The sequence below is a fragment of the Papio anubis genome, chromosome 16 (genome assembly GCF_008728515.1).
Source record: "Papio anubis isolate 15944 chromosome 16, Panubis1.0, whole genome shotgun sequence".
NCBI lineage: Eukaryota > Metazoa > Chordata > Mammalia > Primates > Cercopithecidae > Papio > Papio anubis.
In genome coordinates this window covers 83,602,554-83,744,264 of record NC_044991.1, presented here as the reverse complement: position 1 = coordinate 83,744,264, position 141,711 = coordinate 83,602,554, and the positions used below count along the sequence as shown (strand labels likewise).

The 141,711-nt window shown below is 45.6% G+C and overlaps 5 protein-coding genes, 2 long non-coding RNA genes and 1 other non-coding gene across 14 annotated transcripts; 3 read left to right on the top strand and 5 right to left on the bottom strand.

Moving 5' to 3' along the window:
• Window positions 1–4,363: 4,363 nt before the first annotated feature.
• FAM209B (family with sequence similarity 209 member B) lies at window positions 4,364–8,235 on the bottom strand. Its single transcript, XM_003904582.5, has 2 exons — window positions 7,321–8,235; window positions 4,364–4,717 (listed from the first exon to the last, which is right to left on the bottom strand). Exons 1-2 carry the CDS (start codon window positions 7,804–7,806, stop codon window positions 4,451–4,453), a joined length of 753 nt encoding a protein of 250 aa, XP_003904631.1. The 5' UTR covers window positions 7,807–8,235; the 3' UTR covers window positions 4,364–4,450.
• A 14,012-nt stretch (window positions 8,236–22,247) lies between these two features.
• LOC101022350 (protein FAM209A) lies at window positions 22,248–23,956 on the bottom strand. The gene is made up of 2 exons (XM_003904584.5): window positions 23,338–23,956; window positions 22,248–22,595 (listed from the first exon to the last, which is right to left on the bottom strand). The coding sequence occupies exons 1-2, from the start codon at window positions 23,821–23,823 to the stop codon at window positions 22,332–22,334; spliced, it is 750 nt and encodes a 249-aa protein (XP_003904633.3). The 5' UTR covers window positions 23,824–23,956; the 3' UTR covers window positions 22,248–22,331.
• Window positions 23,914–28,701, top strand: LOC110740487. The gene is made up of 2 exons (XR_002515076.1): window positions 23,914–23,983; window positions 28,019–28,701. It is a non-coding gene; the product is annotated as an uncharacterized LOC110740487 (long non-coding RNA).
• Window positions 28,702–29,322: 621 nt separating this feature from the next.
• On the bottom strand, window positions 29,323–82,248 carry RTF2 (replication termination factor 2). Of its 2 annotated transcripts, XM_003904583.3 has the most exons (9): window positions 82,068–82,248; window positions 76,964–77,058; window positions 75,569–75,662; window positions 72,930–73,069; window positions 65,590–65,668; window positions 35,560–35,673; window positions 31,788–31,842; window positions 31,579–31,671; window positions 29,323–30,679 (listed from the first exon to the last, which is right to left on the bottom strand). In XM_003904583.3, the coding sequence occupies exons 1-9, from the start codon at window positions 82,134–82,136 to the stop codon at window positions 30,501–30,503; spliced, it is 918 nt and encodes a 305-aa protein (XP_003904632.1). In that variant the 5' UTR covers window positions 82,137–82,248; the 3' UTR covers window positions 29,323–30,500. The 2 variants fall into 2 exon arrangements, with proteins under 2 accessions (XP_003904632.1, XP_009214163.1); XM_009215899.2 differs by lacking the exon at window positions 35,560–35,673 and having other exon boundaries at window positions 82,068–82,238.
• On the top strand, window positions 43,210–55,678 carry LOC103887933 (beta-1,3-galactosyl-O-glycosyl-glycoprotein beta-1,6-N-acetylglucosaminyltransferase 7). Of its 2 annotated transcripts, XM_021920911.2 has the most exons (4): window positions 43,210–44,457; window positions 48,876–49,841; window positions 51,146–51,241; window positions 54,669–55,678. In XM_021920911.2, the coding sequence occupies exons 2-4, from the start codon at window positions 48,935–48,937 to the stop codon at window positions 54,893–54,895; spliced, it is 1,230 nt and encodes a 409-aa protein (XP_021776603.1). In that variant the 5' UTR covers window positions 43,210–44,457; window positions 48,876–48,934; the 3' UTR covers window positions 54,896–55,678. The 2 variants fall into 2 exon arrangements, with proteins under 2 accessions (XP_021776603.1, XP_017800160.1); XM_017944671.3 differs by lacking the exon at window positions 43,210–44,457 and having other exon boundaries at window positions 48,154–49,841.
• LOC116270910 lies at window positions 74,602–74,702 on the bottom strand. Its single transcript, XR_004179214.1, has one exon. It is a non-coding gene; the product is annotated as a small nucleolar RNA U13 (small nucleolar RNA).
• A 76-nt stretch (window positions 82,249–82,324) lies between the features above and the next one.
• Window positions 82,325–89,754, top strand: LOC108580574. Its single transcript, XR_001891772.3, has 3 exons — window positions 82,325–82,723; window positions 86,459–86,966; window positions 89,666–89,754. It is a non-coding gene; the product is annotated as an uncharacterized LOC108580574 (long non-coding RNA).
• Window positions 89,755–90,584: 830 nt separating this feature from the next.
• Window positions 90,585–139,502, bottom strand: CASS4 (Cas scaffold protein family member 4). 5 transcript variants are annotated; one of them, XM_009215901.4, is made up of 7 exons: window positions 138,564–139,502; window positions 113,108–113,530; window positions 104,607–104,708; window positions 100,605–100,685; window positions 98,157–99,467; window positions 96,242–96,319; window positions 90,585–92,652 (listed from the first exon to the last, which is right to left on the bottom strand). In XM_009215901.4, the coding sequence occupies exons 1-7, from the start codon at window positions 138,597–138,599 to the stop codon at window positions 92,245–92,247; spliced, it is 2,439 nt and encodes an 812-aa protein (XP_009214165.1). In that variant the 5' UTR covers window positions 138,600–139,502; the 3' UTR covers window positions 90,585–92,244. The 5 variants fall into 5 exon arrangements, with proteins under 5 accessions (XP_009214165.1, XP_009214168.1, XP_009214167.1 ...); XM_009215904.4 differs by having other exon boundaries at window positions 113,270–113,530; XM_009215903.4 differs by lacking the exon at window positions 138,564–139,502 and adding an exon at window positions 127,416–129,040.
• Window positions 139,503–141,711: the final 2,209 nt, after the last annotated feature.

Here is a 141,711-nt window from a genome sequence, read left to right as displayed (position 1 = left end):
GCTACTATGGGGTCTTATGTAAGACAATGTCATCATCTTCACAGCTCCCACCACACTCAAGGGAAAGATTACAAAAGGTGAGTGCCAGCGGGGGGCGGTGGCTCATGCCTGTAATCCCAGCACTTTGGGAGGCCGAGGTGGGCGGATCATCTGAGGTCGGGAGTTTGAGACCAGCCTGACCAACATGGAGAAACCCCGTCTCTACTAAAAATACAAAATTAGCCAGGTGTGGTGGCGCATGCCTGTAATCCCAGCTACTCCGAGGCCTGAGGCAGGAGAATCGCTTGAACCTGGGAGGAGGAGGTTGTGGTGAGCCGAGATTGCGCCATTGCACTCCAGCCTGGGCAACAAGAGAGAAACTCCGTCTCAAAAACAAAATCAGCAGGGAATAAGCCTGGTCTTAGCACTTTGGGAGGCCAAGACGGGCGATCACGGCAGTCAGGGGAGAGACCAACCTGGCTAACACAAGTGAAACTGCCTGGCTTCGCTGGGTAACACAGTCCTTAGCCGGGCAGCAGTGGCGGGCCAGTCCCAGCTACCGGGAGGCTGAGGCAGGAGAATGGCGTGAACCGGGAGGTGTGAGCTTGCGGTGAGCGAGATCTGGCCACCGCACTCCAGCCTGGGTGACAGAGCAAGACTGGCTCAAAAACAAAACAAAACAAAACAAACAAACAACAAAAAAATCCCAAAAAACCAAAAGGTGAAAAGGTGAGTGCCTCTTGGGGCCATCTTAGAATTTAGCCCATCACCCGCATCCAGGTTCATGAACAAGGCCCTGTCCAGTGGCCATGTCCCCTGTCTAATGCTCAATGTTTTGTTAGCACCAGCGCGATGCCTCCATCACCTCGTGCTGGAGCAGCCTCTTTGAAGCTGGGTCCCATTCCTGGTATTCACACCCTTGAGTGACTTGTTTCTACCCAGTAGAGCATGGCAGAGCTTATATCCATGGCTCCCACAATGACATCACATTGTGAGGTCCCTGTTGTGTTAGTGACTCGCTCTAGAATCTTACTCTCCTTATTGGTTTTGAAGATGCAACTGCCATGACTCCTACAGCTGCAAGGGAATGATTCTGCAGACAGTCTGAGCTGTCAGCCTGCTCTGATAAACACTTCAGGATTTAGGCAACTGCAGTGATCAGTGGTTATCATTTACATATCAACTTCTCTTTTTATTTTTCATTTCCTTCTCTTTTATTTATTTATTTATTTATTTATTTATTTATTTATTTTCGAGATGGAGTCTCACTCTGTTGCTCAGGTTGGAGGACAGTGACATTATCTCGACTCGCTGCAACCTCCACCTCCCTGGTCAAGTGATTCTCCTGGCTCAGCCTCCTGAGAAGCTGGGACTACAGATGCACACCACCATGCTCAGCTAATTTTTGGATTTTTAGTAGAGACAGGGTTTCATCATGTTGGCCAGGCTGATCTTGAACTCCTGACCTCAGGTGATCCACCCACCTCTGCCTCCCAAAGTGTTGTGATTACAGGCATGAGCCACCGCACCTGGTCTTATTTATTTATTTATTTGAGACAGGGTCTCACTCTGTCACCCAGCCTGGACTGCAGTGGTGATATCACAGCTCACTGCAGCCTCGACTTCCCGGGCTCAAGTGATCCTCCTACCTCAGCCTCCCTAGTAGCTGAGACCACAGTCACGCACCCCCATGCTCAACCACTTTTTTTTTTGTTTGCTTGTTTTTTGTTTTGTTTTTTCTTTTTTTTTTTTTTTCCTAAACTTTTTCTCCCAAGGCTCCATTATCCAGACTATTCTGTATATTTTTTTGTAGAGTTACGGTATCACCATGTTGCCCAGGCGTGTCTTGAACTCCTAGACTCAAGGGATACTCCTGCCTCGGTCTCCCAAAGTGCTGGGATTACAGGCTTGAGATACCGTGCCAGGCCTCAATTTCTCTTTTTAAACCACAGGCTGTGGTAATAGAATTTGAGTTTATGCTGTAACAGCAGAGTTGAGTAACTTTAAGTTAAGGCTCCAAAAATGACATCTAATGCATTTTAACATGAAAATATTGCATGAAATTGACTGGATCGAGAAAACACTATTTTCTAGACAAAACTATGGTCTGCAAAGTGTGTCATAAGCTAGGTCAAAGACATGGGGGATACCATTTTTGAGGAATTGTGAAATCCAAATGTACAACAGATTTTGTTCTAATTTACATCCTTGGTGCACTTGCTCTAAGGAGTTTTGGCAATTTCCCCTTTTGGAGGATCCCCATCTTTAGCTGGTAGTGCCCTGGATGGAGCTATACACAAAAATACAGTTTATAGGCTGGGTGTGGGAGCTCACACCTGTAATCCCAGCACTTTGGGAGACTGAGCAGGAGGATCACTTGAGCTTGGGAGTTCAAGACCAGCCTGGGCAACAGACTCTATAAAAAATATCTTAAAAATATTAGCCTGGTGTGGTGGTGCATGCCTGTGGTCCCAGCAACTAGAAAGGATGAGGTGGGGCCGGGCGCGATGGCTCACCCCTGTAATCCCAGCACTTTAGGAGGCTGAGGCGGGTGGATCACCTGAGGTCAGGAGTTAGAGACCAGGCTGGGCAACATGGCGAAACCCCAACTCTACTGAAAGTACAAAAATTAGCCAGGCGTGGTGGCGGGTGCTTGTAATCCCAGCTACTTAGGAGGCTGAGGCAGGAGAATCGCTTGAACTCAGGAGGCAGAGGTTGCAGTGAGCCGAGATCACACCACTGCACTCCAGCCTGGGCAACAAGAGCGAGACTTTGTCTCAAAAAAAAAAAAAAGGAAAGGCTGAGGTGGGAGGATCGCTTGAGCGATCTGGATTTCTTCAGAGTGGGCTGTGACAATAACTCACATACTCCAGTTTGCTTGAAAACACTCATAAATAATCTGGAAGGCAAAGGAAGTAATCTTGGCTCCTTTTATTTCCGCTATATCGAAAGCCGAGAGTTAAGACTCTCAAGGACCCTTACAAGAGGTCCACCTCCTACACATGGAGAAAATCATCTGTGTAGGGAGGATCCTGAAAGCCTTGTGCAAATAATGGGAGTGGACTTTGTGGTTGGCAAGGAAGGTGGCAGAGATTCAGGACTTCTCTGTCAGGCACCAGAAGTTTGGACTGAAGTGAAACAAAGGAATTTCCATGGTGTCCCACAGCTAACTGTTCTCTCCAGACACGCACAGATGTGTCTACGAAACCATCAGGTTGGCTATTTATTTATTTATTTATTATTTTTTTGAGATGGAGTCTTGCTCTGTTGCCAGGCTGGAGTGCAGTGGTGCTATCTCAGCTTACTGCAACCTCTGCCTCCGGGGTTCAAGCCATTCTCCTGCCTCAGCCTCCCAAGTGGCTGAGACTACAGGCACTCGCCACCATGCCCAACTAATTTTTGTATTTTAAGTAAAGACGGGGTTTCACCACGTTGGCCAGGATGGTCTCGATCTCTTGACCTCGTGATCTGCCCGCCTCAGCCTCCCAAAGTGCTGGGATTACAGGCGTGAGCCACCGTGCCTGGCCATAGGTTGGCCTTTTAAATGAGAGGAAAGGTGGGCTCAGGGGTCAGTAGGGGCCTTACAGCCCTAAGTATGTGCAGAGTCAGCCACACTAACATGCAAAATATCCACATTTTAAATAAGTATGATAAACTACATATCAACTGATTGGGGAGCCCCTGGTTAGCACATCTGTATCCAAAACCCCAATGGTATAGAAAGCATGACTTGTTTTTCCCTTCTTTTTCTAATTTAAAAATAGTAGAGAAGGAATCTCACTATGTTGCCCAGGGTGGTTTCAAACTCCTGGATTCAAGCAATCCTCCCGCCTTGGCTTCCCAAAGTGCTAAGTTTACAGGTGTTAGCCACCGTACCCGGCCTCTCCCTTTTCCTTAATCCAACTATTGACAAATGTAACTGCTAGTTTGGAAGAAGGAAAAGTCAATACATGGAACCTTTGAAATGCAATGAGTGAAAGGACTCTTGTGAGAGAATCAGATGACTCTAGAATACACCCCTCCTAATTGAATCATTTTACCATTTAAAAACTATCATTAAAGCCGTCTTTTGTAATACATCAAAAATAAAAAGCAGTTCTGTATCTTGCACAGATAGATACTATAGAGAATAAGAGTTTGTATGGAAAGGACATCAGCATCTTATCCCAGATTTCCCTAGCTCCGTCATCCACCCGTGGCCATTGCACGGAAGCACGAGCTCATCATATACTATTATGTAGCTTTTGGTGCTCTTCTTACCACCCACAGCTCTAGAGGACGTGAGAGGGGCAAAAACAAAACCATCACTGCTATGGCTGCTGGTCTCACATTCACTTTTTCTTCAAGTGAAAAAAAAAAAGAAGCAAGTTCTCAAACGTGGAAGTTCTTTTCTTCAGAATACTTTTATTGATTTGCATACAGTTTGTCAACACTCAACTTTTTTCTCTCCTACTTTGACACACAAATCCATTCAGCTAGAGCTTTCTTCTCCCCATATGTCATAGATCGTGACATGGTATGGATCTGCAGGCATCTCTGACCTTTGAAGCTTGAGGTTACTGATATTGCCTGTTGCCATGGCACCTTTAAGACTCCGCACTTTGGACACAAATCTCGCAAGCTCCACCTCGAGTTCGTGTAAGGTATTGAATGTGCAGTCTTTGAAAAAAGAAGCATTTTGATTTTTCTTTAGTGGAGTGCGAAATGGGAAGCATCGAAGGCCAGGAGGACTCTGCTCCTGTCGAGAAAGATATTCAAGGTCAATAATATCACGGACTTTGCTGGTTTTGATACAGTTCCAAGACAGTTGGGCTCATTTAAGGAAAGATGGTTCTAGCATTGCTCGAGTGCAGGCATTGGCAGACTATGGCCAAATTTGGCCCTCCGCCTGCTTTTGTAAATAAAGTTTTATTGGCACACGTTCATGCTCACTCATCTGTATATTGTTTAAGGCTGCTTCATGTTACAACAGCAGACTTGAGTAGTTGCAAGGAAGACCATACTGCCCATAAAGCTGTAAATATTCACTCTCTGGCCCTTTACAGAAAAAGTTTGCCAGTCCCTCCTCTAACCAGTTTGGGTGCAGGATCATGAAACGCTGGGTCTTTCTAGGGGAGAACACGCTTTCTTTCCCTTTCTCTTTCTACTTGAAAGAGTTGTTTATGGTCACTTTGAGGCCCAGCTGTTACTACTTTACACCTTTATCTCTTGTTTTTGTTTGTTTTTTTGAGACACAGTTTCACTCTGTCACCCAGGCTGACATGATCTTGGCTCACCGCAACCTCTGCTTCCTGGGTTCAAGTAATTCTTTTTTTTTTTTTTTTTGTGAGACGGAGTCTTCCTCTGTCACCCAGGCTGGAGTGCAGTGGCATGATCTCAGTTCACTGCAACCTCTGCCTCCCAGGTTCCAGTGATTCTCCTGCCTCAGCCTCCCAAGTAGCTGGGATTACAGGCACCTGCCATCATGCCCGGCTAAGTTTTGTATTTTTGTAGAGACAGGGTTTCATCATGTTGGCCAGGCTGGTCTTGAACTCCTGACCTCAGGTGATCCACCTGCCTCGGCCTCCCAAAGTGCTGGGATTACAGGCATGAGCCACCACCCCTGGCCCGGGTTCAAGCAACTCTTATGCCTCATCCTCCCAAATAGCTGGAACTACAGGTGCCCACCATCATACCGGCTAATTTCTTTTCTTTTTTGAGACAGAGTCTCACTTACCCACGCTGGAGTGCAGTGGCACGATCTCAGCTCACTGCAACCTCTGCCTCCCAGGTTCAAGTGATTCTCCTGCCTCAGTCTCCCGAGTAGCTGGGACTACAGGTGTGTGCCACCACACCTGGCTAATTTCTGTATTTTTTTTTTTTGAAGACGGAGTTTTGCTCTTGTTGCCCAGGCTGGAGTGCAATGGCGCGATTTCGGCTCACCACAACCTCTGCCTCCCGGGTTCAGGCGATTCTCCTGCCTCAGCCTCCCGAATAGCTGGGATTACAGGCATGCGCCAACACGCCCGACTAATTTTGTATTTTTAGTAGAGACGGGGTTTCTCCATGTTGGTCAGGCTGGTCTTAAACTCCTGACCTCAGGTGATCCTTCCACCTCGGCCTCCCAAAGTGCTGGGATTACAGGCGTGAGCCACCGTGCCCGGCCTTTTTTTGGTTTTGTTTTGAGACGGAGTCTCACTTTGTCACCTGGGCTGGAGTGCAGTGGCTCCATCTCGGCTCGCTGCCACCTCTGCCTCCAGGGTTCAAGTGATTCTCCTGCCTCAGCCTCCCAAGTAGCTGAGATTACAGGCGCCCGCCACTACACTCAGCTAAGTTTTTGTATTTTTAGTAGAGACAGGGTTTCACCATGTTGCCCAGCTGGTCTTGAACTCCTGACCTCGTGATTCACCCGCCTCAGCCTCCCAAAGTGCTAGGATTACAGGTGTGAGCCACTGCACCTGGACTAATTTCTGTATTTTTAGTAAAGACGAGGTTTCACCATGTTGGCCAGGCTGGTCTCAAACTCCTGACCTCAAGTGATCCACCTGCCTCAGACCTTCCAAAGTTCTGGGATTACAGGCATGAGCCACTGTGCCTGGCCTACACCTTTATCTCCTTACAGAAGTCTCATATTTTGTTGGGATGATACCATTTCCATTTAGCTCAGGAATTTGCAGTAAGTCAAACACTAGGAAAAATGTAAAAAGCAAGGGGAAACAGTGAATCTGGCCCTGTGAATAATTGAATAATTTTGACCTTCTAAAACACACCATAAGTTCTTTTTTTTTTTTTTTTTTTTTTTTTTGAGACAGTGTCTCACTTAGTTGCCCAGGCTGAAGTGCAGTAGTATGATCTCAGCTCACCACAACCTCTGCCTCCAGGGTTCAAGCCATTCTCCTGCCTCAGCCTCCCGAGTAGCAGGGATTACAGGCGCACGCCACCACGTCTGGCTAATTTTTGTACTTTTAGTAGAGACGAGGTTTCACCATGTTGGCCAGGCTGGTCTCAAATTCCCGACCTCAGGCAATCCACCTGCCCTGGCCTCCCGAAGTGATGGGATTACAGGCATGAACCACCACGCCTGGCTGAGTTCTTGAATCTATCCTACATTTGAAAAAATCCATCTAACAAGAGGAACTCTGAGCCAATAAGCTAGAGGTCATCTTCCACTGTTTGTCCCAGTATCTGTGGATCTGGGGACTATTGTCTTCATAAGGATACATCAGGATTGCCAACTTTGCCCAGGACCATGAGGTCGGTTCATTATACCCAACGGTGCCACCTAGACTCACTAGAACATCCGTTTCCCTGAGACTCCTGAGATTGAATCAATATGGTGTAGAAACATGGAACCATCCTTACCTTATTCTTCTCACTGTCTCTTTGATACTTCAGTATCACAAACAGCACAACAACAAACAAAAGCCAGAGCCATTTGCTCCCAAGCCAGCCTTGGGCATACTCTGGTAGATTCTGCCGAATCCGAAAGTGCCCTCCGCACGGCACCTTCCCCTGGGGTTCGCTAGTTTTCTCTCTCAGAGAAGAGAACATAGAGGCATAGCTGCAGGTGAGGCACAGAAGCAGGACCAGGAACCATTTCAGCGTCCACATGGTGAGCAGAGATGGGGAAGGGAGATGCTCATGATGGGTTTGCTTGCCCTCGCAACTGGGAGACTGGGCACCTGGTGCCAGGCCCTTGGTGATGTCACAGAGGCCCTGAGCTGAGGCCACCCTGGCCATTGTGATGATTTCAGAACAGAGGTTAATGGGGCTCACAGGGGTCGCCCAGGAGGAGGACTCAAAGGGAGATGGGGGCATTTCCAGCAGGCAGTAAGAGAGGATGGGCATGACGGGGTGCCAATTCCCTGCCAGGGGGCTCTTTCCAACCCTGGAGCTTTGCTGGGAGAGCCCATCATGTTTTTGTTTTTCATTTGTTTGATGCAGACATTGTGATGAGCAGAGGGAGATGCCATGTGCCCTGTGGAGCTGAATTAAATGGGAGAGAAAGGTATTAAACCACAGGCCACCTACAAACTCAGAGCCACCTATGTGTTTTGTTTGGCCTACATTGTTTCTAAAAATTATTTGTCAGTACTTAAATGTTGCAGTGGGGGGTGCTGCACTTTAAAAGTTCAGGTTTCTGGCTTCCTTTGAAAATATGAGAGTGTGGCCCGGCACGGTGGCTCACGCCTGTAATCCCAGCACTTTGGGAGGCTGAGGCGGGCAGATTACGAGGTCAAGAGATCGAGACTATCCCATCCAACGTGGTGAAACCCCGTCTTTACTAACAATACAAAAATTAGCTGAATGTGGTGGCACACGCCTGTAGTCTCAGCTACTTGGGAGGCTGAAACAGGAGAATTGCTTGAACCCAGGAGGCAGAGGTTGCAATGAGCCGAGATCGCGCCACTGCACTCCAGCCTGGCAATAGAGCAAGACTCAAAAAAATAGAGCAAGTCTCCAAAAAAAAAAAAAAAAAAAAAAAAAAAAAAAGAACGAAAGAAAACAAAAAACAAAAAGAAAAGAAAATATGAGAGTTCTGGAAGCACTGGGCCCACACTGTCATAGAACCAGTCTCCTGCTGGAGCCAAGTGAATCATCCATCCTGTGGCCATATTGCCTCCACGGTCCCCATCACTCCCTATTACCTCACACTATCATTGACAGCAGCAGTATGTGCCTGCCTTGGGTTAAGAGTACACTTTGGAGCCGGGCCTGTTGGCTCACACCTGTAATCCCAGCCTTTTGGGAGGCCAAGGCGGGCAGATCACCCGAGGTCGGAAGTTCAAGACCAGCCTGGCCAACATGGTGAAACCCCATCTCTGCTAAAAATACACAGATTAGCGGGGCATGGTGGCATGTGCCTGTAATCCCAGCTACTTGGGAGGCTGAGGTAGGAGAATCACTTGAACCTGGGAGGCAGAGGTTATAGTGAGCTGAGATCACACCACTGCACTCCAGCCTGGGCAACAGAGTAGGTCTCAGTCTCCAAAAAAAAAAAAAAAAAAGAAAAAAAGACTATACATTGGGCCAGGCGCAGTGGCTCACGCCTGTAATCCCAGCACTTTGGGAGGCCGAGGTGGAAGGATCACCTGAGGTCAGGAGTTTAAGACCAGCCTGACCAACATGGAGAAACCCTGTCTCTACTAAAAATACAAAATTAGTCGGGCGTGTTGGCACATGCCTGTAATCCCAGCTACTCGGGAGGCTGAGGCAGGAGAATTGCTTGAACCTGGGAGGCAGAGGCTGCGGTGAGCTGAGATCGCGCCATTGCACTCCAGCCTGTGCAACAAGAGCGAAGCTCCCATCTCAAAAAAAAAAAGAAAAGAAAAAAAATTGTGATAAGAACAGGAAGCTTTAGAGACTAGCACAAGGGGACTGCTCCAAACTAGGTTATGCAGGAAGAGTGTCCAGAAAAAGATGGCTGAGTAGAGGAGGGGAGATGATTAGGAGTTGGTGGGTAAAATGGGAAGGGGCTGAATCCCCCAAGTGAGAAGGAACAGCCGGCTTGACAACTGAGGCCAAGGCTGGGAATAAACCTAGGACTCCACAGTATACCTGAACCCATGAGTTCTTTACAATGACATGAAACAAGAAATCCTGGGTGCTGGAACGCACGGCTTGTACTTGTTCCCCTGGGTCATCTGTAGAGCTGTCTTCCTGAGGAAGGCTCTGATTCGCAGATTTACTCCCGAGGAGCAGAACTTTATGCTACATACGAAATAATCAAGGGTCTGCTGGGCACCCTCGCTGTGGCTTAAATTGTGCTGAGCTCTGTGGAGTGACAAAGAAGTTCTACAAGTTGTAGCCAGAGGCAGTGGCTCATGCCTGTAATCCCAGCACTTTGGGAGGCCAAGGTGGGCAGATCATCTGAGGTCAGGAGTTCAAGACCAGCCTGGCCAACATGGCGAAACACTGTCTCCACTAAAAATACTAAAAAAAAAAAAAAAAAAAAAAAAAAATTAGCCAAGTGTGGTGTTGCATGCCTGTAATCTCAGCTACTCAGGAGGCTGAGGCAGGAGAATCGCTTGAGTCCAGGAGTTGCAGCTACAGTGAGCTCAGATGATGCCATTGCACTACAACCTGGGAAACAGAGCAAGACTCCGTCTCTAAAAAAAATAAATAAATTCTGCTGAGTAGTCTAGGGGAAAAGAAAAGAACACATGTGGTATAGACCCTAGCTGCTCAATGAATCCTTCTGTAAAATGATGTCTGATCTGGCCCTTATCAACCCAGCAAACCCAACTTCCTCCATTCCCACCTGCCCTGCCAGCGTCCTCTCTGTTCCTCCATATGACAAACTTGAGCAAACTCTTCCCTTTGTCCTGACATCTGCCTGGACCACTTTTCCACAATCCTTTTCCTGCCTACGACTTTGTCCTCCACTCCTGCTCCTTGCCAAAATGGCATACAGTATATACTCAGTATGTTGTTGAATGGATGGATGAATGGGTGGGAGGGTGGATGGGTGGGTGGGTAGATGGATGGGTGGGCTAGTGGGTGGGTGGATGGATGAATAGGTGGATGGATGGGTGGATGGTTGGATGGATGGGTGCGTGGGTGGGTGGGTGGCTGAGCGGATTTTTGTTGTTGTTGTTTGAGACAAAGTCTTGCTGTGTCACCCAGGCTGGAGTGCAGGGGCACTATGTCAGCTCACTGCAAGCTCCGCCTCCCAGGTTCAAGTGATTCTCACTCCTCAGCCTCCTGAGTAGCTGGGACTACAGGTGCGTGCCATCACACCTGCTTAATTTTTGTATTTGTATTTATTATTTGTTTATTTATTTATTCTTTTTTGAGATGGAGTCTCACTCTGTTGCCCAGGCTGGAGTGCAATGGAGCGATCTTGGCTCACTGCAACCTCCACCTCCTGGGTTCAAGAGATTCTCCTGCCTCAGCCTCCTGAGTAGCTGGGATTACAGGCGCGTGCCACCACACCCAACTACTTTTTGTATTTTTAGTAGAGATGAGGTTTCACCATGTTGGCCAGGCTGGTCTCAAACTCCTGACCTCAGGTGATCTGCCTGCCTTGGCCTCCCAAAATGTTGGGATTACAGGAGTGAGTCACCGTGCCAGGCCTGTATTTTTATTTTTTAATTATTATTATTATTGTTAGTTTTGAGATGGAGTCTTGCTCTGTCACCCACTGGGGTGCAATGGCGCAATCTCAGCTCACTGCAGCCTCCGCCTCCAGGGTTCAAGCAATTCTCCTGCCTCAGCCTCCCAAGTAGCTGGGATTACAGGCACCCACCACCATGCTTCGTTAATTTTTGTATTTTTAGTAGAGACAGGGTTTCACCATGTTGGCCAGGGTGGTCTTGAACTCCTGACCTCAGGTGATCCGCCTACCCTGGCCTCCCGAAGTGCTGGGATTACAGGTGTGAGCCACCACATCCAGCCTAAGAAGATTTTTTTTCTTTTTTTTTGAAACAGGGTCTCACTCTGTCACTCAGGCTATAGTGAAGTGGCACAATATTGGCTCACTGCAACCTCCACCTCGTGGGTTCAAGCGATTCTCCTGCCTCAGCCTCCCAAGTAGCTGGGATTACAGGTACGCACACTGTGCCAGGCTAATTTTGTATTTTTAGTAGAGATGGAGTTTCACCATGTTGGCCAGGTTGGTCTCAAACTCCTGACCTCAGGTGATTCGCCCACCTCGGCCTCCCAAAGTGCTGGGATTACAGGTGTGAGCCACTATGCCAGGCCTTCTTTTGGGTTTTAATGGCGGCTTCATTAAACAGGCATGATTCACAATCATGAAGAAATGTGATTGGGCGAAAAATTGATAAGATCTCATATTAACAGACTGGGGAACCCAGCAGGGCCTGTCCAGATTCCTCTTGGTCTCTCTGTGCCGCTTTCCTTCCTCTAGGGTATGCAGCACGACCCTCTGGAATGAGGTCTTTGTCTCCCGATCAGATTAGAGTCTGCCTTGGGCAGGGAAAGGAGGACAGAAAGTCAGAGGGAGAGATTCTGTTTCCCTAGGACTACTCCTAAGGACTAAAGCGCTCCAACTTTTTTTTTTTGGACACAGAGTCTGGCTCTGTCACCCAGGCTGGAATGCAGTGGTGCAATCATAGCTCACTGCAACCTCCACTTCCTGGGCTCAAGGAATCCTCCCACCTCAACCTCCTGAGTAGCTGGGACTACAGGTGCATGCAACCATGCCCGGCTAATTTTTTTTTTTTTTTTTTTTTGGTAGAGAGGGTTTTGCGTGTTGTGCAGGGTGGTCTTGAACATCTGGGCTCCAGCGATCTGCCTTCCCCAATCTCCCATAGTGCTAAGATTACAGGTGAGAATCACTTTGCCCAGCCCCCAAACATTATTTTTATTTTGAAGACAGGGTCTCACACCACCACCCAGGCTGTAGTGCCATGGTGCAATCATGGCTCACTGCAGCCTCGACCTCCCAGACCCAAAAGATGCTCCTACCTTAGTCTCCCAAGTAGCTGGGACCACAGGTGCGCACCACTGCACTCGGGTAATCATTACTTTTATTTATTTATTTTTTTGAGACAGAGTCTAGCTCTGTTGCCCAGGCTGGAGTGCAGTGGTGCAATCTCAGCTCACTGCCACCTCTACCTTCTGGGTTCAAGTGATTCTCCTGTCTCAGCCTCCTGAGTAGCTGGGATTACAGGTGCCTTCCACCATGCCCAGCTAATTTTTGTATTTTTGATAGAGACAGGGGTTTCACCATGTTGGCCAGGCTGGTCTTGAACTCCTGACCTCAAGTGGACACACCTCGGCCTCCCAAAGTGCTGGGAATACACATATGAGCCACCATGCCCGGCCATTAAAGAGTTGATTGGGGCCGGGCACGGTGGCTCACGCCTGTAATCCCAGCACTTTGGGAGGCCGAGGCAGGCAGATCACCTGAAGTTGGGAGTTTGAGACCAGCCTGACCAACATGAAGAAACCCTGTCTCTACTAAAGATACAAAATTAGCCGGGCGTGGTGGCGCATGCTTGTAATCCCAGCTACTTGGGAGGCTAAGGCAGGACAATCGCTTGAACTCGGGAGGCGGAGGTTGCGGTGAGCCGAGATGGCACCACTGCGCTCCAACCTGGACAACAAGAGCAAAACTCCATCTCAAAAATAAAAAAAAAAAAACAGAGTTGATTGGGAATCCATGTCATGGATACACCAGAATTTATTAATTTTCCAGTCTTCTCATGGGTTGCATGACCTGGAAGAAGTTCCTTAACTCCATGTCTTAGTCCATGTTGTGCTGCCATTACCCAAAACTGGGTAATTTACAAAAAACAGAAACGTACTTGCTTTGAGGCAGAAGGGCAAAAGGGGCGAACTCTGTGTCTCCCTATGGCAGAAGAGGAGAGTGCATCCAATCCCTGAAGCATTTTACAGGGCTCTAATCCCATCTCTGAAGTCTTCACCCTTATGACTTAATCACCTCCTAAAAGGCCTCACTTCTTAATATTATTCTACTGGTAATTAAGTGCATTAGGCCGTTCTTGCTTTGTTATGAAGAGAAGTACAACCAGGCACAGTGGCTCACACCTGTAATCCCAGCACTTTGGGAGGCACGTGCCTGTAGTACTTGGGAGGCTGAGGCAGAAGGATCGCCTGTGCCCAGGAGATAGGGGCTACAGTGAGCTAAGATTGCGCCACTGCACTCCAGCCTGGGTGACAGACGGAGACCCTGTCTCAAAAAAAAAAAAAAAAAAAAAGGTTAAACTTACAAGTTTTGACAATATCGAGCATTGTGGGGATGTGGAGCAACTTGTATACATGCCAGGCATGAGTATAAAACATCACAAGTATGTCAGAAAACTGTGTGGCAGTTTTCCACCAATGCTAGCACACATACATTCTATTACCCAGTGAATCCTCTACTGTTCCCAACAGAAATGCATAAATACAGCCACAAAAGACATGGAACCACCACGCCCAGCACTTCCTTTTTTTTTTTTTTTTTTTAAGATGGGGGTCTCACTATATTGCCCAGGCTGGCCTTGAACTCCTGGGCTCAAGCAATCCTCCCTAAGTGCTGGGATTACAGGTGTCAGCCATGGTGCCCCACCAGGATATAAGGCATTTGTCAGATATATGTATTGTAAATGTCGCACCCCAGTTTTTTGTTTTTTGTTTTTTTTTCTGAGATGGAATCTCACTCTGTTGCCCAGGCTGGAGTGCAGTGGCACGATCTTAGCTCACTGCAAACTCCGCCTTCCGGTTTCAAGCGATTCTCCTGCCTCAGCCTCCTGAGTAGCTGGCATTACAGATGCGTGCCACCAAACCCGGCTAATTTTTGGATTTTCAGTAGAGATGGGGTTTCGCTGTGTTGGCCAGGCTGGTCTCAAATTCCTGGCCTCAAGTGATCCACTCGCCTCAGCCTCCCAAAATGCTGGGATTATAGGTGTGAGCCACCGCACCTGGCCTTTTCTCTTTTTTTTTTAAGACAGAATCTTGGCGGGTCACAGTGGCTCACCCTGTATTCCCAGCACTTTGGGAGGCCAAGGCGGGTGGATCATCTGAGGTCAGGAGTTCGAGACCAGCCTGGCCAACACAATGAAACCCTGTCTGTACTAAAAATACAAAAACTAGCCAGGCATGGTGGCACACACCCGTAGTCCTAGCTACTCGGGAGGCTGAGGCAGGAGGCAGGAGAATTGCTTGAACTTAGGAGGCGGAGGTTGCAGTGAGCCGAGATTGCGCCACTGCACTCCAGTCTGGGTGACAGTGAGACTCCATCTCCAAAAAAAAAAAAAAAAAAAAAAAGAATAAGAATCTTGCTCTGTTGCTTAGGTCGAAGTCTGAAGTGCAGTGGCGATATTATAGCTTTCCGCAGCCTTGACCTCTCGGGCTCCAGCGATCCTCCTGCCTCAGCCTCTGATGCAGCTGGGACTACAGGCGTGCACCATCATGCCTGGCTAATGTGTGTGTGTAGAACTGTGTTCTCACTATGTTGCCCAGTTCGTCTTGAACTCCTGAGCTCAAGTGATCCTCTTGCCTCAGCCTCCAAAGCTTTTTTTTAGTCTTAATGATGTATCTCGGAGGGCAGGGACTCGGTATATCTCATTCACTGCTGAATGCCCAGCGCCCCTTACCATGCCTGGAACGCAACAAGCCCTCCACAAATGTTTATTGAATGAATGATTATGTTGAAGTCCTGCCTCTGGCCTTATTTTCTTCCTTTCGGCATGTTACTCCCTGTCTTGCCCATTTCACAAGATTTTGTGAAGCTGCGGAAACCACAGGATCCGTTCCCCCCACCTTAGCGTTGGGTTTGGCGGCTCTTAGGCCGCGTCAGCTTTTACATTCAAAAAAAGGCAGAGCTCTGTTCTTCCACGGGAACTTAACAGCTAAGCTCCACGTGGGCGCCCCGCCCACCTCAGGGCCCGCCCACACCCAGCCACGCCCACACCTGTCAGCTGACGGGAGGGTCAGAACCAGTCTCTAAGGGGCGTAGCCAGAACCCAGAACGAGGAAAAGGGTGGAGTTGCGGAAGCCACTGACCAATGAGAGCGCAGAGTTCTGGGCCGGAAAAGGCGGGGCCGCGCGCCGGAGAGGGCAGTGTCCACATTTCCATTGGGTTACCTGTCATCGTCAGGGAAACGCGGTGTCCCGGAGTTGGGGGCGGGCGTTACTGGAAGGCGGGGCTTCTGGGGCCGGCTCGGCTGGGACTGGACGCTTGCGGTCAGCTGACCCGCCGCCATCATGTTCGCGGTTTGCAAGTGTCCCGGAGTGGGATCGCGGGCCATGCCTAGCGGGTCGCCGCCTCTGCCGCAGTCCTCGGACGCCGCCGCCCTGGCCTGGGAGCCTGCCCCGCCGCAGGAGCCGGCAGTGCAGCGGCCCACGGGCGGCGGGCGCGGCCCCCGGACCCCCTCACGGCGACCGGTCGCGGGCCTCCCGGGGCAAAAGCCCGTGGGCCGCCGCGATGGCCCTCAAGATGGTGAAGGGCATCATCGACTGCATGTTCGACAGTAACCCGCAGGACTAGGTCCGCGGCATCTGCAACGACAAAGGAGGACGAGGTGAGCCCGGCGCGCCACAGGGGCGGCTCGGCCTGGTCACCGCCCCGGCCCCGGGCCCAGCCACCAAGCATCTGTCTTCGTTGAAGGATGCCTGTGCAGCCCTTGGGCGTTGGAAGCCTTAGAAAGTCTACCCGAGTGACTGCCTGCATCCGTGCGTGGACAGCAAGGCCGGCCTGAAGGAGAGCAGCCCACTGATACCACAGCCGTCCCAATACCAGAGGCTGTGTCGGGCATGAGGTGCCAAGAGGGCAGGGAAGTTAAGGAATTTGCTTGCAGGCACCAAGTCAACCTCAGCCCATGTCCCTCTCCCTGGGAACCTGAGTTCTTGCCTTATTGTTACACTTTTCCAGAAGTGGTGTGGCTTCTCCTGCCTCTGGCTTAATGAGGTCATTTTTGTTCATCTCCATCCCCTTTCCCTTGGTTTTCACGTGTAACTAACTTATGTACTCTTCAGATTCCTTTTGATTTGAGGGCATAGCTAATTATCCTGGATTTTATTTTACTGAGCGTGGTTCAGCAGATTGGAAATGTGGTTTGCTTCCTGAGAGGACTTTGTCTGCACGGGCAGGATCTCCCAGCGCCTGTCCCTGCCCCCTTCAGCGCATGTTACTGAGCAGCCTGTTCTAGGATCCTGAGGAGGAGCCACGGGGTCTGTCCAGTGGAGGATCTCACACTCTAGTCTGGGGCGTGGTTTTCGGGGGGCGGGGCTATGTGCTTGTCTTCACTGCGAAGCCCCTGAGCCTGGGTTTCTTCCTTTGGAACTGGTGTGAGTTGATAGTGCCTTCCCACAGGCATGGGCCCATTCAAGTGGGTATTGATGGTGGAAACATTTTTAGAATAGTGCGGGGCCGTCCTTGAAAGTCCCAGGCTTCCTCGTGGGCGCTGCCATTGGCCAGACGGCGATTCCATGCAGGACACGCGGTGTCTGGGAGCCCTGGCTTTCTCATCGGAAGACCATGTTTATGGCCTGGAGGGTCATTACTCAGGTGTTCACTTCTGATTCCAGATGTTGTCTGCAGCTGCTGGCGTTTCCTGGAGAGCAGCAAATGACTGTTGAATGATAGTTCTAGTGGTCCCCCCAGCGCCCCCAGAAACTCGCTTTGAAAAGCAGCTACCCTGTAGACTGCATGCTGTAGGTTCTTCCCACCCACTGCACCTGAAGCGAAGACTTTTGACAGTGTGCTTTTTCTGCAGCAGTATAGTTTCCAAAACAAGTTTCCATTTCATAATAGATTTTCACTTAAAACTTGAGTGTGGCATTATGGAAACAGGGCTTAGCAATGACTTTGAAAGCCGCGTGGAAAGTTAGTGTGATCGAGTGGAAATCGCATGAAGTTTGGGCGATCTGAGTCCAAGTGCTCCGACTCACTTAATGGGGCAGTCCACGGAGAGCCCCTGTTCTGTCTCCTGTGTAACATGGGGACATAGGGCTGAGTTGCCTCCCTCCTTGCTGAAGCTGAGGATGCTGCAGCGAAACATGGTTTTCTGGAAGAGCTAGAGCGCTCAAAGAGGTGGTTTAATTCACTGTTTTCCAGTCCTCAGGCTGTGACTTCTTAGTGGGTTGTAAATTCAATTTACTAGGTTATACTAGGTAAGAAAAAAGAAAACAAACTCGAAAATACCAGAGTGCAGGCACAGGCAGTAGCTGTCCTGTCTTGAAACTTTGATTTCTGCATGTGATTCTTGTGTGCATGTGTGAGCATATTGGGTTGCCATGCACAACCCATTAAAATGAGTCCAAAAAGTATGGGAAGTAGTGGTCTGATTTGCACGTGTCTTGGTCTACTTGAGTGTGCCTGAATCCTTAAGAAACAGCAAGGATGATGTTGGCAGGTAGGTGGAAATCCACCTGGGGGTGTCCGCAGTTACTAAATCTCGATAGAACTGGGACAAAAGTCAAATGATTTTTAATATTTCATTCTCAGAAGTGCTTTTCATAGTTTTGGGAAAGTTTTCTCTTTTTTTTCTTTTTATTATTTTTTAAAATCTCCATCTTATAGATGGGGATGAGAAAAATTTCTTAATCTTTATTATTATAAAATCTAGGCTGGGGCTGGGCGCAGTGGCTCACACCTGTAATCCCAGTACTTTGGGAGGCCAAGGTGGGTGGATTGCTTGAGCCCAGGAGTTCGAGACTGGCCTGGGCAACATAGCAAGACCCCCGTCTCTACAAAGAAACACAAAAAATTAGCCCAGTGCAGTAGCACGTGCTGCTAGTCCCAGCTGCTCAGGATGCTTTGGAGGGAGATTGCTTGAGCTCTGGGAGGTCGAGGCTGCAGTGAACCCTAATCATGCCTCTGCATTCCAGCCTGGCAAGAGAGCCATACCCTGTCTCAAAAAAAAAAAAAAAAAAAAAAAGCATAACATCTACCCATACATTTAAAGCTTTCTTTTTAATGAGCTCAGTGTTATTAAGTAAAAAGTGAACATGTCTTCGCATCTAAATATCCCCACTCCTTCAAAGCAACCATTTCTACCAGTTTGGTGTCTACTGTTTTTTGAGACAGAGTCTTGCTTTGTTGCCCAGACTGGAGTGCAGTGGTGTGATCTCAGCTCACTGCAACCTCTGCCTCCTGGGTTCAAGCAGTCCTCCCACCTTAGCCTCCCAAGTAGCTGAGATTACAAGCCTGTGCCACCATGCCTGGTTAATTTTCATATTTTTAGTAGAGATGGGGTTTCACCATGTTGGCCAGGCTGATCTTGAACTCCTGATGTCAAGTGATCTGCCCACCTTGGCCTTCCAAAGTGCTGGGATTACAGGTGTGAGCCACCGTGCCTGGCCTTTTTTTTTTTTTTTAATTTTTTGAGCCCAGGTCTCACTCTGTTGATCAGGCTGGAGTACAGTGGCACGATCTTGGCTCAGTGCAGCCTCCAACTGCTAGGCTGAAATAATCCTCCCTTCTCAGCCTCCTGAGTAGCTGGGACTACAGGCATGTACCACCATGCCTGGCTAATTTTTGTTTTGAGATCGAGTCTCACTGTCACCTAGGCTGGAGTGCAGTGGCGCAGTCTCGACTCACTGCAACCTCTGCCTCCCAGGCTGAAGTGATTCTCCTGCCTGAGCCTTCCCAGTAGCTGGGACTACAGGCGTGCGCCACTATGCCCAGCTAATTTTTTGCATTTTTAGTAGAGTTGGGGCTTCACCATGTTGGCCAGGCTTTCTTGAACTCCTGACCTCAAGTGATCCACCTGCCTCAGTCTCCCAAAGTGCTGGGATTACAGGCGTGAACCACTATGCCTAATTTTTGTATTTTTGTAGAGATGGGCTCTCACTATGTTGCACAGGCCGATCTTCAACTTCCGGGCTCAAACAGCTCACCCTCCTCGACCTCTCGAAGTGCTGGGATTACAGGTGTGAGCTACTGCACCCAGCCTGGTGTCTGTATTGTTGAGATTTTGCCCATGCATGGAGATGGCGGGTATTTCTGAGTGTGCACGATCTTGCTCGGCATTCCAGTCATCACTGACGGCTTTCTCTGCACTTGGAGGGAGACCTAGCTTGTTATTTCCAAATCCCCCCAGCATGGACATCCCGTAGGTTTTTTCAGTCGTTCCCCCCCTTGATGGGCATTTCAGACAGTGTCGCTGTTCACGTCGTGGAGCATTGTCTGTGCAGATCTGTATGGGACAGATCCTCAGGCAGCGTGGGGAGTCAGAGTTCTCTATGTCGCTGCCCGTCCCCCTCTTCCTGGCTTCTGTGCTTCCTGGGCTTGGTGTCACCTCCCCGCTGGTGCCTCTTGGTAACACCAGCAATGGGTCTCCCAGACCTCCAGTCACGGAGGGCAATTGACTTGGGCCTGGCTCCCGGGCTCTGAAGCTTGTCACCTTGTTCACCAGAGGCCACACTGCCACGGCCACTCCACCCAGTGACAGAATACCCAGGGAGACGCAGGTAGGTCTTGAGGGGCTGTGGTCTTCCTGAGCTTCCCTTAGGCCACAGGGCCAGCAGCACAGGATGTTCTCAGGAGCATTCTCTCACTGGAGCAGTCCCTGAAAACTAGAGGCACATGCAGACCCCGCTTGGGGTCACTGCTGCTGGGGGCCTCGGATTGATCTTTCCCTTTGCACGTTTGCTGGCCCAGCTCCTGGTAGGCTGGGAGCAACCAGCTGGCACCCAGGGCTGTAGATGCATAGCTACTCCCACGGGCATGGCCTTAGGGCAGACCTGTGTGGGGCTGCGTGGAGGCTGGGCCCTCCTCTCCTCTGCCCTGGCCACTCCTTGCTCCCTGGCCCCCTCCTTCCCGATCACAAACCTCCAGGATCCTCTTTGGCGCCTTTCTCCTTGCTCAGCTTGCCTTCCCAGGCTGATAAGTGTGCCTTCCTGAGGACATATTCCCCTTGCCCCACCCAGGAAGATGCTGCCCACCCTTCAGGGCCCGGGGTTGGGACCCTTGAGGGGTGCCTATGCCTTTGAGGCAGGGCCTCCTTCCTCTGAGGCCCCAGGCGTCTGGGCTGCTCTCTGCCCTGCCTCCGTCTCCTGCGAAGCCATGGCCTCCTGCCTCATGGTCTTGGTCTTCCCTGGGCCCTGGGTGACTTGGATGCTTGTGAGGGTGACAGCACTGGTCAGCTGGGTACCGGCCCCAGAGATGCCCACGCACTAATTCCTGGGATCTGTGGGCCTGCTTTCATGTGGCAAGAGATATTTTGCAGATGAGTTCAATTAAGGATTTTCAGATGAGCCTCCTGGCTCCAGGAGGGCAGGTCACCATTCTCCAAGAAAGGGAACCTGGGCCCCTTGGGGAAGTGGCTGATTCCAGCATGAAGGCAGGCAATGAACCAGATGAGCATGGAGTGTCTTGGGTTGCCAGAAAATAAGGAATTGCTCAGAAGAGGAAGGGGCTTGCTCACAGAACACAAGTGCCAACCCAAAGGAGCTCCTAATGCCAAAGGTGGGAAAGGTGGAGCCAGAAAATAATGAAAATATCAGATTATTTAGAATAAAATAGACACCTGTAAGTCTATACTGAAATCCATTCATCAATCAACGGCGAAGGAACAGCTCTTACAGCAGAATTCCAATCAGTAAAGAATGTAGGAGGGAGGAAAATTGAAATCAAGCACCTAAGCATGTACAGAGATGCCATCAGCCACAGTAACATGTAAAATGCCCACGTTTTGAATAAGTAGGATAAAGAACATGTCATCTAATCTGGGAGCCCCTGGTTAGCACATTTGTATCCAAAACTCCAATGGCATAGAATGAATGAATTCTTTCTCCCTTTTTTGTTAACTTAATAGAGACGAGGTCTCACTGTGTTGCCCAGGCTGGTTTCAAACTCCTGAGCTCAATCAGTCCTCCCGGCCGAGTGCAGTGGCTCAAGCCTGTAATCCCAGCACTTTGGGAGGCCGAAACGGGCGGATCACAAGGTCAGGAGATTGAGACCATCCTGGCTAACACGGTGAAACCCCGTCTCTACTAAAAAATACAAAAAAACTAGCCGGGGGAGGTGGCGGGCACCTGTAGTCCGAGCTACTCGGGAGGCTGAGGCAGGAGAATGGCGTAAACCCGGGAGGCGGAGCTTGCTTGCAGTGAGCCGAGATCCAACCACTGCACTCCAGCCTGGGTGACAGAGCGAGACTCCGTCTCAAAAAAAAAAAAAAAAAATCAGTCCTCCTGCCTCAGCTTCCCGATGTACTAAGATTACAGGTGTGAACCACCGTGCCCGGCCTCTCCTTTTTTTTTTTTTTTCTTTTTGAGACAGAGTCTCGCTCTGTCGCCCAGGCTGGAGTGCAATGGTGCGATCTCAGCTCACTGCAACCTCTGCCTCCCGGGTTCGAGCGATTCTTCTGCGTCATCCCCCTTTTTTTTTTTTTAATCCAACTATTGACAAATGTAACTGCTAGTTTGGTAGAAGGAGAAATCAATATATGGAACCTTTGAAATGCAATGAGTGAAAGGACTCTTGTGAGAGAATCAGATGACTCTAGAATACACCCCTCCTAATTGAATCATTTTACCATTTAAAAACTATCATTAAAGCCGTCTTTTGTAATATATCAAAGATAAAAAGCAGTTATGTATCTTGCACAAATAGATACTATAGAGAACAAGAGTTTGTATGGAAAGGACGTCAGCATCTTATCCCAGATTTCCCTAGCTCCGTCATCCACCCGCGGCCATTGCACAGAAGCACGAGCTCATCACATACTATTATGTAGCTTTTGGTGCTCTTCTCACCACCCACAGCTCTAGAGGACGTGAGAGGGGCAAAAACAAAACCATCACTGCTATGGCTGCTGGTCTCACATTCACTTTTTCTTCTAGTGATAAAAGAAGCAAGATCTCAAACGTAGAAGTTCTTTTCTTCAGAATACTTTTATTGATTTGCATAGTTTGTCAACACTCAACTTTTTCCTCTCCTACTTGACACACAAATCCATTCAGCTAGAGCTTTCTTCTCCCTGTATGTCATAGATCGTGACACGGTGTGGATCTGTGGGCGTCTCTGACCTTCGAAGCTTGAGGTTACTGACATTGCCTGTTGCCATGGCACCTTTAAGACTCTGCACTTTGGACACAAATCTCACAAGCTCCACCTCGAGTTCGTGTAAGATATTGAATGTACAGTCTTTGTTGAGGGAAGCATTTTGTTTTTTCTTTAATAGAGAGTGAAATTGGCCGCCTCGAATGCCAGGACTCTGCTTCTGTCAAGAAAGATACTCAAGGTCAGTAATATTGTGAACTTGGCTGGTTTTGACACAGTTCATGTTACAACAGCAGACCTGAGTAGTTGCAAGGAAGTCCATACTGCCCACAAATATTCACACCCTCCCCAGCCCTTTACAGGAAGGGTTTGCCGATCCCTGCTCTAATCAGTTTGGACACAGTATTATGAAGTGCTGGGTCTTTCTGCGGGAGAACACTTTCTTTCCCCTTCCCTTTCTACCTGAAAGAGTTGTTTGTGGTCACTCTGAGGACCAGCTCAAACTACCTTACACCTTTATCTCTTCAGCACAAGTCTCATATTTTGTTGGGATAATGATACCATTTCCATTTAGCTCAGGATTTTGTAGTAAGTCAAACACTAGCAAAAATTTAAAAAGCAAGGGACAGTGAATCTGGCCCTGCAAATAATTTTGACCTTCTGAAACACACCATAAGTTCTTGAATCTTTCCTACATTTGAAAAAATCCGTCTAACCAGAAAATCGGTGAGCCAGTAAGCAGAGGTCATCTTCCACTGTTTGTCCCAGTATCTGTGGATCTGGGGACTATTGTCTTCATGAAGGATACATCAGGAAGTGAATTTGCCAGCTTTGCCCAGGACCATGAGTTAGGTTCATTATATGTAACAGTCCCGCCTAGACTCACTAGAACATCCGTTTCCCTGAGACTCCTGAGATTGAATCAATATGGTGTTAAAAAAAAAAAATGGAGCTATCCTTACCTTATTCTTCTCATTGTCTCTTTGAAACTTAAGTATCACAAACAGCACAACAACAAACAAAAGCCAGAGCCATTTGCTCCCAAGCCAGCTTTGGGCGTGCTCTGGTTGATTCTGCCGAATCCGAAAGTGCCCTCCGTACGGCACCTTCCCCTGGGGTTCGCTAGTTTTCTCTCTCAGAGAAGAGAACATAGAGGCATAGCTGCAGGTGAGGCACAGAAGCAGGACCAGGAACCATTTCAGCGTCCACATGGTGAGCAGAGATGGGGAAGGGAGATGCTCATGATGGGTTTGCTTGCCCTCGCAACTGGGAGACTGGGCACCTGGTGCCAGGCCCTTGGTGATGTCACAGAGGCCCTGAGCTGAGGCCACCCTGGCCATTGTGATGATTTCAGAACAGAGGTTAATGGGGCTCACAGGGGTCGCCCAGGAGGAGGACTCAAAGGGAGATGGGGGCATTTCCAGCAGGCAGTAAGAGAGGATGGGCATGACGGGGTGCCAGTTCCCTGCCAGGGGGCTCTTTCCAACCCTGGAGCTTTGCTGGGAGAGCCCATCATGTTTTTGTTTTTCGTTTGTTTGATGCAGACATTGTGATGAGCAGAGGGAGATGCCATGTGCCCTGTGGAGCTGAATTAAATGGGAGAGAAAGGTATTAAACCACAGGCCACCTACAAACTCAGAGCCACCTATGTGGTTTTTTGATTTTGGTTTTTTTGAGACGGAGTTTTGCTCTTGTTGCCCAGACGGGAGTGCAATGGCGTGATCTCAGCTCACCACAACCTCCGCCTCCCGGGTTCAAGCCATTCTCCTGCCTCAGTCTCACAAGTAGCTGGGATTACAGGCATGTGCCACCATGCTTGGCTAATTTTGTTAGTAGAGATGGGGTTTCTCCATGTTGGTCAGGCTGGTCTCGAACTTTCGACCTCAGGTGATCCACCTGCCTCGGCCTCCTAAAGTGCTGGGATTACAGGTGTGAGCCACCGCGCCTGGCCCACCTATGTGTTTTGTTTGGCCTACATTGTTTTTAAAAATTGTCAGTACTTAAATGTTGGGGGGGCATTTCACTTTAAAACTCCAAATTCTGGCTCCTTTGAAAATACGGGAGGTCCAGAAACACTGGGTCCACACCCTCATAGAACCAGTGTCTCTGCTGCAGCCAAGTGAAGCCATCCTGTCTGTGGCCATACTCCCTCCACAGTCCCCACCACTCACTATTACCTCACACCATCATTGATCGTAGCAGTGTGTGCCCACCCTGGGTTAAGAGTATACTTTGGGCTGGGTGTGGTGGCTCACACCTGTAATCCCAGCACTCTGGGAGGCCAAGGCAGGTGGATCACCTGAGGTCAGGAGTTCGGGAATAGCCTGGCCAACATGAAACCCCATGTCTACTAAAAATACAAAAATTAGCCCAGCATGGTGGCGTATGCCTGTAGGCCCAGCTACTTGGGAAGCTGAGGCAGGAGAATCGCTTGAACCTGGGAGGCAGAGATTGCAGTGAACTGAGATCACACCACTGCACTCTAGCCCGGGGAACAGAGTGAGACTCCATCTCAGGAGGAAAAAAACAAGAGTATACTTTGATTAAAATTGTGATAAGAACAGGAAGGTTTAGAGACTAGCACGAGGGGACTGCTCTAAACTAGGTTATTCAGGAAGAATTTCCAGAAAAAGATGGTTGAGTAGAGGAGGGGAGATGATTAGGAGTTGGTGGGTAAAATGGGAAGGGGCTGAATCCCCCAAGTGAATAGGAACAGCCGGCTTGACAACTGAGGCCAAGGCTGGGAATAAACCTAGGACTCCACAGTATACCAGAACCCATGAGTTCTTTAAAATGACATGAAACAAGAAATCCTGGGTGCTGGAACGCACGGCTTGTACTTGTTCCCCTGGGTCATCTGTAGAGCTGTCTTCCTGAGGAAGGCTCTGATTCGCAGATTTACTCCCGAGGAGCAGAACTTTATGCTGCATAGGAAATAATCAAAGGTCTGCTGGGCACCTTCGCTGTGGCTTAAAGTACTGAGCTCTGTGGAGCGACAAAGTAGTTCTGCAAGGCTATGGCCGGGGCGGTGGCTCACGCCCGGAATCCCAGCACTTTGGGAGGCCAAGGCATGCAGATCACCTGAGGTCAAGGAGTTTGAGGCCAGCCTGACCAACATGGTGAAACCCTGTCTCCACTACAAATAAAAACAAATTAGCCAGGTGTTTTGGTGCACACCTGTAATCTCAGCTACTCGGGAGGCTGAGGCAGGAGAATCGCTTGAATCCAGGAGGCAGTGGTTGCAGTGAGCTGAGATGATGCCACTGCACTCCAGCCTGGGCAACAGAGTGCGACTCTCTCTCAAGAAAAACCAAAAAATAGTTCTGCAAGACTATTCTAGAAAGCCAAAAGGGGAAAATGGTGTTGGGCTGTGCTGCACAGTTTCTTCCTCCCTGAGCGTGGTACAGTGTCGGCTGGGGCTTGGGGCTTCCTGCCAGACACTGTCTGGGCAGGACGGAGAGATGCAAATCTCCGGGTTGATCAGAAGATGGGCACTTCTCTGCTTACGAGTGCCCACTCAGCTCGGCAGCTACTGCCTGGAATTACGCCCACTGTAGAGGCAGCTGCCCTGATGACCAGGGCCTTGGGCCACCCTGTGACCTCAGTTTGGAGGTCTGTCCTTGGCATCACGCTGCTCCCTGTCCCCAGCCTTCCCTATTCCAGCAGCTTTGAGGGATGGCTAATTATTTTCAGGGGCCCCCTGTGTCATTTTTTTAGAGATAGGGTCTTGCTGTGTCACCCAGACTGGAGTGCAGTGGAATGATCTTGGCTCACTGCAGCCTCAATAATTTTTAGTTTTTGTTTTTTGGTAGAGACAGGGTCTGGATAATTTTTATTTAGTTTTTGGTAGAGACAGGGTCTCCCTGTGTTGCCCAGGCTAGTCTCAAACTCCTGGGCTCAAGCAGTCCTCCTGCCTCGGCCTCCCAGAGTGCTGGGACTGCAGGCAGGAGCCACAGCGCTCAGCTAGCCTGTGTCTCAAGTCGGCTGGGAAGTTTGGTGGCTGTGGAGCAATGGAGCAGTAAGGGGCAAACAGACGTGGTTTACAGGAATGGCCCCAAACAACAGAAATGCTCGGTTTTGCCACGTGATTTTGTTATTTGGAAATGTTCACATCTTTAATGGGGAATCACTTTTTCCTATATGTATTCAAAAGTCTAGAGCACTCTCCCATAGAACAGAACCAGTGGGAAAGCAGATCAGATCTTTGAGCCAAACTTCTGTCTGGACTGTGGGGTGGGGTGGCATTCCTTTCATTCATTTTGGCATGGCTTTCATTTCATTTGTTGGAAATGAAGTGCTGTGGTGTGGCGGGAAGTCAGGGTCCCCGAACGGAGGGACCGGCTGAAGCCGTGGCAGAACATAAATTGTGAAGATTTCATGGACATTTATCACTTCCCCAGTCAATACTCATAATTTCCTATGCCTGTCTTTAATCTCTTAATCCCATCATCTTTGTAAGCTGAGGATGTATGTCGCCTCAGGACCCTGTGATGATTGCATTATCTGTACAAATCATAAAAGGTGTGTTTGAACAATACGAAATCTGGGCATCCTAAAATAACAGGATAAGAGTGATTTTCAGGGAACAAGGGAGATAACCATAAGGACTGACTGCCTGCAAGGCCGAGCAGAACAGAGTCATATTTCTCTTCTTGCAAAAGCGAATAGGAGAAATATCGCTGAATTTTTTTTTTTTTTTGAGGCGGAGTCTCGCTCTGTCGCCCAGGCTGGAGTGCAGTGGCCGGATCTCAGCTCACTGCAAGCTCCGCCTCCCGGGTTTACGCCATTCTCCTGCCTCAGCCTCCGGAGTAGCTGGGACTACAGGCGCCCGCCACCTCGCCTGGCTAGTTTTTTGTATTTCTTAGTAGAGATGGGGTTTCACAGTGTTAGCCAGGATGGTCTCGATCTCATGACCTCGTGATCCGCCCGTCTCAGCCTCCCAAAGTGCTGGGATTACAGGCTTGAGCCACTGCGCCCAGCCTGAATTCTTTTTCTTAGCAAGGAACAGCCCTGGGAAAAGAATGCATTCCCGGGGGGAGGTCTCTAAAATGGCCGCTCTGGGAGTGTCTGTCTCATGCCGTCGTAGATAAGGGATGAACTATGCCCTGGTCTCTTGTAGTGCCCCCACCGCCGGCTTGCTAGGATTGGGAAATTCCAGCCTGGTGAAATTCTAGTCAGACCAGTTGTCTGCTCTCGAACCCTGTTTCCTGTTAAGATGTTTATCAATGACAATGCGTACACAGTGGGACAGGAAACCTCATCAGCAATTCTAATTTCACCCTGGACTTGTGATCTCGCTCTGCCCCCATGTGCCTTGTGATATTTTATTGCCTTTGAAGCATATGATCTCTGTGACTCACACCCTATTCATACACTCCCTCCCCTTTGAAAATCGCTAATAAAAACTTGCAGGTTTTGCAGCTCGGGGGCATCACGAAACCTGCTGAGGTGATGTCACCCCTGGAGACCCAGCTGTAAAATTTCTCTCTTTTGTACTCTTTATTTCTCAGACTGGCCGACACGTAGGGAAAATACAAAAGAACCTATGTTGAAATATTGGGGGCTGGTTCCCCCGGTACTGTGGGAAATTGAATAGATGCTATTTTGGAGAATTTCAACATCTTTTCAATTTTCTCCTCCCAGCTCCCTCCTTGGTGGAAAGCAGCTCGGGTCCTGGGGGTGGACAGGGGAGGACAGAGAGCTAGGAGATGCTCCACTTTCCTCTTGGGCACAGCACCTGAACCCGTGGTCTCGGCGCCCTGGGTGGGAGCCTGCCGGAGCTGCCACTGATTCCTTCATTTGGTAAGGACTGAATGGGGAGAAGGTGCGGTGTGGCCAGGCAGAACTGCGATTCACCTTGCGGCTTTGGGCCTCAGACACCTCACCTATAAAGTGGGGGATGGCCATCTTCCCATCACACTGGGTGGCTGGGGAGTCCCAGGGGGAGAAGCCTGTCAAGGGCTTGGCTGTTCAGTGAGCCCTAAAAGCAATGCGAATGATCAGCCCTCCCCAGCCGCTGGTGTACTGAGGCCTCATGCCCAGCAGGAGCACGGATCATGGATACCTTCTTCCCTCATGCTGGCCGGGAGCCTTGAAGAGTGGTGCCTTAGCAAAATATTAAAGGCTGGCTAGAAATCTCCAAGGAAGCCCTGAACCCTCCTGCGTGGATAGTCCTGAGGGCAGCTGGAGGGAAGCCCACAGCCTGTTTATTTCAGAGAGGCCCAAAGCAGAGGACTTTGAGATGCTGAAGTTTTCGTGTTGAGGATGCTGTGACTCAGTTACCAGAAAAAACTGGACACAGTCAATAAACTCAATGCAAAATAAAACTGATTCAGGCTAACATTAAGAAAACTGAACCTGGTAAAAATAATGGTCATTAAAAGAAAAAAATCCCTCACGATGGCAGAAGCTATAATTAGTAAAATGTGACTAAAAGGATTAAGTTTTCTCAGTAAAATTAAAATAGGGAAGAAGAGATAGTGATAGAAAATAGTGTTATCCAATTGAAGAAGGAACTGATTGTTGTGAAAATAACACAACAGGCGGGGTAGCTCACGCCTGTAATCCTAGCACTTTGGAAGGCCGAGGTAGGCAGAGTGCTTGAGCCCAGGAGTTTAAGACCAGCCTGGGCAACATGGCGAAACCCCATCTCTACAAAAAATAGAAAAATTAGCCGGGTGCGGTAGTGTGCACTTATAATCCCAGCTACTCGGGAAGCTGAGGTGGGTGGATCACCTGAGTCCAGGAGGTCAAGGCTATGGTGAGCCATGATCATGCCACTGCACTGCAGCCTGGATGACAGAGTGAGACCCTGTTTCAAAATAAAAAAAAAAAGAAAAAGGGAAATAAAAACAATAAGAAAATGGTTGAATTTGGCTGTATAGAAAATTGGGGAAATTAAATGGTTAATTCAGGTTTGTTCTGGAAAAGTCCATGACAAAAATTCATCACTTAAATGTCATTTTTATTAAAATGCTCTATACTCACAATGTGAAAATATCCTTGGGGCCAAACTTTCCCATCACTGTGAAGCCGGGAAGCACACAGGGTTTGAGAAGAAGCCACACATGGTTCTCCCTTGCTGACCTCTCCCTGGAGTCCTCCCGACGTGTCTGTCTCCCACAGAAGCTGCCTGCTCACCTCCCACCATTCACCTCCCACAGGTCCTTCTCCTGCTTCTGAAGGAAACCCAGGGCCCCGGGGTCTGGTTTAGAGAACCAGTCACTATCTCAGTCATACCACCGTGTGCAGAAAGCCACGCAGAGGCCTGGGACTCTTGGTTCTTCATTAGGAGTCTCATGAGAAGTTCCACTAACTACTGACGTCAACACACATTATAGGCAGATAAAATGCACCTCTTTTTGGGTACAATTCTCCCTTTACCATCTGCTGGAGGAGAGAAGGGTGGGTTCCTCTGACTTCATGGAATGACTTCTATAATCACCAATGCAGTGGCTGCAACGTTCTTACCCAAGCATGAGCAGAAGGTAGAAAAGATAAAAATACAGAGGAGAGAAGAGGCAGACCAGCTTTATTTTTGAACCCAATCACTGGGTGCCCAACTAAGACTCTGCTATCTTCAAAATGATGAGATGGGGCAGACTCCCCTAATAGTGTTTAGCTAGACCAACAAGGATCCTGGCTCCTCCCAGGGCTGTAGCAGAGGGACGAGGCTCTTCAAAGCTTCTAGTGGGCACAGTGTATTTGAAATCCATCCTTTCTAAAGCCCAGTTTCACTTGGCCTACTTAATTTATTGCTGGTAGCAAAATCATTAGAATTGTAGTTAATACGTGCCAACTCTGCACCAGTGAGGACTCTGGAGTCTCTTGTTACTGCACGCATAAAAAGTGCAGCCCACAGGGCTTCCTCGCCGTGGAAAGGACCAAATGCACCTGCAGGTGGAAGCAAGCGTGACCTCGGGCCACAGTGCAGCCCCTCCCATGTCCCCCCTGGAACCCACACGCCTCACAGCAAGAGTAACCACACCATCTCGAAGGCTGGCCAGGACAGCTTTATGACACAGAGCTAGAGAGAACATACAGCAGTGCACTCAGAGGTGCACAGCGACCTGCCTACGTGGAAACTAAACAACCCTCGGGGGCAGGAGCGGTGGCATTGTGGGCTTCAGAAGCAGTAGGACGTGTGGGTGACCCAGTGGGCGGACTCCTCCTTGGAGCGCTTGGCGGAGCTGTGAGTGGTAAAGAGGGACTTGTAGGCCTCGGATTCTTCACTGTCAGCGATGGACCTCTTTGTGGCTCCACACAGAGGCTTCCCAGCTTTTCCAGAAGAGCTCTCATTTGTTGCTAGAAAAATGAAGAGTCAGAGTCAAAACTGTCAGGGTTGGGATAAGGATGACTCTAAACTTCGCATCCTCAGAAGGGAAGCGTGTCAGTCACTCTGTCCCAGACGTTCTCTTGCTGGCTGTGTGAGTGCTGATGGACATCATCTTAATTGCCAACTCCAGCAAAGCAGACACAGCATGACACATCTATCATTTACTGTCCCACCAACTACTTGCTCTGTCGCAGACACTGGTCCCAGCCCCACGAATGACTTAGGTTGTCCCAATGAGGCAGGGCCTGCGTTCCAGGGGAGGAAACGGGCACAGGCACCTGAGTGGCCATCCCATGTAGAGCTGGGATAGGAGCCTGTCAGCCTCCCTGGATGCTACTTAGAGCACAAGATCACACATTCTTAACAATCAATCTGTATTTTTCTTTTTGTGAAATAAATGCTATTTTCTTTGAGTTAAAGAGAGTGAGTTTTAGGAGAAACTTTGATCCTTGGTCAAGAGGCAGCAGAGAGGGGACTCCACACGTGGAGCCCACGAAAGCCCCAGGGGTAAAGAAAACTGGGAGCATTCCCCGCAGGCCCTGAGCCACAGCCCCTCTGACAGTCTCTGTAACATCTGAGCCAGTTCTCAGCACAGCCTTTTTTGCTTGGCACCAGGCACTTGCTTACTCGAAGGAATCTAAACAACTAGCATTTGTGCCCAGACCCCATCAATCCTGCCAGGGCTCCTGATGAGGGTGTGTTCAATATTTCTTAGTTACCCCCCTAAAGAGAGTTCAGTGCGCTCTCTGGAGACATGACACAGGACAGGCTTGGATTTCCCATCCGCCCACTCCCATGAAACCTGGACTCAGCCACCTGGGTTTCCAGCCTTCTCGAAACAGCTCCCTGTAGCTACAACAGGACCCACCTGTGCTTTTGGGAGCCAAGTTTTTCTTCTCTCTAGAATCAAGGCTGGTTTCTTCAGGCTTCCCTGTCTTAACTTTTGATGGCCCTGGGGCTTCTGTAAAAGAAACAAAGTAGGCAAAGCAAAAACAATGCAAAACAAAGCATGAACATATTAGCAGACTGCCTTAGAGTCGTATTTTGCTAAAACAAGGATCGCTTGAAGGATCTTACCTTCACTGACATCTGGTTTTGAAACAGACTCTGCTGCCTTGGGTTTCTTTGTTTTCTATAAAAAGAAAGAATGTTGGAGGATGTGCTCAGATTCACTCCACTTCATCGTCAGTGGCTGCCCATTGTCCCGGGGGCCCTGTCTGACAGGCCGATGCCTGTCACATGAGACAGACAGTCGCCTGAAGAAGGCTTTTGAGGTTCCGTAACTCCTGAGCGTTCATCCTCTGCATGTGACTCCAGTCGTGTACTTCTGCCTCACACAAAAATGTATCTGCACAGAGCTGCTCACTTTTATATTTACATCTCCCAAATCACATTTGCAAAAATTTCAAATGAGGCTGACAGATTTCAGTAATAAGGGCCAAGGTTGATGGTGACAATTGTATACAAAAGCACACTTAAATGAATAACACAGAGTATATATGGGTATGTGAAGTCTAGCCAGCATAAACACGAACTAAATCTTGCACATTCCACTAACTTTTTTTCAAAGTTGTCAAACTGCTTTGGTATTTGTTATTCAAGTATAAGGCCTTGAAGTTTACATTAAAGACAGTTGAGCTAATTCTTCTAAACTCAAAACTACTCCTGTTAGATTTCCAGACACTAGAATGCTGTTACTCATAATAGTTATTTTGACCAGCAATAATAAAATAAACCATTCTACAGTTACACAGCTGTGTTGGAACTGATTTAATTGTAGAAATGACACGTAGGACTATGGTCATTCAATTTACTTTAAAATGCAATTTCCTAAGCATCCAAAAGGTGGCACTAAAGATAAGCAGCCTGATTACTTCAGCCATCCCCCAGCACCGAGCATTAAAGACAGACCTCTCAGGCCTTGAATTTGTAACACATACATGCAATGTGATTTATAACAAAACATAAAGACCTTCTGCGCATCTCACACCTGCAATGCGAGCACTCACATCTGTGAAAACTGATATTCGGGCCTTCAAACAAGTAAGAGACCACTGTTTATTTCTAAGCCCTCCATTCATGGCTCAGGTTATTTGAAAAGCACAGGCAAGAAGGAGTTAGACAGGAAATGTTGTATCTTGCTTCCAGCTGCAAGTGTATTTGGGAAATATTGTGGTATCCTGGCAGCAGTAGCTGTGAGGTATTCCCGGAAGCTCTGGAGAATATTTTGCAGAGAAGGGCATGTTAGTCCCACTGTTCTTTCAATTAACTTGGCAGGAAACCTGTGACAGAAAACTCACGAAAGCAAAACGGTCAAAGGGAACATGAATATTTTTAGTAGCTTCCTTTAAAATGCATTTTTTCCCCGTTGTGTGTGCGCGCGTGTGGGTGTGTGTGTGTGTGTGTGTGTTTGAGACAGAATCTCACTCTGTTGCCCAGGCTGGAGTGCAGTGTTGCGATCTTGGCTCACTGCAACCTCCGCCTCCCAGGTTCAAACAATTCTCCTGCCGCAGCCTCCAGAGTAGATGGGATTACTGGCGCACCCCACCACATCCAGCTATTTTTTGTATTTTTAGCAGAGATGGGGTTTCACCATGTTGGCCAGGCTGGTCTCGAACTCCTGACCTCAAGTGATCTGCTTGCCTCGGCCTCCCAAAGTGCTGGGAAGACTGGTGTGAGCCACGGCACCCAGCCGCCCTTTTGTGCTTTTCAAAACTGAGCTTGATCAATGGTAGCAATGAAGAACAGGGAGATGGCTTTTGGCAACTGTCCTTAGTTAAAAACTCCTCAAACTTAGTTTCCCTCTTTTTTTCCCTCTTACAATAATGAAATCATAGTAATTTAGAAAACCAACTTAGATTTAACACATTTTATATAAGATATACATGTATTTACTTTTCAACCTTAACACAGCATTTAAACGGCCAAGTGGCCTTTTTTTTTTTTTTTTCCTGAGAGTCTGTCAGGCTGGGGTGCAGAAGTGCGATCTCAGCTCACTGCAACCTCCGCCTTCACGGTTCAAGTGATTCCTCTGCCTCAGTCTCCCCAGTAACTGGGATTACAGGCACACGCCACCACACCTGCCTACCAAGTGGCTCTTTAAATAGATCTTATGAATGTTGTATTAACATCTTATAATATTGTTCCATGGAGTATTTCTACTGGCATCTGAATTCAAAGTTTGGGCACAATTCCTTGAACTACAGAGCCATTTTCAGACATTAGTTTCTACGTAAAGTAAGATGATGAAAGGAGAAAATACAAATGCTTTTGGCTCTTTCTGATCATTCTGGATCCATGCGTAATGATAATACTGCTACCATGTGCTCAAGCCTCGGCTTCTTTAAGCCTTACAACCATGAATTACACATTATTCCAGGGTGATACGGTCCTGTCTTATCTGTTACGGTTTTTTTTTTTTTTTTTGAGATGGAATCTCGCTCTGTCGCCCAGGCTGGAGTGCAGTGGCGCCATCTCGGCTCACTGCAAGCTCCGCCTCCCGGGTTCACACCATTCTCCTGCCTCAGCCTCCCGAGTAGCTGAGACTACATGTGCACGCCACCACGCCTGGCTAATTTTTTGTATTTTTTAGTAGAGACGGGGGCTTCACCGTGTTAGCCAAGATAGTCTAGATCTCCTGACCTCGTGATCCACCCACCTCGGCCTTCCACAGTGCTGGGATTATAGGCGGGAGCCACCGCACCCGGCCTGTTACGATTTTTTAAAAACCCCAAACCTCTGAAAAATCTTCAGGTACTCCGTCATTCTCGCCTGAGACTGGCACTGGCAAAGCGCATGCCCACGTGAGGGCAGGCGATTTGTTTCATAATTTTATGTCCTCAGCCTACTGGAGCTCATTTTCTAGTACTTCAAGCATTCTTTTGCCTTAGTTCTGATCACATAAAGTTTTCTCCCTAGCTTATCCTGAACCTAACTTTTTTTTTTTTTTAAAGAATAAGAAACTTGCCACTCACCAAAGGCATGTATTCCACAGCTATCATCTGTAAACATGAACACGTACTGCTAGATGGGGAATCGCCAGCGCACGGAAGAGCTCCTGGCGGATGCTCTGTCTGGGGCCTGCTCGCTCTGCCACGTTACTCAGCAATGGCTTCCCTGTTTCTGGGTGCCAGGCTCCCTCCCGGACGCTGAAGCACCACGCTCCATAAAAGACCCTCCCTCTCCCCGTGAGAGGGCTTAGGAAGGTGAAGGATTTGGCCCCCATTTTTGGGAAGGCTACTCATTAGCTCCTTGCTATTCAAAGTGCGACCCTGAGGAGTTGCATCCACATGCCCTGGGAGTGGGTGAGACACACAGGCACCCAGGCCCACCCAGGCCTACTGGAGCCCAGACTGCCAGGGCACTCCCAAGCACATTCCAATCTGGGCAGCAGGGGAGCCTTACATTTGCTGGAATGATGGTGACTTTTCATTTTTCCTTTGTTTTACAAGCTATGAGACCCGAGTATAAATCAACAGCAACGGTAAGTGACAGCAGCAGCAACGGTGTAGCTGCCTTTCCCCAAGGGCTTGCTGGGGCCGTGTCACTGTCAGTGCTTTACGGCCATGGTCTCTGGAGCTTGCTGACAGCTCCATGCCCTCACATGCTATCACTACCCCACCTCACTGATGAGGAAACTGGGCGGAGAAGAGCAGAGCGGCTGTGCCCACCACAGCCAGGCAGTGCCTGAGCCACAGCTGGAATCTGCTTCTACAGTCCAGGCCCTTCTAGGTTGTAAAAATTGCCTTGATCATGCAAACCCCTAAGTAGCTGCCAGCTCAGTTCAGTGGTTTGCAGTTGGCTCTGGAGCAGAGATGGGTGCTGGGCGGAACCTGAAGACTCCCATTACCTTTTCCAGCTTCGCCCTCAGCCTTCTCTCCTCCATCCTGGCCTTCAGCACATCCACATCCTCCTTGGTGCCATTGAGCACGATGACATCATCCTCCTGGAAGGCAGCCCCACACTGGAGAGGGCAAACAAGAGGGCAGATTCCATCACCACTCAGCGGGGAGGTCATGTTTCAGTCCCCTACTCTCAGCCCCAAGCAGTGGCCCCCAGGCTCCTATTACTGGCTTTCTGGTCAAAGCCTTGGTTTGGAAAGTTCCTGCACACAGCAAAGGGTCAGCGCGGCAGGTTAAGAGTGCTATCACTTGCAAGGCTGGTGTCTGGGAACTTGGATTTTGGGAGGGTTCCCACCATTTTTTAACTGACAAGAGTAGCTTGGCTCACGTGCCCAGACCGTTTCTATGAACAATGTGGTCTATGCTGACACCTGCCCTCCTTATGGGAGTGTGGAATTCTGGAACATGCTAGGCCAAGGGTATAAAGCCGGCTCTCAGCCAAAACACCGGGTACTGAGTCTCTCATTTGCTTCCCTGGGCGAAAACATCACACGTGTTGCAGTTTCGTTGCGGGGGGGGAGTATTCACTTCGTGCAACCCCTTGAGGGAGGGAGTGTGCATAAGGAAGCCCCACGTGGATCCTTCCAGACTCTGCTACCTGCGCCTTTCCCTTAACACCCAGCTCCGTATCCATACCACACTGCTGCAGTGAATCTTAGCTGAGTACAACATATGCTAAGTCTCGAGTCTTTCTAGAAAACCCCCAGGCGTGACGGCAGCCTTGGAGGTCCTCAACACACTCCGGCAGAACAAGACTGCGAGCAGGGCCCAGGCCACCCTGACAGCATCATGGTGGTAGAAACGCACACTGCACACACTCAAAGGCATGCCCACACTCACAGAACTGTCAGTGAGCGAGCCACCTCGGCAGAGGCTCCCTGTGACCATGCCATCACTGGTGGGATCCCAGCACTCTTTCTGTTTGCTCCATGGCACTAATCATGACCTGAAGTCTCATCTTCATCACTTTGTCTATGTAGTCTTCTTCCCTGCTGTGGCCCCAGCAGCTACCCAGTGCCTGGCACAGCAGAGGTACCCAGGGCTGGGGACAGGAAAAACGGGAAAAAACGAGAACCAGGAGTGGAGGTTCCCAGTCGTGCATTCTGAATTGAGATTTCTGCCACCATCTGTCTAGGCCAACTTGCTCAGGCCACACCACCTCTCTGGGCCTCAGTTTCCTCAGCTGCAAAAATGAGGGGGTCTAAGACTAGGCGTGGTGGCTTATGCCTGTAATCCCAGCACTTAGGGAGGCCAAGGTGGGTGGATCATCGTTTGAGACCAGCCTGATCAATAGGGTGAAACCCTGTCTCTACTAAAAATACAAAAACTGTGTGTGGTGGTGCTGGGTGTGGTGTGCATGCCTGCAGTGCCAGCTACTTGGGAGGCTGAAGTGAGAGAATTGCTTGAACCTGGGAGGCAGGGGTTGTGGTGAGCAGAGATTGTGCCACTGCACTCCAGCCTGGGCGACAGAGCGAGACTCCGTCTCTTAAAAAAAAAAAAAAAGGGGTCTAACCCAGGTGCAGTGATGATCCCGCTCCCTAGTGGACATTTGGCGATGTCTGGAGACATTTTTAACTGTCACATCTGGGGTGCAGGTGCTACTGGCATCTTGTGGGTAGAGGCCAGGGATGCAGTAAGCATCATACAGTGCACAGGACGGCCCCCAACAGAGAGTTACCCAGCCAAGATGCCCCTGTGCTGAGGTTGAGAAGCCCTGGACTAGGGTTATAAACACCTAAATGTAAAAAAGGAAAGAAGAAGAATTTATAGGAACACGTGTTTTATAACTAGGGTAGGAAATGTCATCTAAAACAGCAGTCCCCAACCTTTTTTGCACCAGGGGCCAGTCTCATGGAAGGCAATCTTTCCACAGATGGTGGGTAGTGGCAGGGAAGGTTTTGGGATGAAACTGTTCCACCTCAGATCATCAGGCATTAGATTCTCATAAGCAGCACGCAACCTAGATCCCTCAAGTGCGCAGTTCACAACAGGGTTTGTGCTCCTGTGAGAATCTAACGCCGCTGATGGAGCCCCGGCACTAATGTTCCCTCGCCCGCAGCTCACCTCCTGCTGCGCGGCTCGGCTCCTAAGAGGCCACGGACCGTCACTGGTATGGGGGCTGGGGAACTCTGATCTAAAGCTAGTACAGTTAATAAGTTTTACTATGTAAAAAAATTACAAACTTTTACATGACAATGTCACAATAACAACAAAAAACATAAGCCAAAGGCTAAGTGAAATATTCGTAGCATATATAACATTCAAAGGATTAATTTACGGAACATACTCATAGTCACGTAACTTTTTTTTTTTTTGAGACAGGGTCTCACTCAGTCACCCAGGCTGGAGTGCAGTGGCGCCATCACGGCTCACTGCGGCCTCCACCTCCCAGGCTCAAGCCATCCTCCCACCTCATCCTCCTGAGTAGCTGGGGCTATAGGTGTGCGCCACCATGCCTGGCTAATTTTTGTACTTTTTGTACAGACAGGGTTTTGCCATGTTGTCCAGGCTGGTCTCTAACTTCTGGGCTCAGGTAATCCACCTGCCTCAACCTCCCAAAGTGCTGGGATTACAGGCGTGAGCCACCACACCTAGCCTCAGTTTAAAGATTTCATTGATTTTACCCTGAAGCTGGTAGGCCCTGTGTTATTTAAGACACAGTCCTCTGCCCTCTATGAGTTGGGTGGCCAGTTTTTAAAGATAAAAAATGGAGAAGCAGTGAGCTTACCATTACCATCTTGTCTATGAAACTTCTGTTCTCCCCTACCTGAGGAATTCTCTTCAAACTTTTATTTACTCTGTAGCTAACTCTTAGAAGAGCATTCTGGGTTTCTGTTTTACATCTTCTGATCTCCTAAACCTTTTCTTAGGTGTGGGGGAAGCAGATGTTCTGTCTCTTAGCTCACAGTACAATGCTCAGGACATAGAATGCTAAGAGCCGGCTCTAAAAGGAACAGCTTCAGCACCACGTGCATTTGTTACCTAACTCACCTTTTCAAAAAACAGGCTTTCTGAAATCTCATTTACATAACACAATAAAGTGTACAATTCAATGGCTTTTACTATAGAGTTGTGCAACCATCACCATGATCTAATTTTAGAGTATTTTTATCCCTTCCAAAAGAAATCCCATACCCACTGGCGCCCACTCCATTACCCTTTCCTCAGTCTTAGGCAACCATTAATCTACTTTCCATGCTACAAATCTGCCTCTTCTGGACATTTCTATAAATGAAATCATACAATATCCGTGGTTTTTTTTGTGTGTGACTGGACTTTAGCATAATGTTTTAAAGATTTATCCATGTTATAGTATGGATCAGAACTACATTTCTTCTTATTGCCAAATAAAGTTTCATCTACGAATCAGCTGACAAAAGTTGTTTCCACTTTCAGACTAAGAAATTCCCATGGAAGTCTTTTGTGGACAGTTGTTTTCATTTCTGTTGGGTAGATACCTAGGGTTCGGATGATTGGTCATAAGTTAACTTTATGTTTAACCTTCGGAGGAAATGCCTTTCCTCAAATGATGAATTTCCAAAGTGGCTGTGCCATTTTACATTACCACCAGCCGCATCTGAGGGTTCTCATTTCTCCACATCCTTCCCAACACCTGTCACTGTTTTTCTTTTCTTTTTTTTTAATTTGAGATGCAATCTCACTCTGCCGCCAGGCTAGAGTCCAGTGGTATGGTCTTGGCTCAATGCAACCTCCACCTCCTGGGTTCAAGCGATTCTCCTGCTTCAGCCTCCTGAGTAGCTGGGATTACAGGCACCCACCACCATGCCCGGCTAATTTTTGTATTTTTAGTAGAGATGGCGTTTCACCATGTTGGCCAGGCTGGTCTCGAACTCCTGACCTCAGGTGATCCACCTACCTCCCAAAGTGCTGGGATTACAGGTGTGAGCCACTGCAACTGGCTGTTTTTCTTTTTAGTTATAACCATCCTAATGGGTGTGAAGTGTTGTCTCATTGTGGTTTAATTTGCATTTCCCAAATGACCAGTGATGTTGAGCATCTTTTCGCGTGCTAACTGGCCATTTGTATACTTTCTCTGGAGCAATGTCTGCTTAAATCTCCGGTCCATTTCTTAATTGTATTATTTGTCTCTTTGATGTTGCATTCTAAGAGGTCTTTATACGGCATATTCTGGATATAAGTTCTGTCTTAGTCCAAGACTGTTACGACAAAATATCTTACACTGGATAATTATGAAGTTTTTTATTTTGATGAAATTGGACTTACCAATTTTCTCTCTTATTGCTATGTTTTTGGTGTCATATTTAGTAAGTCATAGTCTAACCCAAGATTGTGATTTACTCCTGTGTTTCTCCTAAGTTACAGATTTAGGTCTGTGATCACTTTGAGTTTATTTTCACATTCAGTGTAAGGTAAGGGTCCAAATTCATTCTTCTGCATGTGGATATCCAGTTACCCCAGCACTATTTGTTGAAAAAACTATTCTTGCCACCATTGAATTGTCTTGGCCCTTTTGTCAAAAATCAACGACCATACATGTGAGGGTTTATTTCCAGACTCCCCATTTTATTCCATTGATGTATATGCCCATCCTCATGCTAGCACCACACTATCTTGATTCGTGTAGGTAATGTGACTTCAAAGAGTCACATATTGAGTGGATCAACCAAAATTTATTTTTCTAGTATCTCTGAAAAACTCTTATTAAATGTTGTAGTCACAGATATTTGAAAGTATGCCAGATAAGGTCTGTTGTTAACTAAAATATTTAGTTACTCAATAAGACACTGCCTTTGAAAAACATCAAGGTAGGCAACCAAATAATCAACAAAATTCTTTAAATAACTGTAACAGTAATTTTAACAGACCTACTGTGCCTAGAGCAATAACAGACATACTATGCCCGGAATCTCTTTTGTAGAAAACATTATCAGCACAAGAAAAGCCGTAAAAGTACTTTTTTTCCTGAAGTTGCCAAGGATTTTCCAGCATCTCCCAAATGCACAGAAGATACCAACAACCATTTGCTGACCCTCCTCAGCCCGTGCCTTAGCTGGGTTATTTAATGCAGTTCTTGTCTCCAAAAGTGATTTTCAGGTTAAGATCAGCTTTTTTTCTAGGGTGCGTCTGGTAAATTTTCATGACTGAAGACACCTTTTTGACCCACAAATCCCTGAGGGTAGTGCCACAGAGAAATTACATGAATGACTGAAGCAGGTGCCCAATCTAGCATTTAACTGGTACAGCCCTTGAAGAAAAGGAGCTTGTTTTTAGCCATCATTGTAGAGAGCTGGGCCTACAGGAGTAACAGCCTGCTCTGCTACAGGAGGTCCCCTGGGAAGTCTCACGCTATGGGAGGTCTGAGTAGAGCTTTCCCGTGGCTCTGGAAGATGGTCTCTTCCTTGGAATGAAAAAGAATCTGCAGGAACAGAACCAGGTGGTAGTTAAGGCCCAGTGGGGCCTGGAGCCACAGCTATGGCATAAAGGGCCAAGGGGTGAGGAGGAACCCAGCGTCTGCTCCCTGTGGGTGCTGCCCCCACCTTTCTTTTTCTCTCCTCCCGGGTTTCTGCTGCTGCTGCTTTCTATCACTCCTTGCTGCCCCTGCTTCTGACAGTGTCGGGGTGAGCGGTCTCCTTCCTCTAGACCAGGCTGTTCAGAGGCCATGGACCTTATTCTGCATACAGGTGTGCTGTGTTGTGCCCAGACTTACTGTACTTTTAAAGTTGAATCGGCCACTGACAATAAGAAGTTAGGAACCCCTCACATTAGAAATTGAGTAATCTTGCTCTTTCTCTCAAAAATTCAAAAGATCCATTAATCCCAAACCCACACCCTCAAGGGCCTCAGTGGCTTGGACCTTGGTAGGAACTGCCCCTGGAGACTGGGCAGAGTCCTCCCAACCGCTAGGGGCCCCATCACTTGTTCTGGGTAGGTGCTTGACCCGAGAAACCTGAGTGCAATGGTTCATCCCTGAAGGATGAGGGAAAACAAGGGCAGGGGGCTGCCGCAAAGTCACAGCTGGTCCACAGGGACCTGCTCCCCACCTCTTTGGTAAATAACATGTATTATACCAACAGAAAAAACACCCATATCTTCCTGCTAATGCATTTTTCTTGAGTATTGTTATTGTACAGTAGAAATTACATATCCATTTAAAATTTTATCTTCATTCTTTTTATCGCTTGTAACTCAGATGTCCAAAGAATGGGGGAAATGGTTAAAAAAATCATGAAATACATTCCCAAAAAGGAAGATTATATCGTTAAGAGTTTGGGGCAACGTAGAAAATGCTTATCATAAGTTAAAGGAAAAAGTAAACTAGTAATTGTATATTTATATTCATATGCCCTCTCTGGATGCTTTTCAAAAGTATTTTTAAAAAGGCCAGTAGGGAAAATGCCAAGAGGGGAACAGTGGTCAAATTAGGAGCAATATGCTAATGCATCCAGATATTTATATCACTTTAACAAATGGAACAGTGGCTTCCCAATCTTTGTCCTTACCAATAATATTAGCAATGAACAGCTGACTGCATGCATCTCTGACCTAGGAATTCCACTTCCGAGACGTGGTCATTCTCTATCACGGAATCCTGTTTTTGTTTCCTGTGCAGTACCCTATGGCTTAGAGTAAATGAGTGTATGTCTGCATGTTTGTAGTGACTTTTAAAACAATGTGTTTCCTCCACTACACTGTTAGCCCCAAGCAGGAGGCATTTTGTCTTCATGTTCCATGGTGGGAGCCTAAGGTTCTGCCCACAATGGATACAGTGAACAACTGCTGAATGAATGAATAACAGAGCCTAAGGAAATATTTCAAAGTAGGATAAAAGGAGATGAGATTTTAAAGCCAAGCAATTCTCCCAAAACCTTGCATGAAAATATACATCCCCATCAATGAGCGTCCCCATCACACCATATGTTTTGAAGAAAAACTTATGCTAATCTGAATGGCAAGGGAAACAGCTCCTTTTTGGCTCGGATTAAGAGACATAAAAAAACCCCACTGCATTCACAATACCTGTTTCGTAAATTATCCCTATGTCCTTTTGTTTATTAGGGATTTCATTTTTTAAATGTTTTAGTCAATCTGTATAAGAGGTTTATACATCAAGCTGATTTACCCTTTGTCCATTTATTACCAATAGAAATGGGTGGCACAGCTCCTCTAGTACATTTGCTTCTTGTGCTGGCATTTCCCGCAGCAATGTGGAAGTGTAACGTTTAATGTGGGCAACACTCCCCAGCATTTCCTCAGCTGCTTCTTCCACTGCTGTTTGGCTTAGAACGGCTTCCTCCTTCCAGATGTAGAATGTGAGACGAGGTGAAACCCAGCACCAACCCTCGACCCCCAGGAATGGGCCAGTATGAACAGACCTGCCATCTAGTCCAGGTGCGCCCACAAGACAAATATTATTGTTATTATTATTATTATGAGATGTCACCTCACTCTGTTGCCCAGACTGCAGTGCAGCAGCACGATCCTAGCTCACTGTAACCTCAAATTCCTGGGCTCAAGCAATCCTCCCACTTTAGCCTCTTAAGTAGCTGGGACTACAGGTGTGCACCACCTTATCTGACTGATTTTAAAGAATTTTTTGTAGAGACAGGGTCTTGCTATGTTTCCAGGCTGGTCTCAAACTCCTGGCCTCAAGCAATCTTTCCACCTCAGCCTCTCAAAATGCTGGGATTATAGATATGAGCCACTGCACCCAGCAAGGACATGTTTCAAAACAAGCTTTCACAAGATGCAGGAAGAGATGGCACAGCAAGACCTCACAAGCTGGCAATGTGACTTTTCCACACATAAAAGGACCTGACCTTTTCTGATTCTTGCTAGATAAAATCAGAACCTTAACTCACAGACTCTGAACATCACACAAACAAAATGTATGGGGTCTCCCCACTGGAAGGCCACATGAATGCCGCAACCCCTGAAGATTATGGGGACCACATTCTGTCTGTTCAATGTTTCTAATACTCTGTGCTATGGCAACAACATCTGTTCTGCAAAACAGCAGCATGTATCTCAGAGGCAGCCCACGAGCAGGCGAGGAGAATCTGTATTCATCTGACCACACATGCCGCTCAGGCGTCAAGGCACACAGAAGATAAGAAATCTCTACGGTGTGTGATCTATGTCTCTTGGTGCCGATATTCTTAATAGAGCTGTCTGTGGCAAGCCTGCAGAGAGTACCAGCAAGCAGAGAACCTTTAAAACCAGAAAAGGAAAGGATGTTAAGAAGAAAAGTACCCAGAGGTGGAGAAAGAAGGGAAGAGGAAAGCCTAGTGAAGGCGTGTCAGACCCCACGTTCACCACGTGCTATGGCGCAGACTCACCCTTGGGGACGCTGCAGAGCACAGAGAAGACTCAGGCCCTGCCTTGTGAAATGTCTGGATCTTTCTGAATGCTATTTATGGAGAAACGGGATTTTTAAGTGACTTTTATTTATTCCCTTCATGAGAGAGGGTCTGGTAACTAAATCATGCCCCCTGTATTTAAAATCATCTCAAGACTCTGACCCATGAATACCACGATTTCATCCTTGCAGTTTTCTGAATGTGAGTGGCTGTGCGCCCTTCATCTGGGTCAGGCGTCTTCTGTTGTCTCATTTTGTTTTTCAGGAGGGATCCGGTCCCAAGGAAATACTCAGAGAAGCAAAAGCAGCAACGACTTTTCAATCTGCAGGTCAGAACTAACAGGAATTAAACTCTCCAGGGACAGACGGCAACAAAACCTGCCAGGCAACTCTACTCAAGTGACTGAAACAGGCGCTGCTGCTGGGGAGGAACCGATGGGAGAGAAAGGCCAGGCTGGGCCCTGACACCACCAGGACTCCCACTCCAGGAACCAGGGGGCTTCTCCTGGTAGGTGTCTCAGTAGCTTTGCAAGACCCACCAATGGCAAAGGTTAAGCAGATAGCTGTGTGTGTGCGTGTGTGTGTGTGCGCGTGTGCGCGTGTGCATGTGCACGTGTGTATATGTGTGTGTGTGGGGGGGGCAGGGTCTCACTTCTTTGTCACCCAGGCTGGAGTGCAGTAGTGCAATCTCAGCTCACTGCAACCTCTGCCTCCTGGTTTCCAGTGATTCTCCTGCCTCAGGCTCCAGAGTAGCTGGGATTACAGGCGCATGTCACTATGCCTAGCTGATTTTTGTATTTTTGGTAGAGATGGGGTTTCACCATGTTGGGCCAGGCTGGTCTCAAACTCCTGACCTCAAGCGATCCACCCGCCTCAGCCTCCCAAAATGCTAGGATTACAGGTGTGAGCCACCACGCCTGGCCACAGGTGCACTTTTTGAAGTAAATAATGTTTTTCTTGGCTCTATGTTTTTAAAATATTAGAATATGAGTAATATTTGAAATGTAGGTGTTGCAGGTGTCTTTTTCTCTCAAAAATAGCCCCCACTTTTTGTTTAAGCCAAAGAAAATAAAAGTAGAATATTTTCCCAGTATGGCATCAACTAGATTTTTAAATATAAAATGCTACCATTTGTTAACTCCTTACATGAGAGGCAGATTCAAGATCATGTTCAAATCCTCAGCTCTCATTTTGTAAAATAAAATGTTCTATTTCTTGTGGTTGTTTTGAGTGGATATCTTAAAGTTTTCTTCTTTCCATCAAAATGGCTAAAATAATTTATACATGTTTTAGGAATAAGCTTTTTGTAAAAGGCATCCATTTTACCAGACAGCTAGCTAGCTTTTGAATGCAAAATTCGTCCAACTCATATTATCATCTCAAATAACTCAGGAAAACACTGTACTAACACTGAGGCTGCTCTGGACAGCATTCTAAGCTCCGAGAGAGAGAGACACCACATTTTCGTTGTGCGGCTACAGGGTTAAGACAAGGGAAGAGAGCACCTGCAGTTACGGTTTCGGGGCCGCATTACTCCAAGGGTGAGCCAGTGAGCACGGAGCAGCTCCTAGGGCCAGGCTCAGTGTGAAACTCACATCCTTCACTCCTGCACCTCCTCCCAGTGTCCCTGTGAGGCAGACACTACCATACACCACGTCCACAGTCAAGAACATGGACACTCAGGGAGCTTCCGTTACTTGCCTGACAGATTCTTAAGCGCTAGGGCTGTGAGCCTAACACCAGGGCCCTGATTCAAAACCCATTTCCTGAAGCTAAATATGCGGTTCCTAATAAGGTAAATGCAATATTGAGCTTCCCTCAACCCCCACCCTTTTTTAAAAGTAAAGCTCTCAGAAACTTTCTTTGGGTGCTAAAAATCAACTGCTTATGCTGGTTAAATTAATGTTAATGCTTTAAAATAATAATATTCTAGAATATATGGCAAAAGATTTTGAGTTCACCCTTAAAGGTTCCCATCCATTATCTATTTACTCATAGGAATTTCCTTTAAAATATATACATATAAAAAATTCAGCAAAAGAGTATATATGGGATGTTGCCAACTCACCCTAAAAAGTCTCTACCACAAATGAAATCCCATCCTAACAAATTCTCAGAGACTATATCCTTCAACGAACTGTTCTGGAGGTAATGTGATATCAAACCCATATTGCTGACTTTTGCTATCGGCTGTGAAGGCTTGTTGGGAGTTGGGAGAGGAAGACTGTAGAAGAATTACAAGAAAAAAAGAACACAGGCACTGGCTCTAACGAGAAGAGCAATGTGTCCTGAAACGACTCCCTGGAAGTACTTGGACCTTGGCTTCAAGACAAAGCCTTGGCCTTTGAGGTTGGAAGCTGTTTTGTTCCACTGTACACTATATACATATAAGGCATGCATTATTATGTTTTTGGTACCATTGTTATGTTTTTGTCTCAAAGGCCAAGGTTTTGTCTTGAGGCCAAACCTCCACCTCAAGAGCGAAACTCCTCTTAAAAAAACAAAACAAAACAACAACAACAAAAACCCAAAATAGGCTGGGTGCAGTGGTTCACGCCTATAATCCCAGCACTTTGGGAGGTCGAGGGTGGATCACTTGAGGTCAGGAGTTCGAGACCTGGCCAACATGGTGAAACCTCATCTCTACTAAAAATACAGAAATTAGCTAGCGTGGTGGCACATGCCTATAATCCCAGCTACTCAGCAGGTTGAGGCAGAAGAATCACTTGAACTGGGGAGGCAGAGGTTGCAGTGAGCCGAGATCACACCACTGCACTCCAGTCTGGGCGACAAAGACTCTGTCTCAAAAAACAAACAAACAAAAAACAAAATAAAAGGACAACAGACAAAAAACAAAAACAAAACCAAATGCTTCTTCCTATACTGAAGTCATAATACAGAGGAAGATATGACAAACTACGGCACATGGTTTATCTTTAATCAAAATTCTTACAGGAGAAGTAGTAAAAAGCTTTACTTTCAAGAATATTTTTCTTTCCTATTCAGTTTCTATAATCAGGTTTAATTTATTTTAGAAATCTCACATAAAATGTATAAATTATGATGGTTTCATGTTTATAAAGATAAGTATTACATAATTTATAAGAATGTCTTTAAATTAGGCTATAAGGTTTCATGTTTGGGACAGAAACCATTTACTGAACCAGTGGAACACACGCAGCCTGACATGCCTCGGCAGTGGTGCTTTTTATTTTGGAAGCATGATGGGTAGAAATAAACTGTACAATGAAAATAAATACAACAGCTTTAAAAATCCACGGTCAATGTTAATAGTTTTTGTTGGCTCAGAGTTTAAGAACACAAGGATAACTCTAAATGCTGCCTGGTTGAGGCGTTATCCAAACAGCATTTGTAAAAATGATGTGGAAAGGCAAGGAACCAGTGTCCAACCTGAGCTCAAACACCAGTCACATGTATATGGGCTTTTGAAAAATAGGAAATAGGAATAACATGCAACTTTTTTTTGTTGTTGTTTTGTTTTTTTGAGAAGGAGTCTTGCCCTGTCGCCCAGGCTGGAGTGCAGTGGTGCAATCTCGGCTCACTGTAAGCTCTGCCTCCCGGGTTCACGCCATTCTCCTGTCTCAGCCTCCCGAGTAGCTGGGACCACAGGCACCCGCTACCATGCCCGGCTAATTTTTTGTGTTTTTAGTGGAGATGGGGTTTCACTGTGTTAGCCAGGATGGTCTCGATCTCCTGACTTTGTGATCCGCCTGCCTTGACCTCCCAAAGTGCTGGGATTACAGGCGTGAGTCACCACGCTGGTCAACATGCAACTTTTAATGGAAACCAAATCAAGATTCATAAACAAGAAAAACAAATACTTTCTAACAATATAAAGCTTGACATGTTACCTAATCAATCTTCTTCCCTAAATTCCAAAGAATGATCCTTGCATGTAATAATTACTTAACTGAAACCTTTTGGTCACTTTTTGCTACTGCTACACCTATTCATGTACCTCTGTAGACTCAAGACAGACAACTACATGATTATCAAATAATGTTATTAAAGACATCTTTTTTAAAATCTATGACATCTTTCCTAAAAATAATTCAGAAACTCTTTTCTTTCTTTCGGGAGATAGGGTCTCACTCTGTCACCCAGGCTGGAGTGCAATGGGATAATCAGGGCACCACCACATCTGGCTAATTTTCAAATTTTTTATAGAGATGGGATCTTACTATGTTGCCCAGGCTAGTCTTGAACTCCTGGGCTCAAGTGATCCTCTGCCTTGGCCTTGCAAAGTGCTGAGATCACAGGCACGAGCCACTATGCCTGGCCCAGAAACTCACTTTGACAGGTTTAAGTGTATAATCATAAAATTCCTCTTAATTTGTCACTTCTTTTGTTGGAAATATTTAGTCTTATATGCAGAATAATGGCATAAAATGAACTTTGAATAATGCAGAACAGGACAATGTCTATGTCTAAAATAAATATTTGAGATTTTTCATCTCCCTAAATAAGGGCAATAACATGAAAATATGCTCAACATCATTAGTTATTAGGGAAATGCAAAGTAAAACTACAGGAAACTAACATTACACACTCATTAAAAGGTAAAAATGAAAACATTTGACCACAGCAAGTATGCATGAGGCTATATAATAAATGGAACTATCATACATTGCTGGTACAACCACTTTGGAAAAACAGTTTGGCAGTTTCTTAAAGAGTTAAACACACCCTGACAAACTATAGTGACAGAAAGCATACTGGCAATTGCCAGAGATGGAAAGAACAGATGAAAAGGAGCGTAAGAACACTTTGAGGGGTGAGGGAAATGCTTGTTATCTTCATTGCTGTGATGGTTTCATGGGTGTGTATATGTAGCTTAGTGTACTTCAATAAAGTTGGGGGTGGGGAGAGTTACAACACCCTAAATTGTCTCTGTTGTTCTTTTAGGAAGCTTAAAGGAAAAATACTCAAATTATGGTAATAAGAATGCCCTTGGAGCTCAAGATATGAGCCAGCTTCGAGTCACAAAGTCTGGACTTGTCGTGAGCGCAGTCATTTGCATCTTCATTTTTCTTTACTTAAGGAATCCAACTCCTGCGGAACCAGAGGAAGAACCTGCCCATTCAGAAGTAGTAGAATGTGGCTTTTACCCAGATGAACTGTGCTCCGCTTTATTTGAAGGGAAAGGGGCGGCCCCCCAAATTGCAAAATTTTGCAAAACCCCTCATAAATCTGAAATACATGCTCATTTACACACACCAGGAAACTGCTCCAGGATTTCTCAGGGGCTGCATTTCATAACCAGACCCCTGTCTACAGAAGAGGGTGATTTCTCTTTGGCATATATTATAACTATTCATAAGGAGCTGGCCATGTTTGTGCAGCTTCTCAGAGCTATTTATGTACCTCAAAATGTTTATTGTATTCATGTTGATGAAAAGACCCCAAAGAAGTATAAGACTGCTGTGCAAACCTTGGTTAACTGTTTTGAAAACGTTTTTATTTCCTCCAAGAGAGAGAAGATGGCTTATGCTGGCTTTACAAGACTACAGGCAGATATTAATTGTATGAAAGATCTAGTGCATTCTAAATTTCAATGGAACTATGTCATCAATCTTTGTGGACAGGATTTTCCCATCAAAACCAACAGAGAAATCATACACTACATCAGAAGTAAATGGAATGATAAAAATATCACTCCTGGAGCAATCCAACCACCACACATTAACAACAGATTCAAAGACAAACCACCCCATAACTTAACCATTTATTTTGGAAGTGCTTACTATGTACTTACAAGGAAGTTCGTAGAGTTCATACTGACTGACATCCGTGCAAAAGACATGCTTCAGTGGTCCAAAGACATCCGCAGCCCAGAGCAACACTACTGGGTGACCCTGAACCAACTAAAAGGTAAGAAAGACCCACCGATATGGATGTCCGTGCAGTCAGCAGCAACAGCAGAAGATTTACTTATTTATTTTGAGACGGAGTCTCACACTGTCACCCAGGCTGGAGTACAGTGGCGCAACCTCAGCTCACTGCAAGCTCCGCCTCCCGGGTTCACGCCATTCTCCTGCCTCAGCCTCCCAAGTTGCTGGGATTACAGGCGCCCACCACCACGCCCAGCTAATTCTTGTATTTTTGGTAGAAACGGTGTTTCTCTATGTTGGTCAGGCAGGTCTCGAACTCCCGATCTCAGGTGATCCACCTGCCTCGGCCTCCCAAAATGCTGGGATTACAGGTGTGAGCGACCTCACTTGGCCATAAGATTTATTCTTAACTGAAGATTTTTTCAATTCAGCTATGTTTTTTTTGGCTTTGTAAATGTTCCACATTTTGCCAGACCTTCCACTTAGTGAGACAGGAAGTTCTCTGATTTTAGGGGTCTGAAGTTAGCTGAAAGATAACTTCTTATCTTTTGTTCCCTCTCTAGAAAGTACTGGCATTTTGCATTTCCTGAGACTCTGGAAAATTCTGGGCATAAATCTTTAGAAAGTTCTTCATTTATTTGATAAATACTACTGGGTAACTACTAGTGCCAGGCATTGTGCTAAGGGCTCTGTAAGATGGAAAATATTAAAGCTAGTAATGATTTTGTGGCAAATTTGATACTTCAGATGGGTTGTCTGAGAGGCAGAGGGAAATCAGATACCATGCTTTAAGTGGACTTCAGTATTTTCTTTGTAAAAGGTGGACTGGCTCCTATAGGGAGTGTGGCTTCAAGCCTGAACAATAAGCTCATCAGCCTAGAGAGTGGTGCACGATGAATCCAGTAGACGTTGGTTAGGATTTTTTAACATAATCTCATATACATTGCAAGTTCTATTTTCAAATAATCTCCAAAGGCTGTTACAGAGAAAACAAACACAATCCAAAGAACCCCAAGAGAATCACAAACAGCACTCTGCATACAAGGGAGTAACAAGGGATGGAGAAAGGGCTGAAAAATGAAATCCAAGTACAAAGATGGCAATCCCCAACCTTGGTCCACCCGGATGCTATCGCCAGCATAATACACGCTCCCACCCCCAAAAGCACTAGCCTTTGATCAAATGTCACAAGTGAAACATTTCAAGGAAGGTTGGACTTTCCCTTCTACTTTTCTCATTGACTACCTCATCTAGAGGAAATGGAAATGATAGCACAGAAGAACTTGTACTAAAAGAACTGGGAAGCAGATTGCACACTGTATGCTGGTTTTGTTTGCCTCTTAGATGCTCCAGGTGCTACACCAGACGCTGGCTGGGAAGGAAATGTTCGAGCCATTAAATGGAAAAGTGACGAAGGAAATGTTCACGATGGATGTAAAGGTAAAAAGAAAAACAAAACAAAACAAAAAAGGCTTGAAATTGTACAACTATAAAACTGCTGCCTCAATTCTAGTGGGAAAGACCGAGGACCATGTTTAAAGTAATCTGGAATTAGTGATGATCCAATCAGCATAGGTTGAGTCAATTTTTTAAAAAAAATTTTATATAAGATTCATACAGAAAAGTACACAAATCACAAAAAGTATAGGTTGATAAAATTTCCTAAAGTGAATATACCCTCTGCGGCAATAGCTAGGCCCTGCGTGTGTCTCCACACAGCTTCCTACCCAGCGGCAGGAACTAATGCACAGAGATACAGTAACTGATTTTAACAGTGCTTTTGGGTAGGGACCTCGGGTTTGAATATAGTAGACTAGATATTAAAAATAAACTAGGTTTACCCAGTTTTTCAGCTGTTTAAAAGACTGGCCTAAAATAGATTGGAGACGAACAAAAAATGTAAATCAAATACCAGACTAGTTCAAAGACAAGTAAGTCCCACTGCCAACGTGCACAGCCACCCTCCTGACGCAGAGGTGACAGGTTAGAGGGCTGGAACCATTTTCTAGTGAAGTGGTTTTTTCAAAAGTAGATATGATTCAATTAGGGATCCATTCACACAGTAGAAAAGCGACAGGTAAACAACAGGTTAACGAGCTCTGCCCTTTCTTTAGAAAGCAGCGACTCCCTGTCATTACACACGGGGGTTTGTCAGGACTAGTCAGTAAATGCTCAGAAAAAGCAGGGGGCTCGGATTCTTCCTGAAAACAGGAGCCCCTCAGGTGTGCACATGGCATAAGAAGTCATGACGGGTTGATGCTATCAATAATACCTTAATGATTCAGAATTCTGAATGAAATCCGAATGTTTCAACAATGTCTGAAAAAAACCCTAGTTAGTATAAATCCTAACAGAGTCCTCATTCCCTAAAAGTAAACACTTCAGAAAGTTCTTACTAGCTTACTAGTTCACACTAGCTTCAGTATGAAAACGGTTCTCACAGTTAGGCAGTAGCGTGGCCATCCGTGGCCAGCATTCAGAGTCAGCACCCAAAGTAGGACAAGCCCTGATGTGTACGGAAGCGGTAAATCTTCCAGGGTCCCGGCGTTGGGCCTGCCCTCAATCCTCACAACAATTCTCAGGTAGAAACAATTATTATTCACCCTTCCTACTGATGTGGAGCCCAAGGCTCAGGTAAACGAAGTCAATCCCACAGGCAGAGGGAGGAGGGGCAGGGCTGGGGCTCAGACTGGGAGCAACCACCTGCCGCTACTACAATGGGCGAGCTCCCAGCCCCACTCTGCGTGCAGAGGGACGGCTATCCCATTAGAACCAGCAACAAGGAGTTTATTTTTAATCACCCAAATAGCATTAACACAGCTCTGAAAATGGTCCATTTATTTGTATTCCCTTCCAGTTCAACTTCATCTGTGTCTAAATGGCACAGCTGTATCGTTATAATCAAGGTGTAGCTGAGCTGCTTTTCACTTATGTCCTAAGTTTCTCCCACTGATAGTCTTCACATTTGTAATCCCCTTTTTTTTTTTTTTTTTTGAGACAGGGTCTCGCTCTGTCACCCAGGCTGGAGTGCAGGTGGTATGATCATAGCTCACCGCAGCCTCCACTTGCTGCGCTCAAGTGATCTTCCCACCTCAGTCTCCCAAGTAGCTGGGACTACAGGTGTCAGCCACCAAGCCCAGCTAATTTTTTATTTTTATAGAAATGGGGTCTCACTATGCTGCCCAGGCTGGCCCTGAACTCCTGGGCTCAAGTGATCTTGCTGCCTTGGCCTCCCAAAGTGCTGAGATTACACACATGAACCACTGCATCTGGCCCATATTTATAATTTTAAAGCAGTTAAATGTAACTCTACTGAGATTCTACCACATTGTAGCAAATATGTCTATCAGGTAAACTTTTTAAAATCATGGTAACAGCTGCCGCTTATATAGTCTTACAAACAACGCTGAACATTTTGTGCATACATCCCCCTGACCTTTTAAAAACAGTATTTCCTTATGATAGGTTTTGTTTTGTTTGAGATGATGGAGTCTCACTCTGTCACCAGGCTGGAGGGCAGTGGTGTGATCTCAGCTCACTGCAACCTTTGACTCCCTGGTTCAAGTGATTCTCCTGCCTCAGCCTCCCGAGTAGCTGGGATAACAGGCACACGCCGCCACGCCCAGCTAATTTTTGTATTTTTAGTAGAGACGGGGTTTCACCATATTGGCCAGGCTGGTCTCGATCTCTTGCCCTCATGATCCACCCACCTCGGCCTCCCAAAGTGCTGGGATTACAGGCGTAAGCCACCATGCCCAGCCAAGATAGGTTTTTTAAAAGTAGGATTACTGGGCTGGTGTGGGGAAAGAGAGCAGGAAGGAGCTGGGCAGAGAAAGAGCAAGGTTTCTGAAATAAACAGACCTTCCCTCTCACACACACGCTGAGGCCTCACTTCTCTGTTTCCTCACCTGCAAAATGGGAGTGATGATGGAATCCACTTCAGAGTGTTACTGTGAGAATTAAAGGGGAGAGCAGAAAGAGCCAGACATGGTTGTCAAAAGCACATAAAAAGTGTCACTGAGTCTCCAAGGAATCCAGTCACCACTGGATTCCAACTCTAATTCCCACTTAAAAATTTTTTTTTTTTTTTAAATTAGAGACAAGGTCTCACTCTATTGCCCAGGCTGGTATCAGACTTCTGGGCTCAAGTCATTCTCCTGCCTCGGCCTCCAAAGTGCTGGGATTACAGGAGTGAGTCACCATGCCTGGCCTGTAATTCCCACTTCAATGTTTGTATCAAATGTTCACTCTGAAAAACAAATAAAAAGCAGTGCCAGGCACAGTGGATCACACCTGTAATCCCAGCACTTCGGGAGGCCAAGGTGGGCGGGTCACTTGAGCCCCAGAGTTTGAGACCAGCCTGACCAACACGGCGAAACCCTGTTTCTATAAAAAATACAAAAATTTGCTGGGCATCGTGGTGCATGCCTGGGGTCCCCCCAAAATATAGAAGCAATGACTTACTTAAAAATCCATACCATTCTTATGAACTACTTACAACCAATGAAAAGACTTAGAAGTTTATGGAACTCAGAATCTATCGGAATTGAGATTTTACCAGGTACGTAAGTGCTAGCTCATCTCCCTTGTGCCCTTGGTAAGCTAAAATTCCATGGTATTCACCCAAAGCAGTAACTAACAAAGACGTTAGAAATCACTAAAAGAATGAAAGCGTCCCTTTCCACCGTAAGTTCAAAATTCAACATAAAAGCCCCTGTCAAGGCACTCATGGAAGTGCTGTTTGATGTGAACTCTGGTGAAGCCGAGGCTCACCAGTGACACTGGACAGAGCACGCGCCACTTTCTGCGTGTGAATAAAATGGGTGAGGAAACAAAGGCAGCTAGGTTTTTGTGTTTCTTTCTGCAGGCCGCTACGTCCAAGACATCTGTGTATATGGACCAGGAGACCTGCCATGGCTCACTCAGTCGTCTTCTCTGTTTGCCTACAAATTCGAACCCTCGACAGACCCGCTTGTAGTTACCTGCTTAGAGCGGCGGCACAGACTTCAAGTGCTGAGGCAGGCAGAAGTTCCCATAGAGCCACACTGGCATTTTCACCAGCAGAGTCATTTCAACATGAGACTGAACCGCTAGGGACTGTTTGCTTTCTTACTGAGTGGTATCATTCTGTTTCCTTGACTTGAAACAAGAGAATATCGAACCAAAGAAAGTGGGAAGATGATTCCTTGATTCAAATTATTCCTAAAGTGAATTCAGAAACATGCTATTGACGAGACTTTACTATTGATTACAGCCCACTTTTATAGCTTTGGGAAAGAAATCACAAGACCAAAAAAACTCAAGCTACCACTGGTGACATACAGCAATGCACTTAGAAGGCCAACTGCTTCAGTAAAAAGCTGCTGAAAACCCAAATTCTGCAAACACCTGCATCCAGGCTCAAGCTGAAATAGGAACGACACAGCCCGTTTTGAAGACTCAGATATCACTGTGTATGAGATACTAAGAAAGAACAAACTCCCAGTGAAAATGAAAATATGCTTATCCGAAACAGTCCTCACTGGCTGCGAGCCATGTAACTCTGTTCTGGCGGTCCTAGAAAAATACTGACGAGCGTATTTCTTTGGGTAAAACGGAACTCATCTGAGTAGAAAACACACCTTGTTAAAAAGGGTGCCCCAAGTGTCTGTGGTCTTGATGTGTCGTCTCCTAGCACCTTCTGTGATGGTGGACATTCCACAGTTGAGCTGTCCAACGCTCACCACAGCCACAGGGGCTCCTGGGCATTGCAGGCATGGCTAGAACGACTACAGAATTGAATCTTTCTTTCTTTTTTTTTTTTGAGATGGGGTCTCACTCTGTCGCCCAGGCTGGAGTGCAGTGGCGCGATCTCTGCTCACCGCAAGCTCCGCCTCCGGGGTTCACACCATTCTCCTGCCTCAGCCTCCCGAGTAGCTGGGACTACAGGCGCCCACCTCCGCGCCCGGCTACTTTTTTTTGTATTTTTAGTGGAGATGGGGTTTCACCATGTGAGCCAAGATGGTCTCAATCTCCTGACCTGTTGATCCACCCACCTCGGCCTCCCAAAGTGCTGGGATTACAGGCGTGAGCCACCGCACCCAGCCTGTGAATCTTTATTTTTATTTAATTTTTAAAAATTAAGTTACATTTATTGATTTATTTTTAAGAGGGAGTTTTGCTCTTGTTGCCCAGGCTGGAGTGCAATGGCACAATCTCGGCTCACCGCAACCTCCGCCTCCCAGGTTCAAGCGATTCTCCTGCCTCAGCCTCCTGAATAGCTGGAATTACAGGCATGCGCCACCACGCCCAGCTAATGTTTTGTATTTTTAGTAGAGACGGGGTTTCTCCATGCTGGTCAGGCTGATCTCGAACTCTCGACCTCAGGGGATCTGCCCGCCTTGGCCTCCCAAAGTGCTGGGTTTACAGGTGTGAGCCACTGCGCCTGGCCTTAAGCTCCCTATAAAGGGGCATGTGTGGCTAATGGTACTATGCTGAACAGCACAGATCTGAGACATGAATGGCCGCGATTATCTCTATTCACAGATCTGGGTTTCCTCCCTTAGAAAGTCCACAACTTTGATGCTGCTGCTGCTGTTGTGGAGAACTTTATATATATCCTCCTTCTCTAAAGCAGTTCATACGGCATCACATGAAACAAGTGTGTGACTATTAAATAGCACAACATACAAGAGATTTAAAAAAGGGAACACAAGAACCAGAGGAGAGGAAATTTAAGAAAGATAATTCCAACGCAAAGTGGAAGCACCTCAGTAAATGGAAGCTTCCCATGCATAGAAATGAAGTCTAGTCACTGTGTGAAATAGCCCTGGGAAAACATCATAGCTAGACAGAAGGAAAAGGGATTTGGAAGGCAGATCCCACATATCAAACATCAAGGAACCACAGAAAATTAACACCTTTGTTTAAACAAACCTTTCTTTCCCTTGGATATCTAATCCAAGGAAAGCACATATGGGAACTATTAAGACTTTCAAAAAGAACACAAGAGCCCCATGACAGCACGCCACCGCCTTCCTACACATTTTTACAGGCAAACACAGCACCTCCAAAGGTGATAGCTGGCTACATGCTGATGGGCTGTTCATTCAGAAAGCTCAGATTAGCCACGATTATGTCCCCGGTAATTTATAACTCAATAGCAACTGAATGTAAACCCCATTAAAGGAATAATAAAAAAGCTTACACCTTTCAAGTTACTTAAAATACCAGCCTGCCTTCACTTCATTCCAATGTTAACCCGTGGCACACCCAGTCACATACTGTGAAGGGGCCCGTAAGAGCACCCGCCCACCAGCCCTGTTGGGAGGACATGGGTGCTCCTGGGTGGGGAAGCGCTCAGAGGAATGTCTAACACTTTTAATGGATGAGAAAATCAAGGTACAGGGGGACAATGGGATGTTCCTGGGACCACACAGCTGGGAAGGTGGGGCTGGTATTTGGACCAGGCAGCTACACTCTGCAGTGTGACTGCTGAGTCCCAGGAAGCTACCCCACCTTACCTTACACAAAGAAGCACAAATTGAAACAAACACCTGCCCCCAACATGCTTAAATGCTATAATGAAGATGTGTCCTGAACAAACATATCATTTCAGTACGGCCAGGCATGGTGGCTCACGCCTGTAATCCCAGCACTTTAGGAGGCCAAGGTGGGCAGGAGTTTGAGACCAGCCTGGTCAATATGATGAAACCCTGTCTCTACTAAACATACAAAATAAAAGAGGCGGAGGTTATGGTGAGCCGAGATCACACCACTGCACCCCAGTCTGTGCAACAGAGCAAGACTCCGTCTCAAAAAAAAAAAAAAAAAAAAAATCATTTCAGTAACAGCGGGATAAAGTAGAATAATAAAAGTACACTAAATGCACGGTGGAATGCAGCAGCCTGAGACTGGGCTTCAGTGGAGAGTGGGGACAGCAATGGAAAACAAGGCCAAGAGTCAGAGAGGTGGGGAGGCCAAGAGGCAGGGAGGCCGAGAGACAGGGAGGCCGAGAGGCTGAGAGGCAGGCAGCTGTGACAGGCCAGGGAGGCCAAGGGAAAGCAGCAGCCTCCGTGACCATGAAAACAAGCAGCCTAGGCTCTCTCTCCCGATCAGACCCTCAGTGTGTTCATGGGTAGAGTAAAAGAACAAAATTAACATGTGAAAGTTTAAGGCTGCGTATTCTGTGTCTTATGTGATTCCTTGAGGCTAAATATTCAGAGACTATAAAGATGGCAGAAGGCTAAGATAATCTGAAGAAGGCCAAAGCCTGAAAACCAGAATCAGCTGCACTGACCACTTCTGATGACACTCCTTTTCCCTAACTTAACTTTTTCTCTTTCTGCTCCACCTCCTCCATGAAAAGCAGGTAGACAGTGTGAGCATGTATTTTTGGACTTCTGACTTTAAAACATTTACACATCCCATTCGCCTATCTACAAAGCCTAAATAAATGAAGCCACAGAGGTAGCAAGTCCAATGCTACTGATCACAACTTCAGTACTCTACATCTGCAGTGTTTTTTTTTTTTTTTTTTTGAGACAGAGTCTTGCTCTGTTGCCCGGGTTGCAGTGCAGTGGCGCAATCTCAGCTCACTGCAACCTCCGCCTCCCGGGTTCAAGTGATTCTCCTGCCTTAGCCTCCCAAGCAGCTGGGACTATAGGTGCGCACCACCATGCCCAGCTAATTTTTGTGTATATATAATTTTTTTTTTGAGATGGAGTTTCACTCTTGTTGCCCAGGCTGGAGTACAATGGCGCAATCTTGGCTCACCACAACCTCCGCCTCCCAGGTTCAAGCAATTCTCCTGCCTCGGCCTCCTGAATAGGTAGGATTATAGGCATGCGCCACCACGCCCGACTAATTTTGTATTTTTAGTAGAGACGGAGTTTCTCCATGTTGGTCAGGCTGGTCTTGGTCCTGAACTCCCGACCTCAGGTGATCCGCCCGCCTCAGCCTCCCAAAGTGCTGGGATTACAGGCGTGAGTCACCGTGCCCAGCTAATTTTTGTATTTTTAGTAGAGACGGGGTTTCACCATGTTAGCCAGAATGGTCTCGATTTCCTGACCTTGTGATCCACCCGCCTCAGCCTCCCAAAGTGCCAGGATTACAAGTGTGAGCCACTGCGCCCAGTCCTGCATCGGCCCTTTTCAAATTTTACTGTGCATACAAATCATCCAAGGATCTTGTTAGAATGCAGATTCTATTTCAACTGATCTGGGGTAGGGCCTGAGAGTCAGTCTTCCTTTTCTTTTCTTCTCTCTCTCTATTAACTTTTTATTTTATTTTGTTTTTGTTTTTTTTGAGACAGGGTCTCACTCTGTGTTACCCAGGCTGGAATGCAGTGGCACCATCACAGCTCACTGCAGCCTTGAACTCCTGGGTTTAAGCCACCCACTTGTCCAAGCCTCTCAAGGACTACAGGTGTGTGCCACCACGGCTATTTTAAAATTTGTTGTAGAAACAGGGTCTCCCTATGTTGCCCAGGCTGGTCTTGAACTCCTGGCCTCAAGTGATCCTCCCACCTCAGCTCCCAAAAAGCTGGGATTACAGGTGTCAGCCACTGTGCCTGGCCTAGAGTGGGCATTTCTTAAAAAATAAACAAAAAAATCTCTCAGGTGATGACAATATTGCAGGTCTGTGGGCCATGCTTTGAGTAACACGCCCATCATTTATTTGGCAGCCTGTAATTACTCCAGTGTAGTTCTTCGTATTACAAGGAGCGCACAGCACAGTAGGGAATACAATTAATTGTTTTGGCTAGCGATTTGTTTCTAGTAAACACAAAAACGCCTAGCAACAACGTCTCTTTGGACCCTGTTTACTGAAATCAATGTGCGTACCATGTGTTTTAGAACATGGCACCAAAGCCATTTCCAACCCTCAAGTCTCTTCCAGTGAACTGAAAAGCCAACTGTAGGTGAAACTGCAGACCAAAAAGTGGAGAAAATGCAAACCCCAAATACCACTGGGGTTCCTGACGTTCTTACTACACTGGCTTCTCTGAATTTTAGACATTACCTAAAAAGTGAAAATACTTGTTTTAGACTTTGACTCCCTTCATTCATGTTTTGTGATGCACTACAGTTCCTGAAACTGCACCATCACTTTTCTTTTTGGCAGAGTTTGGCAGGAATGGTTAGTGTTCGCCTCTTCTTACTGGGCATGCAGCTAGACTACATTTCCCAAGCTACCTTGCAGGTGTGGCCATGTGACTGAGTTCTGGCCAATATAACATGAGTAGAAGCCAAGCGCATCCCTTCCAGGCCTGGTCCATAACAACCTCCTAAAAGAGATGTTCTTTTCTCTTTCTGACCAAAACAAGAGGTCAGAGCTACAAGACAGCAGCAGCCTGAATCTTTACCTTTGGAAGAAGGCTGTCCACTGGATTAGCCCCTGGAACTTTGGGGTTGTTTGTTATAGCAGTTAGCCAACCCTGACCAAAATACAAGTTAGATTTTCCTTATTGGAAAATCTGAAACCTGAAATGCTTCCAAATCTGAAACATTCTGAGTGCTAACTTGGATGTCACAAATGGGAAATTCCACACCTGATCTCATGTGATGGGTCACAGTCAAAACTTTCATTAATGTACAAAATTATTAAATATATTGTATAAAATTACCTTCTATATGAATAAGGTGTATATGAAATGTAAATAAATTCAGTGTTTAGACTTGGGTCCCATCCCCAAGATGCCTCATTATGTTTATATAAATATTCCAAATCCAAATAAATCTGAAATTCAAAATACTTCTGGTCCCAAGCATTTCAGACAAGGAACATTCAACCTGTACTTAGTATTATTAAACTTCAGAAATTAGAAATTAGAAATTGGAGTTTGACTCTTGATAAAAGTATATGAATTCGCCATTTATTTCCTCATTTTATAACGTTATTGTTTAGAATTTTGTGTCTAAATAAAAAGCATCTGAAAATTTACTATAATTCCTTTGTTTTAGATATTAGAATCTGAGGGTTAAAGAGGTGAGGTGATATTCCCAAAGCCAGAGCTGGTGTGTGAGTCCAAACTGTTGTACTGGTTGTGCTATGGTTTGGATGTGTCCACTAAAGTTGATGTGTTGGAAACCTGATCCCTAATCTGTGGTGTTGGGAGGCAAGGCATCATGGGAGGAGCTGGGGTCATGGGGACACTGCCTGCACGAATGGATGGATGTGGGAGTGGGATCCTTATTAAAGGACAAGGCAGGCTCCCTCTTATTCTCGTTCTCTCTCTCCCTCCTTCCCTCCTTCTCCGTGTGATGCATTCATCATGTTACAGCCCAGCAGAAAGGCTCACACCAGACGCTGTTGCCTTGATCTTGGACTTGCCAGACTTTGGAGCTGTGAGGAAATAAATTTCTATTCTTTATAAATTACCCATTCTTGGGTATTCTGTTACAGCAGCACAGACCAGACTAAGGTTGCATGCATAAATGAATGATTCCTACTCTAATGTGCCACTGACTGTCCCATGCTCTCTACTTTTTTTTTTTTTTTTTTTGTGAGAGAGAGCCTTGCTGTTATCCAGGCTGAAGTACAGAGGCATGATCTCAGTTCACTGCAACTCACACCTTCCGGGTTCAAGCGATTCTCCTGCCTCAGTCTTCTAAGTAGCTGGGACTACAGGCATGCACCACCAAACCCAGCTAATTTTTGTATTTTTAGTAGAGATGGGGTTTCATCATGTTGGCCAGGTTGGTCTCAAACTCCTGACCTCAAGTGGTCCACCCACCTCAGCCTCCCAAAGTGTTGAGATTACAGGCATGAGCCACCGCGCCGGGCCCCACGCTCTCTGATTTTATTACAGGCATGAACCACCGCGCGGCCCCGCGCTCTCTGATTTTATTACAGGTGTGAACCACCGCGCGGCCCCGCACTCTCTGATTTTATTACAGGCGTGAACCACCGCGCGGCCCCGCGCTCTCTGATTTTATTTTCTAAATTGTGTATTACGGGCTGAATTACATCCCCCCGCAAAAATCCATATGTTGAAGTCCAAGCCCTAGTACCTCAAAATGTGACCTTACTGGGCAACACAGTCACTGCAGATGTAATGAGTTAAGATGAGGTCATTAAGTCGGGCTCTAATCCAGTATTGGGACTGGTGTCCTAATCACGGAAAATTTGGACACAAAGACTGACATGACAGAGGGAAGACGATGTGAACAGGGTGAAGGCTGGCTATAAGCCAACGAGAGGCCTGGACCAGATCCTTCCCTCAGAAGCAGCTAACCCTGATGACACCTTGATTTTGGACGTTAGTCTCCAGAACTGTAAGACAATGAATTTCCGGTAATCATCATCCAGCTTGGCTACTTGATTACAGCAGCCCCAGCAAACTAGCAGAGTATTCGACACAGCTCTGCAAAGGCAGCTTTGATGTACAGCATACAAGTAAAAAGCATTCATTATCTCGTTCATTCATTATCTCGTTCATTCTCTGTTGGCAACGGATTCATTTTTAAGACAATTTCCTGAGGTATTCCTGAATTTCAACCCAGTATCCTGTCCTAACTGCAGAAGGTCGCAACAACCAAGGCGGCCTCCATGAGGAGCCAGGAGGAGCCTATGCTCCTGTTCATCACCTGGTCTCTACTGTCGCTGTGCAGTCCTGACACGGCCCTGTTCCTCTTTCCTCCTGCCTCCTTCCCTTCCCTTGAAGTGCAAGGTACAGACTGTTGAAAGCTTATTAGCTTTCAGTAAAATTTCCCAAGCATCAACAATGTGATGTCAGAGTTCCCTCGTAACGCTGTGTTTCCATGGAACAGAATCAGCTTCTCTGTGAAGCTCGGCAGACAGTGTGATTTTACTGCGCACACGTCATCATGGTTATTAGTATGGATGTTTTAGGCCAACCAACGCAAAGGACAACTGTGCACCCATCTAAGAGATGGGTACTATTATGGGCGTAAGAAAAAAACTGGATTGCTTTAGATCAGTAGGTCCCCCAAGCCTGGTTACCCATTACAATGATTCTGAGAACTCTTAAGAACTAGAACTCCTTCTCCTCCTTCTGGTATTCGAAGGTTTCCCCAGTCCAGTCCAACTCACACCTCGGCCTCTCTCCCTCCTCCCGTACCCCACCCCACAGTCCTGACAGGACCAGGCCTGGATCACACCTGCTGTTCATCTCAGTATGGCTGTCTGGCTGCTTCCGCCCACGAATACTGCTGCCCCTCTTCCCCCCACTAACCAATCACAGTCCCAGCAGGACTTACAACAGTGTTTTGCAAACTTCAGCCATTCCCCTGCTAACTGCACTGTCAATATCTTAGTATTTTTATTTAAATCTACCCATTGTTTCTAGTTAATTTTAACCATTAACTTTATTATTATTATTATTTTTTGAGATGGAGTCTCACTCTGTCGCCCAGGCTGGAGTGCAGTGGCACGATCTTGGCTCACTGTAACCTCCGCCTCTCAGGTTCCAGCAATTCTCCTGCCTCAGCCTCCCGAGCAGCCAGGATTACAGGCGCGTGCCACCACAGCCAGCTAATTTTTGTATTTTTAGGAGAGACGGGGTTTTGCTATGTTGGCCAGGCTGGTCTTGAACTCCTGACCTCAGGTGATTCACCCGCCTTGGCCTCCCAAAGTGTTGGGATTACAGGCGTGAGCCACCGTGCCCAACCTAACAGTTAACTTTATATTCCTAGGATAAATATATAAAAACAGTACTCTTTGCCATAAAGTTACCATAAAAATGCAGAGAATACCAAACAGTTTTGTTAGATCCTGCCTGCTAAAGCTCTGAGCTTAAAGTCTACTTTCTTAGGCAGTCAAAAGAGTGTTACAGACATGTGAGGATCAAAGGGAGAATTTCTCCTCAAAGCAAGCAGAAGGTCTGAAGGATAGCAAAGTGGGCGTCACTGTCCTGCCAGACAATGCCTTACAGAGACACCCAGTGCCTGGCTGTGCGCCTCCCCAGGGCAGCACCGCTACCACCAGCAATCTCTCCATCCCTGGGAGTGCAACCAATAACCATGCTCTTCCTTTGAGGCCCAGAACAAATGCCCCTCCCTTTATAAAGCCATTTCTCACCAGCAGACTAAAGAAGGTTCTCTGGCCCCTTAATGCCAGTATCTTTACCATCTATTTGGTACCTGGCCTCAAAAAGCAAAGTAGAGCACGATGTTTCCTATAACTTATGATTCCTGCAGGACCGCAATCTCCCTGAGCGCAGGAACCGTGTCATCCACACCTTACTTGCCCTTGGAATCTATGTCATCATCTTAATACGGGAGACATAATAAATACTTCTGGCTGAATATCAATCGATTCCCAAATGTCTTCTTTGAATTTCTTTTCTTAAAAGAAAGCTTAATAAGACAGACTCCTCATTCTAAGAAGCCTTTATTCACAGTCACCCCAAAGTGGACACAACTCACCGCCCCCACTGACCTCTTCCCCACTCACCTCTGCCTGCCTCTGGGCCTAGACAACGGGAGCCACCCAGTGTCCTCCTCCACGGCTAGGATTTTTAGAATAAAACTAATGCACATCCCATCTGGCTTAAAGCTGCCTTCTGGCTTCCTGCTGCTCTTAGAATAAAATCTGTAAGCCCCAGCGTGGCCCCCAGGCCCTCATTGCATGAGATAACTCCTGCCTAACTCTTCAATCTCATCTATTCCCCTCGCCGGCCCTCCATTCTCACACCTTCTGTTCCCTGAACTCGCAAAGTCCTCTATCACTTCTGAGCTTTTGCACATGCTGTTCCTGCTGCCTAAGAGGCTGCTACTCAGGCTATGCGCAGCTGGCTCCCTTGTGCCCTGCAGGTCTCAGCTCAAACCTCCAGAGATGCCTCTGCCAACCACCACTATGCCAGCCTCTCTCCCTCCAACACATGGCCTCATGTCTTTCCTTCCTAGCATCGGTCACAATCGAGTCTGCCTTGCTCATCTAGCTGAGTGTCTCTCTCTCCAATCAGGATGTGGGATGCAGGAGGGCAAGGGCCTTCATGGATCTTCTTCAGCATGCTATCCCACAGATCAGTGCCTCGAAGAGGCGCTGGCCCCTAACCATCACTTAATGAAAGCTGCTGGCTTTCACAACAGGGAGCAACAACACAGTGGGGAGGGGAATGAAATACAAACAGGGCTGATACAGGCAAAATACAGTCAGAAGCTGCTGGCATCAATGACATTAAATGAAGCAGCACGCTTTCGATGGGTCAACAGTACACCCAAGACACACACACATTCTGGCTTCAGCAGCAGCAGCGCCATTAAAGCAAAGCATCAGTATTTCCTCCACATGAGCTGAGGCTAGCTCTCATGTCTAGTTACTTGCCAACCACGTGACTATTTACTGAGGGCATGCTACATGCCCTGGAGAGAATAAGTCCTGCGGATAAAGAGATGAACAAGCCTTGTTTCCTACCCTCGAAAACTAAGTCCGGTGGGGAAACAGACACACACATATGCAACTACATGACGATGGGAGGAGTGAGATAACCAGGTGCTTGGGGAGTGGAAGGAGATTTAGCACCAGGGAGTCACAGAACAAGTAAGAACTATAGAACTGAGGCTCACAGGGAGCAGGCCTTCCAGGACAGCAGGTCCACTAGAGGAAACTGAGGCAGCGGCACGTTCAGGAAACAGCCCTCGGGTGGTCTGACCCGGACTGGCAGGCAGTGGTCAGGTGATAAGAGGTCACTGGGGTCTGTACTCCAGCAACCAAGAGCCATGGAAGCAGAAAAGCAACTTATGAGAGCTGATTTCAGAAAGAACAAAGGGAGGGAAAGAACCCTAAACCATCTGATTCCTCAGCTATGGAGAAGGAACAAATGGTACATGTCAGGAACTCACCGTGTGGCAAACTTCCGCTTTTATCTCTTTCAAGGCTCGCTCAGAAAACACACAGCCGCAGCACCGAAGGAAGCAGAACCTGGAGAAATAACCCAGTGGGGAAAAGACTGTATTAATCACATGATCAACTCACATTTATTCGGTTGATACAAAGGCCACGACCCACAAAGATTAAAATGGTTACATTTCACTCCATTAAAAAAAATCAGTACGTTCTCATAGAAAAGGGCCAGAAAAAAAAGAAAGAAATCAGTTATATACAAAATAAAAAAAAGATCAAAACTGAAACCACAACCATAAAAAGTCAAAAGAACAGGAACTCAGGGAGGAAATATTTCCAATAAATATAAGATTCAGAGCTTATTTTATGAATATTCAAAAAGGTCTTAGACAGCAACAGCCAACATCATAATAGAAAAATGGCCAAAGAGGACTGACATGCAGTTCACACAAAAAATATATAAAGACCAAAGGATTCTTAACCTCAAATGTTAAAAGAAATGCCTTTTGAAACCATGACACATCAATTTTTTATCTATGGGGCAGTAATTCAAGAGATTGGGGCTGGGCACAGTGGCTCACACTTGTAAATTACAGCGCTTTGGGAGGCCAAAAGTGGGAGGATCACGTGAGGCCAGGAGTCTGAGATGAGCCTGGGCAACACACTGAGAATCTATCTTTAAAAAAAAACCTTTTAAAAACTTAGCCAAGTGTGGTGGTGGGCTCCTGCAGTCCCAGCTACTAGGGAGGCTGAGGTGGGAGGATGGCCTGAGCTATGATAGTGCCACTGCACTCCAGCCTAGGTAACAGGGACAGATTCTGTCCCTTTAAAAAAAAAAGAAAAAAGAAGAAAAGAGACTGAAAGTATCCAGCTGGAAACTGAGGACACAGGCACATTTGCTGTCAGGTGGATACAACACAGTACAATACTTTATGAAGCCAATTTGGCAGTACCAAATAAAGTGTGGCTTTTAAGAATTTCTCCTACAGAAACATGCCCACAAGTGTGCGAACATACAAATGTGTGTCTAGGAAGTTGTGTAACATAGCAAGGTAAAAAGGAAAGAGGAAGTCACCTCCATGTTTCTCAGTAGAGAAATGGTCAAATAAATTATAAACACCCAAACAGCTATTAAAAAGAAGGTAAATCTGTACTCAAGGTCACGAAAATATGTCCAAGGTAGACAGGGTAGAAGGAAAAAAAGATGTTATTAAAACCATATAATGTGACCCCATGATAGTTTGGGAAGAATATATGTTGATTTCTACATCTACATGCAGAGGCGTGGAGAAGCGTGGATGTGGGTGTGTGGTGGGGGGAGGGTGGCATTAAACATCAAACAACGAATAATGCCATCACCATGGCTGGAGAGCAGCATAAAGCACTTTAACATTTCACTTTAGGCATTCCTTGAAAAACGCCACAGGACAAATTTTCTCTAATTTCCCAGGGATTATAGCAGACGCAGATTGGCCTAACCAAAATCCAGTTCATAACACTGCACTAAATTCAATTAATGTTGTTTAGAATTTTTAAAATCCTATTTTATAGATACTTACAAATTATTAGGAAGCTATTTTTCTTTTTACAAAGGCCCAATGTTTTTATTACAGTTACAGTTTATTTCTACTTTTCTATATATTTAAATCTTCATTATACAAACTTTATTAAATACAGCTGGTCCTCTATACCCATGCGTTCTGCATCTGTGAATTCAACCAACCCGGATCAAAAATCTTTGGGAGGAAAAATGAATGCATTTGTACTGAACGTGCACAGACCTTTTTCTTATTATTCCTTGAACAATACAGTATAACAACAATTTACACAGCATTTATATTGTATTAGGTATTATAAGTAATCTAGAGTTGATTTGAAGTATACAGGAGGATGTGTGTAGGTTATATGCAAATACTGTACCATTTGATATCAAAGACCTGAGCATCCATGGATTTTGGTATCCACAGGGAATCTGCGAACCAGTCTCCCACATATATCAAGGGATGACCATATACAAACTAATCCAATCATCAATTTCAAGTGTGGAGGCTCTTATCAATAACAGATGGACAAAGTCAAAATAAGCAAAGCTCAATTCATTGGGTAAGAGAAAAAGGAGAAGAGACTGACCAGCAAACCAAAGGAGAAACAACAGAGGAAGCCACAATCAGAGCAGCAGGCTGCAGGGGACTCCTACTCGAGACCCCACTGTGGAGCTCGTTTCTGCTAAGTTCCTCTTCTGGGGTGAGCTACAGTTTTCTTAAAAACAAGTGGGAAGCCAAACACGAAAGGTTACATATTGTATGATCCTATGCATATGAAATATCCAGGAAAGGTAAATCCATTGCGACAGAAACAGACTGGAAATGGGGAGTACCTACGTAGTGGGCAGAGCGTTTTCCTTTTGGGGTGATAAAAATGTTCTGGAACCAGATAGAGGCGGTGACTGTACAATACTGTGAGTGTACTAAATGCCACTGAAACATAGACTTTAAAATGGCCAATGTTATGTGACTTTTGCCTCAAATACAAACACGTATATGTGTGTGTGTATATATATATATGCATGCGCGCACGCGTGCACACACATACACACACACACACAGAAGCGGGACATGGTTAGGTAAATGAGTCTGGTTCCCCAGAATATGTCCTACTTGACCCCAATGGTGGTTTAGAGAGAGCCCTAAATGGTTTAAATTCAGATTATTTGAAGAAGAGTGTAGTATTTAAAAGCAAAAGTCCTGGGTCCTAAACTGTACTTCTCTCCAAATCCATGAAGCCCCTAGTTGTTCCATTTCAGAACAGGACAGTTAGTTGCCCCGGCAGAGTCTGCCACATGCAACGTTCCTTGGCACACTGAGAGGGTGTCCACGTACCCCTGTTAAATAAACAGACACCAATGGGCCAGAATGCTCAAGATTAAATACTGCTGGTTCAATAAAACCGTTCTTACTTATTCGAGATGCTTTGCCCCACCCCTTTCCTGAATGAAAGTAGTAAAAAATGCTACCTTTCAATATGTCATGTGTTTGATAGAAGATTCCAGAGGGCAGTCTGGACTACCAGCTACTAAGGATACAGGCATACCTTGTTTCATTGCACTTTGCAGATACTGTGATTATTTTACAGACTGAAGGTTCACGGCAATCCTGCATCCGGCAGGTCTGTCAGCATCTTCCCAGCAGCATGTGCTTATGTCACGCCTCTGTGTCACATTTTGGTAATTCTCAAATATTTCAAATGTTTTCATGATTACTACATCTGCGACGGTGATCTGTGCTCAGTGACGTTTGATGTTACTTTTGTAATTGTTTGGGGTGCCAGGAACCACACCCATAAAAGATGGTGAACTCAATTAATAAATGTGTGTGTTCTGACTGCTCCATGAACTGGCCATTCCCCCGCCTCTCTCCTTCTCAGTTCTCCCTATTCCCTGCGACACAACAATATTGAAATTAGGCCAATTGAGAACCCTACCATGGCCTTTAAGTGTCCAAATAAGAGGAAGAGTTACACGTATCTCACTTTAAATCAAAAGTTAGAAATGATTAAGCTTAGTGAGGAAGGCAGGTCCAAGATAGGCCAAAAGCCAGCCTCTTGAACCAAACACTTAGCCAGGCTGTGAATGCAAAGGAAAAGTTCTTGAAGGAAATTAAAAGTGCCACTCCATAAACACAGGAATGGTAAGAAAGTGAAACAACCATATTGCTGATAGGAAGAAAGTTTTAGTGGCCTGGACAGAAGATCAAACTAGCCACAGTGACAGATCCTTAAGCCAAAGCCTAATCCAGAGCAAGGCCCTAACTCTCTTCAATTCTAGGAAGGCTGAGAGAGGTGAGGAAGCTGCAGAGGAAAAGCTGGAAACTAGCAGAAGTTGGTTCATGAGGTTTAGGGAAAGAAGCCGTCTCCATAACATAAAAGTGCAAGGTGAAGCAGCAAGTGCTGATGGAGAAGCTGCAGCAAGTTCTCCAGAAAATCTAGCTAAGATCATTAAAAAAGATGGGTACATTAGACAACAGATTTTCAGAGTAGATAAAATAGCCTGTATTGAAAGAAGATGCTACGTAGGACTTCTACCGCTAAAAAGGAGAAGTCAATGCCTGGCTCCAAAGCATAAGGACAGGCCAACTCTCGCTAAGGTCTAACGTGCCTGGTGACTTTCAGCTGAGCCAACGTTCATTTACCGTTTGAAAACCCTAGGGTTCTTAAGGATGATGCTAAGTCTACTCTGCTCTCGAAATGGAAGAACCAAGCCTGAATGACAGCACATCTGTCTATAACATGGCTTATGGAATATTTTAAGCCCAATGTTGAGACTTACTGCTCAAAAAAAAAAAAAAGATCCCTTTCAAAATATCACTGCTCATTGATAATGCACCTAAGTCACATAAAAGCTCTGATGGAGATGCACAAGGAGATTAAAGTTATTTTCATGGCTGCTAACACAACCACCATTCTGCAGCCCATGGATCAAGGTGGAATTTTGACTTTAAAGTCTTATTATTTAAAAATACATTTCATAAGGCTATAGCTGCCACAGCCTTCTTCTGCCATTCCTCTGATGGATCTGGGCAAAGTAAATTGAAAACCTTCTGGAAAGAATTCACCATTCTAGATGTCATTAAAAACATCTGTATTTGGCTGGCTGTGGTGGCTCATGCCTGTAATCCCAGCACTTTGGGAGGCTGAGGCAGGCAGATCATCTGAGGTCAGGAGTTTGAGACCAGCCTGGCCAACATGGTGAAACCCCGTCTCTACCAAAAATACAAACATTAGCCGGGCGTGGTGGCGGGTGCCTGTAATCCCAGCAACTTGGGACGCTGAGGCAGGAGAACTACTTGAACCCAGGAGGTGGGGGTTGCAGTGAGCCGAGATTGTGCCACTGCACTCCAGATGGGGAAATAGAGCCGAACTCCATCTCAAAAAAAAAAAAAACATCAACTGTGACTCATGACAGGAGGGCAGAATATCAACATTGACAGGAGTCTGGAAGAAGCTGGTTCCACCCCATGGATGATTTGGAGGGTTTCAAGACTTTAGTGGAGGAAGTAATGCAAGTGTGGTAGAATAGCAAGAGAGTGAGTGAGAAATGGAGCCTGAAGATGATGGAATTGCTGCAATCTCATGATAAAACCCAAATGGATGAGGAGTTGCTTCTTATGGATGAGCAAAGAAAGTGGTTTCTTGAGACGGAGTCTGCTCATGGTGAAGATGCTGTGAATACTGTTGACGTGATAGATCTGAAATATTACATAAGCTTAATTGATAAAGTAGTTGCAGCGTTTGAGAGAATTGATTCCAATTTTGAAAGGTATAGGATGGGTGAAATGCTATTAAACAGCATCACATGCTACATACAGAGAAATCTTTCGTGAAAGTCAGAGTCAATCGATGCAGCAAATTCTACTGCTGTCTTACTGTAAGACACTGCTACAGCCACGCCAACCTTCAGCAACCACCACCCTGATCAAGGCAACATCGAGGCTCCACCGGCAAAGATGATGACTCACTGAAGGTTCAGATGATTGTTAGCATTCTTTAGCAATAATTTTTAATCAAGATAAGTATTTTTTTTTTTTTTTGAGACGGAGTCTTGCTCAGTCACCCAGGCTGGAGTGCGGTGGCGCGATCTCGGCTCACTGCAAGCTCCGCCTCCCGGGTTCTCGCCATTCTCCTGCCTCAGCCTCCCGAGTAGCTGGGACTACAGGAGCCCGCCACTACGCCCGGCTAGTTTTTTGTATTTTTAGTAGAGACGGGGTTTCACCGTGTTAGACAGGATGGTCTCGATCTCCCGACCTCGTGATCCGCCCGTCTCGGCCTCCCAAAGTGCTGGGATTACAGGCTTGAGCCACTGCGCCCGGCAAGATAAGTACTTTTTTTTTTGACATAATGCTATTGCACACTTAAAAGATTAGAGTATAAACATCTTTTTTTTCTTTTTGAGTCAGGGTCTCGCTCTGTCACCCAGGCTCTGCAGTGGCATGATCATACCTCACTGTAGCCTTGAATTCCTGGGCTCAAGCAATTCTCCTGCTTCAGCCTCCCAAGTAGCGAGGTCTATGGGGCATGCTACCACGGCTGGCTAATTGAAAAGAAATTTTGTTTTGTAAAGACAGGGTCTCACCTTGTTATCCAGGCTGGTCTCAAACTCCTAGCCTCAAGCAATCCTCCTGTCTCGGCCTCCCAAAGTGCTGGGATTATAGGTGGGAGCCAGCATGCCCTGATAAAGATAACTTTTATACGTACTAAGAAACCAAAATTTTCTGTGACTTGCTTTACAGTAATATTTGTTTTATTGTGGTGGTCTGGAATAGAATGCACAATATCTCTGACGTATACCTGTACTTCTCAAAAGTGGGGGAAAGGGCTTAACACTTTTGCTTAGTGAGACATCCTATGAAAAAGCATGTACTAACCCATTCAACTCTTCATATTTTTGAAAGAGGAAAATATACAGGTTGCTTACATTTGCTACACAAAATCTCAACCATGAGATTCCTGGTGCTATAGCCAGGGAATCTGTTACATATTCAAGGTAGGTTACCATTTTTTTGAGCCTTTGGTTGACTGATTAACCACAGGTTCCATAACTCTGCCTGCTACTGCATAACTTTCAACATTTGTGACCAAGTGCAGTGGCTCCCACATGTTATCCCAGTGCTTTGGGAAGATCATTCAAGGCCAGGAATTTGAATCCAGCCTGGCCAACATAGGGGGACCCTATCTCTACAAAAATAAAACTTAGTGGCTGGGCGTGGTGGCTTATGCCTACAATCCCAGCACTTGGGGTACTTGGGCAGGAGGATCACTTGAGGCCAGTAACTTAAGACCAGCCTGGGCAACAAAGTGAGATCTCATCTCTACTAAAACCAAACCAAACCAAACCAAACCAAAACAAAACAAAAAAAAGGATACAAATAAAACTATAAAACATAATAAAAATTAAAAATTAGTAACTAGAAGGAAATGGGATTTGCTTGATGGGAAATATTTGCCCTTTGCTTTCTGTCCCACAGGAAAAGATGATCTAAGAACTAAACTCAGGTTTCACAAGCGTCACATGAGAACTTTTCAGAATCCCACTTCACTTCAGGTTTTGTTTCCCTACCTCAAGAACAGAAGGCCACAGATTAGGCTAGGTCTTGCAGGAAGTCCTATAGCAATGGCTGGTGGAAATGAATGTGCTCATGACCGAGCACCATTTCCTCTAAGACACTACCAAACCAAGGACACCAGAAAGAAAGCCACATGATTGCTAAGCTATGGCACCACTGCTACCAAGACCGGCATTATTCCTCCAGCCTCCCACATCATCCGTCCCAGGTGCGTCACTAACCTGTGTCGGCCATTCATCTCCAGGCCCACAACAGGGCAGATGAAACGTGCCCGCTGGAGGTCATCATGTTTGTCACCTTTAGTGTTTCCTTTATCCCCTTCCCAGGCAGGATTATCAGAAAGCTTCAGCTCTGTCACATTCTGGGAAAAACCATTAATATTTTAACAATTCATCTGATAAATAGATCATCCTTTGCCTTAACCACCTAAGTCAACAAATTGTTATTTTAGCCCTTCCCATCAAAATCTCTTCCCCATAGTTACTTTCCTCTTGTCCATAAGAAACACAGATATAATTTTTTTTTTTTTTTTTTTTTTTTTTGAGACGGAGTCTCACTCTGTCCCCCAGGTTGGACTGCAGTGGCCGGATCTCAGCTCACTGGAAGCTCCGCCTCCCGGGTTCACGTCATTCTCCTGCCTCAGCCTCCCGAGTAGCTGGGATTACAGGCGCCCGCCACCTCGCCTGGCTAGTTTTTTGTATTTTTTTTAGTAGAGACGGGGTTTCACCGTGTTAGCCAGGATGGTCTTGATCTTGTGACCTCGTGATCCGCCCGCCTTGGCCTCCCAAAGTGCTGGGATTACAGGCTTGAGCCACCGTGCCCGGCCAGAAACACAGATATAATATTAAACCATAAACAGAAAACAGAAAACAAGGCTGGGACATGGTGGCTCACGCCTGTAATCCCAGCACTTTGGGAGGCTGAGGTGGGCAGATCACCTGACGTCGGGAGTTCAAGACCAGCCTGACCAACATGAAGAAACCTTCTCTCTACTAAAAATACAAAATTAGCCAGGCATGGTGGAGCACGCCTGTAATCCCAGCTTGAACCCAGGAGGCAGAGGTGCAGTGAGCTGAGATCGTGCCATTGCACTCGAGCCTGGACAACAAGAGAGAAACTCCATCTCAAAAAAAAAAAAAAAGAAAAGAAAACAGAAAACAAGATCTTTTCAATTCACTGACTAGCAAGTAAATTAGTTATTTCTACTATACAAATTTTTTTAACTTAAGGAAAAGTACCTTCTCACATAAAAAATTACTCCACTAAGAGAAAGTTTTGCATGGGTTCCACCCAGAACGGAATGCTTTCACTCCTGAGGCTGCTTCATGTTACCGACCATCTATATTTATATAATTGTTGAAAAAAGCAAAACAAAAAAAAAATATATATATATAAATCATTGAATAGACAGTAAAATCTGAGGCCATGGCCTAAAAGCTAAGGCAGAATATTAGCCAGAAAATACTGTCATACTCCAAGACACAGCCATTCAGGTTTTCAAGAACTTCCAACTTTACAAAGAATTTGATACAACAGCTCTACTTTCGCATTCAAGGCACTTCTTCATATTTAACGAGACCATTTTGACTTCAACACTATAGAGAGCAGCTGAGTGTTTCCAAAGGCAAATCACCATTCATCCAATCAGCTTCCTGGCTGAGAATCAGCACGTGTCTTACTGAGTTCTCCGCTCCAAGTATTTGTGGACTATCAATTGACAGTAATGACAATCTTATGTATTAGCATTGTTTTATTTGTATCCTTTTTTTTATTTACCATTGTAATTTCTTGGAGATTTTTTCCATTAAAGATTCAACCACATAAAACTGAATATTACATGTATTTTAAGTATAGAACTGTAAGAATTAATTTCAATAATTGCAATTTTTTTCTCATCAGATGGGTAATGTGCTGATGTCACAAGGTTTGAGAGAGGCACATCTTACACATGCAAGTGAAAACCCAATCATAGCACTTATGAACTACTAAAGAATCGTCCATCACATTTTTGATGTAAGACGATTCATACTATCACAGGTTTTTCAGGAATAAATTCTCTTCCACAAGGTAAAAGACCACTAAAATCAGAATAATTTCTACAGCGCTATCATTAGCTACATTTCAGAATTACAAATTTGCCTGAAACGAACATATCCTGTAATCAATCCCAAGAATTGGAACAAAAAGCCTAATATAATAATACGAAAGAAAGAAAAAGAAGGCAAAACCTAGAGCCTTAGACTGGGAGTTAAGGGATCTGGTTCTGGTTTAAGTACTTCACTAGCCACGTGGCCTCAAGTAAGTCATTTACAGTGAGACGAAGGTTTGACTAGCCTCATGGTTCTCAAATTCTTCACTACCTTTCTTTTCTCCCACTGACCACATTTAAAAAGCTGTGTCCTCTCAAGAAACTTCCTTTATCAAAAAAACTTGTTTTTTCAACTTTTATGGAAGAACTTTAACTGTCAATCAGAACCTCTAATCACCAGATGGTAACCACATGATTTAACAGTGATCCATAAAATTCTCTAATTCTACAAAAGTACCTTCCAAACCCAAAATCCAAGTAGGTGAATCTTAATTACAAAAATAATGCCTCCCAACATTAATACAGAACCTCAAAATTTTCAAAGCACAGCACACAGGTGAAATCACAACAGATTTATACTGAAGGAAGTACGCATGGTGGAACTCGTGGCTTGAGATTTACGTGACCTCCCAAGATCATACGTGTATTAGATGGCTGGGTGGGAATGGAATCCCAAATTTCTGAGTTCAGTCTTTAACGTGTATAAATTCTATAAAATACACCTCAGCCACTTTTCAGACCCTCACAGCACTTCAGAATCACTAGTGTTACCTTAATGCTTTTAATGTGAGATGCTGCCTTCCCAAGAGCCTTTTCTGCAGATTTGTCCAAGAGAAACTCAATGACGGCATCTTTGTTATAAAGTCTGCAATAGTAAGTATTAGAATATTACGTCAACAAGCAACTTTCAAATAACCAAAGGAGGAAGAATAAACTGACCACAATCCAAAAGTCATTTACATTTGATAAGAGAAATGCCCTGAATTATTAAAAAGTAAATTTAACCCTGTTTCAACTATTTCCGAGCATACAAAGAAGGAAATTATTTATTTATTTATTTGAGACAGTGTTTCACTCTTGTCGCCCAGACTGGAGTGCAATGGTGCAATCTCGGCTCACTGCAACCTCCGCCTCCCTGGTTCAAGCAATTCTCCTGCCTCAGCCTCCCAAGTAGCTGGGATTACAGGCGCCCACCACCATGCCTGGCTGATTTTTGTATTTTTAGTAGACACGGGGTTTTACCATATTGGCCAGGCTGGTCTCAAACTCCTGACCTCAGGTGATTCGCTTACCTCAGCCTCCCAAAGTGCTGGGATTACAGGCATGAGCCAATGCGTCCAGCCAGAAAATAGTTTAAATCAAAGGTGGCAAACTGGCAGTTAGAAGGCTGAATGTAACCTGAACAAGGATTTTTTTAATTGGGAAATTTAATGTGTAAGTACACATTTCCTATTTTTCTTTAAAAATTAAAACCAGAAGGTGTGGAATCACTAGGCCCACATCATTGAGCTGTAAAAACTGGCTGGAACTGAGTGGCAGCTCCTGCTTTGGACAGGACATGGACTCTCCAGTATTCTCCATTCCCTGCCATTCTCTCCTGTTCCTCGCATGGCTCCTTCATGTGTTTATGCTTATAACTTAGCTTCTATTGGCCCCTGAGTTTGCTTTTTTTTTTTTTTGAGACAGGGTCTCACTCTTGCACAGGCTGGGGTACAGTGGTGGAATTATAGCTTACTACAGCCTCAACCTCCCAGACTCACAGGCTCCTCCTGCCTCAGCCTCCTGAACAGCTGGGACTACAGGAACATGCCACCATGCCAGGCTAATTTTATTTTTTTGTAGAGGTGTGGTTTCACTATATTGCCCAGACTAGTCTAGAACTTCTGGACTTAAGTGACCCTTCCTCCTCAGCCTCCCAAAGTGGTGGGATTACAGGCGTGAGCCATTGCACCCAGCCTGGCCCCTGAGTTTTCAAACCATGGATTAAATAAACCAAACTGACTAGAAGAGTGCAGAACTATGTTCAGAGACAGGGAACGATAGCCTATGCCTCACAAATCTGCTTGGGATAATTCACGTTTGATGAAGGGAAAACTGCATTTACACATCGAAATTCTCCTCAAAATCACTTCATAAACTCATCTTCATTAACTGTAAAAACCATACCTGCCAAGTTCACAGGCAACTATTGGTCGTCTTAGTATTTCCTGACTTAGAGTACAATAGTTCCATTGGGCTACTAATTCAGCATCTTTGTCGACCTAATAAAAAACAAAAAAATTCAATTAATTTTCATCTCTGAAAGACACATGGTTCACAATTCTACATATAAAAGTATATTCGGTAATACCACACTGTAATGATTTTTCTTTTTTAAATCAAAGATAATGAAAATGACATAGGAAGTTGGATTTTGTTTGTTTTTGAGACGGGGTCTCACTCTGTTGCCCAGGGTGGAGTGTAGTGGCACAATCTTTGCTCACTGCAGCTTCCACCTCCCGGACTCAAGCAATCCTCCCACCTCAGCCTCCAGAGTAGCTGGGACTATAGGTGCACACCACCACGCCTGGTTAATTTCCGTATTTTTTGTAGAGACGTGGTTTTGCCATGTTGCTCTCAAACTCCTGGACTCCACTGATCCGCCATCTCAGCCACCCCAAGTGCTGGAATTACAAGCATGAGCAACTGTGCCTGGCTGAAGTCAGGATTTTAAAAGTCACAAGTAATTGATACTACATCAAATAAAGGCCCATCTACATATGACATGTACAAAGAAAAAGAGTTTATATAAAATTATTAAACTATTCATGCAAGCCATATACAAATATTAACATCTGAATCTTCATAATAAATTAGGGAGGCCATACAAAAGTACAAAAGAGAAAAACAAAGTGTGTTAGATTAATTTCTAACAATGGGAAAGCCCCTTCAGTTATGGCAGATTTTAAAGACTTAAGAACTAAGAAGACAAGCATTTTTTTTAAAAAGTTCAGAACAAAGACTACATAACACTTTATAAAATGTTCAATTTAACAGAAATAAGTGTTTTGGGGCTTATTTACTAAGGGATACATCAAACTTTATTCACAGTATGAAAATCCAGACATAAGACCCTCCCTGGCCCTCGAATGACATTTCCACATACATCATATTCCATGTCCCTCCCTTCCATTCTATTTCCCTTCACTGTTCATTCCACCCTCTCTGTCTTCACTATTCACTACCGCTCTTCCCCAACCGCCGTTAAGGCTTCACCGCTTCTTCCTTCGCCGTTAGGCTACCGCTCTTCCCAGCACCCGTTAGACTGCACCGCTCTTCCCCAGTCTGTCTTCACTGTTAGACTGCACCCCTCTTCCCCAGTCTGTCTTCACTGTTAGACTGCACCCCTCTTCCCCAGTCTGTCTTCACTGTTAGACTGCACCGCTCTTCCCAGTCTGTCTTCACTGTTGGACTGCACCGCTCTTCCCAGTCTTCACTGTTAGACTGCACCGCTCTTCCCCAGTCTTCACTGTTAGACTGCACCGCTCTTCCCCAGTCTTCACTGTTAGACTGCACCGCTCTTCCCCAGTCTTCACTGTTAGACTGCACCGCTCTTTCCAGTCTTCACTGTTAGACTGCACCGCTCTTCCCCAGTCTGTCTTCACTGTTAGACTGCACCACTCTTTCCCAGTCTTCACCGTTAGACTGCACCACTCTTCCCCAGTCTTCAAATGCCAAACCTGAATAATTTAACAGGACGGCCCATTTGGAAGAAAATAGGAAGAGAAAAGAAAAAAAGACAACGAAAACAATCCCGCTGAATTTATTTTATTAATTTATTTTTTGAGACAGGGTCTTGCTCTGTTGCCCACGCTGGGCTGCAGTGGCACAATCACAGCTCACTGCAGCCTCAATTTTCCTAGGCTCAAGCAATCCTCCCCCTTAGCCTCCAAAGTAGCTAGGACCACAAGCAAGCGCCACTATTCCCCGCTAACTTTATTTTATTTTTCTGAAGAGATCTCCCTGTGTTGCCCAGGCTGTTCTCCAACTGCTGGGCTCAAGTGATCCTCCTGCCTCACTCTCCCCAAGTGCTGAGTTTACAGGTGTAAGCCAACACACCTGGCCCTCTGAATTTAATTTTTAAAGTAAAAACTGCTTAAACGCTTACTGTGTGCCAGGCACCGTGCTAAGCAGTTTCCATGACTTAACTTTTTAATCCTCAGAAAAACCCTATGAGTTAGTATTTTCACTTTTGTAGATAAGGAAAGCGAGGCACCAAGAGGTTAGGTTATATTCAAAAAGCACCTCAGAGAGTTGGGGACAGGGAGAAAAGTGACAAATCATTCCTTATCCAGGCCTTTAAAACTTGGTTCCCTCCAAAAAGCAGTACAAAATGTCTTTACCAGGGTCTCTCTTCTTTTCTAGGGTCTTTCATCTTCTAAGTTTTTACATATCTGTGCTGGAAAGACAAGTGTTTTTTGGTTTTTTTTCTTTTTTGAGACGGAGTCTCGCTCTGTCGCCCAGGCTGGGGTGCAGTGGTGCTATCTCGGCTCACTGTAAGCTCCGCCTCCTGGGTTCATGCCATTCTCCTGCCTCAGCCTCCTGAGCAGCTGGGACTACAGGTGCCCGCCACCACGCCCAGCTAATTTTTTGTATTTGTAGTGGGGACAGGGTTTCACTGTGTTAGCCAGGATGGTCTCGATCTCCTGACCTTGTGATCCGCCTACCTCGGCCTCCCAAAGTGCTGGGATTACAGGCGTGAGCCACCGCGCCCGGCCAGACAAGTGTTCTTTCTATACTTTCACTCACAACACTCAATACTTCCAGAACACTTCTGACAAAATGTATGGGATTTTCCCCACACCAAGCAATTCTCTGATAGCAGCCAGATGTCTCACAATTAAACTCAACTCTGATACCACCTATTTGCATACGGCCTCAGATCCCAAAGGTTAAGGGCTCAGTCCCATAATACTGTCCCCTACCCCAACTTTAGATGCTAATCTCAAGTTCAAAAGTTGTCACCCGTGCTTCTGACTGTCTATAAATCAAAGGCTACCACAATCCCCCACTCAGGTTTGATAATCTGCTAGTGTCTCACAGATGTGGGAAAACAGTTCAGTTACCATTGCTGACTTATTACAAATACATTTTAAGGACACAAATAAATAGCAAGATAAAGAAGCACATAGGGTATAGTCTGCAAGGGTCCAAAGTGCAGGACTGTCCCCATGGAGCTGGGGTGAGTAACTCTCCTGGCATGTGGATGTGGTTGGCAACCCAGAAAATCTCCAAACCCTCAACTTCTTTATGGAGACCTCCCCATGTAGGCATGATGGATTATTAACTCCATGCCCAATTCCTCTCCTCCCTAAAGGATGGGGGTGAGGTGGGGTTGAAAGTTCCAAGCTTCTAATCTTGGTTAGGTGTTTCTGGTGACCAGTCCCCATCCAGGAACTCACCAAGAATTGCCTTATTAGAACAAAAGATAATCCTGTCGCCCAGGAAATTACAAGGAATTTAGGTGCTCTGCGTTAGGAACCAGAGCAGATTTCACAATACTGATTTGAAATGTAAGCTCCACCAGGGCTAGACTCTGTCTTGTTCACTGCTATATCCCTGGGGCCTACAACAATGTATATATGGTAACCACTTATTAAGCATTTGTTGTGTGAATAGTGACAACAAAAATCCATCCTGCCTAGGCATTCTGGCTTTTCTGAATCGTTCTTCCTTCTTTTCTACCCTCTTCCGACACCTGTTTCTTGTGAAGACTTTCATTAAGCTACTCTTTTTCAGCCCAAGGCACAAGAAAACAAAATTGAGCCAAACACTTTTTTGGTAAAAGCCAAAAAAGCACTCATGAATGCTAATTATCCAGCATTAGCCTGTTTAAATGTAGGTATGATCAGAGGATACACTTCATCCTCTTGGGTATTCATTCATTCTCACATTCACACATGTATTTTAGGTGTCTATTATGTGGCAGACACATGGTAGGGGTTACAGACAGGACACCCAAGGTTCCTGTCTACGTGGGAAAGAGACAATGAACAAGTAACACAGTGGTAGGCACTGTAAAGAAGAGAAGAGACAATATTGGAAGTGAGCCACATTTCAGCTACAGTGGACAGATAACATCTGAGTAAAGAACTGAATGAAGTAAAGAAACTCATCATGTGACAGTCTCAGTGAAGAATATTTCAGATGGATGAATTCACACTCCAAGTTGAAGAACAAGAGGCCTGTTTAGCTAGAACAGTATGAAAGAGGTGGAGAGGGGCAGAAGATGAGGTCAGAAACACAGGCTGGGTCTGCTCACAGCGCCTGATGAGATTTTATTCTTAATGTGATGGGAAGTCACTGGAATGCTTCAAATGCAATAGTGACGTAAGGGGTTTACCTTTTAAAACAAACTCTCTGGCTCCTGAATCAGAATACATGAAGTCTCCACATGTGCCAGGCACTCTACTAGGTGCTTTACAAATATTTTATCATTAAAAAGTAATTACTAGTGCTAACTTTGAAATTCCGAATAAGTGGATGGGAATCCTGGCTTCACTACCTACCAGCTGTGTGATCGTAGTCACTTTAATATCCCTGGACTCAGTGTCCCTGTCAGTAGCAAAGAAATTATTATAATTTCCTCGATTGCTTGTGAGATTAGGGATTACTCACTCATTTATTTATTCAGAATATTTACTGTGCCAGGAACTATGCTAGTTGCAGAGAAAAAAAGGGGCAGCCTCTGCTATCAAGAACTTACCGTCTAGCGGGGAAGACTGATACAAATCAACCACGAACAGCCGTGTGCAGGGTGATAAGGCAGTCTATAAAAGGATGTGGTAAGGGAACAGTTTGGGAAGGCTTCTCTGAGCAAATGAAGTTAGTGTATACAAAACTCAATATACACTAGGTATTTGTATTATTGCTACTAGCCGCAGGTAGGGTTCAAATCCTAGCTCTGCCATTTACTAGCTTTGCAACTTTCTCCTTTTGAGCCTCAACTTCCATGTCTGAAAATAAGGATGACAGTATGTAGCCACAGGGCTACTGTGATAATTACATCCGATATCCCCTGTTAAGATTACTGTCCAGTGAATGGCAATAGTCAGCACTCATTGAATGTCCACTCTTAATACTGTTGTTAATTTTGAGTCCTGTGAATGGAATAAAAGACCGCAGCTAGGTCTGGAATCCCGCTGGCTCCCTCTTCTTACTTCCTCTCGTTTCCTGGGGTCGTCAAATTCCCACCATCCCCGGTCCCCAACAGCCCGCCCACATCACTGACCTTCTCAACTTTCTTCGGCCCCTTCACCAGTTCATGCCTCTTGGGGATTGTTCCCCCGTCGCAACCCATCGCAAGACGGGAGTCAGAGCCAGCAGCAAAGTCCTAAAGCTGCCACTTCCGGGATTTCTGGCGCAATCCCCAGCCACTTCCGGCGCACCGCCGTGACGCAGGACGCTGGTCGCGACGCAGCGGGGCGGGGCGGCACGCTAGTCCCCGCGTAGCGGGGCGGGGCGGGGCCGGGCCGTTGCCAAGTGCCGGTTGTCATGGAGAGCGTCGCTTGGAGGCTGGGCGCGGGCGGGTTTCCTCTTTCCCGTGAGACCCTGGGTTTCTGCTGCACAATCGGAATTACTCGCCCACGCTCCGGGAGGGCAGCGAGGGCGTGGGCGGCCCGTGCGCACCCACCGCGCTTTGACCTCTTTGACCCTATCCCACGACAGCTTGTGTGGCTGCGGAGCGGGCACATCCCTGGACTGAGAGCGCCTTGGGAAAAAGGGCCGCCCTCTTGTTTCTGCGATTAATGATGCCTAAGAACGGAATCTGCCGTATCAATGGACATTTTTGTGTTTAAAAGGAGAACGCATCTTTATTGAGCGCCAACTGTGACTCAAGCACTTACAACAAATCCTGTGAAGTGATGTTACAGCAGATTCTAGGAAGTAAGACCCTCCCTAAGGCCTGGAACTTTCTGGTGTTGCCATGCATATTGTAGATGGCATGTGTGTGAAATTTTGCATACAGTTTGTGCGTGTGTGTATTTCATTCACAGTTTCCTGAAGCCCAGGCTAAAAAAATTTTATTAACAATCAAATATCATTAATAGACGATACAATAGTTCTTAGAAAACATACAGTGACGTTGTTATGCCCATTCCAAGAGACAGGCTGTATTTTATCTATAAGAACACAAATCCCTTGCTAAAAATCCATGATTGTCTGTCGGCTCTTAGGCGATTGCCTATCTATTTGTTCCTTTAATTATTATAAATATTATGGGAAAGTGCCTATAATCCCAGCACTTTGGGAGGCCGAGACGGGAGGAGCACTTGAGCCCAGGAGTTCCAGGTCAGCCTGGAAAACATGGTGAGACCCCATCTTGAAAGAAAAATTAGAAAAATTAGCCAGGCGTTGTGGTAAGCTTTTGTAGTCCTAGTGGCTCCTGAGGCTGAGGTGGGAGGAAGGATTGCCTGAGCCCAGGAATTCAAGGTTGCAGTGAGCTATGATCATGCCACGCACTCCAGCCTAGGCAACAGAGCATGACTCTGTCATTAATATATATGTATGTATGTGTGTGTGTATGTATTTGTACATATATATGATGGGAAATTTTCTGCATTGCCAAGAAGGCAGATCTTTATGATTGGGTGTTACCCTATTGACCTACGTGAAACTAAAATGCTGAAAATATTTTTTACTTGGGAAGAGTTGCCCAGAAAATATGTGGATGTGAAAACTTAAAGGGCTATATGTCAGCTTGGGGTACTTGTTACTGTAATTAATGAGAATTTTAAAAAATCCCTTTAGTTGGTCTCTGATTGATTTATGATTTATTTCTATGCTAACCACAATAACTGTAAGCTCTATGAGGGTAGGGATTTCGTTTTTATTTTTTATTTTATTTTTTCATTTTTTATTTTTGAGACAGAGTTTTGATCTGTTGCCCAGACTGGGGTGCAGTGATGTGATCTCGGCTCACTGCAACCTCAACCTCCCAGGATCAAGCGATTCTCCTGCTTCAGCCTCCCCAGTTGCTGAGATTACAGCTGTCCACTACCATGCCTGGCTGATTTTTGTATTTTTAGTAGAGACGGGGCTTCACCATGATGGCCAGGCTGGTCTCAAACTCCTGACCTCAGGTGGTCCACCTGCTTTGGCCTCCCAAAGTGCTAGGATTACAGACGTGAGCCACCAAGCCCAGCCAGGACTTCATTTTATTCCACGTTGTATCATCAGTGCCTAGAAGTCTTTGGCACACTCAATGTATGAGTACATTTCCTCAGTAAACCAAAAGAAAGTACAGATTCATTGAGAAAGGGGTCAAAAGCCTAGTTTTGGCAGATACTAAAACTGGTTAATACTATGAGAATTCCATTTACTAGTGAGGAAGCAGAAGCGTGGAAAGATCAAATGACTCCTTCAAGGTCACGTGGCTAGTGAGAGACCCGGGAATGAGTGCTGGGATTAGTTCTTTCTCACAGCAAAGGACAGAAGGTCAGATACAGAACAGCAGAAACACCAGCCAGTTTAGAAAGGCTCAAACCAGTGTTCTTTTCTCATTTGGGGAAGAAAAATTAAAAATAGCGGCTCTGAGACATGACCATGCATGCACTGAGAGATTTGTAGGCATTCTTGCACTTTGAACTCACAGCAACGTTAGAAGTTAGAGGGTATAATGCCTCCCAGAGTGCTGGGATTACAGGCATGAGCCACTGCACCCAGCCCATTTCAGACCATTACAAATGAAAACCCCAAGTTGTCTTCGTTCAGGGTCCCACAGCTGGTGAGTAGAAGGAGTAGAAGATGAGGGGCTGTCTCCCATGAGGCCCATCTGACTTAACTGCTTCTCCAAATGCTGCTGATAAAACCCAGCAGTACAGGCTGTGCTGGTGTTCTAGCTCAGGCAGCTGGAATTTTTCTCTTCCTCACTGGTTTCCTCTTTTAGAATATTGGTCTCTAGGCTACTCTGTGCCTCAGACTATACACAGCTAGAACTTTTGTGAGGTTTATGATCATTGGTAGCAGATATGTGTTGAGAGCTGGCTGCCATGTCAGGTGCTGTGTTCAGCACTTTACTGGACTTAAGCCATTTATTCTTCCAGCTCCGCTGGGAAGCAGATGTCATCATTGTCTGCTGCTTCTTCCAGTGCCTTGTTGAATGAACTAATAAAGGTTATTCCCTTACAAGCATCTTTGGAGACAACTTTGTCCTCGTCAAGCCATGGATTTTCAGGGAAGCAGAGGAATGAAACGATAAAAAAGAGAATCATTACTTTTAGCAAAACCAGTATTTCTTAACCTTTTGGGAGTCATTGGACCTGTTTGAGAATTTGATGAAAACTTCGTACTAAGTCTCCAGAAAAGTATTGATTAGCACATATGACATTTCACATAGCGTATACATGTTTGTATTTTACTCACAGCCTTCTGAATCTCAGGCTAAGAACCAGTATTTTAAATGCTGTTATAGTAAGTCCTTATAGTAGGTCTCAAATATTTCAGACTTCTTTTTTTTTGTTTCTTGTTGTTGTTTTTGAGATGGAGTCTCGCTCTGTTGCCTATGCTAGACTGCAGTGGTGCAATCTCAGCTCACTGCAACCTCCACCTCCCATGTTCAAGCGATTCTCCTGCCTCAGCCTCCTGAGTAGCTGCAATTATACAGGCATGTGCCATCATGCCTGGCGAATTTTTTGTGTTTTTAATAAAGGCGGGGTTTCACCACATTGGTCAGGCTGGTCTAGAACTCCTGACCTCGTGATCTGCCTGCCTTAGCCTCGCAAAATGCTGGGATTACAGGCGTGCACCACCACGCCCAGGCAATTTTTTGTATTTTTAGTAGAGTCGGGGTTTCACCATGTTGGCCAGGCTGGTTTTGAACTCCTGACCTCATGATCCATCCGCCTCGGCCTCCCAGAGTGCTGGGATTACAGGCATGAGCCACTGCACCCAGCCCATTTCAGACTTCTGAGCCATGGCAAGTTTGATTTCCTGATAGCTCTGCTCATGTGCTCTTCCATAGCCGCACTTAGCATAACTCATTTTAAGAGTTGGCATTAAACATTTTTAAAACTATATGCTATGCTTTGAATGTGTCCCCCAAATTTCATGTGTTGGAAATTTAATCCCAGTGCAGCAGCATTGGGAGCTGGGGCCTGATAAGAGGTGATTAGGTCCCGAGGGCTCTGCTCTCATGACTGGATTCATGTTGTTATCTTGGGAGTGGGTTAGTGATGAGACAGTGGACTTGTTATAACATTGAGTTCGACCCTCTCTTGCTCTCTTGTCCTTCCACCTTCCACCATGGGACTATGCAGCACAAAAGCCCTTGCCAGATGCAGGCCCCTTGACCTTGGAGTTCCCAGCCTCCAGAACTGCAAGAAATAAATCTGTTCTTATTCTGTTAATGCAGCACAAAATGGACTAAGACAGTAGATGTGAAAAATGTTTGAAGAACTTTACAACCATCCTTTAAGGTCATACACAGGAAGGAGTCCCAAAGACGATTAAAACAAAGTAGAAAACTGAGGCAAGCCCTGAGATAATTCAAGATAAAAATTACTTTTAATGGCAGTTTTAGGGAAATATTCAAAATATTCTGGCAATATACAAAACTTTGAATGAACTGGCCCCTGGCCACCGCTCCCAGCTAATGTGGGCCACTGTTCCTTTCCTTACTAGGTTCCAGCCACACTGGCCACCCTCCTCTCCTACCTCTGTGCACATGTCTTGCTGATCCTTCTCCAGGGACGCGCTTTCTCTTCATGTGTTCCCAGCTGGCCCCCTCAAGGGATCCAGCCCTCTGCTCCTGGGACCCCTCCTTGGAGCCATCTTCCCTGACCTCTCCATCCAAAAGAGCACTGCTCTCTCATCACACTACCTCCATCTTGCTTTATTTTCTTCTTTGCATTTGTCACACAAATATCATGTTATAAATATAAATTTGGACATCTTATTCACCGTGGAGTTTTTTGCATTGATTTTTATTTCTTAAAAATAATTGCATCAAAATATTATTTATCTTGATACACAGTGTTTTGGGCACTGCCTTACATTTTGCATTCCAGAAGAGCTCCTCTCCACCTCCTGCCTGGTTTTTTAAATCTCCCTCGACTGGAAAGAAAGCGCCATGCTCCAGAGCCTTTGTGTTTCCTGCAGCATCTCTAGTCATCAGCAAAGGCCTGAACAAGTAGGAGCTGCTCAATGACTATTTGAGAAATGAATGAATGAAAGGAAAAGGGTATTAGCAAGTAGCTTTGATTCACCTCCTTATAAGTGCACACACAAATGGGCAACTTTCAGAGGACTGGGGTGCATCCATAGGGAAAATATAACATTTTTAAAAAGATGTTTATAAAAAACATAGTTGCCACGAAACCACAAACACAACTCCCCACCACTTGTCAAACTGGAAGATCTCTAACATGGGCTCTTCACCACTTCCAGCCTCCTGATGAAATTTGACTTAGTTGAGGTCGAGTTGCTACCACCACACCACCCACCATTTCCTCTTCCTTCCTTGGGAGGAAACCATACAGAATTCTGGGCATTAAGCAAAAATACTCAGCAAAAAGTTACCAAAAGCTAAGAAATTGTGTTTAATTTTATTTGAAAGTTTTTTTCAGAGGTAATCATCTTATTAATGAGTGGAAATTCGCCCTGGAATCACTGTTTCAAAAAAAGGAAGGAAACACATTTAGCTCACGGCAGCATTTTTCATTATTTTACACCCAAGCATTTTGTATTTTGTTGACAAAGGTCTTCAATTTGGATTCATCTCAGAAAAAAAAAGGACTTTTCGTTACGTATTAGAACACGATGAAAGACTCACTTATGAACGACTAAGTTAAAGAATATAAAGCATTAGAACAGTGCTTTAGTAGCAATGTAGTAATAATTTAATAAATATATGCCACTGTTATTAAGCATAAAACATAATTTTATCCACTGCAATAAAAATTTATTGTTTGCCTCCTCACAATAATCGCTCCTCTTTTTAATTTTCTGTTTTTTGAAATGAAGTTGTACTCTGTCGTCCAGATTGGAGTGTAGTGGTGTAATCATGGCTCACTGCAGCCTCGAATTCCTGAGCTCAAGAGATCCTCCCACTATAGCCTCCCGAGTAGCTGAGACTACAGGTGTGTACTATCAGGCTCAGCTAATTTTTTTGTATTTTTTTGTAGAGACAGCATCTTGCTTTGTTGCCCAGGCTGCTCTCAAACTCCAGGGCTCATGCAACCCTCCTGCCTTAGCCTCCCGAAGTGCTGGGATTTCAGGCATGAGCCACCAAGCCTGGCCTAATCTTTCCTTCTTCCAGCAATATTCCTGACTTTTGTTAGGGGATCCTGTCAGGACACAGTTCTCCATAGGTCTCTTGCCTTTCTGCACATATTCAGAGCAGAGGCACCAATGGCATTTTGTTGCGAACTGTCTTTTAAAGGATGTTGTCTAACCGTCTTCCAACAGCCTTGGAAGATAGAGATAATGTCTCCTTCCAGAGCAGAGGTCAGGTTTGTTTGGTATGCAATATATTAAAAATGAAGGCGAGGCACGATGGCTCACACCTGCAATCTCAGCAGTTTTGCAGGCTGAGGCAAGAGAATCGCTTGAGCCCAGGAGTTTGAGGCTGCAGTGAGCTATGTTCGCACCACTGTATTCCAGCCTGGGTGACAGAGCAAGACTCTGTCTAAATATGTGTGTGTGTATATATATAAAATACATATTATATATTATATGTCTCACATATATAACATCTATATTACATATCTAACATCTATATTGCATAGCTATAACATATATTACATATATAAATATGTATAAAGATGATGTCTCCCTCTGAGGCCAAGCCTGGTCAGATTTGCTCAGAGCCCTTTGTAAAAACTTGGGGATTCCTATGCTAAGGTTCCTTGGCTTTGACACAAACCTATGTGATCAGCATCCACCTGAGCCTGCCACTGCATCACCCCCTGGGACTTGGGGGACATGGGAAATGATGTGAAGGTGAAGCAACGTTGCTTGCGATGCCAGGAGAAAGAGTCCTTTGTCTCCATGCACAAAAGAACGAACACTGCAGGCCTGACAAATATCCTTATGAAGGCCTGCCCGCGAGGTTGACCTTCAGTTGGTGCATGGAAACTTGGATTTTGGGAGGGTTCCCACCATTGGCAGAATTTATAAGAACGGCTCATTGTGCCTAAACTGTTGGTACAAACGTGATTCATACTGAACACCCGCTTTCCTCCTGGGAGTCTGGAAATTTGGTACATGCCAGACAGAGGCTTCCCACCTGATCAGCCCCCAGTAAAACCCTGGCTGCTGAGGCTCTCATGAGCTTTCTTGGTTGACAACATTTCACACATGTTGGCACAAGTGTTGCTGGGGCGGATTAAGCGTGTCCTGTGTGACTCCACTGGGGGAAAACTCTCGGAAGCTTGTGCCTGGTCTCCCCTAGATTTCACCCCAGGTACCTCTTCCCCTTGCTGATCTTACTTTGCATCTGTTCAATATAGTAAGTCACAGCTGTGAGTATGACTCTATTCTGAGTCCTGTGAATTTTCCTAGGGACTCATTGGACCTGGAGGTGGTCTTGGGGACCACTGACATAGTCTCTGATCCCAGAATCTCATGTCTTCTGCCTGCATCCACGAAATGGTGACAGGCTAACTTGTTAATTTCAGAGATGAAACCTCAGGCCCATCACAATGCTTGAAAGACCAATCCCGTTACCTCTCAGGACATATGGGAGAGTGTGTGTGGGGTGGGTGGGAATTCCAGATCTAAATGAACCTCGGTGTTCCATGCCCTGCTTACCATGGAGCTTTCGGGAGCAGGCACCTGATCTAAGCCAGTCCAAGCCTAATGAAGGTCTTTTCTTCTCCTCTGGCCAAGAATCAAGAAGAGTGTAACCTGGAAAAACCACCTTGCAATCATGGGGGTTAACCCAGAGCAAGTGGGACTAAGAAACTGGTCCTGGATGACACTGTTGGAGCCCCTGAAACCAGCCAGCCATGCGGCTAGTTTGCCCCTGGATGATTTTAAGATCTATGAGTTAATAAATTTCCTTTACTGCTTAAGACAGATTGGATATGATTTTCTATCCCTTGTAAGAGGAGTCCTAACTGATGCAGATCATGGCTGTTCAAAGAATAGGCCCCCTGGAGGGCCTCTGTCCAATTGTAGAGAACTAAGCCTCACAAAGAAGGGATCCTTCTTTTAAGGACCCTGAGACTAACTCAATAAAAATATTGAGAATGTTGACAGTGTTGACATATTGAAAATATTGAACAATATTGAACACTGAAAATATTGAGCAAATATTGAAAATGTTGACAGTCTCCAGCAGTCAACATTTTACAAGCGCCTACCAAGGAAAGAGTAGCAGATAGCAGTAGGACTTGGTATCATTTCAGGTGACTTACAGCCTGGAGATGTTCTTCCAAGCTGTAGAGGTGTTTATGCACCTGGGAGACCCAGACCTTCACTTAAAATGAAGTGATGATGTAACCATGGCAACGTGAGCTGAGGACTCAGCTACAAGGAAAGGAAGAGGAGGTGGTTTGAGTTGAGGGGATGTCCGCGCCACTTTCATATCTGTGCCCAATGATGAGCATCCTGTCCACACCACGCCTTCCTGTCTGCACCACCACAGGTGATAGCTTTGTTTTCCAGTACCAATCCGGTGCCTAAGAGCATGGCCTCTACCCCATCTCCCTGCAGACTTCAGGGAGAAGCACTGGAATGACAAAAGTAAACATTGGAGGCTTCACTTGGGTGACAGAGACTTTTCCAAAAAAAAGAATGCTGCAAATGATGTTTAAAGTCATGATTGTATTTAATATTATTAGGATGATGCAAAGGCAGTTGTGGTTTTTGCCATTACTTTCCATGGCAAAAGCTGCAATTACTTTTGCACCAACCAATATACATTGTAACAGATTTGAGACAAAATATAAAAATTTTCAAACTGAGCAGAATTTATCAACCCAGAATCTGTAATGAATGAAATAAATTAATAGAGAACCCAACAGATCATGTTATGTTGTAAATATAACATCTATCTTTAGGTTAAAGTAACGTAGCAAAAATATATATTTATGGGTGCAAGACACATACATAATTTGTACCAGTCTCACAGAACTAATTCAATTCAAAACAACAAAAAAACTTACTCTATTTTCTAATGAATGCAATAAAAATTAACCATTTCAAAACAATTTCTCTTGTGCTTCGCCAACTTACATTTTTCCTGGCACCTGCTATACTGTGTATGTATTTCTTCATCACTTTACTGTCTGACTCCCCTACTAGATTGTAGGTTCCAAGAGGGCAAGGCCTCTGCTACACTGTTATGTCTCCAGCACCTAGAACTTGGCATATAGTAGGCATTCAATAAATAAATGTTAAATGAGTGAATTTAAAACACATACATGCCGGGAATGGTGGCTCACGCCTGTAATCCCAGCACTTTGGGAGGCCAAGGCGGGGGATGACCTGAGGTCAGGAGAACCAGACCAGCCTGGTTAACATGGTGAAAACCCATCTCTACTAAAAATACAAAAATTAGCTCTTCCTTTCTCTGCCATTGTGGTGTGTGCTTGACTCTGCTTCTTGCCATGTCTTCTCATAAGACTTTCAGGATTGTGATTCCTGACCAAGAAGCGAACACAAAATCGCCCCACTCCCCAGTAGATTTGGATGAAAACTGGTAATAAAATCAAGTACAACTCCAAAAGGAGACATTGGAGAAGAACCAAGCTGGGCCTATAAGGAATTGCACATGAGACGGCACACACATTTATGCTGTCTGAAGGTCACAATCATGTTACCACATCAAGGTGAAAATGTCACCACTCTCTGGAGAGTTGTACATGTTTTATTGGGAATATTTTTTTTCTCTCTGAATCTGTTATGAATGCATTGGTTGGCTGGGTTCAGTAATAAATATGTGAGACTTTTCATTAAAAAAAAAACAAATACAAAGATTAGCTGGGCATGGTGGTGCATGCCTGTAGTCCCAGCTACTCTGGAGGCTGAGGCAGGAGAAATGCTTCAACTCGGTAGGCAGACGTTGCAGTGAGCTGAGATGGCGCCACTGCCCTCCGGCCTGTGTGACAGAGTGAGACTGTGTCTCAAAAAACAAACAAACAAAACATGCACACATTTAATTAATCAACATAAAATATTATTTCTACGAAGTCACTTCAAGCTGATACTGCATACTCCATATATGCTAAACTTCACAAGGTCTTTAGCTCATATCTGTCTCTCTTTCCTGACCCCCTGTGGGGTAAGTCAATGCCCCGGGGTTGCTTAGCCACTTGGTACTACCAGCTTTGGGTCTTTGGGTACCAGGTCTGTTTCAGCTGATCGGTGTATACCCCGGCTGGCTTTTCCCATAGGACAGAGTTGCACAAGTTGTGGGTGTGAAGCTGAAAGGTGAGCAGAGGAGGAAGGGAGGTAGAGAGTCCTCATCCCAATGTCCCTCTGAACTGCCGCGTGTGTCGCTCCAGCTTCTCAGCCTCCGCCTGGAGGTGCCCCAGCGCGGCAGGGCTGGGGTAGGTGAGCACGGCATTCTTAGTGGCCAGCGCTACGTCCTTGAGCAGGCTGCAGAGGTGACTGCTGCCGCGGAGGATCTCGTTGCGCACGTCCCTCTCCTGGGTCTCCGTGCACAGCGTGTCCACCAGCTTCTGGCCCACCGTGATGACCAGCTTGCTCTGAGTGATGATCTCCGTAGGCTGGCTGCTGCTGAGGCTGCCATGAAATGCGCTGATGGCTTTGAAGAGCGCCCCAAAGTAGAGCCGGCAGTGTTCAGAGAGGCAGTGTTTCCTCTCAGGAGTCTGTTGACTCGAAGGCTGGGGTGTAAGAGGGCCAGGATTCTAAAGAAGGAAAGGAAGAATATAGATAGGAGACTCAATCAATGGGCTGTGGCTGTGTGTCCTTTCCTGTTTTGGCTAGATTTGCAAGACCTTTTATTTTTTTAAAGAAAGCATGGTTTGGTTTGGGAAGCCCAATACTGCAACAGTTATCTAACAAATTAATGTTTTCAAAGCACTGTAACATATAATATATACAATCTTATATTGTAATACATACATATAATTTTATTCAATCATCTCAATAAACCAACCATAAGAAACCCATTTTAAGAAACACATTGGCAATAACCATAACTTTTTTTTTTTTTTTTTTGAGACAGAGTCTTGCTTTGTCTTCCAGGCTGGAGTGCAGTGGTATGATCTCGGCTCACTGCAACCTCTGCCTTCTGGGTTCAAGCAATTCTCCTGCCTCAGCCTCCTGAGTAGCTGGGTTTACAGGCACCTGCCACCATGCCCGGCTAATTTTTGTATTTTTAGTAGAGACAGGGTTTCACCATGTTGACCAGACTGGTTTTGAACTCCTGATCTCAAATGATCCGCCCACCTCAGCCTCCTAAAGTGCTGGGATTACAGGTGTGAACCACTGTACCCAGCTAAATTTTTAACTTTTAAAAATGCAGGAAAACTTGTTGGTGAGTTTTAAAATGTTCTCAAAGAACAGATTTAAAAACATTTAAAAATCCAAAAATCCTCTCTGATTTCAGTATCAGAGGTATACCAGAGCCCCCAACATTTCCAGAAGAAACCAAAAACCCTGACCTATCTGCCTTAATATTATTATTATTTTTTGCCTTGTTATTAAAATATTTATCATATTTGCTAATAAGGTTTCATCAACATTTTACATTCATGAATTTTATTTTGTGGAAAATGGAACTAACGTCTCCCAAATCCTATATACTCTCAGAGATTTTCAGTACCTAACTTAGTGGCCACAACTCCAGGTAACAATTGAAAGGTGAAGCGAGAAAAGGCTGCCTCTGGCCATTCCATTAGCACATCAGAGATCTGGAGCTCTGGGTCTGAAACTCGCTTTCTTTCCATTAAATTTCACACTCTTGCATTTACCTATTATCTCAAAATTCACAGGCCGGAAGCATTTAGACAGATATGGCATAAAACTGATTTTTTTCAGGAGGGGGTTATGTCTCCAGGGGCCGGTAGGGTTGGAGGGGAAGTTAGACAAGGAGGAGGAAAGCATACTTCGAAGAAGCACATTCATTATTAGAATTGCATATTTGGAAAATGAAAACAATGATTGTCTTTGTCATAGAAAGTGAAGGCAAGATTGAGATGTCAGTTCAGATGAACTCTTGGAAGCAGGGAGTGTAAGAATGAAGCAGGTTGAGTGCAGTGGCCCACGCCTGAAATCCTAGCCCTTTGGGAGGCCGAGGCAGGAGGATCGCTTAACCCTAGGAGTTCGAGACTAGCCTTGGCGACATATGAAACTCTGTCTCTACCAAAAACAAAACAAAACAAAACAAAAATTAGCTGGGTATGGCGGTGTGGGCCTGTGGTCTCAGCTACTTGGGAGGCTGAGGTGGGAGAATCGATTGAACCTGGGTGGTGGAGGCTGCAGTGAGCCATGATCTCACCACTGCACTACAGCCTCAGCAATAGAGCAAAACCCTGTCTCAAAAAAAAAAAAAAAAAAAAAGGAAGGTAGCTGGGCACGGTGACTCACACCTATAATCCCAGCACTTTGGGAGGCTGAGGCAGGAGGGTTACTTGAGGTCAGGAGTTCGAGATGAGCCTTGCCAACATGATGACTCTCGTCTCTACTAAAAACACAAAAATCAGCCAGGCATGGTGGTGCGCACCTGTAGTCCCAGCTACTCAGGAGGCTGAGGCAGGAGAATCGCTTGAACCTGTGACACAGAGGTTGCAGCGAGCCGAGATCACGCCACTGCACTCCCACCTGGGTAACAGAGCGAGACTCCACAAAAAAAAAAAAAAAAAGAAGAAATAATGAGAAGTAATGAGGTAGACATCAGATTATGAGCATCGTAAGTGAAAATATTAACTGTAGGGAGGTGAAAAATGTACTATGATTCTTAACTTGGGGTGCTGGAAATGTGTAGAGATAGTTTTGATTAGTGCATTGACTAGGGACTTCTATAGGCAGTGAGCGGGCAGGATTCTGGGATGCTGAATAGTTCATCCCACGCAACGGAGAACTGTCCACCCAGTGGCCAACGGTGCTATGGACCTCCACTGAGAAGTGCTGTCACTCTAAAGCGGGGGCTTTCTAAGTGAGGTCCTTGGACCAGAAGCATCAACATCACCTGCAAACTTGCTAGAAAATGCGCATTACTATGCTCCACCCCAGACCTACTAGATCAAAAATTCTGAGAGTGGGGCCCAGCCATGCAAGTTTTTTTTGTTTATTTGTTTTCTTGAGACAGAGTCTTGTTCTCGTTGCCCAGGTTGGAGTGCAGTGGCACGATCTCAGCTCACTGCAACCTCCGCTTTCCCGGTTCAAGCAATTCTCCTGCCTCAGCCTCCTGAGTAGCTGGGATTACAGGTGCCTGCCACCACACCCAGCTAATTTTTTGTGTTTTTAGATACGGGGTTTTACCATGTTGGCCAGGCTGATCTCGAACTCCTCACCTCAGGTGATCCACCCGCCTCAGCCTCCCAAAGTGGTGGGATTATAGGCACGAGCCACCGCGCCCGGCCAGCCATGTGAGTTTTAACAAACCTCATAGGTGATTGTGATACACTCAAATTTGAGAACCACTAATCTAAGGTGTACTTAATGTTGGACAAAATAGCATGACTGTTAGCAATATGGCAGGCCCAAAGACTAGTGTTTGGGGTTTGGTGACCTGAGCATCAGGAGGCCTGAATTCTTGTCCTAGGTTGCCTCTGAGAAGGTATGTGACCTTATCCTAGTCATTGGATATCCTTTTCTTCCACCCTCTACCCCATCTGCCCTATAACCTAAGTAAGTTTCCCAAGCTTCAGTTATTCAGGGACAGCCTTTACAACCTTTACAAGTTATACTCTTTCCATTTTCCTCTTAACTTCTACTGGCTTCATTCCTTTTCTTTAAATGGACCCATTGCTTTTACTTACATTAATTTAAAGGAAACCGTGAAAAATGGTAAATGGAAAACTACTGTCATTTACCACAAATAGAAGGAAACCAATAAAAATAAGTACAATGATAACATCTTTGACTTTTTTTTTTTTTAAAGGAAGAACATCAAGTGTAAAAGAGGTGTTGAAGATATATAAGCCCCAAATCAAGATTTGCTGTTGTAATCAGAAACATTAAATCAGAATGTCAAAGAGCAGTTGAGTCAGTCCTGTTTAGCCCGGTCAGTACCACCCGCAACAACCTCGCAGAGCGCCTAGAGTCATTTCATTAATGGTTAATGCTTCACTTCCATTCCCTGGGGTTCGTTCATTAGACTCACTGATCTCCAGGACTCTCTTGCTAAAATAAAGGACAAAGAATCACAAAAACTAACTCTCGCCCATGTGGGTCATGGCTGTAATGTTGAGCTTTCCATAGCATGATGAGACGAATCTAGCAATAAAGCATATGAATCAGAAGCTTTAGAGAGTGAGTGCTACAGCTTACCATGGTTCCTAAGTCTTCGTTTTCGTCTAACCTTTGTTCCAAGATAGGTTTCTGTTTCTTTTCTAAGTTAGGCAATGTCTGAAAAATACAATTCCTTCAAATTACCAAATTGAGTGGTGTTTTACACGACTGTGGAACTGTTTTAAGTTCACTTTAGACTTGGGCATTCTTTCTCATGTTTTCTGTTGATGGTTCTGCCTACTGATTCCTTTTCTCAACCAAAGGAGACTCTGGCTGCCCAAAGGCTGAATGTTGCCTATCAACATGGCCTGATATGATGACCCACACAGCTTTGTTAGCGTTATATATATGTGTATGTCAATTTTAAACATCTAAATTTCTAGAACGTGTTAAACCTCCTACACCACCAGGCATTTCAGCAGAACACAAAGGTTGGGGCCGAAAGCACCAAATTACCTCCTTGACACAGCCCCCAAGTGACCTCTGGGTTCACAGTCCCTGAACTGAAGCATCTTGCTCTATAATGTCTGAACTCATCCAGAAAAGTATTTCTTTCTGTCTTATCTTTTATTTGTTCTTGAGACAGAGTCCCGCTCTGTGGTCCAGGCTGAAGTGCAGTGGTGCAATCTCAGCTCACTGCAACCTCCGCCTCCTGGGTTCAAGTGATTCTCCCGCCTCAGCCTCCTGAGTAGCTGGGATTACAGGTGCATTCCACCATGCCCAGCTAATTTTTGTACTTTTAGTAGAGATGGGGTTTCACCATGTTGGCCAGGCTGATCTCAAACTCCTGACTTCAAGTGATCTGCTCGCCTTGGCCTCCCAAAGTACTGAGTTTACAGGGGTAAGCCACCATACCCCACCTCTTTTTTTTTTCTTTTCCTTTTTTAGAGACAAGCTCTTTCTCTGTCACCAAGGCGGAGGTGCAGTGGCGCCATCATAGCTCTTGGTTACCCCAAACTGCTGGTCTCAAGGGATACCCCTACTCAGCCCCCCAAGTGCATGAGCCACCACACCTGGATATTTAAAACTAAATTTTTTACAGCTGGGGTCTCACTCACTATGCTGCCCAGGCTGGTCTCAAACTCTTGCCTCAAGGAATGGATCTTCCTGTGTTGGCCTCCTAAAGTGTTGGAAATTACAGGCATGAGCCACCACACCCCGCCTCAGAAAAGTATTTCTAAGAGTAGCTAAAGTCTGGAGGCTGATCAGATGGTGAGCAATTTGAAAGAATGTTTCTACTTCCTCTTCCGTTGCTAAGAAACACACTGACAATGACTAAATTTATAACTTTCAAAAATGCAAGGAGACTTGGTGGTGAGGTTTTAAAAATCTACTCGAATAGTAGATTTTAAAGAAAGTTGAAAAATCTCTTTTAATTCTAATATCATGGTAAACTTGAACCCCAAAAGTTTTCGGAAGAAATCCAAATCAACTGACCTATCTGCCTATGCTGCCCTATCTTTATCTGACTTGTTAATAAGATTTCATCAAGAATTTTACTTTCGGCTGGGCACGGTGGCTCAAGCCTGTAATCCCAGCACTTTGGGAGGCCGAGACGGGCGGATCACGAGGTCAGAAGATCGAGACCATCCTGGCTAACACGGTGAAACCCCGTCTCTACTAAAAAACACAAAAAATTAGCCAGACGTCATGGCGGGCACCTGTAGTCCCAGCTACTTGGGAGGCTGAGGCAGGAGAATGGCGTAAACCCAGGAGGTGGAGCTTGCAGTGAGCTGAGATCGCGCCACTGCACTCCAGCCTGGGCGACAGAGCGAGACTCTGTCTCAAAAAAAAAAAAAAAGAATTTTACTTTCACAAATTTTATTTTCTGGAAGATGGAACCAGTGTCTCCCCAAAGCCTATACACTATCAAAAGAATCTCAGCATCTTAGTAGCCACTGCTCGAGGTAACAATTGAAGCCCCTCTTTCGATCGCTTGGAACTCTCAACTCACCTGTTGACAGATATTTGCTCTATTTTTCTTTAACAGTTCAGAAGAGTGTTCATCTTCCCTTTGCTTAGTGGAAGGGGTACTCTTTTGGTGTGATTCAGTTTCTCTTTGGGGAGGCTGGATGCATTTGTCACACTTAAATTCTGCATTTGGGGTCAATTGCACGGTCTCTTCCTTTTCACAGTTCTGCTTAAAAAGGAGCCTTCCATTGGCAATGACAATGGAGGCAAACCTCTTGATGTCTTCTGGAAGCATCCGTGCCACCATGACAAACCTCTCAAGGTCATCTGGGCTGTTCTGGACATTGTCAGTCACAAGAACTTCCAGAGGCCAATTGCGATTATCCAAGCTTTCCTTTGTTTCAAGCAGGATGCGGTAGGAGTTAGAGATTGTCTGCATCTGGTCCCGAATTCTGTTCTGAAGGTTACTGTCAGTGAGGTTACAGGCAGTCCCATGGACTCCTCGGGCAAAATCCAGAAATTCTCTTACAGATTCTTCTATGTGCTCAGTGGACCTGTGGATTGCATCAATGTTGGCCTCCAGATAGTCTCGGAATCTCCACTTCCTACTGACAAAGAGCATCAGGCCAGCAACAGAGCTGACCACCTTGTGCTGCAGAGACATCACTGTCTCCTTGGCCACATCCAGGTCCAAGGAGAGCTCCTTTGCTGACTCCTCCGAGGAAGAGCTGGAGGAGGAGTCGGTGGATGTGGTGGAGCACGAAGAAACGATGCTGGCTCTGCTGTCAGAACTGGAACCTGATAATCTGTCCAGTTCAGGAGATCGGGAAGCTGTCCGTCTGGAGAACCATGAGGAATTATGGCCCGTGGAATTCTCTGACACCTCCTTGGCTTTCGCCAGCTCCTTCCCAGCCTGAGAAACACTCGATATTGCTTTAGGGATGTCATAAATATTGGGCTTGGTGTTCTGCTGTTCCACTCGGGGAATCAGAAAGCTTGAAGGAACCTTGTAGCTGACATCTTCATCCAAAGGAAATGTGTCTCTGGGTACAAGAAAGCCATAAGAAGGAATTTCTGGAAGACTGAGTTTTTTCTGCATGGGCACATTGGTATTCAGTTGTGGAGTGAGGGACCTGGCTCTGCCACTTGGAGGATTGTGGAAAGTGGAGCCGGAACTGGGGAGAGCGTGGGGCCTTGATTCTTCTTCAAAGGTGGGGAGCGGCGTGTTTCTGACGCTGGCCTTTCCTGGAGACACTGGAGTGTCATAAACCCATTCCGATTTCTGAGGACTTGGTAATGTGCTGTAGCCGCCTTTTCTTAAGGTAGTCACTGATATCAGGGGAACACCCTGCCCCTGTGGAAGAACCACACATAGTTGCCCGGGTTAGTAGCTTTCAAAAGAAGGTACGAGTGCCTCGTTTAAATCTCATCGTCACTTCCCCGCTCAAGTTCCTTCAGTGGCTCCCCATTTCCACTCAAGGTCCTTCACAATTCTTTTGAGCCTCATTTCTTTCCACTTCCACCACGCTGACCCCACCTTGACTGCCACTATCTGCTTACAGGTCCAGCCACCCAAGCTGTTCACTTTTCCCTGAACTCAGAACACTGACTCGTGCCACTGTATTTCATTTTACCCAAACTGGTTTCTCTGCTCTAAAAGCCCTTACAACCCTTTCTTTTCCATCCACCAAACTCCTATGCATCCCCCTGACATGGCTGAAATGCCAGCTTTCTTGTAAGATGTTCCCTAATGACCTTGGGTGTAAGCGTGTCTATGGGACACATGTGGTAGAATCTGATTATAAACACAGATCACACAGATTTCAAATAAAGTCATTCGCCCAATACAGATAAAAGTGTACTGTATCACAGCACGCCCCTGAGGTCTGTCATAATAAGAAGCCATTACACAATTTTGCTCTGTGCCAGGCACTGTCCCAGGTCCTTTGCAGGATTATCTTTCTTAATACTCTCAGCCCATAAAAACAGAGAATTTAAAAGACTTATCCCAAACCACATAATTAGTCCTATTCCTGAATAACAACTCAATGAGAGGTTTTACCTCAAATGCAGTAAGGTCTCTGTTATGAGGAATTTGCATTCTAATTTTTGACCAAGCTAATAACATCTTCTTTTCTTTTTTTTTTTTAACTTTTATATTTTAGTAGAGACAGGGTTTCACCATGTTGGCCAGGCTGGTCTTGAACTCCTGACCTCGAGTGATCCACCCACCTCAGCCTCCCAAAGTGCTGGGATTACAGGCGCCTGCTACCACGCCTGGCCAACATTTGTGTTTTTAGTAGAGATAGGGTTTCGCCACGTTGGCCAGGCTGGTCTCAAACTCCTGACCCCAGGTGATCCACTCGCCTCAGTCTCTCAAAGTGCTGGGATTACAGGCTTGAGCCACTGCACCTGGCCCCAAGCTAATAACATTTCTGAGAGGATTTTTATGTGTTCATGACACCACACCTTAGCACCTCTTCATACTTACACTTGCTTGGCCGGCTGGGGGATGGAGTCCTGCCTTCTTGGGGCTGGCTGGTATGTCGTATAGCTGCTGCTTCTCTGGCTCCTGGGGAAAGACCACAAAGGCAGACCACTTGACTGTTTCTTTCCTAATGGCTACACATCACGAACGCCGCCTATTCCAGTGTTTTTTCCCAAAGGAAGACACAAATTCCCGAAGACTTTTTGGTGCTTTTGGTCATGATGCTCTACTGGTGGAAATCTAGGTGACGGGTCCCCAACCTTCCTCGTCTGAGGCAGTGCAGGGGACATTACAGTCCTAAGTTCTTCTCATAACAGGGTATACATTCAACATTGGACTTTGTGCTTTAAGAAGAGACTTCTCGGCTGGGCGCAGTGGCTCACGCCTATAATCCCAACACTTGGGGAGGCTGAGGCGGGCGGATCACCTGAGGTCGGGAGTTCGAGACCAGCCTGGCCAACATGGTGAAACCCTGTCTCTACTAAAATATAAAAGTTTAAAAAAAAAAAAAAAAGATGTTACTAGCTCGGTCAAAAATGAGCCTGGCCAACATGGAGAAACGCTGTCTCTGTTGAAAATACAAAATTAGCCTGGCGTGGTGGAGCATGCCTGTAATCCCAGCTACTTTCGGGGAAGCTGAGGCAGGTGGTGCTTGAACCTGGGGAGGTGGAGGGTTCTTGATGAGGCGAGGGTCGCCACCATTGCACTCCAGCCTGGGCAACAGGGCTGAGAAACTCCGTCTCAAAAAAGACTTCTCAACCAAAGGTTGCTGGTGGGGGTGGTAGGGGCAGGGGCAACAGAGCCTAATTTAAGCAGTTGCCTAAATTAAAAATGGTAATTTATCTTAAGTTCATCTCAAAATTAAGCCAGAGGATAAATGAGATTGAGACCCAGTATGTCTTCTTTCTTTTTCTCAGTAGAAATTTTCCTGTGTTTATCACTCATATGTATTCTGCAAATATTTAATGAGTGCCCACTAATGACCAGGAGCACAGCTGGATGACGCTGTGCATCCACGGAAACAAAGAAACAGCAGGGTGTGAGACTCATTTGATAAATGTGCATCTTAGCAATGACCTAAGGGCCAGGCATGGTGCTTCCTAAAAATCTGAGTGTCACTCCCCTGCTCAAACTCCTTCAGTGGCTTGAGATATGTATATGATATAACATATTATATATATAACGTGTACAGTAATTACAAAACATATATATTAGGATACAAAAAACAGGTTACAAATTCCAAAGCAAGGCAAGAGAGCACCAAAACAGGTTTTGCAAATAAAGAGAGAAATAGTTGGACACTGGAAGGTTTCTTTAGAGGGAGTTGGGCTATGAGTCTCCTGAGGGCTCTCCTCGGCTGGGAAATGGGGTGCAGTGTAGTGGGGGTTGCCTTTCACTCCCCAAAAACAAACCACCAAGTGCTCCCATGGGATCATTCAATGACTTGAGTTGTCTCCCCTGAGCTTGGGGTCACAGTGGACGGGGGCTGACTCTGGCTTGGGAAAGGTGAAGAGAGAGGGTGGCAGCCATGCCCTGGATGGCCAGTTCTCAGGGTCAGAGTGGCACCGTGCTGTGGTTGGCCTGTTCTCAGGGTCACGACCGGGGGAGGAGAGCAAAGCAGTTACCTTGGGCACAACATTAAGAGGGCACCAAAAAAACTCAGTCATCAAGGTAAATACTATTTAAAATGCAATATTTTAAAAAATCATAATGCAAAAAAAATCATGAGCAAAATGTCACACTTTTACATAAAGACAGGGTCTAGTGGGGCTGGGATTAGGGCAAGGTGAGTGAAGTGAGTCATACAAGTGTGTCTTCATTGATAACTTTTGTTTTTTTTTTTTGAGACAGAGTCTCACTCTGTGGCCCAGGCTGGAGTGCAGTGGCCAGATCTCAGTTCACTGCAAGCTCCGCCTCCCAGGTTCACGCCATTCTCCTGCCTTCAGCCTCCCATGTAGCTGGGATTACAGGTGCCCGCCACCATGCCCAGCTAATTTTTGTATTTTTAGTAGAGAAAGGGTTTCGCCATGTTGGCCAGGCTGGTCTCAAACTCATCTGACCTCAGATGATCCTCCCGCCTCAGCCTCCCAAAGTGCTCGGATTACAGGCGTGAGCCCCCGTGCCCGGCCCATTGATAACTTTTGCACCCAAAGCAAGCGCCTGTGTTCCTGGAGTCTATCATGGCAAAGGGAGCTTGTGTGTTTGTCATGGACCGGGCATGGCTCACACAAGAGCTGGAGCAAGAGCCAGGGAGGAATGGCTCGGGGAATCTCAGGAGGATGTGGCTGGATGTGGAGGATGTGACCTGCTTGCCCCAGAGCTAAGGGGGGAGCCAGCAGCCAGAGGAGGCGCATTTGTCTACTTGGAGGGACTTGCAGGTAAGAGATGCTCAGCAAGGAGGTGAGGGGTAGGAGGTGGGGGGCAGAGGACATGGCACTTACACGAATGCCCCAGAAGAGAAAGAATCAGCTTGCCACACTGGCCACTGCTATTAGCACCCCTGCCAACAGAACCAGGTGAGCAGGGCCTTTCTCCCTGCCTGCCTCTTGCAGCCCTGCAGGAGTCTGAGACCATCCAGTGAGTGAGAAAGGGTAGAAAACTGAGATGGTGAAACAGCAGATAACTTAGGCAGTCCCTGGAGCCCAGCCCAGCAGGCAGGCCCAAGCCGGGCAGCAGGAGCTTTGGCTTTAAATGAACTAGAAAGTTTGATTATTGCCTAGACAATTAAAGTCCTCAACTGACCTGGCGAGGCTAAAGTGACCTTTTTTCAAATTTTTGATTTTTTTTTTTTTTCAGACAGAGTCTTGCTCTGTCATCCAGATTGGAATGCAGTGGTGTGATCTCGGCTCATTGTAACCTCCACCTCTCGGGTTCAAATGATTCTCCCGCCTCAGCCTCCCTACTAGCTAGGACTACAGGCATGAACCACCATGCCCAGCTAATTTTTGTATTTTTAGGAGAAACGGGGTTTCACCATGTTGATGAGCTGGTCTCGAACTCCTAGCCTCAAGTGATCCTCCCGCCTTGGCCTCCCAAAGTGCTGGGATTATAGTCGTGAGCTGCTGCGCCTGGCCACAAGTGACTTATTACCTGTGAGTGTCCAGGAAGTCACAGAGCCTGCTTGGAATTCTATTTGGACAGGAACTGTTGTTCTAAATCCTGGCTTCATAGTACAATCACCTGAGAGCTTTTAAAAATCCCGATGTTTGGGCCCCACCTAGACCTGATTCCACAGTCTCTGGGGTTGGGGCACAGGCACCAGGACAGCTAAAGCTCTCAGATGCTTTCGCATACAACAGAGGTTGGGAGCTACTGATCTCAATAGCAGATGGGTGGGGAGAACGCCACTGCAGAGCATTTGGGTGGGCTAAGAAAGGAGCAAAGCGATTTTTTGATCACATGAAGCATGTCTTACAAATTTGGTGTTCCACTTATATAAAAACAAGTTAAAAAAAAAAAACAACTAAAATTTCTTTCCCCAGAGATAATCAATGTTAAGATAATCAATGATAATCCATGTTAAGACTGTGGTGCATATCCTTCAAAACATCATTTTAAAAAATGTGTGTGTGTATATGTACACACATACATACATTAAATATCTATTATAAATAATAGCTGGGCATGGTGGCTTATGCCCATAATTCCAGCACTTTGGGAGGCTGAGATGGGGGGATTGCTTGAGGCCAGGAGTTCGAGACCAGCCTGGTCAACATAGCAAGACCCCATCTCAAAAAGAAAGAGAAAAAACAGTCTATTATAAATGAAAAGTAAAAATTTCAAAATATTCGGAACTCAAGTAGTCACAATGTTTTCTAGAGCAGGACTGGGCTCCATGGGTAAAAAGGAGGTTATGAAGTTGGCCTCTGAGTGGTGATGTGAATTCTGGAGGCTGAGCCCCTGGCCTCCATGGTAATGCTGAAATGCAATGTGGGTGTGAGGTCAAGAACCCCAGACTCTGGGCGCAGAGGTCTGGGTGATGCGGGGCCCCAGAACAAGGCTCACCTTCAGGACCACGGGGCCCCGGTGCTGGGTAGGCACATCGTACACCTGGGAAGGCAGAGTCGGCAGTGAGGCCCGGGTAGGTCTGGGAAGCGTGATGATGGCCTTGGAGAGAAAGGAGGAGAGCAGAGGAAAAGGAAATGTCACTCTGATGATCACAATCAGATTCAAAGTCATCTCCCCAAAAGCAGAGACAGCTGGGTGGACACTGCTGAGGGAGTCACCTGGCACCCCCGATGGCAGGCTCTTCACTCTCAAGACAGCAGGGTACGGGTGGGAGGCTCCCTGATGGAGGCAGCCTTCCTCGCAGGTGGCCCACAATCTCCTGCATCTGCCTCACCTGGGAAGTTCACCGGAAGCAGGTTAACATGCATATTCTTGGGCCCATGCGGGTTGGACGGAGTCTCTAGGTGTTGAGTAGGGGCCAGGAACCTGCAGCGTTAACAAGCTTGCCAGGTGATTCTGATGTTCTCTAGCGACCAGGAGGCTGTGACTCTGATACTGGGCTATTCATCTGCATTCATCAAGCGAGGCTGAGGCTGGAGACGTGCACGCAATAGGCAGAGGGGACCTTAAGAATGTAAGGTGGAGGGACCAACAACGTCTGGGAGGAAACTGCGGCCTGAGAGCTGTCTAAGGACTTGTCACCTGGGCTGAGGAAGGGAAGCAGGAGGTGACCAGATGAGCTGCAGCTGGCAGCTTTTGCTGGCAGCAGTGGGAGGCAGAAGAAGTGGGAGGCAGAGCAGTGGGAGGCAATGTGAAAGTGATGGAGAGGAGTGAGGGAGGGGAGGAGGGAGGGAGGGAACGGGAAAGGTTAACAGGGAGCAGGTCAGTTAAGGAGTTTGAATTTTATCCTACAAAGGATGGGATTGACCATCCAATTTATATATGTATACCTTTTTTTTTTTTTTTTTTTTTTTTTTAGGTGGAGTTTCACTCCTGTTGCCCAGGCTGGAGTGCAATGGCGTGATCTCAGCTCACTGCAACCTCTGCCTCCTGGGTTCAAGAGATCCTCTTGCCTCAGCCTCCCGAGTAGCTGGGACTACAGGCACGCACCACCACACCAGGCTAATTTTGTGTTTTTAGTAGAGACAAGGTTTCACCGTATTGGTCAGGCTGGTCTTGAACTCCCGACCTTAGGTGATCCGCCCACCTTGGCCTCCCAAAGTGCTGGGATTACAGGCATGAGCCACTGCGTTCGGCCCCGATTTATATTTTATTGAGAGCACTTGGCCAGTTATTGCTCAAGCCATTTTGGGAAACATGGTCTCAGCCATGGAGCCTGGGTCTGTAAATGGGAATTTCAGATTCAAGTTAGTCCTCCAGAGCTCAATGATGTCGGCTCAATGGTGGGTACCACACTGGGTGCCACAGAGCAGCTTCCGAACCCAGGCAGGGATCCGAGTCCCCTAGGGAATTTTAAAATAATACAGCTGCCAAGGCTCCCACCCAGACCTCCTGAACTAGAACGTCTCTACAAGCGGCCTAGGAATGAGCGATATTTTCTAGAGTAGAGGATGCTGTCTACCCCGGGCTTAAAGTCTAAGAGGGAAATGAGGTCTGAGCACACCAAGGACACAGGCTGGGAAGCGAGACAGGGCCTGGAGGAGAGGACAGGGTGAAGCTCTGGAGTCCAGGACAGGGAGAATGTACTTCCCACCGGGGTCCCAAGGAGCTGTTGCTGAGTAGGGGGCTTTCTAAGTTGGCTCAGGGGGTGGTTAGGGTTTCAATGTGCGGAGCTGAGGGAGGGGAATGCAGGCAGAGGAGCAGTTTCTGAGGACTGGGTGTCCCGAGGATGCAGCACTGGGAATGTACGTGCTAGATTTATCTGTTTGTTTTTGGTGAGTGGATGCGTACGGCTTGGATGGTAAACATTAGCACACAGTGTAAAAACCCACCCTGCCATTCACCTGGCTAGACTCGCGGACACAGATAAAGAAGCTGCAATGCAAACAGGATGAACATTTCTTCCAAGGACACGCTGCAGCTGTCACATGTCAAAACAGCCCCCTTCGTTGAGTGACGACTGCTTTCTTACTCCCTGAAAAACTTGGTTCCCTAAAATCCTAGGCTCTGGAAGCACAGCTCTCCAAAGTGCTATCAGTAAGAATGAAACATCCACTCTCGCCTGGGGGATCCGAGTCATTGACAGAGAAGCAGCCTTGATTCCCAGGCCCTCATGTAGCACCTCAGGCAAGGGGTTTCCGGGCCCAGCACTTCCCATCTATCTCCGCTTGCTTTGTGGTTCCCAAGGGGAGAGTGGCCCTCGTCCAGCCTGCACACTGCCCTATTTTGCCCAGAGCCTATCAAGACACAGCTTCGCTTAGATTTCACCTAAATCCCGCCTTTCCCCATCCCATCAAGATGCTGTTTTCCTGTTTGTGAGCTGCCTCGTGGTTCCTCTGCTCTGTGATCTTCTTTACGCTCAGTAAACCTGACTTTGTTCCTGGTGGTCTCGGGCTGATTGGTCTGGGTGGACAAGCTCATCAGTGGTTTCCCATTGCATTTTGAATGAAATCCAAGCTTTTTTTTTTTTTTTCCTGAGACGTAGTCTCACTCTGTCATCTAAGCTAGAGTGCAGTGGTGCCATTTTGGCTCACTACCACGTCCGCCTCTCGGGTTCAAGTGATTCTCCTGCCTCAGACTCCCGAGTAGCTGGGATTACAGGTGCCTGCCACTACGCCTGGCTACTTTTTTGTATTTTTAGTAGAGACAGGATTTCACCATGTTGGCCAGGCTGGTTTTGAACTCCTGACCTCAAGTGATCCACCTGCCTCAGCCTCCCAAAGTGGAAGGATTACAGGCGTGAGCCACTGCACCAGGTCAGAAATCCAAGCTTCTTATCCGATCTGACAGGCTATGCCCCCGCCAAACCCAGGGACCTTGTGTCCTGGACCACAGGCTGTCACCTCCCTCCCAGCTCTCAGTTATTTGAACACACCAAGCTTTCTCCACCCACAGACCCTTTCCAAATGCTGTCCCAAGGCCTATTCCTCCCCATGGCTTCAGGCCCATTTTATTTTGATGGCTGACTGTGGGGTCCCCTATGCCTATAAGGGCAAGTCCACAGAGCAAAGGGACTTTCCTGTGCATGACATTTCAGATGGAAGGAAGCCAGCTCAAAAATGCCCAGTGCTTCTTGGAAAACGTAGGCCCAGTCCCAGTATGATGATCAATTAAGGAACACGTTTGAGAAACACGGTTTCGAAAGGTTTAGGGAGACAGAAGGAAACTCCAGTTCAGGAACTAGTGGATCCAAGAGCAGTTTCACCAGGAAATCTGGCCCTTTTCTCTTGAAATACAAGAGTTTCTTCTGAACTTAAACTGAAATCAAATATGTTCTTGATGTGGTGTTTTTTGTTTTTTTTTTTTAATTAGGCCAGCACAGTATATTAAGGAAGTTGGGATAAAAAATAAAACAAAGCTCAAAATAGTGGTTACCCTAGTGGGGAAGTGACAGAGAGAAGGCACTGGAGGCTTCTGGGGTGCTAGTTTTGTTGTTTCGTGGTCTGGATATAAGTTACTGATCTGTCACTGAGCATCTCTAGGTGAAATTTCAATAAAGTGTTCATCAGAAAGAATAGTGTCAGTCACAGAGTCAGGTGAAAGAAGATCAAGGAATAAGGGCTCTGTTTTGGGGGGTGATGGAAGTTGTCCTTCATCAGCTGTGTGACTGCACGAGCAGTTTCACCTCCCTGGGAATTAATGTCCTCATTTGTAAAATGAAGGGTTGTTCTAATCGAAAGATATGCAGAGATCTCACCCAGCGATAGAGATGTCTCATTCTGACACATAGACGCCTCTCTTAGGACAACTTGGGAAAAATGACATGTTTCCACCTTGTCGGACGTTAATTTGGGGCCACTCTTAGTCTACAGACTGTCAACACAGATATAAAAAGGAGTCCGTGAAATGCCTCACAAAAGGCTGTGTTCCAAGCCTGTGAAGTTACCTTGGGAAAACAGTTCAAAACCAGTGGCTCCCAGTTGCCCGGTCTACCACCAGTCACTTCCATTTGGAATGTATTTTCTGGGCAGTTTAGCCTCAGGGTTAATGGTTAGATGACCTGAGCAGGGAGGAGATGCCTGCCTTTTCTGTGGATCAGAAAATCCTTAACTGATTGTTAACTGGTCTTCAAGTTCTTCCAGCTCCTTCCTTCTCAGAGTAGAGGAAGAAGAGAAGTATTTGGAAAAACCAAAAGGTACAACTGAAGGTGATTTTAGAAAAGATGGGGTCCAACCTTCTCCCAATACAGAGGAGGAAGGAGAAACACAGAGGGTGTTGGGAGGTCCCCAATCAACCAGTGCAACATTGGCTGCCCCAGAAGCCAAGTGAGATGGCATTCCTGACATGTAAGCCACAGACCACATCTCTTGCTGAGAGACTCCAAGCACAGAGAAGGCAAGAAATTAAAAATTATTATTATTTTTTGAGACGGAGTTTTCCTCTTGTCACCCAAGCTGGAGTGCACTGGTGTGATCTCAGCTCACTGCAACCTTCACTTCCCGGGTTCAAGTGATTCTCCTGCCTCAGCCTCCTGAGTAGTTGGGACTACAGGTGTGCACCACCACATATGGCTAATTTTTGTATTTTTAGTAGAGATGGGGTTTCACTATGTTGGCCAGGTTGGTCTCAAACTCCTGACCTCAGGTGATCCACCTGCCTTGGTCTCCCAAAGTGCTGGGATTACAGGTGTGAGCCACCGTATCCAGCCAAGAAATTAAAACAATTTTTAAGTAAATAGGCTGGGTGCAGTGGCTCACTCCTGTAATCCCAGCACTTTGGGAGGGCGAGGTGGGCAGATCACCTGAGGTCAGGAGTTCGAGACCAGCCTGGCCAACATGGCAAAACCCTGTCACTACTAAAAATACAAAAAAAAAAAAAAAAAGAAAGAAAGAAAAAGAAAAATTAGCCAGGCGTGGTGGTGGGAGCCTGTGTTCCCAGCTACTTGGGAGGCTAAGGCAGGAGAATCTCTTGAACCCAGGAGGTGAAGGTTGCAGTAAGCCTAGATCACGCCACTGCACTCCAACCTGGGTGACAGAGTGAGACTCTGTCTCAAAAAAAAAAAAAAAAATTTTTGTTTTAAGTAAATAAATAGGAAGTGAGGGAAGGAAGGGAGCAAACTTGTAGGTAGGGCAGACATGGAGGGAACTTAAGGAAGGAAAACAAGGCAGGAAATTCCCCTGGGGGGTTTTACTGTGGCCGCTTGAGAACCCTGCTCAGTGGTTAAAGGGACCCCCCCGAATTTCCTTGTGGTTTCTGTTGTTTGCTGCAGCCTCCACAAGCAAGGGCTCAAATGGTTGATGCACTTAAGGACAAATCTCATTGCTAATGCCCTGATCATTTTTCAAAGTTAAGTTTCAATAGTAAACTCATCTTTCCTTTCACACGGATGTCAATCTAGCAGTTGATAGCAGACTCCACATTTTTGAAACTTTATGTTGTGTTTGGTCAATTTCGTTCATGCAACAGATATTTACTAAGTACCTTGTAGGAGCCTGGCACTGTACTGAGTGGCATGAGCAGGGAGGAGGTGCCAGCCTTTTCTGTGGATCCGAAAACCCTTAACTGGTTGTTAACGGGTCTTTGAGTGTCCTCTGGTCAACCGTCAGAGGACAGCGCATCTGTTTTCCTTTCTGGGAGAGGAAGGAATTGCTATTGATTTTTTTGTTTTTTCCTTTCATGGCTTTGGAAGAAATTCAAATTAACTTCAGCTAATGTCACTTGTTCTTGAAAGAAACCTCAGCAAAGCCCTGCTCTGAGTCAGCTGCTCAGACAGCAGCTGAGCATGCCAGGCCTAGACTGGGGCCAGTTGTTCCAGAAAAGAGCATTAGTGTCCACCTCGTCGACTGATTCAGAAGGCTCCACCAGCTTCCTCCTGGTGTTTGTAACAAGCGCCTGTGCTGGCAACTGTTCTATGTAACAACTGTCTGGTTCTATGTCTTGTAGCCCAGGGAGTTAGAAAATGTAAAGTATTCAAAATCTTCTAAGGAATCAACACCTTCCTGTTTGAAGACCACCTTGGAAGCTGGTGTGGAGAAGGCCTGAATGGTGAGTAGCACATTCCTAGGGCCCCCACAGCACATGCATCAGGGAGAGTGGCCTTTCCCTGCACACAGACCTTGCCAAGACCCTCTGCCAGAGCTGTGGCCGGGTGGGAAGTGTCATAGGAGCTGAAAGCAAAGCATCTGATGGCAGGAAATGCCTGCAGTGACTGAGGCCTGTGCACATCTGCTCTGCATCTCAACACCTCATGAAGGCCAGGGCTTTGGGGGAAATAGCGCATTCTTTCTCTCCTTCCTTACTTTAATTCTTTTCCTTATTAAAAAAAGTTCTCATCCTGCATTTGTTTTATTATTTTTAAAGACAGGGTTCCAGTCAGTCACCCAGGCTGGCGTGCTGGGGCACCATAATAATAGCTCTCTGCAGCTTCAATCTCCTGGGCTCAAAAGGTCCTCCTGCCTCAGCCTCCTGAATAGCTGGGACTATAGGTGCCTGCTGCCATGCCTGCTGCCATGCCTGCCTAATTATTTTTTATTAGTAGTAGTAAAGATGAGGTCTCACTATGTTGCCAGGCTAGTCTCAAACTCCTGGGCTCAAGCGATCCTCCTGCCTTGGCCTCCCAAACTGCTGGGATTACAGGAATGAGCCACCAAGCCTAGCCCATTCTACATTTAATGAATGCTCTTTTTCCTCTCTTTTTAAAAATTGATACTTTAGGCCGGGTATGGTGGCTCACACCTGTAATCCCAGCACTTTGGGAGGCTGAAGCAGGAGGACTGCTGCAGGCCACGAGTTCGAGGCTGAAGAGAACAGTGATTGCACCACTGCATTCCAGCCTGGGAGACAGAGCGAGACCCAGTCTCAAAAAAACAAACCAATTGATATTTTAAAAAATTATGGATGTCATACATGTTCAATATGACATAAAAATCAACTTCCTAATTTGTTTGTTTGTCAGATATGTATAGAGCACCTACCCCAGGCCAGACCTGGTCCCAGGTGCTGGGGACACAGGAGCGAATAAAATAAAGGACCCAGCTTACTGCCCTCTTTCACTTTCTCTTTAACCAGTTCCCCTTTTTGGGGTAACTATCCCTGGAGCGTGTTCTTCTCAGTCTCAGTGTGAGAGCACGCATGCATACACACACTCATATACAGAATTCCTTTTTAGAGTTTTTTGTTTGTTTTTGAGATGGAGTTTCACTCTTGGCGCCCAGGCTGGAGAGCAATGGTGCCATCTCAGCTCACTGCAACTTCTGCTTCCCAGGTTCAAGTGATTCTCCTGCCTCAGTCTCCTGAGTAGCTGGAATTACAGGCGCCTGCCACCATGCCCGGCTAATTTTTTGTATTTTTAGTGGAGATGGAGTTTCACTATGTTGGCCGGGCTGGTCTCGAACTCCTGACCTTGTGATCTGCCCGCCTTGGCCTCCTAAAGTGCTGGGATTACAGGAATGAGCCATTGCACCCTGCCTCTTTTTTGAGTTTATATCTGTTTGGTTTTTGTTTAAATAGATCTTTCTTTCCTCTTATAAATACCTCATCTTTTTTTTTTTTTTTTTCAACTGCACAGCAGCTTGCTGTGGTGATATGCCAAGATATGTATAACCAATCCAACTGTTAATAAATATTTAGGCCTTTTTGAGTTTTCTATGCCATAATGGCTACAGCCTCCTCATCCAGACGTATATTTGCCTGCTTGTATATTTCCATAGCAGTTCTAGAAATAAAATTTCTGCATTGAAGGGGATATACTTTTTTTTTTTTTTTAAGACAGGTTCTCACTGTCACCGAGGCTGGAGTACAGTGGCACAGTCATAGCTCACTGCAGCCTCGACCTCCTGGGCTCAACCAATCTTCCTGCCTCATCCTCCCACTGAGTAGTTGGGACTACAGGTGTGTGCCACTATGCTGGCTAATTTTTAAATTTTTGGTAGAGACAGGGTCTCACTATGTTGCCCAGGCTGGTCCCAAACTCTGAGTTCAAATGATCCTCGTGTCTCGTCTTCCCAAAGTACTGGGAATATAGATAGGTTCAAGCCACCGTGCCCAGCCTGGAATATACATGTTAAACGTGATGTATAACTTCTTGCCTCTGAACCCATGGAAACCCCACCCTGCCCTTTGTCACTGGGAGTCCTGGTGATCCTTCATCCTGTGAAAAGGCCGCCAGGAACATCTCCAGTGCCTTCCCACATAGCTCAGCCGAGCGTTCCATTTCCCACAGACTGCGCCCAGCCTTGGAGAGCTGGGGAATCACAGAGGGGGCAAGCGTGTCAACGACAAGCGGGTGGAGGCCGCTGAGTTCTCCATCCCAACCTGGCACACAAGCTCCCCGAGCGTGATCGCCAGCAATCTGGGCTCCCATTTTGCATGTTTGATCTGGAGGACACCCATGACTCCGCATGTTCGATCTGGAGGACACCCATGACTCAAGGGGTAGTTAGGCCCCTGGGTGTTTCCATACCCCTCAACCCATGTCTAGTAGTTGGAAGTATGCATACCTGTTTTGGAAAGCTGAGAGTCTTTTCACAGATGATTCTGGCACTGGTGGGAGGGTCGGGGAATTCATAGACTTGGGCAGAAGGGGGCTGGGGCCCCTCCACCCAACTCCTCATGTGCTCATAAACGGGGCCTGGAGTGGGAGGGCAGGGTAGAGTGGGCACCTGATAGGTCTCCTCTGAGCTGGCAGGAGCTTCTTCCAGGCCTCTCAGGAATGGGGGGCATGGCCTGTCTGCAGTGACCTCCGTGAGGATTTGGAGGCGGTTGGCAGGGGCCAGACCTTGCCTTCCGTGGAGCAAACACTTCCACCAACCCTCGCTTTCTGGTACGTGTTGCTCCAGAATGGTCAGGATGTCCCCTCTGCTGAAAGCCAGCTCATCAGAGCAGTCAGGGCAGTTGTCATAAAGCGCCCTGGCCAGGAGTGCCTGCGGGTGGAGAGGGGAGAAGAGAATCTGCTGTTAGCACCATGGCCAGTGACTGCTACACTAGTCCCACTCACTTAGAAAGCTTAATGCAAATTCATAATGCCCTTTCATTTCATTTCTTCCACCCCAGAGGCTCTTGTCCCTGCTCTTTGCCTGATTTGTTCCTTCACATCCTTGGGGTCTAAGTGAAATGTCACATCCTCAGGGCAGACTTCCCTGTATCCTGAGACGAGGTTGCACTGCCCTAATATGCTTTCATGGCCCTGTTTGTTTATGGTTTTGAGACAGGGTCTCACTCTGTTGCCGAGGCTGGAGTGCAGTGGTGAAATCTTGGCTCACTGCAGCCTCGACTTCCCAGGCTCAGGCAGTTCTCCCACCCCAGCCTCCCAAGTAGCTGGGACTACACATGCGTGCCACCACACTGGGCTAAATTTTGTATTTTTGTAGAGAAGGGGTTTTGTCATTGCTCAGGCTGGTTTCCAACTCCTGTGTCACAGCGCTGTTTTAATTTGTGGACGTCATGACCTTTGCATATATACATATACGTATATATACGTATATAACATATATACATATATGTATGTATATGTATATATACATATCATACATATGTGTATATATGTTCATGTATGTACATATGTGTGTATGTATGTGTATATATGTATCTGTATGTATATATGTGTATATATGTATCTGTGTGTATATATGTATCTGTATGTATATATGTATACACACATATATACATATATACACATACTATATATGATGGGTTGATACATATATGTACACCACATATATCCTATATATATAGCAGTCCATTATATATTGTGTATACATATGGGTGTCTCTTTCTCTCATGTACAGGTGCCTGGCATTTAGTAAGTGCTTGGTACAGGCAGCTGTGACTGTCATTACTATTAGGTCGCTTTTTGTCTGGTTTTTGCTATTTTCCTTCTGAATTGGATTGGCAGTTCTGTGACTGCTGGGCCCACATCTCACTTGGCTATTCTGTCCCCAGTGTCAGGGCCAGGCCCAGGTACACAGAAGATGCTCAATACATGTTCATTAATAAGTGAACGACAAGAGGCTGGGCGCAGTGGTTCAAGCCTGTAATCCCAGCACTTTGGGAGGCCGAGGAGGGCAGATCACTTGAGGCCAGGAGTTCAAGACCAGCCTGACCAACATGGTGAAACCCTGTCTCTACTAAAAATACAAAAATTAGCGGGGCATGATGGTATGTGCCTGTATTCCCAGCTACTTGGGAGACTGAGGCAGGAAAATCGCTTGAACCCTGGAGGCAGAGGTTGCAGTGAACCGAGATCATGCCACTGCACTCCAGCCTGGGCAACAGAGCGAGACTCCGTCTCAAAAACAAAACAAAAACTAGTGAATGACAAAAGACTCAGGAGGTTAGTGACTTGCCTGTGGTCACAAAGCCAGGATCAAACCCAGTCTCCTAATTCTCTGACCTATGCTCTTTCAGTAAGCCACACAGTTCTAAAACAAATCACCTCGTTACCACGGCAGTGATGGCTGAGCCCCCTTCTTGTTTGAACTTTCCACTGTAATTACATGAAGGCAACTTGTTTCTTGAGGTTTTAAAGTAATCACCTTTCCCCACGTTTTTATATCAATACATGTTCATTACAGAAAAAGAGAGAAATAAAAGAAGGAAATGAAAATTACCCATAATCCCAGCACTCAGAGATACCAATTTACACCATTTTTGGTATTTACCCTTCCAGTGGTTTTTTATTTTCTAAATAAATGTAATTACACCTTTTAAACTCATTAACCTTTGTTCATACGGTTCATAAATAAAGCAAAAGTGACCAACTCTCCCATTATATTTGTTGAAAATTATTGTGCTTCTTGCCTAATATTTCTATTCTGTTACACAAATGGAATTGGAAGACCAACTGCTGATAAAAACCGTCTTAACCAGACAAGCAGGTCTGTGTGGATTTGGGGAAACACCACCACAAGTCTATTTAAAAATCGTAAGTAGAATCAGATCCTTCACGCACCCAGAGAGACATTGAACATCCCCCACAAAATCTAATACAGCTGAGATCCTAGGAGATCATGAACAATTTTTGTAAAGAAAACCTTTTGTTCTTTCTACAAAAGTAATAAAAGTTCGTTAAAGAAAAAGTAAAAATAATAATAAGCAAACAGAAGAAAATGAAAATGCCTGCAGTGCCACCACCACAGGTAACTGCTGTTATCCTTTGGTTTTTCTGTCTTTCCAGATCTTTTCTTTGGCATAGTTGTCCACATACACACCTACAGTCAACGTTAAAGTTTAAAACCTAATGGCATAATATGAAACACACTGTTTTATAATCTGCTTTTTTTCCCCACTTAAAAATAAATTGTGGGACCGGGTGTGGTGGCTCACATCTGTAATCCCAGCACTTTGGGAGGCTGAGGTGGGCGAATGACAAGGTCAGGAGTTTGAGACCATCTTGGTCAATATGGTGAAACCCTGTCTCTACTAAAAATACAAAAAAAAAAAAAAAAAAATTAGCTGGGCGTGGTGGCGTGCATGCACCTGTAGTCCCAGCTACTTGGGAGGCTGAGGCAGAAGAATCACTTGAACCCGGGAGGCAGAGGTTGCAGTGAACTGAAATGGTGCCACTGCACTCCAGCCTGGGCGACAGAGTGAGACTCCATCTCAAATAAATAAATAAATAAATAAATAAATAAATAAATAAATAAATAAATTGTGAGCATCTTTCCATGTCAATAAACATTTTTCTTCAATATCCTTTAAAACAGTGACTTGGTTTTCCATTGTACGGATGAAACATAATTTTTCTTCTTGGTTTTGGACATTTTAGTTAATTGCAGGTTTTAGCTATTACCAACAATGCTGAAATTATCACCTTCATAGCTAGTATTTGCAACTCCCCTTGTTTATTTCCATGGATAAATTCTTCAGTGGGAAGTCGGTGGGTGGAAACCATCAGGGCTCCGGAGGCTGTCACGTTCCCCTCCAGCAAAGTTTCAATCCATTCACACCTCCGCCCACTGTGAATGAGACTGCACAGTTCCTTGTACCCTAATCTACCCTGTGCATTACCTCTTGGTTGGATGACGTATTTGTTTTAAAATCTTTGTTAAGGAAACTTGAAATATTTCCTAGCACATTCTCAGCAACACCCAGACTACTCAAAACTACAGAATCAGCTGCAGCCCTCATGCCACTGAGGGGATAACTTGCAGGCAACTCGGGGAATGTGTCACCTCCCTGCTGTACCCCACTTTTATCTCATTTTTTAATAGAAAAAAGGTCCCAAAAGGAGTTAGGGGCATGTGTATTGTGAGGCGCATTCCTGCTTGTAGAGATTTCCTCTCTTCTCCATGGTGAAGCAGATGTCCTCAAGTGAGAGGGAAGATATGAAGCTGTCACTTGTCTGAGCCCAGTGAGTGTATGAGATGACATACACTCAGGGAACTGAACTACAGCCGATGGACACTGACTGTATGTCCTGGTGTCAGGCATCCCACGGGGTGTCTCTCTGGGTCAGCCAATTATTTCTTCACAGATTCAGCAAACATTTATGGAATGTTTATTACATATGGCACTGTTGCTGTCCTCGAGTTTTTCAGGGACACAAATTTTGATCGTGCCACTCCCCTCTCTACCACCCTTCAGTGGCTCCCTAAAACCCTCTGGACAAAGCCCAAACTGTGCCCAAACCATCACGGCTCTGTGTGATTTTGCCTCTTCCCACGCTTACAGCCTCATAGGTATCACTTCCTCACTGGCCTCCAGGGCACCACCCTTTCTGAGGGCTTGAGTCTCTCATTTGTGCTGTTCTCTCTACCCCAAAGCAGTCAGCAGCTGTCCACCCAGTGAAATCCCACACATTCTTCCAGGCTCATCTTAAATGTCACTTTCTTAGAAAAAGGGTCCCTGACACCCTCTCAACCAAACTAGTTCTCCCCATACTTAGGCTCAACACCTTTGCACATCAGTACTTATCACATTAGGATTCAACTCATCCAGGGTCTGCCTCCCCACAAGAACGTAAGCTCCAGGAGAGCGAGGGCCACACCCTCTTGTTCTGGACTGCATCCCATGGTCCAGCACAGAGTAGGGGATCTTAGCTCCTTGTTGAGTTAATGAATGAAAGAGAGGCGTGACATAACACCTCTATTTTCAAGTCTTTAAGAGGTAAGAAGTCACAAACACCAAGATGAGCACTCCTATTTCTGTCTGGAGTGGGGTAAGAGGAAGCCTTCTGTGACCCCCTGACCACACTTTTGGATAACCTTCAGTAAGAACGACCACCAGCATGTCCAGAAGATAAAATTCAAGGCATAACTAGTCTGCACACGGAATCATTATCCCTTGAATGTGTTGGAAGAATGTGAGTGCTGAGCTTGGAGAATCCAGCAGTGATGAAGTATTTAAGGGACTAGAGTTTTAGAGTCTTATAAAGAGTACTGATTAAAGGTCAAGACTTAGGCCGGGCTTGATGGCGCCTGCCTGGAATCCCAGCACCTTGGGAGGCCAAGGCGTGTGGATGACTTGAAGCTAGGAGTTCCAGACCAGCCTGGCCAACATGGTGAAACCCTGTCTCTACCAAAAAATACAAAAATTGTCCAGCTTGGTGGTGCACGCCTGTAGTCCCAGCTACTGGGGAGGCTGAGTTGGAAGGATGGCTTGAGCCCAGGAGGTGAGTTTGCAGTGGCAAGATTAATACCGCACTGGCCTGGGTGAGGAAGTGAGACCCTGTCTCACAAAAAAAAAAGGACTTACGAAAGTTACATGCTACTTTGTAGATTTTTTTTTCCAGTTAAATAGACAAATTATTGCTGTTCAGTTAAAAAAAAAAAACAACGATAATCTGAAAGGTTTATTATCTGAAACGATAATCTGAAAGGTTTATTGTCTTGTAGGTTCGTTATCTTGTAGGACTTTAACCAGTTTCATATTTAGCCTTGCAATCACACTCTAATATTCCTTAATTAAATTGCCTATACCTACCTAACACCTCAATGATCTCTTTTTAAAAATAAATTCATTCAAGTTGGACAAGCATCCTCAATGATCTTTGACCTAGTTTTAACATTTCATTGATTCCCTAGTAATTGACCAAAATTGATTAAAATCTTTGACATGAGTTCATTTTATATTTGCATGAGAGTCATAATTTTGCCTTTTTGAAAATTGTACTTTAACCATCTACATTGGGAACAAAAGGGAAAATAAAAGCCTTTGCAGAGGCTATAATGAAATAATTATGGTATATTTCATCATAATTCCTATGAAATACATTTAGAGCAATCTTTAAAAACCCATCATCCGAAATGTGCTTGCATTTGTCTAGAAATAAGATAGTGCATGTCTTTAGACAGAGCAGTTGTTGCAATATGGCAGCTGCTCTGAAGGGTCCATACTGAACGCAGCTTAGCTGGTGGATTTGTCTATTGTAAAAGTAAGGATTTTTTCCAGAGAACAATGGGGTTTTTATGGGCATCCACAGCTGTTCAAGATGAACAGCAGCAGTCTTATTCTTGATATATGATTTATTTTGTAATTTTGACCTGCTGTCTTCAGGACAGCAGACCACATCTTCAAAGGATGTAAACTCCCAGCAAAGGAAAACTCTAAGTATGTTACATAACACGTTTCCCTTCCATATGAATGAAACATTGTATTGTGTTTCCTTACAATTGACAGGGGGGTCTCTGGACAGCTCCTGCAATGAATTAATTATGTCTCAGAGCTTCAGTAGCGAACACCATCAATATTAATGTTACAAAAGAAGAATGAAATGCACGTGGAAAGTCTTGGGGAGTTCCTTACCTGGAATGGAGGGAAAACGGAATTATATTGAATGAGAACCTATTTTGTGTTGGATGCACTGAAGTCATGATATTACCTATTTCTCTGAAATCTCAGAGGCAGACTTCCTTAGCCCCATTTTACAGATGAGAGAACTGAGGGCCAGAGAGATCAATAACTTGTTCAAGGTCACTTAAACTCTAACTGGTTCCTCACATACATTCTTTCACCTTATAATCCGCTCTCCAGACACTAGCCAGAATATTTTATTTTATACACATAAATTGGATCCTATTGGTCTCGTATTTTAAAAATCTCTAATTGCTTAGAACTGCATTCTGAACAAAAGGTCACCTTCCTAGTGTGGCTTCGAGGCAGGATTCGCCTCCCAGTTCGCAGCTCTACCCTCATTCGTTTCCCTCCAGTCACATTGTTTTGTTACTTTTCTCAGGTGCCCTGAGCTTGCTTCTACCTCAGACCTTTCCTTTGCTGTTCCTTCTGCCCAGAACTCTCTTCCACCAGATCCTCCTCCTCTGGTTCTCAGCTCGAGTCACCCCTTTGCAGAGGCTGCCCCTGACCACCCCACTTTTGGCTGTGCTCTGGCTCTTGTGGTCAGGCTGAGCGTGCAGGGAGCACTGGACATTGCAATAGCAGCAGCCAGCACTCATCGTGCACCCGTGTTCCTGGCACTGCACTGAGCTCTTTGTGAATAACAGATGGAAGCAGTTGACAGGCCACTGCAAAGGCATCCAATAACCATCGCAATGGTTGCTGAGGCCGCTCACAAGGTATTCTTAAATAGAGTGTTAATTGGAAATATTTGTGTAGAAATTTAAGAGGTGAAGGAGGACATATGTTCACGTTTTTGTTCCTTGTGGGTACACAAGCAGTTAGATTCTGGGTACAGTGGAAGAACTGTTCTTAAACGATTTCCAAAAAGGACATTTTCCACAAATGCCCATCTTCATACAACAGCTGGGAGAGGGAAAAGGAAAATGAATATGCATTTGGAAGGAAGAATGTGAGGAGGATAGGGAAACAAACGTGAAGAATAAGAGGCTGACTGCCTTCATGGTGATGATAACCTCAGTGCGGAGACCTTTCCACACCTGGCAGATGCAATGTGCTCATCTAAACCCGAGCAGCCGAGGATACAGTGGTCTTAGCTGCACTTGGAGAAATCTGGGGAGCAATTCATTCATTCATTCATTCATTCATTCATTCACCGAGATTGTATTGAGCATCAACTGTATTCCAGGGGCTCTGCTGGAGGCATCGTGGTGAACAAAAGTGTTTCGCATCTCATGCCATGTACATTTTAGTGGAGCAGACAAATCCTAATCAAATCATCACTGAAATAAATACAGGGTTTCCACCTCTCGTAAGTGGGATGGAAAGAAAATCCAAGAAGTTATGAGAAATAAAATACAGGAAGTTATTAAAAAATATGGGAAGTTATGAGAAATAAAATACAGGAAGTTATGAAAAATTATAAGTGCAGTTGGGAAGTAGTGATGGGTGAGGGCTTAGGGAAAATGTACCTGAGAAAGTGGCCATGGAAGCTTTCATGGGGGTAAGGAGGAGTTAGTCAGACAAGGAGTTAGTCAGATACAGTGTTAGATAAAGAGCATTCAGGCAGAGGAAGAGGAATGTGTGGAGGCTGGCGTGCGTGGGTGAGGGGGCGTGTGGGAGTGTGAGTGAGTGTGTATGTGCATGTGTTGGGGAGGCATGGAAAGTTGGAGGAACTGTAAAATGACCAGGTTGCCTGGAGAGAGATCAACAAAGGCCCTGACTCCTAACTTCCATGGCGGCTGCTGTTTATACGTGGTTACTGGGTGGAAAACGGGGTGCATGGAGCAAGTGGAAGCCAGAGAGGCGATTCAAAGCCAGTTGTCCGGTCCAGCTGGGAGATGCCTGCGGCTTGGATGAGGGCGGAGGCTGGATTTCCTTAGTTTTGGGGAGGAGCTGGTGAAGGACTGGATGCAACTTGAGGTGAGGCTTGGAGGAAAAGCAGGAACATAACTACAGAGAAGAGAGGGACGCACTGCTGAACGGGCCAGGGAAAGTAAGAAGCAGAGAGGGAACTGGCCCGCACACTTTCATCACCCACGGTGGGATAAGAGCCATCAGCAGGTGTGGCAGCTCTAGGCAGGAGCAGCTCAGATGAGCCAGGAGAGAAGCAGCTGCTGCAGCTTCAGTTATGCTGCTTCATCGTCCCTGTTCCTAGGATGGAAATCCCCTCTCTAGGCCGGGGTGGACACACTGCCCGGGTGACTGCGCCCACGTGCACTCGCCCACATGCACAGCTTGCTTCTCTGCTTTACCTTCAATTTTCTTTCTCTTTAGATTACTCAAAAGAGCAAAGCTGCAGAAACTCAAGAGTGTCAGGGCTGGGGGGCGGGCTGGGGGGCTGGTCCGGGGGCAGGTACACCGATTGCTCTGTTGGCCTCATTTTAGTGCTTTGTGGCGCCTGAGACTAGGAGAGATTAATGACCTAAGGTCATACAGCAGCAGGCAGCAGAGCGGGGATTCAGACTCGCATCTATCTGACTGTAGCCTGCTATTGCCAATAATCTGTACGGCCTTCCCAAGTCAAAGTCTGTTTCCTACTCTAATCTGCTAACTCTTATGTCCAAATGTGTGCAAATCCAGAAAGAGCTGGTTTAAAGACAGCTATAAGGAGGAGCAGCAAACTCAAAGGATTATAGGAGCTGCGCGAGAAATATACATGAGTAAGGCAGGCCAGGCATCAGACATTTGGGTGTGGTGGAGGCTGCGGCATGCTCGGGTAGCTCTTAAAAGATCACTCCTCAGGCCCAGTGAAGCATTCTGCTGCTGAGTCCAGCCCGCTGCTGGGGTTTTAGAGGCCCCACCCAGATTTCCTTTGCAAACTGAAAGTTAATAGTCAGGGGTCCTGAGTGTTTCTGCCCAATGCAGGACTCACTGAATGGGCAATCTTTACCCCAAAGCTCTGGTTGAGTTGTCAAGACTGTGTCTAAGCTGCCGCACAGTTTGAGGCTCTCCCTACTCTGTCCAGCTCCTTCTCTCTTTCCTGTCACAGGGGTCAGAGCAGCATCATGGCCCCATCCTGCTTCCTCCTTGTTTTATCTTTCACAGCCCGCCCCACACCAAACTCTTATGCTCCTAAAATTAAAACAGTAGTAACTATGGGATAGGAGAGTAGAGATCATGAGACCGTTTTCATCCAAGTAACCTAGAATATCATTCTTTCTTTGGGAAGGTAAATCATACAATGAGGTCACCAGTGCGTAGTGGGAGGTGGCAAATAAGGAAGTTCCCCAAACTAGTGGTGGAGATGGTAACTGTGAAAGAAGCCAGAGCAGTAAGTGATGTCTAGGCCCCTGCTCTGCACAAAGATGTAGATCTCCAAGGTCAAGAGGGACATTTTTCTTCTACTAAAATCCTTCTTTGAAAAATGTCCGTGTTTCGCATTTCGGCTTCCTTCTCACAGATTCCACGTCTTACTTTCAAGAATTCTGAGGACTCAGGCGAGGTGACGGAATGCTTCCTACTTCCCCTTTGAGGGCCGGGAGAGGACACTTAGTTGTAGAGAAACCACATTTTAAAAAATGCATATACTATAAATATCACAGATCTTTTGATACATGGGAAATGTGAATCCCTGAAGTTCATGAAGGATTTCCATGGATGTAGGAGCTTTTATGTTGAGATCAGTGACATATTCTGTTATATATTTTTGTGAGGTAGCTGAGCCCAGACTCAACATCAAGAGTGAGTGCAGAATGGAGAAAGGGATCTTTGATCATCTTTAAAGTCAATAGTCTCCCTTCGACTGTACTTGGAAGTATTTCATTTCATGTAAATTCAAATACAGGCCAGGAAAAAGTAAAGCAGAGAGAACGGTGTTATCTGTTGGCTTGTGAATGTTTACTTTCCATCATTTTAAAAGGACATTATGTTTAAAAAAAAAAAAAGTTTCCAAGAGCATAAGAAAAATCCCCTCACCACCTCCATTTTATCCCAGCCACATTCTCCAAAAAGGGAAGACAGAGAAGGAGGAAGGACAACCTAAGGAAGAATCAAAGTATCTACAGATACTTCTTCTGGGAGGGATTTCTGGTGAGTAATAACATTCTGTGAAGCCACCTCTAAAAGGATGAGATATGGGTTTTTGTTTTTGTTTTTGTTTTTAAGAGACAGGGTCTTGCTATGTTGCCCAGGCTAGAATGCAGTGGCTATTCTCAGGCATGATCATGGTGCACTACAGCCTTAAACTCCTGGTCTCAAGCAATCCTCCTGCCTCAGCCTCACAGGTAGCTGGGACTACAGGCACACACCACCATACCTAGCTTAAGGAGTTATAGCAAAGGTGATCTGGAAAGGGTCCTCACTTTGCAAACCCCACATAACAATCCAGACTTCTCACACGCTCTGTGTGTCAGCTAGTATTATTTTCCTATAACTGATCAAATAAAGGGGAGAAGCTGGCTGGGTGTGGTGGCTCACGCCTGTAATCCCAGCACTTTGGGAGGCTGAGGTGAGCAGATCGCTTTGAACACAGGAGTTTGAGACCAGCCTGGGCAACATGGTGAAACTCCATCTCTACAAAAAATATAATAATTAGCTGGGCATGGTGGCACACGCCTGTAATCCCAGCTACTCAGGAAGCTGAGGCTGGAGGATGGCTTGAACATGGGAGGTGGAGGTTGCAGTGAGCCAGGATTGTGCCACTGCTCTCCAGGCTGGAAGACGGAGTGAGACCTTGTCTCGGGGGGGGATAAAAAAAGAAGGGGGAAAATCCTCTTTAATCTTTTAGATTCAATGTAGCCCCTCATGAAACCAGTCTGTTTGCCCTGAAAGGAGTGTCCATCGCACTCCAGTTATGCAGGAACTGTGTTAGTCTTGTCCACTGTTTAGCCAGTGCCTTGGGAATGAGGATGGCTTGCGGGTTCTCAACTCTGTGGCAGGTACTGGGATGAGGAGTTAGCACTGATGGCCGCATTTGATATCGAAAAAACCTTATGAAGCAGATACTGTAAGTAACATCTCATTTAGGAGATGAGTAAGCTAAGGCACAGAGACGGTGAGAAAGTAACTTAAGGTAGCTCAGCAATCAAGGCCAAAGCCAGGATTGGAATGCAGGCATTTTGGGGTCTGGAGTGTGCTCTTTTAGCCTACAAACCACTCTGCTTAGCACGGACTCTATCACAAGATGGTGTGGACATCTTAGCAGATACAGGATGGCAAAGTGCCTCCTGGGAGAGGGAGATGAAGCTGAGAAACAGAGACATTTGTATAATGGAGTATAATGTAGCCATTACAAGAATGAGGTAGAGCTTATATCAATGGAAATGGGACAATCTCCAACATGCAGTATTAAATTTTTAAAAAAGAGCAAGATGAGCATAGGTCTGCATTGATGCTTTTGTAAGTATAGCATCTTTCTGGAAGGTTATGTCACTCACTGAGGGTCCCTTCTGGGTAGGAAACAGGGGTCTGGGGAGCTAGAGGTTTGGGATTAGATAAAAACACTTTGAGTCCATGTTCATTTGTGCAGTTGGAATTTTTAAAACCATGTGTAAATGTTCTTTTTCAATATAAAAATCTAATTTACAAAGGATTCTGTTCTATTGGAAGAAGAGGACTTCTGCACTGGTGAATTGAAGCAGCTGCTTGTCATGACCACGCAAGGCCTTTCTACTCCTACATTAGATAGAAAGGAATTTTGACTTTGAGTCCATCTTAATCTTGGCCAAAAGCAGTTTGCCGCATGCACAAAGATTTCTCACCTCCCCGAACTTCCGGGATGCTAAACATCATCAACTACTTCTCGCTGGCCATCCCCCAAAGGGCCTGGACCGTGTACGGCATGGAGGATGCTGAAAGGTACTTGAGTGTTGTTTTGAGAACTGGCTGATTGTGTGAGCATTTACCTCTTCCTTGAGGGCAGGGCCACAGAGTGGAAGCCCACAGAGAGGGCAATGAATGACTGGTAAATGGGATCTAACTGCAGGTGCATTAAGAATCACAGAAGTTTAGACTCAAAGTGTTTTAAAGATTTGTCTGGCCTGGTCCAGGCATGTTGAGGAGGCACTGAGTGGATCTCTAAGCTCCTGGGGGAGGCTCACTGCCCTTCCTGCTATCCCAGCGCTCCTCGAGCTCTCCTTTGGCCAGCTGCAGAATGATCTGGGTCCTGTGCACAAAGACCCAGGCCAGAGAGGAGGGCCTCCCACGATGGGACATGTTTCCCAAGGCCAAAGTTAGGATGTGCAGTATCAGGACACAGCAGCTGCGTGTTGCATGTGTGTGATGTTGGGGAAAACATTCAGAATAACCATGTCCCTACTTTTCTCCTGGAAAACCTCCTACAACTCCTGAAGTTGTGCTGTGAGGTCTGCAGTTGAGAAGGGAGCACCAGGCAACCAGCCATCTCCTCGCTCATCTAACATTCTGTTCTCTCTCCCTTCCTCCCTTCATTTTTGCCAGCTCATTCCTGTCTTCTCTTTGTCCCTTCTGCCTCCTTCCCTCCTCTGTAATCACCTCCCATTGACACAGTTATCCAAGAAAGAACCTGTTATCTTTTTTTTTTTTTTGAGACAGAGTCTCACTCTGTCACCCTGACTGGAATGCAGTGGTGTGATCTCTGCTTACTGCAACCTCCGCTACCTGGGATCAAGCGATTCTCCTGCCTCAGCTTCCCGAGTAGCTGGCACTACAGTCGCCTGCCACCCCGCCTGGTAAATTTTTGTATTTTTAGTAGAGACGGGGTTTCGCCATGTTGGCCAGGCTGGTCTCGAACTCCTGACCTCAGGTGATCCACCCGCCTCGGCCTCCCAAAGTGCTGGGATTACAGGCGTGAGCCACCGTGCCTGGCCAAAGCTGTAATCTTAACTTTTATTTTCCCCCATAAATTGCAGTGGCTTTCCATATCAATATTTACATTTAAAAGTAAAATTCCATAAGTTATGAGGAACTGCCACTTAAAATAAGAAAATGGTATATTTCATAACCAGAACTTGCTCTAAGAATTTGCAAGTAGATTAAACTATCTCTTTAATTTGTCATGCCTAATGTGGTGAGAGAATTAGTTTATGAGGTTGTAAAACTTGAGACAGCTTTGCTTCAGTAATCTGCATCTCATTATCAGAAATATTTTGAATTCTTTTAACGAGGTGATAGCTAAGTGGTTTCTTGCATCATCTCACATAAAGGACAGTTGCTTCTCTTGGAGCTGTTTTTTAAAAAAAACTTAGCAAAGTAGTTAAGTGAGAGATGCTGAAGGGAAACTGCTGCCTTTTTTTGTGATTAATATTAATTTGCCCAATAGGCTAGGAAAAGAACTGAGTTTCTGCTTCAGCTCTGGTTTTGAAAAAGGTGAAAATTCTTGAATGAAAAGTTCCAGAATGTGCAGAAAATGATCTGAAAGTTATTTAACTGGAAGTGTGAATTGAAACTCCCTTTTCCCAACTACTGTTATATTTAAAGTAACATTTAAGGCCAGGTGCAGTGGCTCATGCCTGTAATCCCAACACTTTGGGAGGCCGAGGTGTGCGGATCACTTGAGGTCAGGAGTTCAAGACCAGCCTGGCCAACATGGTGAAACCCCGACTCTACTAAAAATACAAAAACTAGCCGGGCATGGTGGTGCGCGCCTGTGGTCCCAGCTTCCGGGGAGGCGGAAACAGGATAGTTGCTTAAACTCAGGAGGTGGAGGTTGCAGTGAGCTGAGATGGCGCCACTGCACTCCAGCCTGGGCAACAGAGCAACACTCCATCTCAATAAATAAATAAATAAATAAATAGATAAATAAATAAATAAAATAAAGTAATATGTAAGCTTTAAAACAAAACCTAATAGAATAGAATATAACTTTCTAAACAAAAATATAAGGTCTCCCTTTTTGGTTTCAAAACGGGATGCAACTTTCAATTGTTTCCCATGGTGTGACCATCACTGGGAAACCATCATTACCTGCTTCCTTAATATAGTGGGGAGCACTGGAAATAACAAGCTCTGGACCCCTTTATACAGTTAACTCAGAGTGCCAAGCAATCACATAGTTGTAGGAAATGGATGTCAGAAGACAGAAACTCAGATACTCACATTCACCTTCATCTTGATCCTTTAAAGAAATGATTTTAAAAAGTACTATCCATATCCCGGAAGACACCAGCAGAAGTCGCAAATCGCTTGGAAAGGGAAATCTTTCTGTAGGAGTTTGTGCAGGAATGCTGTGAGGTCTGGGTCTAAACTTTCTCTGCAGCTGTCTTTGCCTGTGGATGTGGCCAGTGGATCTCTAAGCTCTTGGGGGAGGCTCGCTGCCCTTCCTGCTATCCCAGCCATGGGGAAGGATGGGCTGGTTACATAATATATTCTCTCCCACACTCCCATTGGTTCCCTCCCATCCAAATGGATGCACAGAGCCTTCGTGGCTGGTTTATCCATAGAAACCAGGGACAAAGAAGTGAATAAACCTGGTGAACTTGCCTATGAGGAGGGATATGAGAGAAAAAGAAGAACTTTAATGCAAAGAGAGTTCTTTACTTTCTTAACACCTCTAAAAATAATCCTGGAGAATGGCATATGCTGTAAATAAGCACAAACGTTAACTGGGTTCTTGAAAACTTTGAACTCTGACCCAGCCAGCTTTGAATTCTTCCTGATGATTCAGATGAAAAAGCCACACTTTAAAGGAACTTCTGCAGCTGTAGGAGGCACTGCCTACTAATGGGGCTTTGAGGAGGAGGTTGTGGTCAGAAAAAAATTCCAAAGCCACCCAGTGGAAATGAGGCATTTGCTTCTCTGATAACTGAATACTGTGCTTTTCCAGTAGGTTTGGGTCTTACCCAGATCGACATGCTTTAATATACTTCCCCTACTCGTGGAAACCTTGCTAAGCTGCACTTAAGGCTTCATTTAATTGGCAATTATTTATCAAGCACCTACTGTATGTCTGACAATATACACCAGGGGAACAGGTAACCAGTTTCCTTGATCTAAGCTCAGGATTGAAATGACACAATAAAGGTCTCTCAGGCCTTCACATAATTGATTATCATGTCTGTGGCCCAAGATGGGCCCATGTCATACCAGACTGCATTCTCCAACTCAAAGTGCTCCAGAGATCCTAGTGTGTTCATTCACAGCCTTGCCACTGCCTCCCACTGCCAAGTCTATTCCTTGCCAGCGAAGTCCCTGAGTTATTGCTTAAGATATTTGGTTTGGGGAGCTGTTGGATCAAGTTAAGGGGTTGGCAATTTCACCCTTGCTCATGAAAAGCCCACCGAAGGAGGAGGCAAGTAACAGAACTTCTCTGGGGTTCAGCTTCTTCACCTGAAAGTGAGATAGCTTCACAGGGCAATCGCCAAGTTCCCATCCAGCTGCAAAATCTACATTTCCCATGACTTCTTTTCTTACTCTTACCTCTTAGTTCATGAAAGCCATCCGAGGGATTACAGAGAAAATAACACGCAGGTATTTTTCCTCTCTAACTTCCTTTCCTTTTCTTCTCTCTTTCCTTTTTCTTTTTTCGTTTTTTAAGGAAAGAAGTGAGGAAAAGCATAAAGAATGGAGTTTTGTGTTATTTGATGGGTCATAAGCAATTATGCCAACTCCAATTAGAAGAAAACTTTGTCTAAGCATGTGTTTCTCTCTTTTCTTTTCTAGAGACAGGGTCTCACTTTGTCACCCAGGCTGGAGTGCAGTGGCACAATCACAGCTCACTGCTGCCTCGAACTCCTGGGCTCAAACAATCCTCCCACCTGAGTCTTTCAAGTAGCTAGGACTACAGGCATGAGCCACCACACCCAGCTAATTTTTAAAATTTTTTGTAGAGACACAGTCTCGCTATGTTGCCCAGGCTGGTCTTCAAGAGCTGGGCTCAAGTGATCCTCCCACTGCAGCCTCCCAAAGTGCTGGGATTACAGGCGTGAGTTACCACACCCGGCCCCCAGCCTGTGTTTCTAAAGCTTTGTGTGTCTAGCGACTGCCTGCTTCCTGTCATATCCATGTGTCACTACAATTTTTTAGGTAAAATAATAAATTGAGCCAATTAAAAAACAACTCTCCCTCAGCAATGTTACCCATGAAATTCCAGGTTTGATGAGCTAGTTTTAGTTTGTTTGAATGCACATCAAGACACACCAGTAATGTAAAAAACTGTGGTGTGCACCACACTTGAAATCCTCTGGCGTGCCCGCAGTCAGGGTCCCTGTAGCGTGTGGTTTTTCCATTTGCTTGACTAGGAAGAATTCAAAGCTGGCTCAAGCTGTTTAATGTATCACAGAGAAACGAGTGAAGGTTCAGGCTTGTTCCCCGACTTTTCCATTTTTCTATGGTCATTTTTAGAGGTGCTTCAGGAAAGCAAGGAGCCACTCTGTTGTTTAAGTTTGTCTTCTTTTGTTCTGTTGGTGTGAATTTATTGCAATTCACTAGGTTTGTTTGTTTAGTTGTTAATAATGGATTACACGTAAACCCATCCCAACCCTTATTTGGGATACCCAAAGGGAGCTAAAGGAGAATGTCTTATGTAACTGGCCCTGACTCCCAGTGGCTGGCAATCGCCTCACTTTGGGGAACACCAGTGTAAGGAAGGAGCACCTTGAGTTGCTTGTTATTAATTACTGACTCTTGTGCTTCTATTCCCCTTTCAACTGTGGTGAGACTCTCACTTTTGAACCTGGGCTGGGTATGGTGGCTCACTCCTGTAATCTCAGTGCTTTAGGAGGCTGAGGCAGGAGGACTGCTTGAGGTCAGAAGTTCGAGACAAGCCTGGGTAATATAGGGAGAGCCCCTCATCTCTACCAAAAAAAAAAAAAAATTAGATGGGCATGGTGGTGTGCACCTGTAGTCTCACCTACTTGGGAGGCTGAGGCAGGAGGACTGCTTGAGCCCAGGAGTTTGAGGTTGTAGTGAACTACGATAACGCCACTGCACTCCAGTCTGGGTGACAAAGTGAGACCCCGTCTCTAAAAGCAAATTTCTGAACCCAAAGTGAACATTCCACAAAGCACTTTTCACTTACTGTTAACCGGATGGCAAACACCTCCAAGACACAGAGATGACCTGCTCTCTTGCCTCCTATCCCTACAAAAGACAGACTGCCTGGGCTGTCCAGAACATGTAGAGCAAATGAAAGCTGCTCTTGATGATAAGGTGAAGCAATGGGTTTAAAGGAAAAGAACAATACATTCACTAACTCATAAACTCGTGCAGAAACTCTCTGAGTGGCCAGGTAAGTGGCCTAGAATTGCCTGTGAATAACTTCTTCATGATCCACACTCGTCTCCTAGAGGAGCTTGCTTTTGTTTGTTTGTTTTTGAGACGGAGTTTTCGCTCTTGTTGCCCAGGTTGGAGTGCAATGGCGCGATTTCGGCTCACCACAACCTCCGCCTCCTGGGTTCAAATGATTCTCCTGCCTCAGTCTCCCAAGTAGTTGGGATTGCAGGCGTGCACCGCCACGCCCAGCTAATTTTTGTATTTTTAGTAGAGATGGGGTTTCTCCATGTTGGTCAGGCTGGTATTGAACTCCCGACCTCAGATGATTCACCTGTCTTGGCCTCCCAGAGTGCTGGGATTACAGGTGTGAGCCACCGTGCCTGGCCTCCTGGAGGAGTTTTAAGAGTGCAGAGCCTGGCCGGGCATGGTAGCTCACGCCTATAATCCCAGTACTGTGGGAAGCTGAGGTGGGCAAATCACTTGAAAACAGGAGTTCGAGACCAGCCTGAGCAACATGGTGAAAAAAACCCCACCTCTACTAAAAATACAAAAATTAGCCGGGCCCAGTGGTGCATGCCTGAAGCCCCAGCTACTTGGGAGGCCGAGGTGGGAGGATCACTTAAGCCCAGGAGGCGGAGGCTGCACTGAGCTGAGATTCTGCCACTGCACTCCAGCCTGAGCAGGAAAAAAAAAAAAAAAAAAAAAGGCAGGATCTCCCACGCCGAGAGCTGGGGATGCTGTCCCGGGAACAGGAGACCACGCACTGAGCTGAGATTGTGCCACTGCACTGAAGCCTGAGTGGAGGGTGCAGGATCTCCCACGCCGACAGCTGGGGATGCTGTCCTAGGGACAGGAGGCCACGCATGTTCTTCTCAGTGTCGACTCTACTTTTCGTAGGTGTGTGTACAAGGCTGGTCTTACCCCTGAACAAACGCTTTAGGGGCGTTATGTTTGGAAATGGTTCCTAAAAAATGTTATTTCCTTTTTTTGCAACTCAAGTTGGAGTGTTCTAATCTCCCCCTCTGTGGCAGCCCTCTTACCAGCCTCCCACCTTCCTCCTTTTAAGCTATTTCCCCTTCAGGCCGATGTCATTTCCTCCCTTAGTCATCGCAATTCCAAAACGGCCCTGTTTTGATTCTACGGTTGCTTCCCCATTCCATTATCGCGTCGGCCAAGCGCCTGTCTATGCACAGACCTTTTACGTTTTGGGGTGATGGTGGCATTCCCTTAGCTTTTTTCCCCCTAAGTGTGCTCTACAGGAAATAAAATGTTCAAAGACTACAGGTGATTAAACAGGGGAACCAATAATGAGTATATGATGAATTTTTTATTAGTCATAATGATTATTTACTACATATGGAGACAGGGGACCAGGCACTTGGCCTTGGAAGCATTTAGAACAATGCCTGGCATGCAGCAGGCATTCAATATTTGTTGAAGGAATGAAAGGTACATTGTGTTCCTGAATCAAACATGGCACACATAAATAGAAGCTATCTACTCCTCGATTTACTATTTGTTATGCTCACAACCACTCCCCACCCCACACGGCAACCAGCAGTCTCAAACACCGAAAGTTTTACTTTTTCTGAAGACAGAGTACATGATTCTCCTTCATGTCCATGGAGAAGAGCAGGGTGCCACCCCAGTGGAAAATGAAGCCACCTACACTGAAGTCTCCACATTTACCAGCTTTGGCTCTTTCCTACCTACAGCCCATTTATTGCACAGCAGCCTGAGTGATCTAGAAAACATAAATCAGACCATGTCATCTCCTGCCTTAAGTGGGTTGGTGGTTTCCTTTGCAATTAGAATGGCTTCGAAGCTCTTACACGGCCGACCGGGCCCTGTGTTATCTTGCTAACACCTCAGATCTCACTTCCGACCACTCTCTCTCTCAGTTTACTCTGCTTTGACCCCACTGGTTTTTATATGGGCACTCTGCTATGCTGAATGCATTCCCACTGCAGGGCTTTAGCATCTGCTGTTCCCTCTACCTGGAATGCTTTTCCCATCTCTTGGGTCTTCAGAGTGGCCTTTTCCACCCATCGCCTCCATTAGATCCCCCTGTTTTATCCTCTTTCTGGCAGTTCTCACCACCTGAAACCATGGGTCTATTTACTCACTGTCATGCTGACTCCACTGGAATGTCAGTTCTGTCTTGATCACCCTGAACCCCCAGAGCCCAATACTATGCATTGGGTGAATGGCTGAGCCATGGATGGTGAGCTGTGTTTTTGAGTTGGGTGTTGTATCTGGGCTGTTTTACCTTGTGGAATAGATGAAGGGAGGAAGTTGCTGGGAAATGCTGGAGGGAAGCAACAGGTCTTTGTGACCTTGATTTCAATAGCAACAGCTTGCATCTAAGGCAACATCTGACCATGGAAAAGGAGGGGCCAACTGTCAAGAGAACAGGCTGAGTGGTGGCTTAGGCCGAGGCCAGGTAGGGGTTAGAGAGCTGAGAGTCAGGAATGACCTCTGTTGCCAAACACCTGCTGACTAGAAAGTAGTGCTGTTCCTATCCTCACAGCGGGGCTGCAGCCAGGGCTCCACCTGCACTCCCTGTAACCTCCCATTCATTCACACACATTACCACAAAGCATTTATTGAGCATCTACTTTGTGCAGGCACTGCCGTAGGCACCAGAGATGCAGCACGAAATAAGAAAGTCCAGGTCTGTCCCTCATGGAATTTTGCTCCCAGAGAGGAAGACAGATGAACAAATAAAGTGAGATAATTTCAGATCTTAATAAATGAAGGTAAGATAGATGAGAGTGATGGCGGTGGGCCTGTGTAGGGGGGGAAGTGATTTGCACAGCATGGTCCAGAGAGGCCTCTGGGTGAGGTGATGTTGGCTAGAGAGAGGAGCATCCAGGACGGGGAACAGCAGGGGAGAAGGGGAAGGAACTGAGGCAGGAGAGCTGCTGGGAGTGGGATCTAATGGGCCCTCAAGGGACAGGTCAGCTTTCTGCACACAATCCCATTTGCCCTTCAACAGAGACTGAGTCTGAAATGTCTTGCTCACCACCTCAGAGATGCTAAAGGTACAAAGAGAACCTAAAACTGCTCTCCACTCACAAGTGAAGCTTCACCAGGCTTTCCTGCCCAGAAGCACTGAAGCAAGCCAAGTCCCACCACGTGGCAGACATTTCCAAGCCACCACATTTTGTCGTGTTTAAACCAATCTTGAGAATGTGGAAGATTTTACAAAAAATTCTACGTCTGCCCCTTGATCTTTCTCGAGTGGGTCCGGAACCATGCCACTCAGAGTTGAGATGGAAGAGAGACAAAAAAGATTTGCTCTTTAATTGAGGCTGAATTTGAAACATGAAAGATAATTAAGCACATTTAAATGTTCTTACAGTATAAATATTGGACCATCCATTCTTCAATAACATAATAAAGATGCTTGCTTGAAAAGTGCCTTCAGAAAACTGAGTGAGCACATAGCTGTCTTTATGAAAGAAAGTACAGATTGTAGAGAAAATACTGTGGAAAGTAGGTTTAAAATAGAATCAAATATCAGAAATTCTCAGAAAATGATGGAAAATAAGTGCCAATGCTTATTTCATTCAGTAATCTTCTTTCAATTCCTGGACATTTACTCCAGTGAGAAAATAATGTTATTAGGGGGAAAAAAGGGCTGTGTATGAAGATGTCAATTTCAATATTACCTGTAATAGCATGTGTGCGCGCACACACACGGAAGTAAACAGAATTTACAGCAAACAGGACTGAATCACTAAAGCGTATTGCAGACTCTATTTTAATAACTTGAAACTACCAAAAATCCAAAATGAGAACTTACATATAATAAACCCACTTATCTGCCTTGAACTAAATTTCTGGCTGGGCGCCTTGGCTCACGCCTATAATCCCAGCACTTTGGGAGGCCAAGACAGGTGGATAACTTGAGGTCAGGAGTTTGAGACCAGCCTGGCCAACATGGTGAAACTCTGTCTCTACTAAAAATACAGAAATTAGCTAAGCATGGTGGCACATGCCTGTAATCCCAGCTACTCAGGAAGCTGAGGCAAGAGAATTGCTTGAACCTGGGAGGTGGAGGTTGCAGTAAGCCAAGATCGTGCCACTGCACTCCAGCCTGGGCGACAGAGTGAAACTCCGTCTCAAAAAACTCCACAAAAACTAAATTTCTAGTATTTCTTGAATGGAGTTGACTAGCTGGCTAGAGTCCAATAAACCAATGAATGAGGTGTTAAATTTACCACCTTTAAGGCCAGTGTTTCCTGTCACTAATATCACGTGTTTTTTAAAAAATGTCCCCTTCTTCTATAAAACAATTTTTAAAAAACAGAATAAATCGGTCTGGTAATTACACAAAATCTGCTACGCACAAAGGTGAAAGCAGCTCTACTGGCAACGGAGCTACTGGCCGGCAGGTAGAATTAGGAACAGCTTGCCAGAGCAGTCCCTGTTTACCATCCAAGGTACAAAGGCGAACTTCAGTGTTTTCTGAAAGGCTATCTGCGGTGGCCCTGAATGAAAGGCAGGGCTGTTTTAAAGGCGAATGCCCCAAAGCTAAGGACCACTGACATGACATGACCCCCTGAAGCATTGTGCTCCCATTTATTAAGCAATTGAGCAATAATGTAGGCATTAAGATTAATGAGATGGATCAACTGCACTAATATGAACTGAACACCAGTACCTATTGTTAGTTGCTAAAGGCAAGTTCAACAGCTCTTTACTCACAGCTCTCATTTGTGTAAAACCTTAAAACATATATCTTATAGAAGCATTGATAGTTTCTGTAAGGACACCCAAGAAATGGTTAACTGAGGATACCTCTGAACTAGGAGCCGACAACTTGGGTGTTTCCTGGTACTCTGTGGGTGGGTGGGGGTGGCCCATGTAAACTGAGATGACATAGGCTGCTACACAAGGGCCTGTGGACCAAATCTAGACAGATGAACATGAGCGAAGAATGATTGTACATATCTTAAGGACTGCGTAAACAAACAACAATATGCAACAGAGATCGTATTTGGCCTCAAAGCATAAAATACTATCTGGCTCTTTATGAAGAGTTTGCCGACCCCTGATCCAAGGGAGAGAATATAATGAGCTAAGAATGGGGCTCTGAGCTTAGTCTGCCTGGGGTTGATTCCTGGCCTTGCCACCTACTAGCTGTATGGCCTTGGGCAAGTCAGCGAGGCCTTGTTTCCTTGTCCGTGACAGGGGAATAATATGCTTCATGAGGATGTTGTGAGGATGTAATAATAAGACAATGCAAGTGGAGCACTCAGCACAGGGCCTCACACGTAGACAACTGGTAAGGGTTGGCTACCATTATATATATATACACACACACACACACACATATATATTATTTTTTTTTTTTGAGATGGAGTTTCGCTCTTGTTGCCCAGGCTGGAGTGCAATGGCACAATCTTGGCTCACTGCAACTTCCGCCTCCTGGGTTCAAGCAATTCTCCTGCCTCAGCCTCCCAAATAGCTGGGAATACAGGCGTGCACCACTACGCCCAGCTAATTTTTTTGTATTTTTAGTAGAGATGGGGTTTCACTATTTTGGCCAGGCTAATCTCCTGACCTCAAGTGATCCACCCGCTTTAGCCTCTGAAAGTGGTGGGATTACAGGTGTGAGCCACCGATCCCGGCCTATCTGTATAATATTAATAGCAGAATTTCATGGGGATGCTGGGAATATCAATTACATGTTCTACGCATACATGCATGTTATTTACAAATTGCAGTGGGGCTCGGAGGTGTGCACCTGTAGTCCCAGCTACTTGGGAGGCTGCGGCAAAGAATCACCTGAGTTCAGGAATTTGAGTCCAGCTTGGACAACAGAGTGATACCCCCATTGCTAAAAATATTATTTTTAAATAACGAAACCCCACCCAATTGTAAAGTGCTACATAAATTATTTAGGCAGAATAAGCAGCACATAAAAAGAAGTCTAAATCATAAAAAAAAAATCTAGGCTATTTAGAAAAATGGTCAATGTTATGAAAGAGAAAAAGGTAGTAGATTGTTCTAGATTAAGAACTGAGAATTGACAAACAACAACTGGATCAGAAAGACAAACATACAAACAAATAACAACAGCCAGAAAAGCTACAAAGGATCACTTTGGAAAATATGAACTGGACTGAATCGTAGAATGGCATTATTAAATCAGTGTGAATTGGACTGAATCGTGGAATGGCATTATTAAATCAGTGTGGTGGACTGAATGCATTAGAATGGCATTATTAAATCGAGTGTGGTGGACTGAATAAGTAGAATGGCATTATTAAATCAGTGTGAATTGGACTGAATCGTAGAATGGCATTATTAAATCAGTGTGAATTGGACTGAATCGTAGAATGGCATTATTAAATCAGTGTGAATTGGACTGAATCGTAGAATGGCATTATTAAATCAATGTGAAATGTTCTTGGGGGTGATGATATGTGGATATTCTTCTACGTTCTGTAGATGAATGTCCTTGTTCTTAGGAGACACATAATGAAGTTTAGGGGTGGAGCATCATTGTATTGGCCATTTATTTTCAAAGAGTTTAACAACAATAAAAACAAAGTGTGTTCCAGTGTCTAAATATACACAAATAGATGCACACAAATATGACAAAGTACCATAAACCCATGATCTAGGTGAAAGATATGCAGGGATTTACTGAATAATTCTCATGCTCCCCATATTTTTCCAATGGTTTGAAAATTTTCAAAGTAAGTAGTTGGGGACAAAATTCTAGGGTAGCTAAGGTATTTACATATAATCTATATAAGAGAGACTATCATGGGTTACTCAGCCATAAATTCCACTAGTGACTTTTATAATTTTTTTCTTTTGTTATTTAGTTTTGATTTTTTTGAGACAGAGTCTTGCTCTGTCACCTAGGCCGGAGTGCAGTGGTATAATCTCAGCTCACTGCAACCTCTGCCTCCCAGGCTCAAGCAATTCTTGTGCCTCAGTCTCCCGAGTAGCTGGGATCACAGGCATGCACCACCATGCTCAGCTAATTGTTGTATTTTTGGTAGAGATGGGGTTTTTCGTCTTGGTCAGGCTGGTCTCAAACTCCTGGTCTCAAGTGATGCATCTGCCTTGGCCTCCCAAAGTGCTGGGATTACAGGTGTGAGCCACTGCACCCAGCCACACTAGTCACTTTTATTATAATTAAAAATAAGCATTGATTTTTTTATAAGCAAGCTCCCCATTTAGTACTTGTTTCATTTCTTTTTTACTGTTCTACTTAAAATTTAAAAAGGGCATAGCAAGATGAAAACACAATCTTGAGCTTCACTTTCTTTACATCTGGGTAAATTTTTTTAATATGGTAACCATTTTAACTTTTTTTTTTTTTTTTGAGATGGGGTCTTGCTATGTTGCCCAGGCTGGACTCAAACTTCTGGGCTCAATTAATCCTTTCACCTCAGCCTCTCCAGTAGCTGGGAGTACAGGTATGTGCCACTGTGCCTGGCTTCTTTTACCTTTCTAAATAGTGAATCTTTTTTGATTCATGACAGGCATGAAGTCTGTCTGAAAGCTCCAGCTTCGCTCACATAATGCACAAGTAAACATGAAAATAACATGTAACTGCCCACTGTGGGCTCAGCACAGGAGGCTACAGGCAAGGGTCTGGGCTCTGCTATTGCGAGGTGAGCACAGAAATCAATCAGAACAGTTGGAGTGGCACTGAGTGTCTTTGGGGTCCAGAGAAAGAAGGAATTAGTGGGGGCTGAGGCAGACTCACATCTTGCTTCAGAAGTTTGCTGGACACAAAATGATGGACGGTGCTGTCAACCAAGTAAGCTGATTTCTACTACAAAGTCATTTTCACCCATCTTGGATGCAAACTGGTAAGGAGCTTTACAGCACATCTATTTCCCACACTTAAACTTATGTTAAACTTTCCAATCTCAAACTCACATGTCACTGGTATTCAACCTTTGCCTTTATTAGAAAGTCACAACTAAAGCTGGTCAATACCCTTAATCATCACAGCTTGCTCCCTGCCAGAGCCCATTCAAACAGCCCCGCATCACTCACCTTGGGCGCACCGTCCACGACGCCTGTTCCCTTCATGTCGGTGATGTGGAGCAGCTGCCCTGAGCTCTACAGCTAATATCTCCGGCTTCAGAGGCAGATTATGCAATGTCACTGCATGCTTCTGGCTGGTTCTCAGAAACTGAATTCTATGACAACACACGGGAAACGATCAAAAAGACTCTCCCAGCAGGCAAACTTTCTGGAAAGCACGATAAGAGTAAAATGAAAGCAGTGAAGGAGGGGAGGACCAGAAATACAAGCCACACTCACGCCTCATTGCCTGACGTCTCACTTTGTCTATAAGTAGAGACCGTCACTCATTTGCTATGTGAAACCACAAAAGAAGAAGAAGAAAAGAAAAACAACACTCTTCTGCTTTATAGGGCGAAGTTCCTACTTTGAAGAGCTCAGTGTATGAACATACAGCATTCTTGTCCTTTGAACTCTGGGAACAACTCCCACCCGACAGACCAAGCTCATTTCCCTGATGAGAGGCCACTAAGCCAAATTTCCGATAGCGGTCAGCTTTTCTTCCTTCCTGCTCCCAAAAACTTGCCTTATGACAGCCAGGATAAAAGCAGTCAAGCAGGCCGCCTTAAAGGACACAGCCTCCACTCTACCCACCCTGTCAGTTGCGCATTCTCCCTGCTCAGAACCCCGTGCTCACCTCCTGGTCTTTGCTCACGGTACCTAATGATTAACATCTTCTGGGTGCTGGCTCTGCACTGAGGGCTATGCTGAGTCCCACACCTGTATTCTCTCTCTTAAATCAAGTCAACTAATCGTGTGTGCTGTACTTGAAACCCCCGCTAGCTCACGCAGTTTCTCATCAATTGCCAACTCTTTCTACTTTCCCTACATTCAGATCCAACCTCTAGAGAGGACCTACAGCATAGCAGACACTGTGCAAAATAAGTCTGCATTTTTTTTTTTTTTTTGAGATGGAGTCTTTCTCTGTCACTCAGGCTGGAGCGCAGTGGTGCTATCTCGGCTCACTGCAACCTCCACCTCCCGGGTTCAAGTGATTCTCCTGCCTCAGCCTCCCAAGCAGCTGGGATTACAGGCACCCACCACCACGCCTGGCTAATTTTTGTACTTTCAGTGTAGACAGGACTTCACCATCTTGGCCAAGCTGGTCTCAAACTCCTGATGTCAAGTGATCCACCCACCTCAGCCTCTCAAAATGCTGGGATTACAGGTGTGAGCCACCACGCCTGGACCTGGCCTTCATTTTTATTTAGACAAAATGGTACCCATTCTTCCAAGCCAGGCTCAAGTGCCATCCCCAGCCAGCTGTGTCTCCGCTCACTGCTCTCTTCTTGTCAGACAGCATCTTTTTATTTTTTATTTTTAAATTTTCTTCTTTTCTTTTACCACGCCTCTGAGACAAGTTCAACAGACAGCCTTAGCGTCTTGTCTTCTGGTTGTCCGGTGTGTAGTCCCCACAAGTCTGGGCACCAGGACATATTTTACCCATTGAAGTAGCTGACTGATTTCTGGCCGAGACAGTCCATATTTTTAAATGTTATCGTTGTTAGAAATTAACTTCCAGAGCCAAGTAACTGGCATGCTGCAGGTGATTGCAGATAACAGGGAGGGAACAACGACCCCATGGAATGAACACTGTTTGGTTCAAGGAGGAAATCCATAGAGATATTAAGATATAAATTATATTAATAATAATTAATATATTAATATTATATTAAGATATAATTCAGGTACCATAAAATTCACTTTTTTTTTTTTTTTTTTTTAGATGGAGTCTTGCTCTGTCACCAGGCTGGAGTGCAGTGGTGTAATCTCAGCTCACTGCAACCTCTGTCTCCAGGTTTCAAGCGATTCTCCTGCCTAAGCCTCCCGAGTAGCTGGAATTACAGGTGTGTGCCACCATGCCCAGCTAATTTTTTTGTATTTTAGTAGAGACAGGGTTTCACCACGTTGGCCAGGATGGACTCCATCTCCTGGCCTCGTGATACGCCTGCCATAGCCTCCCAAACTGCTGGGATTATAGGCGTGAGCCAGCGCACCTGGCCAATTCACCTTTTTAAAGTATACAGTTAAGTGGTTTTTAATGCATTCAGAGTTGTCAACCACCACTCCAAAAAGTAATTCTCTTTCAATTCCTGGACATTTACATATTAGCAGTTACTTGTTATTCCCCTCCTCCCCCAGTTCCTGGAAACCACTGTTTCTGCTGTATTATTGACTTTCATTTATGTCTGAAATTCTCTGTAATAAAAAGGAAGGATGGATAAACTTGCCCAAGGTCACATAGTAAAGTAACAGACCCAGAATCTGAATTCAAGTCTCTTAGGAAAGACTACACAGTAACTCACGTTCAGATGGTTTCCATCAACTTGGCAAACTCCCAGCAGTGATTCTTCCCCATACTGAAGAGCCTGCCCTTAAGCTCATAATACAGATCAGAATGCTATAATTTGCATGTTGTTTTTTCTAGGGAAAACAACCCAAACTAGAAAATAAAAGACATAAAAGTCATAGGCTTTGGCCCTGAAAGTATATCAACTAGCTCCCACATAGATACCTAGTTTGATATTTTGTGAATAAGGAACTTGACCTCTCGGTCTGTTATTTGAGGCCTCTATGGTTTTTCTGAATGAAAGGTGTGAGAAACCGCCTTAGACATTTTGTTGCAATCCATTAGTATTTCAAGGCAAATGAGTCTTTAATGTGGACAAACATTGCAATAACTATTATTCTAGGAAATTGGGTGCTTGCATAATATCCGGTTGTCTGAAGGCTGAAACAGCTGGAGTTCAAGGGAACCACGTCAGGAGGACTCTAGTGAGGTAATCTTAATGCTCTTGGCAAATGTGCTACCAAGAACAGTATTTTGGACTACATTTTCTTTTCTGAGACAACTGAGTCTGACCAATTCACTTTTATAGTGCCCTATACATGCATAGAGAGGAAAATTACTTTTGCATGTTTTTCTGTATGCTTTTTTGTTGTTTTCATGTGACTATCAAGCTCCCTGACTGCTAGCAGTGAAACACTGGGCACTCGATATTTGAATTATAAAGGACAGCTGAACACCAGACTTACAACGTTCAAAATATTAAAGGGTTGGCAGGAAGTTTCAGGCTGTAATCTCATGAAGATCATTCATAAAAATAGCTGTTTTGGT

What these genes read in the sequence shown, in the direction of transcription:
- FAM209B (XM_003904582.5), bottom strand. Translation starts at nt 7,806, where the DNA reads ATGCCCATCCTCTCTTACTGCCTGCTGGAAATGCCCCCATCTCCCTTT. An exon ending in GAGACAGTGAGAAGAATAAG is followed by an intron (nt 4,718 to 7,320) that starts GTAAGGATGGTT and finishes CTTTCTCGACAG; the next exon opens with GAGCAGAGTCCTCCTGGCCT.
- LOC101022350 (XM_003904584.5), bottom strand. Translation starts at nt 23,823, where the DNA reads ATGCCCATCCTCTCTTACTGCCTGCTGGAAATGCCCCCATCTCCCTTT. An exon ending in GAGACAATGAGAAGAATAAG is followed by an intron (nt 22,596 to 23,337) that starts GTAAGGATAGCT and finishes CTTTCTTGACAG; the next exon opens with AAGCAGAGTCCTGGCATTCG.
- LOC103887933 (XM_021920911.2), top strand. Translation starts at nt 48,935, where the DNA reads ATGAGCCAGCTTCGAGTCACAAAGTCTGGACTTGTCGTGAGCGCAGTC. An exon ending in GACCCTGAACCAACTAAAAG is followed by an intron (nt 49,842 to 51,145) that starts GTAAGAAAGACC and finishes TTTGCCTCTTAG; the next exon opens with ATGCTCCAGGTGCTACACCA. An exon ending in TGTTCACGATGGATGTAAAG is followed by an intron (nt 51,242 to 54,668) that starts GTAAAAAGAAAA and finishes TTCTTTCTGCAG; the next exon opens with GCCGCTACGTCCAAGACATC.
- RTF2 (XM_003904583.3), bottom strand. Translation starts at nt 82,136, where the DNA reads ATGGGTTGCGACGGGGGAACAATCCCCAAGAGGCATGAACTGGTGAAG. An exon ending in GGCCGAAGAAAGTTGAGAAG is followed by an intron (nt 77,059 to 82,067) that starts GTCAGTGATGTG and finishes GTTTTTTATTAG; the next exon opens with GTCGACAAAGATGCTGAATT. An exon ending in AAGCGGAAGTTTGCCACACG is followed by an intron (nt 35,674 to 65,589) that starts GTGAGTTCCTGA and finishes TGCCCTCTCCAG; the next exon opens with TGTGGGGCTGCCTTCCAGGA.
- CASS4 (XM_009215901.4), bottom strand. Translation starts at nt 138,599, where the DNA reads ATGAAGGGAACAGGCGTCGTGGACGGTGCGCCCAAG. An exon ending in CTCTCAGCTTTCCAAAACAG is followed by an intron (nt 104,709 to 113,107) that starts GTATGCATACTT and finishes TTTCTCTCCAAG; the next exon opens with GCCATCATCACGCTTCCCAG. An exon ending in ACGAAGACTTAGGAACCATG is followed by an intron (nt 92,653 to 96,241) that starts GTAAGCTGTAGC and finishes TTCCTTCTTTAG; the next exon opens with AATCCTGGCCCTCTTACACC.